The 144179-nt window shown below is 39.2% G+C and overlaps 1 protein-coding gene and 1 long non-coding RNA gene across 6 annotated transcripts; one reads left to right on the forward strand and one right to left on the reverse strand.

The window, feature by feature from the left end:
- Positions 1–15203: 15203 nt before the first annotated feature.
- MINDY4 (MINDY lysine 48 deubiquitinase 4) lies at positions 15204–100159 on the reverse strand. 5 transcript variants are annotated; one of them, XM_061997301.1, is made up of 18 exons: positions 99970–100159; positions 97299–97418; positions 95906–96114; positions 90037–90301; positions 88583–88992; positions 74624–74682; positions 70994–71103; positions 69773–69889; positions 66776–66864; positions 62650–62751; positions 61585–61648; positions 58913–58978; positions 58607–58674; positions 43654–43717; positions 41668–41829; positions 27299–27479; positions 22229–22301; positions 15204–17705 (listed from the first exon to the last, which is right to left on the reverse strand). In XM_061997301.1, the coding sequence occupies exons 1-18, from the start codon at positions 100006–100008 to the stop codon at positions 17657–17659; spliced, it is 2247 nt and encodes a 748-aa protein (XP_061853285.1). In that variant the 5' UTR covers positions 100009–100159; the 3' UTR covers positions 15204–17656. The 5 variants fall into 5 exon arrangements, with proteins under 5 accessions (XP_061853285.1, XP_061853286.1, XP_061853284.1 ...); XM_061997302.1 differs by having other exon boundaries at positions 27299–27392; positions 99946–100159; XM_061997300.1 differs by having other exon boundaries at positions 99946–100159.
- Positions 95765–100131, forward strand: LOC133625545 (uncharacterized). The gene is made up of 3 exons (XR_009818821.1): positions 95765–96073; positions 96531–96572; positions 99922–100131. It is a non-coding gene; the product is annotated as an uncharacterized LOC133625545 (long non-coding RNA).
- Positions 100160–144179: the final 44020 nt, after the last annotated feature.

The following is a 144179-nucleotide window of genomic DNA, read 5'->3' on the forward strand; positions in this document are numbered from 1 at the left end:
CAAAATACCTCCAATGTTCCATCAGTGCTGATCTATGTGGATATAAAAAAAAAACTCAGATGCCTACATTGAAAAATATTAAAAATTACTCTTATCTTTTTTTTTTCCCTGTCAATTGTAAAATCATTCAAACAATATAAAATTAAATCTAGCTCAGCATTTGCAGAGCTTTAATAATCCCAAAGCAAATTACATCCTTAGTTTACTGACAGGAGGATTAAGGGTCAGAATTCATCACTTTTCATCACTTCACTGTAGTGCCAGGGATTTTGGAACGAAAAAAAAGAAACACTAAATAAACTTCATATGTGTCTTAATAGATCTAAATATTTTAATAAAACTACACTGCTGCCCAGGACTATGTGCACGTAAGAGTCTCATCCATGTTTTATTCTGACATGTAAAATAAAACCTAATAAAAAGTAACCCTAGGTTTATGACATGAGAAAGTAGAGTATTGCTTTCACTTAATTTCCAAACTATTGCAGAGCCAGGAAGGGATAAGAAATTTTTGTGCCAGATACTATGATGTACAGTTTAAATTCTGGTTAGTGAATGTTGATTATTATATCATATCATCAGAGAGATGTGGAAAAGGAATAATTAGAAGGGACATTTTTGGCTTGTTGTACCCTGACTTTCCAGAAGAATTTTTGTAACCATTATGAATTTAACCATTATTTCTCTTCTAAAGCTTAGTGCTTCAAAATTACAAAGCAGGGTTCCATATTTCAATTATCTCACATCTCAAGAGAGACTTTTATTTATATGGGCAGGTAAATGTTAAGGAAGAAACATGCTTCTGAAAAATCAAATGGTTTATTGGGGATGTTTGGCATAAAGCTTCAAACTCAAGAAGCCCATTTTGATGTTTGTTTATTTGTTTTTTTTCCCTGATGGTATAACACTGCAATAGCCTCTCTTTTCTGATATTTGCCATGCTGGAGAAACATGTTTCACCTTACAGTTTGCAATTGAATATTTACAGTGTAGCAGGATTTCATCAGATATTAGTGTGCTTTAAGAAAATTGTTCAGACAGTGCTGGCACAATTTTCTGCAGGTGGCAGAAGTAAGGGAATTCTGTGGAATATTTTGCTCACCTAGGTTGTTAGAGGAAAACCTGGGACATTGGGATTTAAGGCATGGAAATTAATCACTTGGACTCCATTATCTGGCAACAAGTTCTTATTGCTCACATGACCCATGCATTAGAGGAGAATGTGAAACCCAAATAATTTTTTAGAAATAATATCTCGATATTATAAGGCAACTACATGATAAGTTAGACATCTCAATGAAATGGAAATGGGATCAATCTCATCCTTTGTTTCTAAGCACAAAGATAGGAAGCAAGGGAGTCCTGTCATTGTAACAGCAGTCCTTATAGGTCTCGTCGTCTTGATAGCTGTAAAGTTGTGAAAACCTTTTTAAAAGGACATAGATTTTCCAGAAATATCTTTAGAAAGTGGGGAATTGGGATGTCTTGGACAGATTTCTGTTCTCAGTTCTTATTCTTGCAAAGGGAGCCTAGGGAGAGGTTGATTAAATGCAATAGAAACAGATTCTTTTTGCTCCTTGGCATGCGAAGGCTCCAGGATTATCCACTCTGTAGAGCTTCCCTAAAAGGAGAGTAGGAGAGCATGTGGTTCTCTCTATAAATTGCTTCCCAGGGAATGTTAAGTGAGTGTTTAGGCAGTAATGATTCTCTTGTGCCTCCTTGGGCACGGAAAGGTCCCATTTGCTCTGGCTCAGATTAATTTTTCAGCATGTTTGCCTTGGTAGAAACATTGCAATTTTCACATCCCTATTTTCTGGCGAATCGGTGATTTGGTTGTTTCAGTTCCAAGTTTAGATATTTTCTTTTCTTTTTTTTTCCTTCAAACAGCCCTTCATTTGTCACGTCCTGACTGATTACTTTCACCTGGTTGATGGCGCTGCACTTTTCCTTCTTTGGTAAAAACTACATGGATGTAGCAATTTGTTCACTGTTGCAAAAGTTTTCACTCTAAATAACTGACAAAAATATATCCATATTTTGATGTAGCTTATTCTTTAGTCAAATAGCCATAGTGGGGTTTTTTTTGGTTTTTTTGATTTTTTTTTATCAAATGAACAGAATTTTCCTGTTTATATCAAGGCTACATTTTGTCTAGGAATCTCAAACTGCTAAGCCAATTTGTTGATCTGAAAGTGGCCATTTCTGTGGGGATCACTGACCATGATCCGCAACTTTGAACTGACAGTCCATCACGTCTATAAAACTGAGGACAGCTTAACTAGGCTGTCCCAATGGTCTAACACACAGATCTTTGACTTCAGTTGCCTCACACAGTATTTTATTTTATGCTTTGAGAGCTACCAAATTCAGGACTTATTCTCAATTACAGAATTTTATTTGATTTCAAATACCTCTAAGTTGATTTTTTTTTCAGTGAAATCCTCTTCATTTTGAAAATCATATTGATTTCAACAGAAATTGAATTTTGAAGCTCTTTAATGTTATACTGAACATTTACATGTTGTTAGTTTCCTTCATTCCTTGTCAAAACTGTTTTGTTTTTTTTTTCAAAGAAACATGTGGGTAGAGATGCAGTTAGTCTCATTAGTTGGTCATTAGAAACACATGGGCCTGTAAGTCTGTACTATGAATTACTCCACACATCTCATGCCAATATTGACAGGATATATGTAAGATCATGATACCGATGAATACTGAGAAGTATTTAAAAGCAAGTAAGAAATTCACTGATTAATTCTCATAGAAATGGTCCTTTTCTAATTTTACAATATCTCCTCAGGTTCACTTAGAAATTGTTTGATTTTGCAAGAAAGGAAAAATAAAACTCAGTCAACAAAGATCTTCCCAAATATCCTCATGTATATCAGGACAGAAATAAACATAAGACAATTGGATGGTGGTACTGTGCATATATTTGCTTTGAAGTGATATTCTTTCTTCTCTCAATTTCCCTTTGCCTTACTGCAATCATGTCTATTGCTTTTGCCATGTTTTTTTCTTTCATTTTCACATTACATAAGTGCAACCTGGAAGGTTTGGTTATTCACTTTCAATTTTACTTTTTTATTTTATGTATGTCAGTCTCTAAATATTCAGTATGGGCTTAGCTCTGGTTTTGCATATTTACTGTGAGTTTCAGAGTGGAAACCTTTGGAACACTTTGTTCATCTGTTTATTTTAAATGGCATTCTGAATCAGTAATATGGAACTGCTTAAAAAAATCAGTTTTATTCTTTTCCTCACTGCCTTTTCCTCAACTTAGAAGTCCAGTGCTCTAAGTAAATGAAGTTTGTTTAGAGATGTGCTGTTTTGTAACTTCCTGTGCTCAGAGGTGACAAAAAGAGTTTGTCCTCCCTGAACTTCTGAGGCACAAAGGGCTTGATGAAGCAAATGGTTAATTTTGTATACTGTGACTCTATCCTTGCACAACGGCTTGCTGTTTACTTATATTTTTATATTGGGTCTCTATTGCTTTCAGATGTCTTTTCTCTTGCTTCCTTTCCCAAGCTTAATAAACTGGGCCTTTTCACCAAATACTAACAAGTTAATAATAAATTGTAGTGTCATTTACAACATGGGCACATTCAGAAAGACACAGTCTTAAGTGGAGATGCCATACATTTAATATTGGATAGAGTATCAGTTTTATACTTCAGCTCATGAGCACTCACAGGTACAGTTCTCACTTCCGGTTTACAAAAAGGGCAGCTGCAGCATGGCTTAGTTTATTTGTTATAGTAGCAATCATCTTGGCACATGATGGCACTGGCACTGAAAACAGAATAATGTCACCAGAGGTCATTTCCTACACACTGCACTGAAATTGCTCAAGAATCTCAGCTGGAAAAAAAAAGCCTTCTGAATCCTGAGATTATAAAGGGCCTCTCGTGTGTAAATGACATTGATCCTGCCTGATGCTGGAACAAGTAGTTAAAACTTCAGCAGATCAGAAGGAACATCGAGAAAAAGCCCAGAAAATTACACTTGATTTAGTAATTTTTTCACTTTTTTTTTCACCAGTCTGTGGTCTGCACACAAATGCCACTGGCTATGATCCACAGAAAGGGAAGGAATAAAAAAACCCACACTGTACTGTTAGAGTTGCAAGCAGAGAGGGCTTTGAAGCGTCCTCTGAAGTTACAATTTGTCTTGTGTGCTGTGCTGTGTCTTGTGTGCATTTGTGTTCTCCTAAAGCAGCTGTAAAAGGCAGGTCAAGGCATCTGTTCATCTGACCCTAAAAGATAAGTAGTGTGATGAGTTCAGACATAACATTTCAAGAATAAAGTTACAACTGACAGCTTCCACTTCAAGTAGAAAACAATATTTAACAAAATTATGTTGTTCAGGTATGAGTGTGTCTTGTGAGTGCTCCAAATGAGACCATCACTTCACACATACACTAATAGCCTAAGATAGCCATATATCTTTCATAAGGGCATGAAAAAGCAAAGCTCTTTGCCTTATTTTGCTCCACTTTTGGTAAACAATGGAGAGCAGAGTAATATTGCAGTAAATAAAGTGCAAGGGAGACTTGTATGTAACAAGAACATGGTAGGCATGGTTTTGGGACAGAAACAGATAAAATCTGGATAAGTACTACTTTCCCTGTCTGCATGGTTTGTTTCCCTAGTTGTTCTTACACTTAAAATTTTTGTATGATTTGCAGCACAGCAACCAGTCATGAATACAAGAAAATTCCCAAAAAAACATGATCGAGATGTGGCTATTGGCTTGTTCACTCAAAAGGTCCATTATCTTCAAAATCCTTAGTAATAAACTGAAAAGCACAAGCCATAGATGAAAGCAAAAGTTGTGCACTGGCAAACGGCACTAAGCACATTTAAACACAAAATATTTTGAACATGAAGAATGGAGGAAGAGAGTAGATGTACCTTTACTGTAAGATCATGGCCAGAGGCTTCACTTTAGATTTTGACCACAGGCTAAAGTTGTTCATGATACAAATTCTCTTTGCTTGAATCTCTCTAGAGATCAAATGTTTTCTAGTAAGGAGAAACCTTTATATGTGAGCAGAACCTAGTATTAGTCAGAGATTCATTGGTGTGCTGTGGAGTTAAGAATCAGTAACAAAATTCTAGTTCAGACACCTGGCATTTAATTTTGGATTTGTTATTAATATTGGATGCGAAGAACAACATACTACTATGGCATTTTATAACTGTTCCCCTTTATTATAGAAAAGATGCTAGGAAACATTAACTCAGAAACCCATTGCACAGAAAACTCCTGCACCCGTCCAGGGAAACCTGTGTGTTTGAGTAAGCCCTTGCACTGCCTCTACACCAATGCATGCAGCCTGGGGAATAAGCAGGAGGAACTGTGTGTGGGTATGGATGCGGGGCTATGATCTCATTGCGGTCACAGAGACATGGTGGGACAGCTGCCATGACTGGAGCACAGCCATGGAGGGCTCTGGATTGTTCAGAAAGGACAGACTGACAAGGTGTGGAGGTGGAGTTGCTCTCTATGTGAGGGAGCAATTAATGTGTACCGAACTGTACCTGTGTGGGGATAAGGAGCGGGTAGAGTGCTTATGGGTAAAAATTAATGGGCAGGGCAAGGCAGGTGATATTGTTGTAGGAGTTTGCTACAGGCCACCTAATCAGGAGGAGGATGTGGATGAGGCCTTCTACGAACAGCTGAGAGCTGCCTCACAATCACAATCCCTGATTGGGGGTCCCCATGGGGGACTTCAACCACCCTGATATTTGCTGGGAAAGCCACACAGCCAAGCACAGGCAGTCCAGGAGATTCCTACAGATTGTTGATGACAACTTCCTGTAGCAGATGATCGAGGAACCAACAAGGAGGGGTGTGCTGCTGGACCTCTTACTGATGAATAGAGAGGGCCTGGCTGGGGATGTGAAGGTTGGAGGCAATCTCGGCTGCAGTGACTATGAGATGGTAGAGTTCAAGATCCTGTGTGGAAGAGGCAGAACACAAAGCAGGACTGTGACTCTGGATTTCAAGCAGGCCAACTTTGGCCTCTTCAAAGGAGGAAAAGGAGGTAGAAGGCCTCAATGGATGAGCAAGGATCTGCTGGGACAACTCAGGCAGAAAGCAGCCATCCATGAGAGGTGGAAACAGGGGCTGGCTTCTTGGGAAGAGTATAGGAACATTGCCAGGGCATGCAGGGGTGCAACTAGGAAGGCTAGAGCCCTTCTAGAATTAAATTTAGCCAAGGATGTTAAGAACAGTTATAAGGCATTTTTCAAGTACATCAGCAGCAGAAGGAAGGCGAGGGGGAATGTGGGCCTACTGATAAACACAGAGGGTGCCCTCGTGACTGAGGATGCAGAGGAGGTCGAAGTACTGAATGTCTTCTTTGCTTCAGTCTTTATGGCCAAGGCTGGACCCACTCCAGCCCACTCCAGCAAGGATAGTAGGATGGCCAGGACAGCAGAGGACTTGCCCTGGGTGGAAGAGGAAGAGGTTAAAGACTTGTTGGCCAAGCATAAGGCTCATAAATCAATGGGTCCTGATGGGATGCATCCTAGAGTGCTGAGGGATTTGATTGATGTGATTGCTAAGCCTGTCTCCATCATTTTTGAACAATCATGGAGGACAGGCAAGGTGCCTGAGGACTGGACAAAGGCCAATGTTACTCCAGTCTTCAAAAAGAGCAGGAAGGACAACCCAGGAAACTACAGGCCGGTCAGCCTCATCTCCATCCCTGGAAAGGTGATGGAACAACTCATCCTGAATGTCATCACTAAACATATGAAGGAAAAGATGGTTATCAGGGACGGTCAACATGGCTTCACCAAGGGGAAATCCTGTTTGACCAACCTCATAGCCTTCTATGAGTGCATAGCTGGCTGGCTAAATGAGGGGAGAGCAGCAGATATCATCTATTTTGACTTCAGCAAGACTTTTGACACTGTCTCCCATAACATCCTCATCAGAAACCTCAGAACCTATGCGACCTGATCTAGGTGACCCTGCTTCTGCAGGGAGGTTGGACTAGATGATCTCTAAAGGTCCCTTCCAACCACTACCATTCTATGATTCTATGAAAATATCATCTGAAGTGGTTAGTAAGCAGAAGTTGGAGAGAAAACCTCATGGAGGAGAAAATTGGAAAGCTCCTCAGACCAAAACTAGTGATAATGTGACTTTCACTACAGTGGGACGAAGGACCAGAGGGGGTTTGTCTGAGTTGCTGAACTCAACACACTACCTCCTACAATCCCTTTCAGGAACTTTGTTGTTCGAGGAACAAGTTCCCATCCCATTCACTCAGAGCACAGAAAGCTCAGAGGGTTTACAATTGTCCAGTATTTCTGTTAAAAGTCTTCAAAAGTATTAACATCAAATTTAGTTCATTTAATAGCTTAAAATAGGTAACCAAAAGCTTGGTCTCTCCCTTAGTGGAATACATCACATTATGTGATGGAAGCTAACCATCCTAAACACTGAAATCCAGTGAGGATCAGATGAACTGTGACTAGGGAGATCACAGGTCAGGATGGTGGATCTTAGAGGCAGTTGGATCGAAAAACCCAGTGGATGCGAGGCTGCCACAGCTCCATGTCTCAGCTCAGCTAGCTGTGAGCTACAGCCATGTATTCCCAATAAGCATGTACATGCACTCAAGATCTTTCCAGTAGCCCCTTCAGATACCCCAGTAGCTAACTTGCTAACCCTCTGATACCTCTAGTATTTAGAACTATGGCCTTACAGCTAGTCTGGTTTGAAGTTTGCTAGCAAATTAGGTATGCCCACATGCACACAGACAGGGGATTGCAGTTCCACAGGGAATCACTCACACACCACTCTCTTCAGTTCTTGGCACCAGAAGCACTAGAGTCCCATGAACCACAGCCCCTTCTCCAGCTGCTAGCACTCAGACCCATACACACATGCACACAGAGCAGAAAGCCCTTCACCCAGGAAAATATTTAGAAATGCAGTTTAATAAGGAGATGGGACAGGTCAAGCTAAGCAAGTGCTGAGTGTAGTCAGCCCTGAATCACACATATTCAATTGCTTTTATCCCCTTATCTCCCTGTTTTCCCACACTTGCTCCTCCCCAAGCCACACTGACTGGCCCTTCCCCTAAACATCCCATAATAACTCTTAAGTACTCTCGCAATTCCTGTAAAAACATCCCACAATAAGTTTTACACAATCCTCAAATGCTCCTCCCTTGAGAAGGACGCTATGAGTCCTGTTCCTGTGAAGGTAGTAAATCCCATCACTTTCAAGGCATTCTGGGAAGGTTATTAGGCCAAAGCTAAGCCATTTATTAGGTCAAGCCAAGCCATCCCAGTGTGTCTCAGCCCTGACCATGGGCTGACAACCCTCCCTGGGTACCCCAGGACTAACTGAGTCAGAGTACTCCATTGGCACTAATTATGTTATTGGGGTTCCTCCACCTATTATAGTTACTCAGCTCCTTGATAAGCCCTTGTGTTTATGGTGATTAGCTTTTAATCATGTATACTAAAATAGTTAGGAAAACATCCTGCCTGCTGACTAGTTTATTGGTCTTCTGGCCAGCCATTACATGGCATCTAACATGATTTGCCCATCTGCTGATCCAAAAATACCTCATTCTTTTCCTTTCCACTGCCCAGACTTCATTAAGCTCCCAAGGTCTGGGAAACCCTGTCTGGCCAACATCTCATCATGCTTTCATCCTTTCAGCCACCTTATATCAATCACCAGCTTCTTCTCAACCACATCTGCAGAGGTTTTGAGATTCTATAAAACTCTTCCTGATACACAACTTCTGTTTCATTTGTTATGGCATGTCTTTTCCTTTGGCTCCTTCCCTCCCATTAAGACTCTGTCTTTCCTCCTTCTCATTCACTCTGAGTCAAAGATGTGTGATGACTGCAATTCTGCCCCATTCATGTCCCTGCACAACACTGCTTTTCCCTGGAAGGCTCACTAAATCAGCTGGTGAAACATCTTCTCCATCACACTGTGAGATATAAAAGCAAGAATTAAGAGAGATAACAAAAAATAGCAGTTACTCCGCTTTATCAAGCAGATATACTAGATTACATGTTGGTTTTAAAGCCAAGAAATCAATTTTGAAGCAGGGTACATATGAAACTTTTTCCCTTTCCTAAACCTGGTAACAACCTGAGGGTAGATAATCTCTCCCTTCCAGACTCATTCAAGCAGCCACAGAACCTGCACAGCCCTTCTGCTGTCCCCAAGACTGACCACAATCGGGGCAAGGTCAATAAAACCTTCACCTCTCAGAGCTGTGTGTCATAAAGCTTGGCAGCACCTCAGCATACATTCTCCAAAGTTAATACTTTGAAGACCCCAATAAGACAGATTGTTCTTTACCAGCCATTGTAGGGCATTCTATTTCTTCACTCTTTGATGCTTTACTAGCACAGGGACTATGTGACAATGGCATGACTCAACTGAAGTCAGAGGATTTACGCAGACTGAAGACCTGGCCCTACATTTCACCTTGGCCTTTCCAGCATTATGATTTACTTTAACCCAAGGCCAAGGATTAAAATCAAAAAACAACAATTCATGCCTGGTTACATTTGTGCTTGTGACCTACGCCTGTCCGAACAGGAGTTGGGCAGGACAAAGCACAATGCACTTCCTTGCTTTTATTGCTTTCATTCACTTCATGTCATGCCAAAGAAGGTTGATTTAGGAAGTTCTAGTAATTAACTGTTGATGTTTTTGACTGCTATTCCCAAGAGACTTACAATGACTTGCAATGGCTGCTCTGCAGGAAACTCTTTCTGGAACGATTGCAGATAACACATACTCTCTGTATAGCTTTACTTTTACTTGATTATTTTTGTAACCAAGGAACATAATCTTTCCTTTAAGCAAAAATCATCTGTCCTTACATCCTGGAAACATCATAAATCACCCTTGTCTTCTCAGACCATGCTGACATTTTCTTGTCAGAGTCCATGAAAGAAAGAAGCTTCCTAATCCAGTTACAGTTTAGACATAGCATATAGAGAGTGAACAAAACAAGCAAGGAGAGAGTAAAATTAATGCTGTCTTTATACTGTAAATTATGGAGTGCCTTTCATTCCTCTTAGCAGTTGAAAAAAACTCAAAAGAAGGAAGCACAGGAGCAATGTGTATTTAGAGAGCACAAGTTGTTAAAATAATTTAAATCTAGGCTGGTGTCATCAGAGGAGACTTTAACAGCTCCTAACATGGTCTCGTGGCTGTTTAGTCTCACTCTTCATGATGCTTCCCTGCATGAAGTCACTGCTCTGTTAAAAATGAGCGGATACTTTAGCATCATTGCTTAGAACACAACAAATTGTACCCAAAATCAAAAAAAAGATAATAATCATCATTCTAATTCCTCTTTCTATGCCCTTTGCTTCTCATATGCATGAGTATTTCTCAAAGGCCATGGCATGCAGCTGTTGGACACTTATTTTCTCTCCTAGATGACTAAAGAGCTGGGTATCTAAGGCTCTATTTTATCCTGTAAAAAAAAACAAAAAAACCAAAAAAAACCCCACCACCAACAAAAAAACTTGATTTTCAAATTTTCATGTACTATGTTCATCTGCTACTGACATTGAAAACTCCCAAAATATAACGTCTATAAAATCAGAGTAGATTCTAAGGTGTGTGTGTCACATTTGTCAGGTTTGCAAACTGGAATCATTACTTTAATAAAAATAGACTTTTTCTTACAGAACTGACTTGACCAAGAGCAACTCAGGAAGGATATTGTGCATGATAGGAATTCAGTGCTGAGGAGGATGTCAGTCATAATAAAACTGTTCCGTACTGAAGTGCTCCTAAAAGAGTGGCTTGCTTCACACGCCATTGCAAAGCATTACTCATTTGTCACACCATCTAGGACTGACATTTACCAGCTGCAGTTTGCTAATGTGGTATCTTTCCCTTTTACTTCTAATCAAATGCAAACAGCATATGACAGCAGATTTGAAATCATACCAACAGTGTATTACAGCCACTTAAAAACAGGAATATGGAGATTATCGTAGACCATAAGACAGAGAGACACAAACAGCAAGACTTTTTCTCAGCCAGAATGTAATAGTGTAAAAGCTAGTTATCTTTCATGTGAAATAAATCACAATATGGAGCTCATTGAAAACGGTAATTAGCTGATTTGCACTTGCCATGAGTTTGGTCCTTAATATGTTGGGGTTTTTTTTCTGAATTCAATGGTCAATAAAGTAAATGAAGTGTAGGCATAAAACTGCATCACAAAGAAGAAAAAACAAAACCTGAACAACACAAAATCAGCAATTCCTGGTGTCCTATACCTCTAGAGTAAAATGATTTATTAGAAAAATCTAGGAGGAATTTTTCTTTTTACTTAAATTACTAAAACTAATTTACTGTTGCACCTTTTTCTGCCATTTATGATAATGCCTTCTTAATGTTTAGGACTTAATCCCTACCAAAATTTCATTAATGTGACCCATGTCATACACATATCTGACTGAGTAGCTACTCAGTAACTGTGTCATGTAGTTGGGGTTCTATCTTCTCTTTGAAACAACCATATGGAAACCCAGATGTCCTCCGAGGAACTGTGCCACACAGATCTGCATAGGTGGAGACCATGAACCACTCCCTTCCCTTAGCTAGAAGTTCTATTTTTCCATGCCCCCTGCAGCAATGACCCAGAATTCAAGGTCTGGAGACCTTGGCTCACACCAACACCATTTATCAAACCAAGTACCTCTTAGAAAAAGGTATGTTTGTAGAATGTGACTTTTAACCTCCTCTTCTTTGTGTACTGTACAGAGAGGAGTCAAACAGTTCTATTCTTTTTTTGTTACACATTCTGTACTAATGTTTTGTCAATTAATAAATATTTGCTGAATTCCAGTGCACGGAGCATTTTTACAAATTCCCAGAATATTTCTTAGGTTAACTTGATAGTCCTTGCCAAATGATAAGATGATGATAAGAAAGTAAGCAGAACACTCATACAAGTTACAGATATCTTGGCTGCTTTATCAGGATTTAAGATTGTGACATAGTTATAAAAGAAATCTATGCTTACCAATTCTCATGTCTAGGACATCTTCCAGGTCTCAACTCTGATACACCTCCTGTGTGCCCACATGAGCAACCAAATTTTATCAGTAGCTCCTTTTCCAAATGCTGGCAGATTCCTGCTGCTCAATTCTGCAATTTCTTTCACAAAGAGATGTTTCTGTCTAAAAGCTATGCAGTGGAACACAGAGGTTAAGAATGATGCAGGGGTCAGGAGGAATCAATCTCTAATCCATTATCTCCTTCACTTGTTTTGTCAAGTGTATGGGTCTATAAAAACATTGTTCTTCTTTTCTAACTTTACTATTCAGACACGGTAACTGACACACTTGTAGTACTCATCCCACTCTCCCAATAGTCAGTATAATCAGTGGAAATGCAGTCAACAGCAGGTAGGGAAGTAGAAAATGCAATTCACTTAGTAGGTGCCTAAAACAGGTCAGGGGGATCATGCTCATATAGTGCCTACAGTCCCGGGTCACTGGTTTCCATGTGTTTCCATCTACCCTGTAGAGACCTCTGACTATATGAGATGGATCCTGTCTGAGATAGACAGATAAGGTTAAACTTACTACAGCAAGAAGACACCTGAGCAGAATAATTATGGCAAAGAAAATGTTGAAAGCTTTTGGTTTGGAATGACCACTTGCAGACACATGAAAGACTGTGAGACTGAGATTGTGGATGCTCACTACTTTATATTCATCAGTACATCAAGCAAACAGATCATGTTCCAAACACCTCCTAGCAAGCAAAGCACAGACCAGCTGCAAAAATGAAATGTACTACATCTGAACCCATTAGCCTTGCTGCCTATCAGCCAATTAGTCTCCATAAAAGAATAAAAGTTTATAAATTCAGTTTCAGATCTGTATTCATGTCATATTGCTGCTTCCATATTTACTGAGTATCTGAACCTAGTCTCTGCACAGGATCACCTTGCCTCAGGCTGTCTACAACCAACCATTATACTTTATTTTTTCATATAAAAATCTCAGTTTTCTCAAATGGGCCTCAAAAATCCTGGCACCCAGATCCATGAGTTGCTACAAGGCATTTCAATGTGTGCAGACCAAGGATGTGCTATGTAAAGCACATAATGTGTACAGAGCCATGGAAACCACACACTACCTGAAAGTTGCCTTGATGCCAAGAGCCAGAGATCAAAGCAGCAGTGCCCTAGCTCAAGGGTCTAACACAAGCTCAATGCTGTCACTCTTATGAATAGCTAAGAGTTGTGCCATTAAGCACAAATTCCACGAAAGGTCAACTGTTGTAGTTTTGCACAACTCCTCCAAGCAAAAGATTTAAAAAAACATGAAATATGAAATCTTGGGCTACTGATAAATATTTATCTTAGAAAAAAAAATCCCTTCACATATTTAAGAGGGTTTTTCCTCTTAAAATAAGTTCTTGTTTCCATCATATATAGTTAACAACTATTGTTAATGAGGGACATGACAAAAATAGTTAACTTTCTGCTGAAAAAAGAATCCCTTCCCACTCTGGTTGAAATGAGACATAAAATATCTGACTGAAAATGCCCTTTTTCCTTCTCTCATTTTACAAACAAAGCTTCTAAGAAGAAACTGCTTCCTTACTTCAGAGCTAATATTGGATTTATTATCTTTTAGCCAATGAAAATAAGAGTGCTAGTATATACAAGCTGTTCTTAATGGGATGAGTTTTCCTTAGGTTACACAGCAGACTGGGTCCTGGTTCATACAAACCTGCAGGAGCAATCATTTTCTTTCCCTAAAGAAACTTCTCTCTTACTGATGAACAGAAAAATAAAATAATGCACATCAGTTGTAAAGAGTTTGGTGCTTGACTCTTACATTTTTAATTTCTACAAATATGAATTGAAGAGATTAATTATTACAAGACAAAAATTTGGTGTTGGTTAACTTTTTTATCGTCTACTCCTCAATAATTGTCCATGTACCAGATATGCTCAATGTGAAATAATTCAAGGCAGTTTCCTTCATAGTAAACTTACCCTGTGACAGGAAAAGGAAATGGAGTTAATAAAATAATATAAATATATATATTATGTCACATTATGTTTTGTAATCATACCCTAGATCAAGTAGGTACTCTAAAGAACTGATATTTTACTCCTTCAAAAACTTTCAGAAACATTATTTCCAGAAACAAGCAATGATTTGGGGTCCTCATGGTTTAAAAGAGTTCCCAACTACCCCCAGATAATCATGTCTTCTTCAAGTATTTCACTATCAGCAGTTGAATCTATAGAGCCTCTGAGCCAATTAACACTTCTGAGAAACTTGGCTTATGACTGTGTCATTTTTCCAAGCTCTTCAGGTCTGATTTCTAAAGTGACTATTTCCTGTCATTTCAAATTTGTCCATTGGATATATTAGGAACAAAACCAAATGGAATTCTCCCTCAGAAAAGTGAAGACCTGAAAGTAATTGACTCAAGTTGTCGTTTTTGTTCTACCTGAGAACAAAACACATTAACGACAGCAGAGATTCATTCATGACAGTCAGTCATCATATCTCAACGTTTTCCCAGATCTAACCAGTAGAAGGCTATATACATAGAAAAACAAGCACCAGCAGATTCATCGAATTAAGTCTGAATTTTACCCACAATGATGATTTTTTTTCACAAGTGTTTGCTGCTATAATGATAGCAGAATATGTTTTTTCTGCTGTGGAGTAAACCTTCAGATTGATAAGAAACCTCAGTGTGTGCACACACCCATTCTTCTCAGACTCGTGATAAAACTCTGCAAACACAACTGTGTCTGCTCTGATTTTGGTCAGGATGATGAGACTCATACCAGACTAAATAACAACAGGTAATGAGATATTCACAGTTTTCACTACTATCTGGGTAGGTTTCAAACAGAACACAATGGACATGTGTACACGGAGTCAGACCATACCTCTTGCTTTAAACTAGTTGGTTTAAGCATCTGTATCTGCCTCAGTGTGACAACACTGAGCTCAGCGGGCTCCTTTATCCCACTCTACACTGCAGTTCCTCTACACAGAAGAGGAGGCCTAACTTGTTATTCTGCTGACCTGATGAGGCCCATGAAATATTTATAACCTAAGCTCCCAGATTATTTTCCACTGGTAAATAAAATATTTAACAAATGAGGAGGAAATCTGGGCTTTTATTATTACCATTGTTTTAAATGTTTTATTTTGTGGGACATTCTGTACAAGACAAAGTTAAATATACATTTTGCAGAAAGCTGGCATGCATGACATTTTACCAAAATAGGATCTCGTCTTATATATTCATCTACATCCACAATATGCCATGTCTGTTGTTAGCTAAAGGGTCACTTTTCAGGAGAGGATGTAATTTTTTATGCCACAGAAAAAAAGAGAATGAAATTCAGACATCATTCAGACCAAATGCCTTTTCATGCTCAATTATCAAGTTGTCACTGTTTTGTCCATTTCAGGAAGTCACATTCATTGAGCAATGAAAAAGAAAATGAGAAACAATGAAGAGGGAAACATAATATAAAAAAAATAGATGCGTGCTGCTGGAACAGGATGTGATTCTACACAGATCTGTGCAAAGGTTTTTGCATTGTCCTATAAGATTTTGCAATGCCTTGTCCAATTGACACAAAAAGCCCTGTAATGTCATAAGGGGAAAACTGTTGGTGCTTTATATTCAGTAAAAATATGCAAGTCATCTTTTGGATGCAGCCAGTGATTGAGGTAATGCTCTGCAATCTTTTTTTTCAGAGAAGAACTAGATCTAAGTTAATGTTCTGGTCATACATTTCTTCTTTATGGAAAGATGCCCTGCCAGCTCTCTTGTCTAGTAAGGACACTGGCAATGAACCCTGGTGAAGGAAGATACTGCTTTTATGCTCCAGTAGCAAGGATGGTGGAAGAAGCCTACAATACTGAAGTTCCCAGAGCTTCAGTTTGGTGGAATCAGTCTACGCAGGTGAAACTGTCTGAAGGCTTTATTTGTGCCTTTGTAAGTGAGGGCACAGGCAAATATAGAGTTAGTTCATCTAAAATACTTGACAGCCAGACAATGGACTTTGCAGAACAAATTTAGGTGGGAACAATGGCAAACAGGTAAGAAAAATTCGTCTTACTGAGGTTCTGTTGTTATAGAAATTTTCAGCAAAATTGCTCTCCATAACTATTGATGAAGGAGCTCCAAAGTTCTTTGCAGTCTGTTTTACAAAGAGGGTCAGAATTCAGGGCCTCTCCTTATCTTCATTTACCCTCCAAGACAAACCATAAAACAAATTCTATTTATTAATCTATACTCTTCCTTATACCCTGAAAAATTCTTGTACCTTCATGGGTGAAACTCATTTGAGGCAAGCCTCTTGGGTTGCCTCACTCTATCATACTACAGACTAGAGCACAGTTCTTGTCATTCTAAACTAAAGATATATCATGCTCTGGTACCTCCTCTCCTCTGAAAGCATCAGATGAAATCCTGCCTGTCACGAGGAAGCTCCCTCCTTCCCCAAACGAACTCTTATCTTTGCTGTTCTGTCAGGGAGTGGAAGGTTATCTCTAAATTGACATTTAAAAGTAGTGCTTTAAAATGAATGATATAGACTAGAAAATCCAGAAAAGGATTTTTTTTGTTGTTAAATCTATTTCCAAAAATCTTCTATCAATTTTCAGCTCCACACTTTCTGTCCAAATGCGTCTGAAAAAAATCTTACTTTACATTATATATGCTCTTGAGGTAGGTGGGAAAATCAAACTATATTTGCTTTACAGCACTGTGTGGACAGTAGTTGCAAGAGGAAAAAAGACTTTGCATCTGGAATCCTTGACTCCTTGGGATCTTTCACTTCCCAAAAACACTGAAGCTCACACTGAGGCAAGCTCTTCCTGGGAAACTGAGTGTTTGAAGTATGGATGGTGTATGTATCTTAAAGGCAGTATTGAGTCCACCTGTAGCTGACAGTACAAACATATCCCCATATAGAAAAGATGAAAGGGTTTGCCAAAAGCCACACAACATTCCTGTAGTAGAGTCAGGTATTATATCATAATCCTTATCGTAAATTTTATGGCACAAGAAGAATTTTGTATAGGTCAGGCTTTATCTGAAAAGCCCATATGGTTATCAGTCAGTTTAGTGCAAAATGGTGCTTACTAATATCAGGTAAATAAGAGAATATATATTTCTTGGAGGATATTTTCTATTTGCAGTGGAGTTTTGTAGGTGAAGAACTAGGCAGTACAGGGAAGGCATGTACACTGACAGAAATCTGGGTTCAACATCTTTCATCAGATGTTTTGAAACAATTTCAGGATACAGAGTGGATCCAGAAAGAGACCTTAAGGGTACATTGACAACTTTACTGCTTCATCCATAACCCTGATTTGGTGGTGGAGACTCAGGCTACTCTCAGAAGTTTTATGTTAAAGGCAGTGACAAGGAATTTGCATAAGTGTTGTTTAATAAAATATCTGAAGCATGAGGTGATTGAGATGAAACACTTCCAGCCTGCAAACCATGTCACTCTTTCTCATTGTAAATTGCACAATTTTTGTCCTATTTCCTGTATCGGTGGGAATACGAATGTGCTAATTCAGTAATTTCCTTTTTCTCCTCACAAATACAGTGCAGGTCAGGTCAGTCACAAGATTGGTTCTGTGCCATTCCAGTCAATAACAGCTCCTTGCCACCTAGAAATGAAAGCAATCGTTTGATATCCATCAGTTAATCAGGTCATTGGAAAAGTAACCCAACACCCCTCAACCACCCAATGAACCTTAGAAAATTGGGATACTCATTTGAGATAATTAATCACATCTTCTGAAAAGAAAAGGAACTGAAGTGAGATACTTGTGCCCTCTAATTTTAGGTGCCCAAGCTTGGAGGTCAGTCTCTACCCTTCCTTCAATCTCTTCTAGGCAACTGAGAGTCCTCAGCAGCAGCTGATGCAGAACAAATACCTTTGTGTTGCAAACACCTTAGGGAAACCCCAAGATGGGTACAAGAATTAACCCTATATAACCAGAATGCCGAGTCTCAGCTGTTACTAGGAAATTTGCACACTCTCACACAGGTAGGCCTCTGATTAGGAACTCTGAGACCAGATCACTTCATTTAGCAGCTGTTTTTGCTCCTGTTCTTGGTTCCTCTACAGTAGTCAATGGCTCACTTCAATGGCAACGTTTTGCTTTTCCTATGCTGAGCTTTTGCTTTTTCTCTGCTCTCATTCCTTCTTCAGAATAACACTGAAGATGTATACCAAGAACGTTTCCAAATGAGTCCACACGCATGTGCCCAAAAACTTTTCATATTTTTAATTCCTGAGTCTATATGGGCTGTTACTGCTCAGCTGCCCAATTCAGCAATGTGACCAACACTGAATGCAAAGAAGGTATCACCCCTGCATCTGTCATCAAAAGTGTCTTCAAAGTAGGGCAGAAGACAAAGATCTAAACAAAGACTTGGTGAAAGCAGGATGACACTCTCCAGTGGACTCATTGGGTCGAAGTGAGTCAACTTACTGTAAAGTCAGAGCCATTCATTGCATTAATTGCACCCTTGTCCTTGGCATTTTCCATGTTTACAAGTTCATGGTCCACATTTTCTGACAACTCACTATTACATTCTCAGTATCAAGTATTCATATCTGTTCTGAAAATCTGTCTCAGAGTGCATGTGCACAGTAGCAAGACATTGCTGAGGGGGTGGAGACAATAGTGAGTTGCCAGAGTGCCACATTCTTTCTATCTATGAGGAAAGAATCCGTCAACAGGGGTACGGCAGCTCAGTCCTCTCACTGACCAAGTCAATTAAGTGTAAAACAAAACAAAAAGCTGGATTCAGGCAGTATTCTGTGCAAAGTCTCAAAGGAAGTGACTATCCAAAGGTTGTTGTGAAATTTTTCCTTTTTTTTTTTTAAATTTTGCTGAGAAAATAAAAATTGTGCAGAAAGACTGTGTTCATCCCAGGAGTTAGTAGGAATACACAAGAGTGATGCTGCTCATCTTAAGCTAAAAGGTCATGTTCTAGTAGCAGTGGTAAGAGCTGTCCCTGCCAGAGATTCAGAATAGCATCCGCAGAACAACCAAGTGCAGGTGGGAAGTACACTCACCACCTTTTGTCCTTCCTATTGTATTTTTCAGGTAAAGTCATCAAATCATCTTTTACCTTTGTATAGAGTTTTCCCAAGGCATTACCTTGTGTCTCCCCAGGGTGATGCAAGGTCTGAGAGAGATCCACAGAAACCCCACAGAGGCCAAAAGGCATCAAATGAATTCCTCTCTGAGACTACGCTGTACTTCATGAAAACACTAATGTGCTGATACTATTTTTGTCATTATGGTTTAAGGTGTTGCTAATCACTATGCGGTAAATAACTCACTTTTTAAAAACAGACTTTCAACAAAGACCTTAAGTAGAAAATTATGATTTGAAGTAGGATTCAAGGTGACTTTCACAACATGCCTGATCTCCTGTGCTGAATTTTGAACCATTTTTACTAAGCCATTTGTAGACTGAAAAGAAGTCTTTGGCTGTTTGCTTCTATGGAAATGGATTCAAAACTTTTTTTAATAATTGAATCTGCACAAGAAAAGGCTTCAAGCACTGAGGAACTTACTCACAGGTCTCACAGGTATTGTACAAGTCTTTTCTTTATAGATAGAAACAAAAGTGTCCTGACAATTCATTTCCCCAAACTATCCTGATACAATGTAATTCAAATGGAACTCAGGTTCTACCTGCTGATTCTATAAGAATTTATCAGATTGACAACATTAAAACCATATTTGACCCATTTGGTTCAACTACAACCTCACCCAAGGGTCATGCAGTTAACGGGAACACAAGAGGAAGCAGTTCAGGCTCCCAACAACGCTCAGTCTGGAATAACATTCATTGCACTAATCATTTGGTATTGTTTTAGAACACATCAATAGTTCAGGATGAAATGCCCATGTGCTCCTCTTTTCTTTCCCACTAAATTTCCACTGGATGCCTTACTTCAAGGCTAAACAGATGAACTAATGAATCATCCAGCCCCACTACCACAGAGGAAAGATGATGCTAGAGGGTTAACAAAATATACCACTGAATTTAGATCATAATGTCAGATCAAAGTTTTAGTCCCCTCAGGCAGAGCTAACAGATGTTATTTCTGCCAGTGCACAGATACTGAGGACTGCAACTGTGATGTAAGAGTATTCTTCAGCGAAGAATGGGATAAGACATCTGCACGGCATCTCCCAAACAACCCAGGGATGCACATTCCAGACATCTCTTGGTCAGAGTCTGGCTGCTTCTGCAGATGTCACAGGCTGAAAGCCACAATAAAAGCACATGTACTTGTAACAACTCTTTGGTTGGGACCCCGTAGGTCAAAGTGATACCTGTTGGTGAACAGTCATTCTAGCCATCTGAAGCCTTACCTGCTTTAAATTCAAACCTCACCCTTCTGACATTTTCTAGAACAGGGACTAAAAACATGAGTCTCTTCCTCTTGCAGATGAAAAACAACTCATCTCCTCTGATAATAATAATAACAAAAAGCTCTAAATACAGAAACAGTCTATTACTTATGCAGATTTCCCTTTCAGAGGGGATAAGAGAATGAACAGCAGACAGATGTCTGGCATATAACTCAGTGCATCACAAGACGGTGTTGTTCAGGTACTGGGGTAAACAATGGGTAAGGCTTTCCATGTGTTAGGCCAGAATTGAGAGATGTGAATTAAAGGAAAAACTCCAACTAACACTTCGAAACAACAATTAATCTTTTCAGTTCTGATTGTCTAGACTCTGGAATTCTCCACAGTGCCTGAGAAATTACCCTGCATTTTTTTATGAGAAACCTTTGATAAGATGCTTCATCATGAATGCTTGGTCAAGATAAGTAATGGCTCTTTGCTTGCTTGCTGGCTTGACTAAAAATTAGTTTAGGAGTATTTTTCATGGTTGTATAACAGAAAACATTTCTTTTTTTATCTTCCAATTTGTTAAAATATTGTTTAGCTTGTTTTTAATTTTACTTCCCTTTATATACTGTTTCACAGTTGTAAGAAAAAGTTCTTAAAACAAAAAGTAAAAATACAACATGAAAAACCTTTAGCAGCAAGGTCATGCTTAAATAAATAAGCTCAAAGCAAATGGAGAACACTGAAAACAAGAAGCTAAACTGATCAGGGTGTATCAGATAGTTCTAAAATGCTACAAAGAAAAACAAACTGACACTGTAATTTGCTGGTAATTTACTTCTCTAGTACATTAAAGCAGGGAATTAAAAAAAAAAAAAAAAACAAACATCACCACTACAGAAACTGTGTAACTTTGATACAATGCCAGGAATGGAAGATATTCTGAGAGCAACTTTAATCAGTTGCAGGCATTCTTCACCCCCACCACGTGGGTTTCTGAGGCTGTATGTAAATTATTTTAGATTTTAGTCATGCTTATGTGTCCCTGGAACAAAGGAATCACCACAATCTATATGTGCAGGGAGCCAGGACTAAAGTCACCACTGTCAAGTTACAGGATGCCTCTTCTACATTTCTGTAACTTTATAATGGCAGCTTTCCATGAATACACTATTAAGCAGCCACTGTCCCTATTTTTTTTGTATTCTTTTCCAGGACAAACTGTAACAAGGAGAGGAGGGAAATTACAAAAGAAATCTGAAGCTGCTTGGCTTGCTGATTTAAGAAATATTACAATATTTGAAAATGAAACTTTTAATTCTTGCTCCAGAGATATTCAGATGGTAGCTTTCAAAGTCAGGTTGATGGAGTTGATATAAAGGTGAATTTTCTACCCAGTTATATTTCTCCATTTTGCTTCTTTTATGTGTCATTAAATTGAAAATGTTCTCTTTAACTTCAGTATTACTTGGATAAATTGCTTAGAAGTCCATCGTTTAATATCATATAGATCTCAAAATGGCCATGAAAATGCTAACGTGACAGACACTAACCTGGTATTTAAGGAGAAAATATGACTTAAGAATTGCCAAGAACAACTTCAAATATACAATACAATAATGCACATTTAAATGTGTGACACATATTATCATAGCCTAGCCTACTCAGAGCCTTTTTTATTTTTAGGTAGTCATTTGGCAAGATTACTTGTTGCGACATTTTTTACCCCACGTCAACATTAACATTTACTATTTACATCAGTAACTGAACATATCTGTATGAATAAGAGTAGTTTCACTTACTTTGTCCTAATACAGTGCTCAAGTGGGGGAGTAAGATCATTTTCCTTATCTTCAGTACACATCTGAGTTGTGTCTGCAGAGACATTTCAGACATTATTAGTATATTTCTATTTATATAGAATACCACAGTAGCTCCTATGAAATCCATCCATGGAAGGGACTGACTGCCACTCACTGTGCATCTCCTAGTCCTAGCCCACAATAAGCATGTATCCATTTTGGATTGAAAAACCCTGGAAGGGAAGCACTGCTGGCAATTGAATGACATTTCATGCCCTCATTAACAACATCTGAGCAGAATGGTCCCATATAGGACCAGTAAGGCTCAGAGTGGATACCATGACAGCTCTTTGCAAATATCATAGGCTTTAGAAGCTGACCTTAGAATGGAGTGTTGATCATTGACTGTTTTGCCATCCCTTAAACCCTCTTAGCTCATGGCCTACTGCCTGTTCATGTAATGACAAACCAAAGGCTGAAAGGAGGTAGCTGAATGCAAATGTAGTTGGGAATGATCCTCAGATTGTGCCCAGTATTAGTTGTTCTGAACCAGAAACTTGGGCAAATTGTTCTGACTACTTAACAGTAAGAATGATTGTAGACAGTGTTCAGACACATGCCAGGTTATTTTACTAAAATAGAGATAGTTTCAAGCAAAACATGTATTAGAAGGTGAAAAAATATGCTGGAGGGCTGACAGGGTTTTCTTTTGCACCTGATGTTTTAACCACTAATAAAGCAATTTTAATTACTCAAACACAGTACACAGCAGTAGTTGAACGGGAAAATCCAAGTTCAGTCCAAACTGGGTTAAGATTCCTTTACCCTGGAAGACTGTCCCTTGACTGTCAATAAAGCAGTGCACAGACAGGAGAAATTGAGTTGTGTTGGATATAAGAAAGTTACCATCGGCTCTGTGCATTCCTTTGAGACCCAGAGGCAATTGCACTGTTCCAGGGAAAACAGAGAGGTCAGTGTCTCAGACATTAGATCTGTCAACAGTGAAAGTAGTCACTGAACTTCCCAGAGAGAAAACATCCTGCAACCAGCTTAGATGTCAGTCTGCTCAGCTGTTTCCTGTTTTGAAGTATAACATTTTAAACTGTAGCAGACCAGTTTTTTTTTTTCTTTTTTTCTTTTCTGTTATCCAGCCAATGGGTAGGTTGTGAGCAACAAATGATACCAAGATAGGGTGTAGAATATAGGTCTGCTTCAGAGAGACTGATCCAGACAGGATGGAAGGCAATTGCTCTTCCGTTCACAGCTGCTAGTCTCAGATATATCTGGTTTCCTCATGTCATAGGGAGAACCTGGCACTTCCTTGCTTGTTGATCTTGTTATAAATCCAGGCAGAAGAGTGTGAATGACTGTAAGGGCTGGAGTACTAGGGAAGGGACAATATTTAAAAGTACATAAAGAACTAGCAATTTTCTCCAAGTTTCTCAGAAACTTAGAAGTACATTTTAAGTTTCAAAGTGTCTCTTTTATCCTAATATTCACAAGTTTATAATCATAGAATCATAGAATGGTAGGGTTGGAAGGGACATTTAGAGATCATCTAGTCCAACCCCCTGCAGAAGCAAGTTCACATAGATCAGGTTGCATAGGAACATGTCCAGGTGGCTCTTGAAGACCTCCAAGGAAGGAGACTCCACAATCCCTCTGGGCAGCCTGTGCCAGGGCTCGCTCACCCTTATAGTAAAATTGTTTTTTCTTATGTTTAAGTGGAACTTTTTGTGTTCCAGCTTCATCTCATTACCCCTTGTCTTGTTACTATCTACTATAGAAAAGAGGGATGTCCCAAACTCCTGACATCCACCGTTTAGATATTTGTAAATGTTAATAAGATCTCCCCTCAATCTCCTCTTCTCCAGACCAAATAGCCCCAGTTCCCGCAGTCTTTCCTTGTATGAAAGATGTTCTATACCCTTGATGATCTTGGTGGCCCTGCGCTGGACTCTCTCCAGCAGTTCCCTGTCCCTCTTGAGCTGAGGAGCCCAGAACTGGACACAGGACTCCAGATGAGGCCTCACCAGAGCAGAGCAGAGGGGGAGAAGAACCTCACTCGACCTGCTGGCCACACTCTTCTTGATGCATCCCAAAATGCCATTGGTCTTCTTGGCCACAAGGGCACATTGCTGTCCCATGGTTAGTTTATTATCAATCAGGACTCCCAGGTCTCTCTCTGCAGGGCTGCTCTCTAGCAGGTCAATCCCCAGCCTGTGCTGGTGCATGGGGTTGTTCCTTCCCAGACGCAGGTCTCAGCACTTGTCCTTGTTGAACCTCATGAGGTTCCTCTCTGCCCAAATCTCAAGTTGGTCTAATGGTTCATTAGAGGTCTCCAACAGTATTGGGACCCCTCTAGGAATTTCTGATACTGATGTTCTGGATCCTCTCATAGTGAGAAGCATCACCCACTGTTGTTAACATAGTACTGGTAGCAGGATAGGGCATATGGAATATCTGCCTTTCCCAGTCACTCCCAATGTGCTTAATGTTGCCATTTTTAGACTTGAGTTCTTCCAACCAGAAGATTTGATTGGAGACAAGGAATAGGAAAAAAAGGTGTATCTTACTGGAGTAGGAAAGGAACATTTAGTTAAGTTAGTTAACTAAGAACTTGTGTTAAATGTTTCATGCACCTCAGCTAGCCAGCTTTGCAATATCTCCAAGGATGGCAACTCCACCATTTTCCTGGGCAGCCTGGGACAGTGTCTGACAACCCTCTCAGGGAAAAAGTTCTTCCTCATCTCCAGTCTAAACCTACCCTGGGGCAACTTGAGCCCATTTGCCTTTGTCCTATTACTCATTACTGGGGAGAAGAAACTGACCCTCACCTCACTACAACCCCCTTTCAGGTAATTGTAGAGAGTATATTAATTTAGCTACACTGGATTGTTTTCCTTCTCTGTCTATCAGAAATTTCTACAACAACGGAAAGGACTGAAGAACAATCATCTATTTAGGATAGAACACTGAATTCACTAGCAAGCATTACCAGCTTTTAGGAAAGAATTTTGTATGTCTTGTCTAAATTTTGGCAAATGGTTCTATGCAGAAGAAGCAGGGCAAATCCTCAATACAAAGTGGCAATTGCTATTACCCCCAAAATGTAATTCTTCCTATCTTTTTTTGTCTTTCTTGCCCAGTGTAATTTCTTCAGGATTTCCTGAAATGTGATCTTGACTGTAATCTTTCTAATTATTAACAAGATACATCAAGGAATTCACCTTCTTGCTAGAGTAAAGCAAAGAACCAGCATCAGTGACATGTAGCTGTGCAGCAACCAGGAACTCACATATCTCTAGTATCACTGCATAACCATCACAGCTTGTTGAAATTTTCGCAATGGAAATACCAGTAATACTTAGCATTCTGATATTTCCACCTGGTTTAGAGGTATGATTAATGTTAATATTTGAATGTAAAGTGTCATTTTTTTTCCCAGATCTAACAGAGGATTACTGTGGAGCCAGAGCTGAGAAAGCATTTCCCTGGAATGATGAAATTATTTGCATTTTACAGCCTTTTGCAGAATTTCACAGATAACAAAAGATTTACTAAGACACAGCCCTGGAAGAGGCTATAGTCGCAACAAAAAGATATCTGACTCTCAATGCAAGTTTAGTTTTGAGGAGAAATATACAATAAAGAGAAATTTTTTTTCATTCTGAGCATTCTCTCAACCAGGAATCTCAGAGTGATTAGTAGGTCTGGATTATGGAAACATTCCTGATTTATTAATGATGAAAAGACTGACAAGGACACCTGTTTTGGATCATATGGTACAACACAGTAGAAAATGTGTCTCTATTTCTCTAGGCCTATGCTGAATTATACCATCTGTGTCACTTGCAGAGAATCTTTCATTTGTGATAGACCATGGGAGAACCACTTGGCAATCATAGTCTCATAAAGGTTAAGTTCTTTCTTTTTTTTGACAATATATAATATGACCACTACAACAAAATGAAAACAAAATTAATTAAAATATGAGGATAAGTAAGAGACAGAAAGGCAATGAAATCTTGGGAGATGCTGAAGACCCTAGCTATCCCATTATATAAACAGTTTTGACCTGATCTAGGTGAACGTGCTTCTGCAAGGGGGTTGGACTAGATATCTCTAAAGGTCCCTTCCAACCCTACCATTCTATGATAGGCAACATTGGAACATACAACACCTGTGTATATAACTCATCCTGTCCAAGAATTAGAATGTATGTGCAGACAAGGAACACAGGTATCTTATCTTCAAGGAGTGGACTACAATAGAGTGGCTCCTTAAAACTGAAAAGGAATTTAATTAGGTAGCTTAGACATATCAAAGTAAAAAAAACACAAAAGATAAGTAGGATATTATTAGCAAATAGGAATTTGGTCATCAAAAAGATCTTAATATGGCAATATGTGGGAGCTTTCTAAGCACCAGAATACTATGTCTTGTCCAAATGCCTTCTACACATAATTACTGTAAAAGCAGATGCATAATTTGGCATGGTTTCCTGAAAGAATTTAAGAAGCTGAAAGATCTTTTGTATGCTTGTGTTTCCAGGTATGTTTACAAGCAGATAAGAGACCAGACTGTTAGTAGATTACTGCCATCCTCTGAAGCAGCTCGTTTTGGAGGCAAAGGATTTCATGCTTCCTTACCCTCTCTGTTCATTTTACAGCATGTAGAGCTGAGGAACAGGAGATTTGCACTTTCTGCTGTAGGATATAAGAAGATGTAGAGAATGGGAGCAGTTAAACACAGTTTACTGTACTGAGAGTATGAGTAGGCCAGATCACAATCTGTTCCTTGGAAATCAGTGTCACTGAAGGATTAATCAGTCTGTATAAAGTAGCACATGCTCAAATTTAACCCTTTTGTGACTTTACCCTCAAAATTTCCTTGTGAAATCTAATCTCCAATTAATCACCAAAACTAATTACAGAACTTAGGAAACAAGTATGTATATAATCTTTAATGCCCTACATCATAATTGTTTGTATTTTTGGATTCTTCTTTCTGTTGTGATGCTGTTGCCACCACCAGAGATTGAATGAAGAGTTAGTGAGTTGTACATACCCACTGTTAACCGTATTTCCTTTTCCTGGTTTGCCAAGCCATCATAATAATATAGATCAAATCTTCGCTCTGTTTTCCAGTCACCTAGTAAATCCTTTTCCAAACAAAAAAGTACACTGAAGTGGCTTTCACTGCACACCAGCCAAATTGGGTATTTAGGGGTTTTTAAGTAACAACCAACCTAAAAATAAAGAGAAACATAAAACGTTAGAATTTCACAGGGACAGGAGGAGAAGAAATTTATTCTTGAAAAAAAAAAGATATAAGATCACTTATTTATTACAGGATACAAACATTACTGAAGGCTTATTATATACTGCTGATGAAGCAGACCAGGATAGCTTTGGTAAATCATGAAATATCTGGCTTTAAGTTATAGGCAGGTAATGTACTGCAGCTGCAATATTCTTACAGCAGAAAGATCATATCTTAGATGATCAGAATGAAAAGGAACCCTTTACTCTGCAGTAGCTATAAAACCACAGTGAGTTTAGGTCAGGAATACTAGATGAGATCAACAGGAGACTGTGCTTTTATGCAATGATACCAGGTAAGAGACTTCATACGATCTCAAATGACATGAAACACCCCTGCGTAGCTAACCAAACTGAGCCTAAAATCTTTTATTGGATTAGAATATAATATATTCCCTGTACTTCACAGTCCAGATATGTAAAATATTTTCAGCTACGTCAAGTATGCAATAACAGCAGCAATTGTTTTCATTTGTTATTCTTTAAAAAGAAACAACTGAAAAAAACAATGATTCCTTTAAGAGATGCCTCTTCCAAATCTTTGTCTTCCTTTTGAAAGTTTGAAAGTATACTTATCTACTAATATTCTAAATATTCTGTATGAAATCGAATATATAGAATTTTCACACTCAAGAGTATTCCATACTCAAGAGCTTTAAACCAGAATGAATCGAGGAAGTGCATATCAACAAGAATGCAGTAAGTAATCAAAGGGTTGTCATGGCATCACCTGAGGGATCTCCAGATCTCTACCTGATGGAGAGCATCTGAGTAGGGATTTTGTGGGATGGAAAACAAAGAAGATACTATAGTGAGTGTCTACTACCAAGCTACCAGTCAGGAGGTGAGTACTGATGAGTTATTCTATAGAAGAAATTTCTGGAATAGTAGTTCTTGTCCTTACGCTAGATTTAATTTTCCGAGGCATCAACTGGGATCATCATACTTCTGTAATAAGTGAGTCTTGGAAATCCTTGAGGTTTGTAGGAGATAATTTCTTGTGACAAGTACTCATTGAGATAACTAGGAAAGATGCCTTCCTAGACCTGCTATTTGTGATTAGAAAAGGGTTTGTGGGGGATGTGATGGTAGGTGGCTGTCTTGGCCACAGTGATCATGAAATGATTGAGTTTAAAATTTTCAGTGTAACGAGAAAAAAAGACAGCAGAGTTGCTACTCTGAACTTCAGGAGAGCAAACTTCAAACTATACAGGCAGCTATTTAGCAGAGTACCCTAGAAATCTGCTTTTGAGGGCTTAGGAGGTCATGAGTTATGGTCAATCACCTTTAAAAGGAATCACCTTTTAGAAGCACAGAAGCAGGCAATTCCAGTGTGGCACATGAAATAACAAGGGCAGAAGACCAACTTGGCTGAACAGAGGACTCTTCATGGAGCTCAAGGGGAAAAGAAATGCTAAGATTTCTGGAAGCAAGGTAAGTTTTCACAGAAGAGCACAGAGCTGTGATTTTTTTTATGCAGGGAGAAGACACAAAGGCCAAAGCTCAATCAGAGTTGAAACTGGACAGAGTTGTTTCAGATTTGTTAATAGCAAGAAGAGGTCTAAGGAAAACATTGGACTGAAACCTGTTGAAGTTGGTCACCTGATTAATAAGGATGAAGAAAAAGCAGATGCATTTAATGCAGCTTTTGTCTCAGTCTTTAGAAATAATGATGGAACTTCGGCTGCTCGATCCACTAAGTCAGAGGAGCACAAGTGTGGGAACAGCAACTTTCTCTTTGTGGACACTGAAATTGTAAGGGACCAGTGGTATCTTCTGAAGACTCCCAAGTCCATGGGGCCTGATGGGATGCACCTCCAAGTTCTGAAGGAGCTATGGCAGGACCCCTGTCAATCATCAACCATAGGTCTTGGGAGTTTGGAGAGGTCCCTGCTGGCTGGAAGCTAGTCAGTATTATTCCAGTCTACAAAAAGAGTGTGAGGGAAGGCCTAGGGAACTATAGACCTCTTAGTCTATCCTCAGTTTCTGGAAAAATTATGGAGAAGATTATACTGGTTACTACTGAAAGGCATTTAAAGAATAATACAATCATCAGGCGCAGTCAACATGGGTTCACAAAGGGAAAGTTCTGTTTAACTAATTTGAAATCCTTCTATGATCAGGTCACCGGAAAAGTGGAAGAGGGGAATGAGGTGGATGGAGTTTTTCTGGATTTTAGGAAGACTTTTCATACTGTCCCTCACAGCATCCTTCTGGACAAGCTGTCCATCTGTAGGATGAGCTGCTTTATGGTGCTCTGTCTGAAGAATTGGTTGAAGGCCAGAGCTCAAAAGCCTCAGTGTTTAAGAACCATTTGGACAATGCCCTTAAAAATATGTTTTAGCTTTTGATCACCTCTGAATTGGTCAGGCAGTTGGACTAGATGATCGTTGTAGGTCCCTTCCAACTGATATAGTCCTATTCTATTCTACTCTATTTCATTTTATTCTCCTGACCTGAAATATTAGTCTTAAACCTATCAGTTATTTCAGATGTGCATTACTACAGTAAGCCTTTGGATTTGTGAGTAATTGCTTTTATCTATATACATATATCTGACTGCTTCATCCCAGTCTTTCAGATTCAACTCCAGCAAAAGAACCAAGGATAGTTTTATGTATATTTAGGCTTGTATCTACTATTTCTTACGGAATTCATGTTTTCAGGCAGGCATATATATTCCTTAATAGCTGCTGCAGTGCAACTGTGGTTTTAAAAATTAATATATGCTGATATAAAATGAGTCATGGAAGTGTCCTGCATCCCTTGAGGTGAGTGAATATCTTGCAGTATCTTCTCACCTCACACTTATGTGTTCTGATATAGATATCATCCTCCTGTTGTACAATGCGCTTTTAAGTTGCAGTATCCCTTAACAATCTTAGCCTCCTCAGTAGTAAATAGTAGAGTAAAAACAGTGAGTAGATGGCTTTGTGGAACAAATAAATCTTATTTCTACCAGCAATGGTTTTAATATTCAGCTGCAACAGATATTTATTACTAGCTACTTCCTGTCACTGAATTCTAAGTTGAAAATAATAGTGGTTTTCCCCCCATTGAATTGTTTGGGTTTGTATCTTTGATAAATCACTAAAACTAAAATCCAAGCTAAAAACTATTTTTTTTTTTTTTCCATTCAATGGAATGTTTCTAACTACAGCTCTGATTATTATTTTCACAGTAGATGGAATCACTACTGTGCAGGATGCTGGTGACAAGCATCTTTGCATTTGGAGGATGAAGGGATTCTGGAGGATGAAGGGATTGAGAGCAGACCTGCAGAGAAGAACTTAGGAGTACTGGAGGATGAAAAACTGGACATGAGCCGGCAGTGTGTGCTCACAGCACAGAACGACAAGTGTGTCCTAGTCTGCATCCAAAGCAGCGTGGCTAGCAGGATGTGGGAGGGGATTCTGCCCCACTACTCTGCTTCAGTGAGATCCCATCTGCAGTGCTGTGTCCAGCTCTTGTGTCCTTAGCACAGGAGAGACATGGAACAGGTCCAGAGGAGGACCACAAAAATGATCAGAGGTCTGGAGACTCTCTCCTCTGAGGAAGGGCTGAGAGAGTTGAGATTGTTTAGCCTGGAGAAGACACAGGTCTGGAGAGACTTTATTGTGGCCTTTCAGTACTTAAGGGGGACTTATAAGAAAGATGAGGACAGACTTTTTAGTAAGACTTGTTACGATGGCACAAGGATTAATGGTTATAAACTAAGAGAGGGTAGATTTAGGCTAGATATAAGGAAAAAAATATTATGATGAAGGTGGTAAAACATTGAAACAGGTTGCCCAAATAGATGGTAGTCACAACCCTGGAAACATTCAAGATCAGATTGGTGGGGCTCTGAGTAACTTCATCCAGTTGAAGTTGACCCTGTTTATTGCAAGGAGGGTGGACTAGATAACCTTTAAAGGTCCTTTCCAACCCAAACCACTCTGTGATTCTGTGATTCTGTGACACTCTGACCTTTATTTCATCACATTTTATGTATCCTTTGCTAAACAGATGTTGCATTGCCATTATGCCACTCTTCTGAAAAATCAGGAATGGCAGCCAAGTATGCAAATATACGTGCATAGAAATATAAGATCAGTTTCTGCCTCCCTAATATAGGCACATGAATGAAAGAAACCTTGATAGTTTAGAAACCCAGGTAGTTTTCAAGAGGTTTATATAGCAATAAGTGATATAACCTATAGAAATAATATCTTCCCATTGCTACATTTACCACAATGGCATCTAAATCCCGTATGCTTCAGCATTAGCAGTGAGTGTTAGTGGAAACTGGAATGCTTACAACAGAAAAATTCTAATGTTTTGTAGATATAAATATTTTTGGAATAGCAAGGATAATAGGATGGCCAGGACAGCAGAGGACTTGCCCTGGGTGGAAGAGGAAGAGGTTGTTGGCCAAGCTTAAGGCTCATAAGTCAATGGGTCTTTATGGGATGCATCCTAGAGTGCTGAGGGAGCTGGCTGACATGATTTCTACGCCTTTCTCCATCATTTTTGAACAATCATGGAGGACAGGCACTCCAGTCTTAAAAAAAGGCAGGAAGGATGACCCAGGAAACTACAGGCCTCACCTCCATCCCTGGAAAGGTGATCGAACAACTCATCCTGAATGTTATCATTGAACATATGAAGGAAAAGATGGTTAGCAGGGACAGTCAACATGGTATCACCAAGGGGAAATTCTGTTTGACCAACCTGATAGCCTTCTATGAGTGCATAACCAGCTGGCTAGATGAGGGGAGAGCAGCAGATGTCATCTACTTTGACTTCAGCAAGGCTTTTGACACTGTCTCTCACAACATCCTCATCAGAAAGCTCAGGCAGTGTGGCTTGGATGAGTGGACAGTGAGGTGGATCGAGAGCTGGCTGAATGACAGAGCCCAGAGGGTGATGATCAGTGGCACAGAATCGAGTTGGAGGCCTGTGGCCAGTGGAGTTCCACAGGGATGGGTTCTGGGGCCAGTCTTGTTCAACATCTTCATCAACGACCTGGATGAGGGGACAGAGTGCACCCTCAGCAAGTTGGCTGATGACACCAAACTAGGAGGACTGGCTGATTCAACAGAAGGCTGTGCTGCCATTCAGTGGGATCTCGACCGGCTTGAGAGCTGGGCAGAGAGGAACCTCATGAGGTTCAACAAGAACAAGTGCAGAGTCTTGAATCTGGGAAGGAACAACTGCATGCACCAGTACAGGCTGGGGTCGAACTGCTGAAGAGCAGCTAACTAAACATGAGCCAGCAATGTGCCCTCGTGGCCAAGAAGGCCAATGGCATCCTGGGATGCATCAAGAAAACTGTGGCCAGCAGGTCAAGGGAAGTTCTTCTCCCCCTGTACTCAGTCCTGGTGAGGCCACTTCACTGTGAGGGTGACGGAGCCCTGGCACAGGCTACCCAGAGGGATTGTGAGTCTCCTTCCTTGGAGATCTTCAAGATCCACTTGGACATGTTCCTATGCAACCTGATCTAGGTGAACCTGCTCCTGCAGGGGGGTTGAACTAGATGATCTCTAAATGTCCCTTCCAACCCTACCATTCTATGATTCTAAGTACAGGATCCCCTATCATCTTGTAGCCAGGTTAACAGAGTGGACCTAACTAAAAAAGTAAACAGCATCAAAAGTGATAATGAGTGGGAGTTTTATTATTACTGAGGTATAGAAATTATATCTGGAGTGTTATATGAGTACAAAATCAATTATTTTATCCAATGAGAATTTCTTCTTCTCTGAGGCAAGTCTCTGGCTAATTAAGTAACTTTCCTGACTCATTACTTTGCTAATATCTTTTTCAAAACAGCCCTTTATACAACAGTTTCACTTTTATGTGAATTCTTGGCTTAAAAGTAAAGAAATGTTTTTACAAGCTTACAAAAATACTTATAACAGGAATTATCAAGAACGGAAATATGCAGATGAAACAAAAGATGGCAAATTAGAAGAACACAGATGAAAAGACTCAGTCTCACAAGCATGCATGTTTTAACATGCAGATCAAAACCAAAAAGGAATAGTCAGTTTTGTCCTAGAAATGTGTTCTTCCTATATATGTCTCCTAAACTGACTTCTAAGCTTCATTAAACAATATTTGATAAATAAGATCAGAGACACACACAACTGCTTCAAAGCACGGATCTACTCCAGTTCTTACTCACATGAACAGTCCTGCTGAAAACAGAATAAATTGTTCAGATGAGTAAGGTCTGTAGGAACCTTTTCAAAATATATATAGTTTTTAATTAAAATGCTTGCAGAAGGTGGTGAGGTCAGGAACTTCAACACAATAAGGAGAGTATTTGACTGCAGGTCAAATCCTCATCTCCCATAAAAAGGGAGAAGTGTTCATTTCAGTTACATTCATTATACTGCTTGAGGATTAGCTGCTGCATTTAACATCAAGTTGTGTAACTGCTATTGGCTGGTCCTTGCAGGTTTGCTTCTCCCTGAAACACTGGCCACTCTGTCGCACTGCCATCACCTTCCAGGGGCTTCTGGCTCTCCAGATACCTCAAGTTGTTCCTGCACTTCAGCTTTAAGGTCAAGCAAGATGGAATGATTTTTATCCATGAGGCTAAAATTCTTTCCTTTCCTCAAAAATGTTACTTTGTCTAGTCTTCCTATAGGAAACGTCTCTCTCACATACTATTCCTCAAAACATGTCTAGAATTTTTCTGCATAACATAATATGGAACTCTATTACTGACTAAGGATGATCCTAACTGTGAGGATTAGTCTGCCTGTTCACATATCAGTTGTTGAGTGAACTAAACATATGTCCTCGTTTAAGCAGTTCAGCTGGTGTGTGGTGGGTGGTGATGCTTCTTCAATTGCCTGAACAGGGAGGTTGGTGGTAGTGATCCACAACAATGTTATAACAAGATCTTGAAGCAAGAAATGGAAGAACAAGCATGAACACCCAGTGCTCTGACTCTTCAGGAAATCCTTCAAAACTCCTAGTTTGTGTCATCCAACAAGTGCTTGCCAGAGAATGGGACCCTTCTTTCCAACTCTTATTTGCTGCTCCGAGTGTAATGCTGGCTCTGACTTCCAGAAGCAAATCAAGGATATGTGACTTGAATCTGTTTCATTATTTTAGTTAAGCGTTCAAGGATTGTATTTCTACTTTTTAGAACATAAAAAGGATCCCCTTTTTTTTTGCTGCTTGAAGTATTATTGTGCATTAAAAAATAATAATACATTACTATTTAAATATTTGTTTTCAAACATGCTCATTAATCTTCTACAGGCCTAAAAAAAAAAAAAAGGAAAGCAGTGGAATGAATTAGGTGTCTATTCATGCTGCATGTTTTCAATTCCTATGGAGACTTCACTATCCCTAATCCTCTCCCTTACAAATCCCTCAAGAATGCTCATAAATTTCAGGGACAGGCTTCTCATCTTTGGAAAATGTCAACCTTTCAAAGGCAAGCACTTTCAAAGGGATCATTTTCAACACTATGGGTGGTCTTTTTCCATATCTAACTTCAGTGTGCATTCACACAACAGTGAAATTAAATCTACAGACAAATATGTACTGCAGAAGAACTATTCCAATATGAGAATAAGTGTGTGGTACTTCATCCAAATTTTATTTGCTCATTGTATGAGGTTATCTTTTGCCATATGTACAACAAAACAAACACAACTCAGATTCTGTATTTGTGAGACTCCATTACACAATTTACCCTAAACAGAAAGAAACATTAGATTATCTCAACCGTGCAGTGGCCATGAATCAAAGAAGAGATGATATTAAAAGCAAAGAGGATCTCTGGATATGGCTAATTTGATGGCATTTTTTCTAGGGTTGTGTTAACAAAATTTCACATTCTTGTTTGTTGGACTTCAGTTTTTTTCCTTTTTTTTTTAATCCTAAAATTGTGTCAAATTACTTCTTGTTTTATGTTTGTTTGCCTGAATACAAATGTTACAGATGCTTATTTTCCAAAGTAATTGAACAGCATAGGACTGAGACTCATGTGACTCCACATAGGTCTGGGTTCTATCAAACTCAGTAATTGCTAGCTGTTCTGAATCAAATAGGATTGACGGGTACAAAGATAATTACACAAAGCTTTCACAGTTACAGGCCTCATCCTATTGTTTGTTCTGTCAATATTTTTTTTCTCCCCAATTCCAATGACCATAATAATAATATTAAACAATGTTCCAGAAGTGTGAAGACCAAAGTGCCAATGGTGTAAAAACAGATATCCATGCAATAGCCCTTGAGTAACCAAAAATACCACGGACTCAGTTCACCTATTCCATCAGCACTATTAAAACACCAGGTCATCCACACTATTATATTTGCATATAATTAAGAAATACTGTGAGGGTAAAGTTATTATAACTTTGTAGTTGTTCAATTAGACAAAAAAAATCAAATTAATGGTCACAAGATGTGACATTCAGAGTATACATAATGTAATGACTATGCCAAGTGAGGCAGAAATTGAAGAGTTTTTAGAAAATATTTATCACTTGTAGTAGAAAACACTGCTACATGAGAGCCCTACATAATTTCTCTGCACCTTTGAGTCTTCTTTGTTTCAGAAAAGCAAATTTTTCTGTTAATGAAATATGGGGGAAAAATGCAATATTAATGAAGAAGAACAGAAACAGATGTGTGTTCAAACCAAGGAGTACCAAAACAAAGACTCCTGAAAAGCATTGGCTTTTGACTAAAGTTCTCTTATGCTGCCATAACATAAGATAACAGTTGTGGCAAGGCAAATAGATGTCAGGGTACCAGCTAGTATCAAGAACTTTTCTTTATCCTTGTCCTATTCTACTGTGTTTCTGATACATCCCATCAAGTGAAGAAATGGTGAGGGAGATTCAGACTCCAGCACTTTGCCATTCCCCAAGTACACAGGAAAGGAGTTTATAATTAATTTAATCCATTACAAAGATAAGTCAAGATTCTGTCCACTTAACTCTTCAGTATCTATTTCTAGGACCTCTAACTTAGGTTAACCTCTAGTCTTTGACTGCCTGTAAAATCAAACAAGGAAGAAATGGTATTGTTAGAAATTTAGATCCCCTTGTTCAACAGCTGTAAAGGGAGTTGCTAAACTCTTATCTGAAGCATTTTCAGCCTCTAAAGGGCCTAAAGTTCAGATCCAAATGCAGGTATTTATAATCTAGGGAGACATGGAAAATATTTGACTTGTCATTTTATGCTTTGTCTGTATGCAAGTCACAGAAAACTCTTTTAAATGTGTAGGGTTTGTTATTGTTTTAAATAAAAAAGCTGTGTTTCTATTTTGTTTCAAGATAAGAAACTAATGACAATATCCCAGTAATGGTGACTGTGCTTTGAGAAAACAACTGTCCATGCAGGACAATAGGACTTCATTAAAGAAAATTTCAGTATCAGGCTAGAAAGAGAGACGTAAAAACAAGAATAAAGAAAGCTTTTTACATGGCCAGTGTTTTGTCAGACTTATTTCAGTCAAACTTGTGTTTCACATGTTTTTGCCCACAGTGGTGCTCAAAAACATCTTGCATAAATAGCAGGGTCCCTTGCTGAATGCATCTAGAGAAGCACAATATCTACCACGTACCCATTACTGAAAAATAAGCAGATAATTAAAACCAACCATCAGTTTCCATTTTGCACATGCATATTTTTGTTGTTGATTTCTTAAACGAGATGCTGAAAAACCTCTTTCTGAACCTCCCCCTCTGCAACCCCACCAATGACTTGGCTTGAATCCAGTCCATCTGACTGAGAAAGGCGCCTGTTTAGCAGAAGAATTTCCCAGCGAAGAAGGTTATAGGAAGGACGTTCCATAGGGCAAATAAACAGGTGAGGTGCCAGGAGACAGAGTATGTGTGCTGAATTTAATAATTCAAGTAAGTCTTGTTATAGCACAGAGCGTGCTGTTTTCATCAAAAGGACCAAAGATAATATTTCCCATCTGTGCAATTTTAATTAATAAATTCTGCTTACTGATGTTTCCCTCTCTTTTTCAAAAGAAATAAGAACAATGAGCATAACTTCTTTGCCAGTGCCACATTCTCTCTTCACTTTCAGAAATGCAAAACAAAAAAGCATCAGTCTCTTGAAATGCGGACAGCTCAGGCAGAGACTTACACATTGTCAAAAATCAGTAGAGTGAGTTTGGGAAGTCAGAGGACAGAAGGTTTAACTACTATAGCAGAACAGATTAAATGCAAGAGAGAACCACTGAAGAAAACAAGAATCACAGTGAAAGAAGAATCAAAGTTCAAAAGAGACAAGTAACCTTGAATATTTCCATTGCTTCACATTCAAAACCACATACCTAACGTGGTTTCAAAAAGCATTTCAGAAGGATTTCCAAGTTCATTAGCCATGATGAATGAGAGATTCAGAAGACCTGCACTTACTTTCAAGTTCAGGCACTAGCTAGCTTACTGGATGACTTACTGGGATAAGCCCTTTCTCCTGTTACCCTCTCTGTAAAATGGCAATGATATTTGTCTTTTTCAATGCAGATCTATTCATAGGAAATGACATGTAAGTGGGAGGTATTTTTATTGTTATTTTCATTATTAATAATAATAATGATAACAATAAGACATTTAAAATTTTTCAGATGAGAATCCAGATTATGTTTCCCTTTTGTTGCTGTCTCTTAAATTGTCTTGTATAAATATGAGCATCTGTTCCTACTTTTAATGTCACAATAAGTTTTGAAAAGAGCACTTCATCATTCAGAGTTTTTTCACCTGGAATGTTAATGTAGCATTTAGGCCAAGAGTCTGATCCAAATGCAGGGACCTTCTCATTCACAACTGCTATAATTGGCACTGCCCACTTCTGTGCCTCACTCCTTTCTCTGAGGTCTTGTCCTTCTGCAGAACCAACTAAAATTCCCTGAGACTACTGGTAAACTGCTGTATGCTGCAACTTAGCAGAGGAAAACTTACATCAATTCTACGTGGACTGCCCGGCTTTTGGAAATGTTTCTATTGCTTTACAAGCTCTAAAAAAAAATCTGGGAAACGCAAAATCTGAATTTAGGCTTCTAAGCTAAATGTGTTAAGATCAGATGGAATGAAAATAGCTTAAATATGGGCTTAGCACAAAGAAAAGAAATCCAAAGATGTGAAACTTGCCCACTGAAAAGTAACAGAATTGAACCTTTAGCATTTTTTCATTAAAATATGGAACCTCACTATAAAACTAAATGTTTGCATATGAAATAGATTGAATGAATCCATCAGTCACTGTAAAACCACTTGCAACAAGTAATTACATTACAAAACATACACTGAATATGTCAGGACTAAGTGTGATGAATAGACATTAACAATTCCAGACAAATTACATGAAGCACACATTTTTCTATTTAGCAAAGATAATACCTTTGGCATGATCTACTGAAAGAGATTAATGGATCAGCAACAGAAGGATTCTTCAGGCAATCACTGGAGAAAAAGGGACTGATCATTTTGTTTTGACATGCTACTGTTGAACTTTGACAGAAGGGTTAATTCAGTTCTTATGCCCTCATGATAACTTCATCTCAGAAGGCATGCCAAGGAAATTGTGGATTACATACAAATATGCCACATATTGTACAAGGGAGATAAAGTGATGTAGAAATCTTTTTCCATGTGGATTTACTGCATTTAGCCTGGAATCTCACATATATCTTCTAAAATGTATTGGTAAGTTGGAAGAAGTCTATTGTAGAGCAATAAAATAAGCTTCGAACAGGATGTACAACTGAAAAAGGGAGGAATTGTTACATCAGCTTGCAAATGTCTAGCAGATGGGGATGAATTGTTTAGAGGGCAAGTGGTATTAAAACTAAGAATGATAATCAAAGGAAACTAAGTAAATAAACAGTCAGATTTAATATTAGCATATCCAAAGCACAAGCTATGTAGAAGCTATCAAAATATCCACATTTGCAGGAACCTGCAAATCTGTATTTGTATTTCCTCATATTTAAAGCAGAGACTTGTGAGAAACAAGGTAAGATCACAGCCATATGCTCTACAATCAACTAATACGTGTCCATTTGAATACTTCATGGATATAGATTTTTAAAAGAAAGCCTGCTGTATAACAGGATATAAAAATATCCTGAATTATCCCTTGAGAGATTGGCTGGATATGACCTAAAGGGAGTTTTCCAATCCTAATGTCTATGATTCACCATACATCATGCTCAGGAATTTCTTACTCCTGGAAACAAACAAAAAAACCCAAACAAATAAAAATTACAATCCTTTTCCATGACTAGTTTCAGTTACCATCTTCATAGGCTCAGTGTAATTGGATGTAATTGGATGCTGAATCCACTTACTGAAACACTGAGAGGAAGAAAAGTGTCTGTTTGAAAGACTTACAGGCAGATGCTATTCTCAGTTTCACCACTGTAAACCATCAGTGACACTATTTTTCTCTTAACTGTACTAGCCTTGTATGTTCATAACAGAAAGTAGAACCTGGCCCCTCATGCTGAAGTCACAGTGGAGAGTCTTCACACTTGAGGCCAAAGTCCACCAGAATCCAACTTTTTTCCTAGTCCTAAGGCACTGCAACATATGACAAGTTGTACAAATAGAGAGGTGGATTACTTGCAGATGTTCTTAAAACCAGACAATTTGCATCAGATGCCTAACCAATGTAGTCTGAAAAGAGAAGAGAAGAGAAGAGAAGAGAAGAGAAGAGAAGAGAAGAGAAGAGAAGAGAAGAGAAGAGAAGAGAAGAGAAGAGAAGAGAAGAGAAGAGAAATGAAACTACGTTTGCTGGAGATTCTGTAACTAATTAAGACTTAGAGAAGTTTGGAAAAGAGATGACTGCTCAGGAGTCCAGGTCTCATCCAAGAGCACAGTAGCAGAAGAAACAGACCCCCTTCACCATATAATTTGCAGAATAAGTGGAAGACAGTGTCTGATTCTGTCTGACTTTTAATTTTATTTCTAGAGGGCAGATGGGAAAGAAATAGCTCTTACCTGCACTGACCTCACTTACCATTTTGTAACTTAGAAGTCATTTTCTTTACTAGAGAATGGAAAAATTGCTACAGTGGTACATAACCATTTTTTGAGGTATTAAATGTTACAGTTTATAGAAAAAGACAAGGAGCTTGAACTAGTCACAGAAGCTAATTCATGCTTAGCCCAGTTCGTTCTAAATTAATCTGATTTGTATATGCTGATATGTCGTCTTGACTGAATTCAAGCCTTATTATAATCTTGTGAATAATGTAAAGGATTATGTTTATTAAAAATAACAAAAATTATAGTTTGTCAGTAGTAGGAAAATGTAACTGACTTTAGCTTCTTGTTAATGACTGTCAAATTCTGATAGAGGCACTGACTGCGAATACAGATGGGACTGTTAAAATTACCTAATCTTGTATGTAACACAAGCAAGAGCACTTCAAATAATATCCTCACATCAAATACAAAAGTGTTTAAGACAGAACATGTCTTTAGGAAAGAATGTCCATCTTGAGAACAATACATATTGATGAAGAACCAGTGAAATCCTTATAAAAGCTTTTCCAGAGGTAAATCAATGTATTTGAAATGTCTTCGAAAATTTTAACCTGTCTTTTAATTTTCAAGATGACTACAATTCAAATACTAATGTCAAAGACATGTTAAAGGGAATATTCTCATTATATTGACAAGGTTTTTTAGGTTGTTGTTGTTTTGTTTAATTTTTTACTGCTAATGCAACATGACCACCTTTACAGCTTGCAGTAGAGTATTTAATCAATCTGGCTCTCCATCACATGGGAACTCGTGGAGAACTGAATATGTATGGTGAATTTCAGCTCCAGATTCCATTGTTTACATGATATACTAAGACATAGGTGTCCACATGTGAGCTGAGTGTCTCATCTCCACTATAATTAGTGGAGATCTGGTGAATACTGTCAGTGGAACTTGTTCAGCTCATCCTAGAGTACGCAGTTATATTTGGTTACATAAACAGTTTTCAGTTTCACAGACTGCACTGAGCAGGTCTCAGTTCATGTATACAGATCTATACAACAACCACTTAAACAGAAGTGTGTTAGTCTGTAAGCTGCTTCAGGAGATCAGTTAGAAAATGAAATAGGCACATAAGAGTTGGAAAGCATACCTGACAAACATCATAGTGCTCGAAGAGAGACAGCAAACCAATATCACTGCGGCTCGTGATACCTTTCAAAATTGTGATATTCCCATTTCCAGAGTCCAGCTCTATCACATTGTTGAAAACATTGGACACAGCTTTTCCAGTCAAAAGCAAGTTCACCAATTCCTGGTCGTGACATGTTTAAAAACAAAACCAAAAAACCCCAGTAGTCAAATATCTTGTCTCTAACAAACATCAGTACAAGACTGATCCGGGACTGATAAAGTTACAGATGCCAAACATCTAATTTATGTGGTCACTTTAAGTTAGGTTGAGGATTGCTTATGATTTTTTTTTCCAGATGTTTTGGGGAATGTCTATTCTCAAAGTAAAAAAAGGAAATATTGATGATGTTTTCAAAGTTTACATTTCCAGAAATGAACTACTGATAATCAATTTACTCTTACATTCCATTCTCAACCTTCTCATATTAGTGTTTTTATAAATTAAAACACTTTGGTGTCCCTTTTGCTCTACAATGAAAGCTTCAGTATGAATTACATTAATTAAAAACCTGTACCGTACTATCTGATATTCTGTATGTGCTTAGTGATGTATTTTGTACATCAGACAAGATTTGTGAAAAGGTTTTTTTTTCTTTCTTTCTCACTGACTATTCAGTAGGAGATTCATCCAAATGGCTTCACATCTGGTCCATATCACTAGTATACTCACTATAGCAGACTGTTGACTCTTTCCTGGCCAATTAAACTAGGAATATCTGTGTGTCAGAGGCTAAAAACATGTGAGACGATGTGTGTGTGTGTAAAGCTCAAGGAACATGGGCAGTAGATATTTTTCTTAGCATAAGATTCCACAAGGGCCAGCTAAGATGTAGCAGCACATAACAACATCTAGTAGCAGACTGTGCTGCAACAATGAATCAGTTAATGATTAATAAACAACATATGTTGAGAAACATGAGGCGAAATAATAAAAAGAAAGTTTCCAGAAAAAATCGTCCTAATTACCATTCCCAGAGACATAAATAACACTGCCAGTTTGGGCTTGAAGTATGATTTTTAAAATACTGCACACATTTATAGTCCTACGTTTCTCCTGAAGACTCCTCAAAGTTTATAGTTTCTTACTGATGTTTTAGGGCTTCTAATCCACCAGTGATGTTCCACCACATAACCATAATATAAAAGTCTTCTATTAACCATGGAAGAGCTTGTGTTTTGCAGACAAAATAGCAGTACGTTTAACAGTTGTGGATCATATTCCAACCACACAAATGTCCATGTCCCAGCTTTGAGGAAATCCATGTTCCAGAATTTTGGGATCTACACTCCACCTACATGTCCAAAGCAAAGCATTTCCAACCAAGTAGATGCCTCCACAGGCCCAGAGCCAGTGGGAGACATTTCATACAGGACATGAGCTGGAATTTAGGTTACATAGAGTTGTGGTCCTATGTGTCAGACAGAAATTCAGACTGCTTATTTTCACGCACCACAGGTTCTTTAAGACACATCTATAAGTCACTGTATCCAGTTGGAAGTATCAGTCAGCATCAGCTCAGATATCTGGGCAGTGACTGTTTATAGAGGAGCTGTATGATTATACACACAACCTCAGTCCCCTTTCTGAAACAGCACAGAGGAAACTCAGTTTTCAGTCTCAGTAGTATCTCAGCACTAAAATCAACTGGGGAATTCAAAAGAGACATATGGGAGGAGTAGGAGCATTTGAACAAACAGGTACAGGCACATGCAGATCACAGAACCAGGCCAAAAAGCAAAGGCTCTGAAAGTAAACACAAAAATATGCCACTGGTGTTAAAAAAACACCACCGGTGTTAAAAAAACACAAGGAAAAAAAGAATAAAGCATGAAGGTGCTTGACATAATGGGGAAAAAAAGGAAAAACATAAGGAACTTAAAACAAGAAATGACATCTCTTCCCAGAGGTCAGTACAATATCCCCAAGACCACATAGGTAACTTACCTGAGTACAATAGCCATGGTTGCCAATCAATCGGTTTGTAAGCACATCAAAATCATTGCGCACCCTGAAAAGGCGTGGAGAACATAATCACATTTAAATACAATTTATTCTTTTTATAAGAGTTAACATCTCTAAGTCTTGGGAAAAAAAAACAAAACAAAACAAAACCCTCTAAACTGTTTTCCAACCATAAATATAACTCTATATTTTGGAATCCTTTCAAGGTGATTTTTTGCATTGCAAAATCAAATGTATAGATCAACTAAACCTGTGACAAATACAAGTTTGTCAGAGCTATACCAAACAAAATAGCTGTAGAGAAGAAATTAATCCATTGTCACCACTAGTTAAAACTTTAGAAATTAGAACTACTGGATAGATTGTCTTACTGAATCAGAGAATAGGTGAGGTTGGAAGTGACCTTTGGAAGTCACCTTGTCCAACCCCTTCATTAAAGTAGGGACACCTAGAATCAGTTTCCCAGGACCATGTCCAGATTTTTCGTTAATATCTCTCAGGAAGTAGACTCACTATCTGCTTGGGCAACTTATTTCAATACTCAGATAAGATGCTCTCACAAACACATGAATTTGTTACTTCCCTTATCATTATTTAGCGTATACCCACAAACCGAAGATGATATAACCTATAAACTCTATTGTCCATGAAAAGAAGAAGCACTAAAAAAAATATCCCTAGTTATACACATCTGTAATACATTTGTGTGGTCACTTCTTCTGTTCTATAACAATAAAGTCCATGTCATTGCATTATTGATAATTATGGAATAAGACCTCCCTAGACTAAGTTCTATCTCCCATAACTCCTGGAATTATTGAATAGGGGATTGGTTGATGACCTAAAAAATAAAGATTGTAACTGTAATAATATTTATCCCACAGATATAATGTAATTGCAAACATTATTTTATATATAAATAAATGTCTAATCTGGTTTTGAGGAAAAACAGTGTACTATATTCTGGGACAGATTAATTCTGTGGTTCACAAAAAAAGCTATTTTCCTTCAGTATAAAGTATATCAAACTCAATTGTTTTGGCTACATCCTTATTTTGGTAGTGTTGCAAAAACAGAGGGAATGCCTGAGGGATCAATAATTAAAACTTAGTTATTGCACATACATCTGGCCTTCTCATTCTCATTTGACCTGTAAAATCTTCTATGCACCTAAATATCCATGTTTCTTCGTAATTAGGATAATATTTTTTTAAAAAATAAAACATTTTGTCTTTGATCAAACAAGAGGTGAACTGATGTGGTTAGAGATAGTCTGAAATTTCCCTTGTTCTGTTAAAAAAAACCTGATCTCTTAGGTAAAAAGAGGGACCATTCCCCAACTTCATTCCAAACTTTACATAATTATTTTGTCATGGAATTTCTTTGAACTCCAAAACCAGAGTGTAATATACAATTTGTAAGATTCAGAGCCCTAATGATACTTCAAATCATTCAAATCAAGTGGGAGCCATTGAATCACAATTCCCTTCTTGAAAAAATATTTTAAGGACAATTTACAAGTTAGTCTCAATCATAACAGTGTCACAATATAATCTCTTGCTAGTGTGAAGTCGAAGACCGTGGAAAATGTGCCCGTGTTATGGAAAATTCTCTCGTGCAACATTGCAAGGAATAGATGAGGCGATAATAATCTTTGGATTTTGGCCATTTTTTAGTTTTAGAAACAGTTTCATCTTGCAAACGCCATAACCTTGTTTGAAATGAGCAGACCATACAATATGCGTCAGTTAGGGACGATGGGACATACGACAAAGACAATAGGAGGAAGTTCTAATTTCATCTGTAGGTACAAACAATATGGGAATTTAAAGGTGTATCTCAGATTTTCAAAAAGAACATCTGCCTTTCAAATCACTCCTGCTAATGAGGAAACAAACATCAGGCATATAGTTACAAGATTTACACCTATTCTAAATTGTTTTAAAATTGTTACTCATACCTGCCTAAGAGTTGGGAGCTTCCGTGCAGGTATATTTATTGTAGGAGTAAGCTTTTAAGTGCAAGTATACTTCATGCAGTGCAAAAAATATCAGATCACTGTGGGGTTTTTTTCTGCTGGGCTGTGAAGACATGCATTGATAACAAGTAAATGTGAAGCATTTCTTCATTCTGGTGTCTTGGCTATCACATGTAAAAAACAATATAATGAATAATTCTGTAATATTAATGCTATTTTTTCCCTGCACAGTATTTTCCATTTATAATTTTAAAATCATTTTAGAACAAAAACTTTAATTAATTTTAAACCAGGAGAATTTTAAGAGTCCCAGTCACTACCACCAGATAATGAGTTTTAGGTTTGACTCTACTGAATTCCTCATTCTTAATTTACAACTCAGTGCTCTATGTGCTGTTTTGACAGAGATGATACTCAAAAAGTTGACAATGAAATCTGCTAAATTTCAGATCACTCTGTAAGATCTCCCAGTTTCATTCTTATTTTAGTTACAATATGTATAAAGTAATGTGGTTTATGTCTGTATCAAAACCAGGGAGGAGAGAGTTTGAATTCTCTATGGAATGAGTCAAGTTGTGGCTGCTGCTAAGCCAGAAGCAGCCTGTTGAGATGAGAAACTGACAGCAGTAAATATGCTCAGATTAACATACTTCTTAATATTCATAAAGTCACAGTCACAACTTTGCTGTGTTTCAGTTTTTTCCCTGGGACCCTTGAATAGCTGAATTCTCCATTCATCAGTGCTGGAATTGCTTAGTCCAGTTTTCATTATGACAACATGTGGGCGTATTTTTACACATGTGTCAAAACTAAATAACATGTCAAAACTCCACAGAATTCATTAATTTTGTACTGCTCTTTTACTAACAAAAAAAAAAAATATTTTTTTTTCCCCCCCATAACAGGATGATCAGCATAAGGTGCCTATATCCTGGGGCTTAACTGTCTTTTTGTTCAGCATGTAACCAAACATTTTTTCACACATTATTATTGCATAAGCCAAATATCATTAAGTGGCTAAACAAAAAAAATATCTAAAGTGGCTTCAGAACAAATATCTACTTTATAGAAGCTAGAGAAACAAAAATCAACAAAATACATCTGGTGTGAATTATACATATTTTTGTGTGTGTGTTTTCTAATGCTGCTGGTTTTAGGGCAGGAATGTCTGAAATGGCCTGCCCAGAATTATAATTACATGTAATAAATCTCATTTCTTCTTTATACTCCTGTTGGTGATTCTGTGTTAGATTTCAGCCTTGTTGAAATGGCTAGTTTCAAGTTATAAATAATGTGTTTATTAAGGGATGTAAAATACTGAAGATGTATTGATGTTCTGAGACGAATCTTTGCCACAGCCGTACTGACATTATTTGCAGACTTCAAGGTTACCAAGACAATTCTTATTAGGAATCTGCCTGATGTTTAAATTTTTTACATCCATTCTAGGATATAGAAATCATAGAAATATATTCTAAGAGTTTAAGACAGATGGATAAAAATACCAGAGTTTGGAGAAACTGTAATGGCAATATAAACCTTAGCACTGATAATGAAATAAATTAGAGTGATCTGCACAGATTCTACTAAATTTTAAAAAGTGCATAACTACACATCCAAAATATAAATATTTTGAGCACTGAATTCTACTAGAAAACATACACCATAATCGCATAAAATTTTCTTCACAAATAACCGTTAGATAAATAAGAGGTTTTAAAAATACTTCATACACATTAATTCTCACTGTATTTCCAGGAAAATTCTTGCCAAGTTTTAAATGATGAAAATCTGCATACTAAAAACCAAAATTCACATACAAACTGTACACTAGGTATATTTCTAAACTGTCAAAATATGAGGTGCTTCAAGTCAGTTGTTTACCCTAGATATTGTCCGGATTGATAGAAGAACAAAATAAAACAATATAAACCAAAAAATGGTGCATTCAAGTAAGTGCTAGCTGTTCTACAATCCTTAACTCTGATGCAAAGCTGTAACAGAAAACTGGTGACCTCACCTTGATCATAGCAACAGACAGCTATATTAACAAACACACAATTACAAGTCTACTCCGAAAATAGAATTGGGGTTGGGTGGGAGAAAAACTCGTCTTCAAGCACAAAGATTTAAATAATTACAATGGGGATGTGGAAAATGACAGGATGAGTGACTGGCTTATTGTGTAAATGTTCTATGTTTTTTTTTTTTTTTTTTTACTGGCATACTGTGTAGTTTTCAAATGAATGTTCAAAAAAGAAGGGAAGAACCTCTCTAAAAAAAAAAAATACTGTTTGGGATTCAAAGCCGTGGAAGCAAGAAAGTGGCTTCATCCTTTATTTATAACTTTTTTCACAAATATGCTAATTTCACAAAGTTCTTAAAATGTACTTGTATTGAGGTAATCATGCACATTTAATTCAGCAGCTCTGCTGCTACAGGGTGCTAACATACTATAGGAAGTATTTCTATTTCACAGGGATAAATCTGATGTAGAAAGTGTTTAATCTATTGGCACATTCAACCCACTATTTCATATTTTTAAAATAAATGATCTTTCCTACTGAATGCAGTATGTCTTCCTGAGTGCAACACATTAAGCAAAGATACTAAACTCAAATTTGGGCAACTATGTTGGCCACACACTGGCTGAAATTTGGCAATTAATATGGTGGTTTTATTACTGCTCTATATTGTAGTAGAATCACACTTATTCTTTCACATCTTTGGAGTCTTTTTAATAAATATGCTCTCTGCTCCTAAAATCAAGAGTTCATTTCTGAGTATCCACTTCTCCAGACTTACTACACCAGGGATGGAATTTTATTGTATGTTTTAATTAATTGTTTAATTAATTGTTTTATGGTTTTCACACTTTGACTAGGTTTATTGTGTCACAGGATAAGTTTACTGATACACTTTTATTTTGTACTAATGTTTTTTAAATTTAAATAACTCTTCTTGGTTCTTCTTATTTACTTACAACTGCTTCCTCTCATTCTTAGACACTAGGTATGTCCACTCTCAAAATTTGGGTTTTATGCTAGCAAAGATAAAAAATTTTGTTCTTCTTTCATAAGATAGATTTTTCATTCCCTGGTCTTCCCTTTCCCTACACTTGTTCCAGTTTTAATGAGTGAACATTATTTGACTTGGTATTTTAATGAGGACACATCAGTGCCTTGTACAGTCTATTTATATTTCTTCACCTCCTAAAACAATTTAAACACCCCAAGAGTAGATCAACACTGTTTTATACTGCTAGCTCAACATCACTGTGTTTTCAGTTCTTCATCCTGCCATTTACAACTTATGAACACCTACTGTACAGCAGTGAATAGTCTCTGTTTGCATGACCTTGTAGTTTCTGTTGTTAAAATAAATTCTTCTGCTCATCTTGAGGATGAGACAGCTTTTTGTACAACAAAGTTTTCTTTTTCATTAGCACACCACTCCCTTTTTCCAATATTACTATAGGGAGTAAGAACTACGTTTAATCCAAAACTCATAATTGAGAAACTCTATCAGAAAACACCGATAGCTCTTTTCTGAGTTCCTTTCCTTTGTCACCTTTACAATTCTTAAAAGATCTCTTATTTTTACATTAGCAAATGAACTCCCTTTCATTATCTATTAACTAATTTTTTATTATTTATTTTTTGAGTTTAACAAATCTCCATCAAGTACTCTAATTGCATTCTTTACTAAACTTCAAATCAAATTCATGTATTTCATTCCCCACTTTAAAAAATCAGCTCTTTTATCAAAGTAGAACATCAGATCAGTCCTGTATAACTTATCTTCTGTAAAATCAGACTGCATTTGCTGCCTTTTTCTGTTCACCTCTATTGTTAGTTGCTCTCTTTTGCCTACAGCTTTTCCACCTGCTGAGATAAAGGCTAAGTCACTTGGCCTGCTTTTCCATCTTTTTTAAATGTAAGCATTGTTTGCTATTGCACAGTTATGTGGTGATCTCTAATGCGAAAAGTATTAAACATCACTGTCGTATCTATGATTTTTAGATGCTAGTTATACCAGCTTTTGGAGAACATCCACTTCTCCAGACTTACTACATCAGGGATGGAATTTTACTGTATGTTTTAATATCATAGTATGACAAAGCATATAAGCTTTTAGGATCAAGTCCATTGATAAAGTCTGACAAAGCAAAAGAAAGCTCAGAAATTCTTGCATAAGTTTATGAATGAGATAGAGGCAAAAATATATCTGGTTCATTTTTTCCTTCATGCTGCACAGTCATCACTTTGTCAGGTTTACACAAAAATCCTCCCACAAAATGAAGCTAATTTCTATACATGTATTCCAATTATCTATCCTGACTCTGTACCATGTTGTTCTCCTTACTGAAATATAAGGAAGAGTATTAATTTAGATGTGGAGTACTTTTTACACTATTTGTAGTATCAGTCACAGAAATGTCACATCTATTCCTGACATTTTTTTATGGCTATGATAAGGAAATTGTTTGTAGTTTAATTTCCACAAAGTCTGGGTCTGACCTCATCTAAATAACATTTTTTCTGTATTTTACAACACTCAAGACTCAGATCATTGGTGCTAGAGCTATTCGTTGCTCACCATACTTTTGTCATTCCTTTGCACTATTCCTTTAGAGTCACATATATCTCCACTATTTGTGCAAATCCTAGGTTTTTTGTCTTTTTTTTTTTTTTGCATTATTACCCTATATTCCCATCCCTTACCTATCAAGATGTAAAACATCTCTTTTTTGCTAAATTTGGTTTCATTTTTTCAATTTCATTACTACTAACCTTGGTTTCTCTTTCTTCAGTGCAGCAAATTTCTTTAAACCTAATACAATTCTTCCTGTTCTTTTTGGTTACATTTCCACCTGGGTCACATTCCTTATTTTTCAGGCTATACAGCTTCCTTATCTCAAGATATCTTATTTGACAGATACCTATGTAACTATGTTTTGTCAGATCCTACTCACCTTTCCTGTATCTTGTCTTCAAAATCCTATTCTTCCATCATCTCTAGCTTTATTCTTTTATCCCTGGGTACTGTCTTTCTCGAGTGTAATGAGGTGACATTTCATACATCAATACATCCCACTGTTTATCCACTTTTGAAAAAATATAAATCCCATAGCTTCAAAACTTAGTCTCACATTCTTCCTTGAATATTGCTAAGGCTATCTCATTATCCCTATCTTCTTGACCCTCTTTAAAGGAAAAATGATAACTTATTTCAAGAAAACTACCTTTTATTGCCTCTTGGCATCTGAAGCTGCAATCTGTGGGTCATTAAGGTTTTATATTTATTAATATATTTACTAATATAGAAAGCAATATCTGCTCAGTGAACACCCCAGCTAGAAGGGCTTCTGTCAAATTCACATAACAGAGCCTCAAAGACAAAGAACATCCTGAAGATTACAAACTGCATGCAACCAATCAAGCAGGAGGTTCACTTAACCAAACAAATAAGGACCCAATTCTTCCCTATCAAGGACTGAATCCCATACAAACTCTCCTATTTTCTCTCCTCCTTCTGCTGCTAGTAAATATAATCTCATGCTTCCTCTATGTTGTAAAATCACAAATTAGTCTCAGAGAAGTCTGAGATTCTAAAATATGGATTTTTCAGTTAGGTCAAGCTGTTTGGTTTTTAGCACTGTAACGTAATTGACAGCTGTTTCCCCTTAAAAATAGCTGCTTCCCTATCTTTTTCAAATACCAACAGGCTGAGCTGTAAAACACAAGATGATATGTATTTTTATTGCATAATTATAAACACTGAATGAAAACTGCTCTCACAAGTGATTTCCACTTGCTGTTGGTCTCCCAGACATTCTCAATTTAGGGAGGTGGGGATGGGGGAAGCACCTTTAAAAAAGCTTTTCCCAGAAAACTGTCTCATAGAAAAATGTATTTCCATCAAGAACCAAGTATGCCCCATGTGATATGATCTTTTAGGTGAAGTTGTAATTGATTTTCTTATTAGACAAGCCAAATAGTCATGTTACAGAAAGCCTTTCTTCCTCAGCCAAATAGCAGGAAGAAAGTAGGTGCATTTTAAGGAAACTCTAAATTGGAGATTGGCTCTGAGACAGGAAAAGGTGTTAGTTAAGAAAAGTGGATTGACAGTGGAGGACCCATTGTTCCACCCACAATTCAACCACATACAGAGTATCACTTTCTTTTTCAATGCCTTACCTGATGGAAAGATTTAAAAAGTCAAGTAAAATATCAGAATCAGGGCTATAGGAAGGGTATAGAAAAGGAAATAGAAAAAAAAAAAAAAAAAGGCTTGATACAGATTACTACAATGACTATTTTCTGTTATACATCTCAATAAAATCTTGTCTTATTGAGTAAAGATAGTCTTCCCAGAGACTGGCTTTCAATACTTTTTAACTGCTCTAATATTTTGTAATTTTTATATGGTTATTTGAGGTTAAGATAATATATCATAATGAAGCGTACAGCTAATGAAGAGTGCTTATTCTGTCTTTGCAGCCATATGAAGTATTCCAGATGAAAATGAACCAGTAAATCATATCTGAAAGGCAGGTAACATCATGGACAGAGATGCCAAAGTTCAGCAGCTGATTTACAGTTTTTTCTCTTTGTGGCATCTTGTTCTCACCACAATAAAACAATGTACTCACATGCTTACAACACATAAACAACGAATTATACACATCTGGAAGCTCTTTGATAAATTAATGCCCATGGGCTTCTGCTTCCTATCTGTCACATGTTCCTCCTGTTCTATGAAAACTCTGTGAAGTAGGAATTGTGTGGCTATGAGTAAACAACTGATCTTCAGGTCAGGTAGAGTGTGATCTTTAATAATTGCATATATATATGCTCTTCTCCTGCATCCAATATGACATAACTTTCTCCTGTGTGACATAAGGATGAACACATCTGTTTTTCCCATAGAAGAGTGTATGTATGGTCAGAGCTATTGTTGAGTGGTGGGTAGCATGCTGAGGTGACTCTGGATGTGGCTTTACTTTTTCTGACTCTGGCAAGGAGAGCTTTGATCTTTATTACAGCCCATAGGTACTACTGCAGTATAACTATATAATGTACATATATAATAGTATGTCTCACTGTGAAATGCTGTCCTATGGAGACAAGACAGAACTTTTTTGTTTGGTTTGTTTTTTAAACTGATAGAATTAATTCTGGGAATATGACTTGCAACCACACAAGTAATTACAGAAGTAAAACCACGTTGACACATGGATATAGTATTGGGCATAATAAGGACAATAATGTACAGAATGTTCAACATTCTCTGAACACTTAAAAATCAGATTCCTCAGATGAGCAAGTCATACATTCAAGAAGGTATGCAAGTTCTCTAAATGCTGAGGCTAGATGCTCTGCATAACCAGAGAGATTGTGGCCACTGATCTTTCAGCCTGTCTCATCAGGCTTTTCTCTCACAGGGAGTTCAAACAAGTCAAAATTTCTCTCCCCTATAACACACTAAATGCAGTAGCTTCATTTATTATGGGAAAGATTTTTTAAAATCTAGAATAGTTATATTGAAGAGCTATTAACATGATTTGATGCTTGAGTTTGTTTATTTCAAGGATGGATTAGAATGAAAGATGGAGGAAATTTAACTTCCCTAGTTCATTAAAATTGGCTCCACAGGAAAGAAGAATAAGTGCTCATTGGCACAAAACAACATAGTTGCTGCAAATCAAAATGTGATTCATTCCAATTAATAAAAACTCAATAGAGTTTTGAAAAAAAAATCCTACAAAACAACACAAAAACAAACTAAAAACCTAAACCCAAACGACTAAAACTGCTACAGTATACATAATTTTGAAACAAAACTGTACATATTTCTGGAGCAGTAAAGATTATAGAAAGACAGTTATTAGAGTTGAGGTATCAGAATAACGCAAAAAGTGTTGACACATGTTTTCCTAGGTTTATAAGTGGCCAATCTTAATGAAATATCCAGCCTCAGCCTAGCAAAATCACTTCCCCTCCACAGTCCCATAAAGCCACTGTTTTCTTTATTCTTGAATTGAAAAGATACCCAAATGACCAATGCTGCCTGCAAAATTACATTTTTCATCTGCTATCAGTAAGTGCAGTAATTGATAAACTATCCCTCAGTCAGCAACAGAAATTACAAATACTGGTATTTTTATTCTATTGATCAACAAATTTATGAGTAGCAGAAAGAGTCTGTGTTTCAGATGAGGCTGTATTTCTTTTCTCCAGGTAGCTTGAAAACAGCAATCAGCTGCTTTTCCACTTCTAGTAATGATGATTTTACGATTTTATGCAATCAAGTTATTGCATTGATTAAGAAAAAATATGGAAATTATAACAGGCAGCAAAAAACCTGAAAATTTAAAGAAGGCTTTTCAATGAGTGGAACAGAATCAGCCACATTCCGATATAGCGATAGTTTTGCATGAGTAAGCACAGTGTGGAAGGTGGCAAGTATTAGAGGTGATGAGAGAGCATCTAGTAGAGAAAGCATGTGCTGCAGTTCCAGCATATATTGTAATTTACTAAGACTGTGGGGTTTACTGAAGCTGCCATTACTGGGTCGGTGTAAAACACTCTCGAGTGTTCATTAGTCTCCTACATCCAATGTGCCATTCTCAGATGCAACGGTGAGGCCTACATGAGGACTTGCAGACACCAGATACCTGGAAATATCTTGTAGCTCTTAATAACATGAAAATTTTTACACACAGTTTATACATTCAGGAGTATTAGTCCCCTGAGCTAGTACTATATGCCCACTATTTTTTAATTTTTTCACTGGTGGTAGAAAAAAACAAATTAGGTTACAATTGTTAGTGAGTAGCATTCCTTCCTGTACCAGAAGCAACAACACATTCTCAGCAACTTCCTCAGGAATTCTGACTCCTCTTTGGCCATTTGTTATCAGTTCTACTAGTGATGATCACTAGTGCATGGAGTATGATAAACTCATTACCAAAAATCTACAAAGCAGTGCAAATGCCTGCATTTCCTGACATGCATTGGCATTAAACAAAAATGCTTAGATTGTCAGTGATTTAGAACAACTAGACCTAGTTGAAATTTGGAATTTCTGTTTACAAGAAAAAACAGAAACAATATAAAAATTAAGGAGCCAGACCAAAAGTCAGTCTGTCCCAGTATCCAGTGAGCAGCAGTAGTAGCAAACATCAAGGCACAAAACTGCGCACATGGAGATTACATCTAGACACGTGGGCTTAAAGATACTGAAGCACATATGTTCCAGTAATTTGTCTAAATTAACTGAAAGTTACGTATGTTGGGAAAAAAAAAGTACCATGGATTGTTTTAAAATCAAAGTCTGAGCAACTCCATGACAGCCCTCAAGTTTTGGGACTCTTGAGAAATAATGCATAATCATTCCTATTCAATCTTGTCATGGAAGTCTAAATTCAGCAGAAGTTAGTCCATAGTAAAGGGAATTTTTGTTTTTCTCCTCCTGTATGTTGCAGTACTAATGAGTCTTTTACTGATCTGGGGAGACAAGGCTACATGCAAGATAAAGACATGAGATCATTTATTTATGTAGACATTACCATGTTTTTATTCTGTTCTCATTTCTAATTATCATAGTGTATTATTTCTTTTTCCTCTATCATAGGAAATTGAACTCATATGTTCAGATAATTAAATGACTAGTAGTGGTACCAGAATTTCTCTCCCTTTTTATAATAGACCCTTCAAAGCCGATGACTACATAAGTACTGTTGAGACTGTTTTGACATCACGTACAGTCATTATAGGACAGAATTCGTTTCATCACTTGATGCTTACAGTGTAAAGCTGCTATACAGGTAGGTCATATACTTTTTTTTTAATATAAGGGAGATAAGTAAAAATTTCAGGAGATGATTTATCTCATCTAAGCTAGACATTCAAAGTAAGACAACTGAATTATTATCTTTTGCTCTGTTTTTTGAGCATAAAGGAAGCCTAGATGCAAATATTTTCAAGGAAAATAAGTAAACAAAGTAAGATCATTACCTTCAAAATAGCAAACATCTAGGAAATGGGAGTCTTAGCTAATATCTTTTCCTCTAAAATGAAAGAAAAAAGATAGGTACTGCCCACAGCAATTCTCTTCACCTTTCTTGACACTTATTTTCAGATGGCAGGAGTCTGCCTTAAAGAAGCTTCTCTCTTTTCACTGATTATAGAGGGAGCTGGGAGAACGGACTTGGCATAATGTTTAGAAGGCTAAACTTAGATCTGAGATGACTCCATTGTCCACACTATGCGATCCTGCTGCACTGTTAGAATTTAGTCACAGATTTAAGAAGGTGCTGGCAGGTCTTGATCATTGTGAACTGCACAAACTACTGCATCTATCATGCCAGTTATGTGGCACAGGCACAACTGCATGCCATCTTCCATCTGTGCAGACAAAGCATCTTTCCACAAGATGTGACTGCTCTGAGGAAGTCTGTAAGCTTTGTGGTCTCATTATCCTGTACTCCTTCTCCATCAGTTCTGTATGGGTTGCACTACACAGTTCTTGGCAGAGTAGTACTTATCCTTCAACTAATCAACCTCACCATTTAGACAACATTCAGTGCTCTGCCTTTTAACTTGCAATTAAACCTTCCCCACCATATAAAATAAGGTATTATTACTTTATTTTAATGACATCCTGGAGTGAAAGCTTCAGTAAATACTTGTCATGGTTTGACATGACAGTCTTTTCTGGTAAGGGGGAAGACAGCTCCTATAAGAAGTTGTTCAAAACTCTCCCCAGCCCTGAGCCAGACCCACTTCTGGGGCTGAGCCAATTAGATACCTCCACGATCACTTTTTAAGAAGAAGCTGGAAGAGGAGGCTTCTTCCTGTTTCTTCCTTTCTTCTTCTGCCTCTTCCTCTTCTTTGGCTGGTGGTGGTGCAAGGAGTGGGAAGAGAGAGAGAAGCAACCATGCAGATTCCAAGGTCAGTGAGGGAAGAGAGGAGGAAGTGTGCTGGAGCAGAGAGTCCCCTGCATTCTGCGGAGAGGACTGGTGAATCTGAGATATGTTTGTATTTTGCTGAAGACCCCACATCAAGGGCAGAGACTTGTGAGACTCAGAATGGGGGGCACTGAGCAAGAGACTGTTGTGGTGCTTCTGTGCTAGCTGGACCAAACCACGACAACATTGGAATTATTCATGGAACAGAAAACATTGGGAAGAATATTTTTGAAATAAATATTTCAATAGTCATTAATCAAAATGCCAGTTTTCTCTTTGTTGAAGCAAACAAAAATGATTTGGTTTGGTTTCATTGGACGTACTTCTGCATCTTACACATTATTGTTTTATGGTAACCACAATTCAAGACTATTTCACCCTTAGTCTTCAACATGTTTTCAAGAAATGTAAATTATTTATGGATGAGATATTTTCCAAGGGACTCCAGAGAGTCAGCACTGTAGGCACATAGTGAAGAACAGATTCAAACACATTTCAACATGATCTGAGAATCTAAAATATATCAACTTCTCAACTAAAATTGAATAATCTATCTATCTTTTTCAATAAAATATACACAGAAAAATCAGGACAAGTGAAACTTCCAGGGAGATTTCTTTTTTAAAAAGAAAATCCCACAGATTTTCTGTTAAAAAAGTGAGACCAAAAAAAAAAAATCTAGGGAGATCTATTACTGGCTGCAAATTCCATTACCTAAACCAGCTCTTGTTTGTCTTCAATTATTCATCCAGAACTATGCCAGTCATGTAAATAATTACTAACAATGCTTGTAACACTCACTAAATGGTACATATTTCTTGACTATATGAGCTGTGAGTTATTTGGCTTGATAATTTGTTTTATCCTAAGAGAAGTACTATGACAGAACTATTCAAATCTATTACTGAAATTTACATAAACAAAATTGAGTTTGCACTGCTAAAAAATTCATGCAAAGGTCTGAAAACACGTTCCACTGTATCAAGTGACCGAGAAAAATTTCTGTTTCTTATAAGCAAAAGATAGGTACCAATGCAGCATATTAAATAGTATCAAGCTAGAGGAGTAATGGTACTTTAAAATGAGGTTCTGTGAGAAAGCGATGAATCTTCCTCAAAATAGAGCTATATTTTGTAAACAATTCTGACACTGTGGACCAGAACTGTAAAAATATTTAGATGCCTAACAGTATGAGTAGGCAGCATGAGGAATTTTCACATTCACTTTAGACATTTAGCTCCCTCAAATACAAACACAGATGATTGATTTGCCTTATCATAATCCATCTGCTAAGAATGTAGAGGTGATGGGAAAAATAAGCCCCTGCCTTAAATTATTAAGGAATGTTTAGCATTTTATAACAAATATAACAATGCAATCAATAGCAACTAGGAACATTGCTGGTTTTGGTGATGCTACCAAATGTTAACTATATGGTTACTTGCTCAAATATCTTTATTAATCCAGACCTCTTCACTGTAACTACATAGCTGGGAAAACATGAGAATAAATTACATATGCTATAAAGTTATCACATCATTTTTGTCACAGTGCAAATGTGGAGCTAAGTCAATTGCCTGTGCTGTTACTGTAAGAAGAAAAAAAAGAAAAAGACAACAAAAACATAAAAACAATCTGAAAATGATTGTTGATATCTCAGTGAGCAACTGAAAGCATATCACTAATTTGGACTAAGTTGCTATTTATTTTCAAGACAATGCAGAGATGTAAGAAATAAAAGATTACGTAGAACAAACCCATGCTGCTTTTAAGTGCAGCTTCATGTCAGTTGTTACTGCAAGTTGTCATAAAACAGTTCTAATCATCAAGATTAGGTGAGTATATCTGCATGACTCCCCTATATCTATCACAGAAAACATCAAGATAGACTAAAAGGGCCAGAGAATCAAGTGCATCATGGTTGTTTCCTCACTTTGCATAGATTGCTTTGCTGTTTATGAAACTGATTTTAAGATACTCACAGATTGATAGATCTTGATAAGATGACAGACACAGTCAGAAGGATGCACCCACAGGGACCAGTTTCAAACTGAAAAAGAACAGGATTAGTTTACTTTGGTTTTTGTGTACATATTTTTCCCAATTCTAAACAAATGCAAATCAAGCTGAAAGCAAAAGGAACGTTCTGATTTATGCTGAAACTGAATTTGTTGGTTTTTTTGTTATAATGCAAGGCATGTCCATACAGACATCATATTAAACTGATAAATACAGAAAGACTAGCAGCTAAACTGTAACAGGTTTAGGATCTTCTCAATACACAGTACCTGATGAATATTCTGCTGAAGGAATACAATCAGATCTTCATATCTTGTGGCAGTATGTAGTATTAGCTGGGAGAAATTTAAGAAGAACAAAAAAGTTGCTGAAACAATACTTGTTATAACCAGAAAGCTGAACTAAAGTAGCCTAAATTTTTAATCTGACTGGAAAGATTTAAACTAACAAAATGGAATAAAGATCTAATGAAATTTACCTCTTACTGTTGCTACTTGGCATAATTCTTTATCTCAGCACTTTGTATATTATGATTTTTAAGTACTGCGTCTTATTATTAAGTTTGTTGAACAGTTTCATTCAAATTTAAGGACTGTTTCTGCAATTAAAACCAGTTTCTCGAATAAACATAGGAATGCTGCAGCCTTAAAAGCCACAGTATGGGTAAGTACCTAAGGAGTTTGTATATGAATATGTATATGGCAGCATGTATATGAGCAGTCCTTATCAAACTCAGAGAATACTCTGATGAATACTTATATATGAATATTTAACATGGAGTTCAAGAGAGTTCACAGATCCAGGCCCATACTTTAATATTCTTTGTCTATTTTTTCTTCAGATTTGGACAGATATGATGGTCTCCTGGATACTGTATAAGGAAAGACCAAGCAGTCTGGATTATAACCGTTTCCACATTTTCATTATGGTTATGTCCACATGACCTTTGCTAAGCAGTACTTAGAGGCAACGTAATGCTATTTGTTGCACTCTGAAACAGCCAGCAGCTCAGAATTATGTTAACATATTAACGAAATAATGTGTCTTGTGTCTTGGAAGAGAATATGGTAGACAAAATTTTCTGCTGCGTTCACCCTATTTTTACAAGTTTTCACTTCCAGTTGTACCAAAACGGTCTGATTGTGAAAAGTTGTTGACACATCCATTCCTGTATTTAGGAGGCCAGTAATATTTCCTTAAACCACTAAAGCCTGGCACCACTGTTTGCAAAGCCATTTGAGAGCTGTAGATGGAAACAAAAAAACAGTGGAAAGTATTTTGCCATTTGGAACTTCTGGAGGAAAACCAAAAGTGCTTATGGCCATGCTGGTCGACTTGAAAGGATTTACCTTCACTTTTACTGGGTTGTCATGGTTTGACATAACAGCCTTTTCTCGTAAGGGGAAAGGGGCTGTAAAGATGGCTCCTGTAAGAAATTGCGCAAAACTCTCCCCAGCTCTTAGCCAGACCCATTACTGGGGCTGATCCAATTAGATGCCTCCACAATCAGTTTTTAAGAAGAAGCCAGAAGAGGAGGCTTCTTCCTGTTTCTTCCTTTTTCTGTCCTTTCTTCTTCTCCAGCTAGTGGTGGTGCAAGGAGTGGGAAGAGTGAGAGAAACAACCATGCAGACTCCAAAATAAGTGAGGAAAGAGAGAAGGAGGTGTGCTGGAGCAGAGACTCCCCTGAATGCTACGGAGAGGACTGCTGAAGCTTTGATTTGTTTGCATTTTGTTAAAGACGCCCCATCAAAGGCAGAGACTCATTTTGCTAAAGGTCCTGGACCAGGGGCAGAGACTCATTTTGCTAGAAACCCCGAGACAGTGACAGAGATTCACTTCATTAAAGGCCTCAAGCCAGGGGCAGTGATTTTCTTCATTAAAACTATGGCAGTAGCAGGCCGTGTCCCGAGGGAGGGACCCAATAGTCACAGAAGCTGTAACTATGGGGAAGGACCCACGCCAAAGAAGCTCATTAAAATTATGCCCAGAAGAGGCTGTGTCACGAGGGAGGGACCCTGTATCTGCAGAAACTGCAACTGCGGTGAAGAATCCACACCAGAGATATTCACTAAGGATTGCATCCCGTGTGAGGGATCCTGTATCATCAGAAGCTGCAGCTGCTGGGAAGAACCCACACCAGAGAAGTTCATTAAGGACTGTGTTTTTGGGGAGGGACCCCATATTGGAGCAGGGGAAGAATGCCAGGAGTTGTCCTCATCTGGGAAGAGAGAAGCAGCAGAGCCCATCTCTGAGAGACTGACCACATCCCCCATTCCCTGCTCTCCATCCTGAGCCATTTAGGGGGAGGAGGTAGAGATATCAGGAGCAGTGTGCTGGGCTCGGGAAGAAAGGAGGGATGGGTGAGCGAGATCTTAAAGTGCAGGTTGCAATTTTCTCATCATCCTACTCCCTTTTTGCTTTTGTAGGTAGTAGAATAAACGTTCCTACTTTCCTCTCTAAGTACTGGAGTCTGTTTTGTCTGGAACCGTAATTGTCAGAGAGCCCTCCCTGCCCTTGTCTTAATCCACAACAACCTTGGTTATCTTTTTACTCCCATTTCGCTGAGGCCTCCACCATCCTAATGAGAGTGGGGGTTAATGGGGGTGAATGCAAGAGACTGTCGTGGTGCTTCTTTGCTAGCTGGGCCAAACCACGACATGAGTATTAACAAAAGTAGGCACAATGTATAAGCTTGAAAGGTAGATGGAACAAAAAAGACTTCAGAAAGCCCAATTGCTTACAGACATTGGGACAACTCAGTGTCAGACAGACTACAGGCTTTTGTTATTTTCTAGTGGTTTTGGATCATAACTAAGTAATTTGACGTAAAAGACTTTAAAACACTAAGACAGCAAAGGAAATCCAATTCATTTTACTAAAATAAGAACATCTAGAAAGAGGATACATAGAGAATGTTAATGTGAGTTACACAGAACCTTACAGTTTCTAAGATTCCATCTGCCTTGTATTTTCCTATGGGAGTGAATTGCTGTCTTCCTGATGGCCTGAGGAGGATATTCAGACAAAATCAAAGCACACGTTAAAAGGAACAAAATGTCATCAAAGAGAAATCAACATGTTACATGAACTGAATGATGAGTAAATACTTTTCATTGTTACTTTTAACCACTTCTTTACAAGAGGACCTCTTTCTTAAGTTCATATTACACATTAAACACACTTGTATCATTGAAGAATATATTTAGCTGGGCTGTACTCTCTGAGTCTATTTAACATATAGTTTATGTATACAGAAGGAGGATAAACAAAGGTTTAAAAAGTTAATGACAGGTTTTTATTGAAAAAGAATGTGAAAGCAATTACATTAAAACAACCAGAACATCTCTACAATATCAGCACAGACAAATAATTTTATAGATATTTTAAATATGCAAAATATCATTTGAAATGTCTCTGAATTTGCTGCTTCTATATCCTGTTTGAAGAAGAACTTCTGTGACCAAAATCTTCTCTGTTATTTTTCATCTGTCTTAGTTGATTTAATAAAATAAATGACCTATTCTAACAAAATCTGTCTCACTTAAAAATATCATGTAGGATCCAGTACAGTCAAAGCTAATGATCTAAAAGTTAGATGTCTTGTGTACAAGCAGCCTAACTGCTACCTCAACTAAGTAGCTAGTAGATAGCTACAACAAAAGGAAATTAATCCCAGCCATAATTGAATATCCTAAAGTATGAAATTGTAGGAGTAAAATGCTGCATCTGGAAAAACAGCTCTTGGTAAAGACTTTGGAGGAATTGTAGCCTCAAGGAAATCCACAGGATGTTTTGCAGCAATTCCGAAGACTTAGAAGATTCTGTTTCAGCTACTGGGACCACAGAAATAACATTTTGCATTTCTCTAAGCCAGTTTAGACTGCATAAATACATCTTACAAACCTTGCAAACTATGTTTACTATGATAGATTGTTATCTAAAACACATATGACGGACACAAGTAGAAGTACATTGTAAAGTAACTAAAACTTTTTCTCGTACTTACAGTGCCACAACTGCTTTTTCATTGCCTCCTGCACGCCATAATATGTCTGCGATAGCCATGGTGAGGCACTTAGTCCTGTGAACTTCTGAAGGCTGAAGAGAACTGCAGACCAGGAAATGTAAGAAACAGACAAGTATCAAAATGTATAATGGGAAGCTTATTCATTAGAAGGCAAACTGCCCCAATTACAATATATGCAGATTCATAGCGGGCTTGTAGCTAAAAGAACAAAAGTATTTTCTTAGAGAGTATTTTAGGGGTTGTAATGCCTATAATGAGGCTCTGGCAAGTTGCCTCAGAAAATTATACTTTAGGTATTTCAGCTCCTTCTATAGACAAGAAAGAGACAATTTGCATGGCCAACTCAAGAACATCCTGTGAGTTGAATGAGGAGTTAGTATTTCTACTAAGGTGGCACATCAGGTAGGGTTGAATCTGACCTTTCTCTGAGGATTAAGCATCTGGATTAAAAGCCACAAGCACTATGCCTGCAGTGTCAAGACTTCTGGGCACTGAACTGAACAAGTCATGGGAGACTGTGGCACTACTGTTCAGCACCCAAAGAGCTCTAAGGAAAGAGATGCAATTGAAGTCATCACCAGAATATGGGCTTTCTAGAACCATGCTGGGACCTGTTTCATTTAACATCTTTATTTGGATAAGGGGATTGAGTGCACCCTCATTAAATTTGCTGATAACAACAAGCTGGGCAGGTGCATAGACCTGCTAGAGGACAGGAAGGCTCTTCAAAGGGACCTGGACAGGCTGAAGAAATGGGCCAAAGTGAATCACATGAGGTACAACAAGGCCAAGTGCCAGGTGCTGCACTTGGGTCACAATAACCCCAGGCAATGCTACAGGCTTGGGGTAGAGTGGCTGGAAAGCTGTCTGGAGGGAAAAGACCTGGGGATGTTAATCGACAGCTGTCTGAATATGAGCCAGCAGTGTGTCTAGATGGTCAATGGTATCCTGGCCTGTACGAAAAATACAGCAGGGCCAAAGAAGTAATTGTCCCCCTGTACTGGGCACTGGTGAGGCTGCACCTTGAATACTGTGTTCAGTTCTGTGTCACTCACTACAAGGACATTGAGGTGCTGGCGCGTGTCCACACACGGACAACAAAGCTGATGAAGGGTCTAGAGAATAGGTCTTATGAGGCGTGGTTGAGGGACCTGGGGATGTTTAGCCTAGAGGAAGCTGAGAGGAGACCTGATCACTCTCTACAACTCACTGAAGGGAGTTGTAGTGAGGTGGGGATAGATCTCTCCAGTACTCGATGATAGGTCATCAGGAAATGGGTTCACATTGTGCCAGGGAAGGTTTAGATTAGACATTAGGAAGAACATTTTCACTGAGAGGGTCGTTAAGCATTGGATCAGGCTGCCCAGGGAGTCAGTGGAGTCACTACCCTAGAAGTATTTAAAAGATGCTTAGATGAGTTGTTGAAGGACATAGTCTAGTTTAGTGTTGGGCTTGGCTGTGTGAGATTAGTGGTTTGTCTCGATGATCTTGAAGGTCTTTTCCAACTGTAATGATTCTATGTTTCTTTGAGATGAGCCACCTTAAATCTCATTTTGGCATTTAGGAAGGTACTTTGGATCCTACTGAAGATAATCAGATTGGTGAGAGTATTCAAGTAAAAAAAATATAATCACAACTCTCTCTTATTTCTGTCTGTGTTCTAATATAGGCATGCACTAATCTACAGGAAGCACAGCAACTAACTCGTGTCTCTGATATAAGCAAGAGTAAGGAAATAGTAACTATTTCTTGAATGTTGCAGAAGCCTGAAGTCAAACAGTTACTGTGAAGTGGCTAATCACTTGAAAATTCTAATTAGAATTAGAAATTAGAATTAGAAAGTAATATTAATCTTCTCATTTTAAGCTCTGAGACTTTTTCTTTCTGAAACCTTCTTTCTGCCTAAGAGTTTCTGCCTAAGGCAAAAACTTCACAAGAAAAAGAAATATGTTTATCTCACGAATAAACCAGTCCATCTTGCTATTCATTTTTGGGAGCCTGGAGACTTTTAGCAGTTCTCTAAATAAAGACAAAGAGCTCACCCACTAACCTAAAATTTCTTGGAAACTTTCTGCATACTTCAGCAGCACTTTTCATATACAAAATATGAAAACCAAAATCATTTAAAACTATGTGGATAATAGGAAGGGAAAAATAGAAGAGGCAAATATTGCCCAGTAAATAGGATGGACTGTAGCTGACATGAGTTGGGATACTCATAGTTCAAACAAACCACCATTTGGGTGTCACATAATTTTATAACATTTATGATCAGTTAACCACATTGAAAGGGGAAAAGGGTAACATCTCTGTTTTTACTAAGGATGATCTGAGACTCAAAAGGACCAAGGAACAGACAATCAAAGGCTGTCCACCAAGATGTTGATTCTTGGTTTTCATAGCCAGAAATCATTCTTTGGTGAATTCTGTGGAGAATCCCTGGTCATAAAACCATTAAATACGTACTGATTTCATTTCATGGAAGTTGCTGAGCTTTTTTTCTTTTATGTGGACATTTTGCCTTAAAAAGACATTATAACCTGAATTAGAATAATGAAGTTTTGCTAGCTATTTTTTGAATTTGTAAAAAGTGTGCTCTGATATGATTACAGATGGATGTGATGTACTGAAAGAACTGAAGAAGAAAATAAACTGCATAACACATAGAATTAACTTGACATTACACTCAGCACAAGTATTATATCACAGACCCCATCGCTTTGTCAGTCCATGCTATTTTCTTTTAAGTGACTCCAAGGAATAGGCAATTTCCAAATGATGAATTCATAGTATCTTCTTTATTTGACCTCTAGCTTGGGGTCCACAAGCAGTCAGGGCCAATAATAGTAACAGCAATAGTGTCAGTAACACTAAAACTTGCAGTAATGTACTCAGACTCTAAGCCTGGTTTTCAACATTTCTAATGGCTTACTGGGTGTCTCATATCAGGACTGCCAACCCAGTCATACTTCTGGATCAGAGCACCTGTGAGGACCTCTTAGGGCCTAGTAATTCTTTGATTAGCTGTCACCTCCCTTTTGGGTGCTAAATACAAATTACCTTGCTCTACAGATGCCTGTTTCTTTCCATTATTGATGAAAACAGCCCAAAGAATGAATTTACATTAAATGCCAATGAGATAAAACTAAGGAAAATCAACAGACACCCTGTCACTTTCCCAAACAGTTCTAAGTAGAAAAGTGTATATTGAAGACTTTTTTTTTTTAACATATGATGAATATTTTTACATTCTAAGGTAATGAAATTCAAGAAAAATCTCAGCAGGAAAGCTTTTCTTCTGACTAATTGGGGTCAGTGTATCACCCACAAATAACACAAAGTGGTGGCAGTGTAGACCGGTAAAATACTGTTATCCTTACTCAACAAATTGTACCAATAAAGCACAGGAAAAGTTTTGTGTTTTTGTTTCTTTTGTAATGGACTTAATTTCTTCATGAAAACAAAATGGGAAAAGAAGAAGTCTGGTAATGAAGTAGGTTTTTCCAGGATTTCAATGAATATGCTCTGTTCCTCTAGCAAAGTGACAAGTTTGTTAATATCCTATCAGTCCAAGCAATTTTACATGACACTAGCAATACTTAAAAATATTCCTTTAAAGTAAGTAGAAAATATACACAGAAAACAAATTCAAATTCTGTTAAGGAGTGTAACTGTGAAAGAACAAACACAATAGCAATGAAAGAATAGTTGTAATTTTAATTTTTCACCCTTTCTGAGATTCTTAGTGTCAGAAACTGCGTGAATTTCAAGGTCTTTCAAACCTTGATTACATTTTCTTTGAAATCACATCTCCATGAGATCTTAAGGTTAAATAACTTCCATTGGCCTCAATTCAAATTGCTGGATCTTTTTAGAGGTTCTTGGATTAATCACAAGAAAGTAATCATACAAATAAAACATCAGTCTCTAAACTCCTAAAGTTGAAAGGGAAGTAAATACAAGTAAATTATATGCTATTTACGTTCTCTCTCAAAGATGAAAAGAAGTTTAATAGTCCAAAATCAAAAGGTTCCTGAGTGGCTGCATTAGAGAAAATTTTCTACTTCTGTATGGAAAATACTTCTGATGTCAAATGGTGACTTACCAAATGTCTTTATTCCTGTTATTATCTGCAAAGATAAGCTGTTGTAGGACACAAGCTTGAACTGCAGCCAGTACTCCACATGGGCCACCCTGAGGGGGATAAAGAGACATTCCATGAGCAAAACAATTTGCACTGTTTGATGCTGGTGAAAGCTTTTGCAAGCCACATTCAGGTTTTAGCCATTCTTTCATCTCTCTTTCCATCCAGGTCTTTGAAGTGTTCTCTTTTGCTCTACTTTTTTTGCAAGCCAATGAAAATCAGAGTTAGTAACTGGTGTTGAATTTTGCATCCATTTTTCCTGAAAATGCCTAAACATCTATAGTGCCAATGGAAAGGGTTTTTCTAAAAATCTGTTCTGTGATTACGCAAACAAATGAAAGATCTCCTAATCTCTACTGAGTCTCAGTCTACCTTAACTTCCAGGGAGAACTCAAATCTGACTGTTTCCAAAGGGTGAGATTAAGTCTTGTTTTTTACCTTCTCTGAGCATTATGCTTTCTCTCAAGTTCCCACTTACATCACTCAACAAAAAGATTTCAGTTTTAGGTCTAGCCCTCTGCACCAGGTATCCATCTCACTGGGGAAAAGAAAGAAAATAAATGAATTCTGAACCTTTCATGTTGGAAAAAGTTTACAATACCAATACATATCACATTCACTTTAAACTTCATGGAAAATAGATTTATAGCTGTTTTGAAAGACTGTGGGATGGAGTAGCAATGTATTTCCTTCTCTTTGCTTGTTTCCTGCCATCTAGCCCATCTGATCCTGTTGCATGATAAAGACCTGTTCCTATGTCTTAACAGCAGAGACAGCTGCAGAAGTTCTCTCCTGAGAAGAAAATGGTATGCCATCTTTTTGTCTAGGAAAATTTATCCAGCATAATTTTCCTTCCCTTGTCACTAAATCCTCTCCCAAGTGCTTTGTATCATATTATTTACTTCAGTAGTTTGCTGAGGAGACATCAATTGTCTGGAATATCTATGCATGAAAGGCTAAGCAGGACACAGTACATATCACAATGTCACACATCACATTGGTAGTGCTGGGAATTACTGCAACTTAACAGAGGATTCAGCACATTAAATCCTGAAAAATCATCTTTATGGCCCTGTGCTGAACTCTCTCCTGAGAAAGAGTTCAGTCCTCAGTCTCCTCTTCTCCAAGCTAAAGAGCCTCAGCTCCTTCAGCCTTTCATCATAAGGGAGATGATACTTTCCATTTTCCCATTTATATTATACACATGACCTCCCTATAATTACTTACATAACTAATGAGTGAATTATCTGAAATATATTAAGGAAAAAAGCAAGGTTTACTTCAGTCTTCCAGGGAAAGCCTCCCAGTCAAAAACCAGCAGCACAGAAATTTAACATAGGAGAGAACCAAACAATGTCTTAAATGAATTTTGGAAGTGAGGACCAATATCTGAAATAAATATATCTAACAAAACACTGGTTTGCCATTCGTGTTGCGGAACTTATGGTAGGGAATTTAAAGGCTAGTGAGTCATTAGAAAGGATAAGACATCCTTTCTCTAGCAGCAGGGTCTAGAAACAACAAAGTAACATTTGCTGTGGACCAGTGAACATTACTGCCAGGGCTGCTTTTGAAGCTTAACATTTAATACCTTTTTTCTGCTTGGTTTTATTTAAACATAAGCTGCTTTCTTCTGAGGTCATCAGTTTAACGAAATATTTAACTAGATAAGCTGTTAATTAAATATCTTAATGACATATTTATTAGCCATTGTCCTTATCCCAAAGGCTCTCTTACTCTCATTTCTGTATAGTTTATTATAGTCCACTTCTCTCAGGCCAAATACATACTTTCTGCATCAGTGCAGCAGTGAGTGTTTTGTAAACACAGTTTTATCTGCTTTTTCCCTAGTCTTTACCAAACTCCTCAGATCCTTGGTCTCAAAAGAAGAAACCTGATGCATGGATATCCCAGAAGCATATGTAGAGAGTCACAGGGCAGAGACATTCTTACAATGGATGTTTCATTTTGAAGGCAGCTACATATCCTGTGCCCTGCATGTGGTCCTTGGTCAGAGCCTACACATCAGCTGAGAAACTAGGCTGACCAACTGCATCCAGCATACAGAGCAGAAGGACAATCTGAAGTACTGCAGTCTCCACTTATAAATCAGGTGTCCAGGCAAGGCTGACAAGATGGACACCAGGCGACTGAGTCTCTCCCTGAACGCCCTAGACTCAGGAGATCTCTGTTAGCACCAAAAATTTCAATGGATTATTTCTATGCTTTCCAAGCTGACCCTAGCCATGGCATGGTGGTTTTACCACCTCTGGTCACCACAGGGACCTGCAGGGGATTGTAGAAAGGGTCACTTGGTAGATGATAACTAGGAATTGATGAAAACCTTGTTTTAGGGAGAGACTGGCATCTTGTGGCTGCAGTCCAGAAATACAGAAACATGGCTGCAAAAGAAGTGGTCCCACGAATAATCCCAGTGACACTGCAGGGGCAATTGTTCCCTTTTATCTTAGGAATAAGCCTCATCATGTGATCCCAATATCTCTAATTAAGAGGCAAACATCTCCTATGATTTCCCAGATACTACAGGCAATTCTTGCTATGTCCACACCATTTTGAAACAGATCAAGCTCCATCTTAAGCTTGTTAAACATTGCCTCCACATATCCCTTTTCTCCTAAACTCCACCCTTAATTTATGCCCTTCTGTTCTTTTACCACTACAAGCTTTCAGCTGAAGTGCCTTGTCTTCCTCCCTACAAATAACAGTCACACACACACATATGCCCAGTTTCTGTGGCTACTTTAAGTTTCCCTCAGAAATATTCCATCCATCTGAAGTTTCCTAACAAGACTTGACAACGTGATATCATCCAGTGGCAAGAAGAAAAGTTAAAGAAAGATTCTTTAGAAGATTTTTTTTTTAAACTGCTGAAATGTTCAGCTCTTGTAAACTCAATGTAAAAAGCAAAGATCACTTTAAGGAAGTCATTTACAGTACCTTTTTTTGTACAATGCCGTATTTTAGCTGGGGTATGTTATTAAATGTAAAACTTTGTATTTTCCATTCTTCGCTGAAGCAACAAAGACCAGAGCCAAACAAAAGAATTTTTAATTCCTATTAAAAAAACACAACAAAAACCAGAAAATAGTTCTCATCTTAAAACCAAATCCAAAACACAGGTATGTTTTCTTTTAGTAATTTATACAAGAGAAGGAGGAGTGTGGAAGGGTAACGACTAACTCACTATAACCACCCTTTTCTGTTTTATACATACTGTAAATAGCAACACCGAAATGAAAAAGAGCAATTTTTTCCTTTTACTGCAATACTCCTTTGAGTCATAATGCTATGTGCTGCTCAACAGAGGAAACTGTTTATGAAGATCATCTGGGGCATAGTTTCCCATGAAAGCACTACAGAATATATCGTGAAATTTAACAACCAGAAGAGCAACATCTACTGATGGTTATGTGAGAGAGAAAAGGACCCTGCTGGACATGGTATAGAGAAAAGGCAGACTCAAATGTTTGTCTGCTGTATGTCAGATGGCATAACAGAATATGCCAAAATTCAGATCTTGGCACTGAACAACTGCAGACTACTACTATTCAGAAATAGATAAACTAAAGAATTTGCATTCATGCTAAAGTAAAGCTGAGTAAATAAGAACAGACTCCTCAGAGTCTGTATAGTAACCTCAACCTCTTTGATCTAAAAATGAAATTGGAAGACACATTCATTATCTTTCCTCTCAGTTTTTGTCTCTCTGGATGGGAGGGAAAATACTTCAAACTATTTAATGCTTCCATTTCTGCTCAAAATAAAGAACATAAGCAAAGGAGAAATAGTAATGGAGAATAATATACTTGTCCTGAACCACTCTCAATTTAAAGAACTGGAGAATAGGCATGCGAATAACTGACTTAGAGTCATTAATAAAATAATACAATCTTCATTATTAAAAGCTCTTATATGTGCTTCAAGTAGGCTGATGCATTCTGTCATGCTCTTCTGGTGTTTTTCTGAATTTTGGACAGGCATCCCTGTATCACTTTTTTACCACAATACCAAATAAACAATAAGCTCAGAAAGAAATACAGCACATGTTAAATCACACACAAACATGCAACACAAAGCAATACACTGAAGCTTTAGCTAACTTAACTGAAATAACATTCTCATACATCTATTTGTATTTACCACCATAGCTAGTCTTACTTTTGCAAGAGAAATATCAATTGCCTTTGATACTACTTGAAGCATACACACTGTTGAAAGGTCTAGGTTCTTACTAACTTCTCCAGTTGTTTCTTCATCCTCAACATCAACTGAAAGAAAGAAAAAATCATATAATGTGTTGGACAGATAAAATTGCTTTCACCAGCAGGCTCAGTGCCAACAGGTCACCAATACAACAATTTACACTTTCTTAACATCTGTCTTTATAAAAAGGAAAACACAGTTTTAGCCAGAAAGGACATATAAAAACTACATGACCGAGCCTTTGTTTCATTATTTCTGAATGACTTCTTTACAAAGTCTTACTCAAGAAGTTAATAGCAAACGCAATTAACCTGAGTTAACTAAAAGTTACAAAAGCAGTTACTCATACTTATTTGGTTATAACTGCTCTGAAGAATATGAAGGTGTTCTGGGTTTGGTGGGGTTAACTCCAGGGGGCGTGGCCAGGCTATTCACACCCACTCTGAGGCTCTCACGGCAGCAGCTGCGCTGTGGCGAATGCGGGAGTTGTGGACACTGAGCAGCGACACCGGGCATTGCTCATTTACTTTGTCCTTTGGCCATCACTGTAACTCCTTACTCTTTGTGATGTTCTATTAAATTGTCCTTATCTCAACCCACAAAGTTCTAGAACTCTCTTGATTCTCCTCCTCATCCTGCTGAGGTGGGGAGGAGTAACTCTGTGGTTTGGTTATTGTTCAGCCTGGGCTAAACCACCATAGAAAGCAAAAGCCAAACTGATAGAGTGACAGAGAACTTTAAAAGAAAATGCTGTGGCTATTCCAGAGAGGCACAACTGACCACACTGTGCTGGGCCTTGGCTAGTATCTATACAATGCTATTCAACATTAGACAGCACCCTCAGGGGAAAGAGGAGAAAAACCAACAGGCACTGCAGCTAACCCGGCCCCAATGACATGCACTGTGGCTACACAGACCTCAGCAACAGGCAGCATGGCTACTCAAACCCTGGTGACAGACACTGCAGCCAAAAAGGACCTGGTGAGACTCAAGGCCAACCCCTCAGGTTCTGGAGTCAGGGATACAAAGGATCTGAGGCCTGCTACATTCCAATTGAGAAGGAGATATTGGCAGCATATGAAGGAGTCTGAGCTGCCTCAGAACTGATCAGGACAGAAGTACAACTCCTCTTAGCATCCTAACTGCCAGTGCTAGGCTGGATATTCAAAGGGAAGGTCTCCTCCACACATCATGCGACTGACGCCACATGGAGTAAGTGTTACACAACGAGCTCCTATAGGAGACTCCAGTAACCCAGGCATCCTGGAAGTGATCACCAACTGGCCGGAGGGCAAAGACTTTGGAATATTGCCTGAAAAACTTACATGCACTGAAGAGGCCCCATCATACAATAAGCTGTCAGAAAATGACAAGCAAATATGCTTTGTTCACCAATGGGTTCTGCCATATTGTGGGAAAACGTCGAAGGTGGAAAGCAACTGTGTGGGTCCCTATGACAAGTTGCTGAAGCTGCAGAAGGAGAAGGTGAATCAAGTAATTTTGCAGAGGTGAAAGCCATCCAGCTGGCTTTAGACATCACCGAACAAGAAAAATGGCCAATACTATACCTCTATACTGACTCATGGATGGCAGCAAATGCTTTGTGGGGGTGGCTACAACAATGGAAACAGAATAACTGGCAACACTGGGGGCAAACCCATCTGGGCTGCTTCATTGTGGCAAGACATCACTGCCCACCTGGAGAAGCTGGTTGTGAAGGTGCGACATGTAGATGCCCCCATACCCAAGAAGCAGGCAAATGAAGAACATCAGGACAACCAGGAGGTGGACCAAGCTGCCAAAATTGAAGTGGCTGAGGTGGATTTAGACTGGCAGCATAAAGGTGAATGGTTTGTAGCTCAATGGGCCCATGATGCCTCAGGACATCAAGGCAGAGATGAGTTTGAGATCGAGGGGTGGACTTGACCTTGGATGCTGTGGCACAGGTCATTCATGAATGTGAGATATGTGCTGCTATCAAACAGGCCAAACGGATGAAGCCTCTGTGGTATGAAGGATGGCTCAAGTATAAATACGGAGAGGCCTAGCAGATTGATTATATTACACTGCCACTGACTCACCAAGGCAAGCGCTATGTTCTCACAATGGTGGAGGCAACCACTGGATGGCTATAAACATATCCTGTGCCTCATGCCACCACCCAGAACACTGTCTTGGGCCTTTAAAGGCAAGTCCTGTGTTGACACGGCACCCAGAAAGAATCGAGTCAGACAATGGGATGCATTTCAAAAACAACCTTGTAGATACCTGGGCCAAAGAGCAGGGCATCGAGAGTTCTATCACATCCCCTGTCACTCACTAGACTCTGGGAAAATTTAATGATACAATGGACTATTAAAGACTACTTTAAGAGCGATGATTGGAGGTGGGAACTTCAAACATTGGGACATGCATCTAGCAAAAGCCATCTGGATAGTCAATACAAAGGGATCTGTCAATCAAGCTGGCCCTGCTGAATCAGAACTCCTACACACTGTGGAAGGGGATAAAGTCCCTTTAAGTGTGGATGAAAAATCTGTTAGGAAAGACAGTTTGGGTCAATCTTGCTTCAGGCAAAGGCAATCCCATCCAAGGGGTTGTTTTTGCCCAAGGACCTGGATATACTTGGTGGGTGATGTGGAAGGATGGGGAAGTTCAATGCGTTCCCGGGGGGATTTGATTTTGGGTGAGACTAGCCACTAAACTAAACAGTATTAGATACTGAATAACCACCACTTTGTCTTTAAGGCCAAGAGCTTTGTCCCATTGCAATGGCTGTATTCATGCACTAGAGTTCCAGATCCAGTTTCAATACAGGCACTTCAAGTAACAGCCTGTGGATCTACTGCTCTGCCTTGTGTATTTTCTGGCAACCTCCTGCCTTGAGCATGATCTTGAGGAAGAGGTGATCTCCTACAAGAACATGCACCCAGAGCTGAGACCAGAGAAGCTGAAGCAGCAGGTTGATATCATCTGAACAGGAGCCTGGAAGACTGCTATGAGAGATAGAGCCCTGAAGTCATGGACTAAATTAACAGCCCATGGACTAAGGGAATAATACTTGTATATGTATATATGTGTATATCAAAGATAGGGAAATGTTTAAAAATGTGCCTCATCTGGGCATGGTGTACATGGTATAGAACAAGGGGTGGATAATGTCCCAGGTTTGGTGGGGATAGGGTTATTTCTGCGCAGCCACCGCAGGGGACATGGCCAGGCTATTCACGCTCATGTGGCATCACGCTGAGGCTCTCAGGGCAGCAGCCCGGCCTCTATGGCGCCGTGGTGAGTGCGGGAGCTGCAGGTTTGCTGTTAGGCTGCATGTCGGGCTGCAGGATGCTGCACAGCAACACCAGGCATTGCTCTTTTTTCTGTGTCCTTTGGCCATTACTGTAACTCCCTACTCTTTGTGGTGTTCTGTTAAATTGTCCTCATCTCAACCCACAAAGTTGTAGAACTCTCTTGATTCTCCTCCCCATCCTGCTGAGGTGGGGAGGAGTAACTGTGTGGTTTGGTTATTGTTCAGCCAGGTCTAAACCACCACAGAAGGCAAAAGCCAAACTGAAGCTTGACATAACTTACCTACTTCTAGGACATCTTTCATCTGGTTTTCTTTATAGCAGGCTGATGTTGGAGTCTTTCTACATGAAAATCAATCAAGAAAACAATGACTAAATGTTTACTTTTCAAGAGAAAAGTTGCTTGAATAAACATGAAGAAATAAGGAGTATGTATATACAAAGATTAAAATTTTTATGTGTATGTATATATGTATATGCACATATATATACATCTGGAGGGTGTGAGAGATAACAAAAGATGCTAATAGATAATAAACATACTCAATGGCTTTCACTTTTATCTTTTAAAATGTTCCATACAAAGGAGTTTAGTCTTACTAAGTTTTTTGCATAAATGAATGGTGTTGGAGTTAAAATTTTGTCAATGGAAGAAAGCTGAACTTCAGGAGGTCATCACAAAAACCAGTCAGCAGAGAGCAATACACTGCAATTGATTCAGGATTTCAGTCCCATTTCAACACAGGTTTAATGTCATTTCTGTAATTTCATTATGTCAGGTCCTGCAAGCTTATACATGGGGGCAGATTTTATACTGCCCTGAATTTCAAATTAAGATATTCATGTGTGTGTAACTGCCTCTGACTTCAAAGAATCGGGACACAAAATTTACATCCCTGATGAGGATTAGGATGATATTCAAGGTAGTTGTTAAATGCTTGAAATATCCAAACAATAAAAGTGGGAACAAGTGTTTGACTGGCTTCCTTTACCAAGGTAACTTTTTAATCCACTAAAAGGTAGCAGTTGTTGAACTGCCCTTGTGGTTTAATTGTATATTACATAAATCACAGGTTAAAATTCATATAAACAACTACTAATAGTATTAAGCATTTAAATCTGGCTGTGAAGCCAGAACTTAAATAGAATGTTAGATTTTTGGAGATGACATGGTTTTATTCTTCCAGTTGAATCTGTACCAATATAAATTTAGGAGCAAGGAAAAAGTTTCAAATAACTACTGTAAAATGATGGCCTATTTTTCTTCAAAAGAGTAATACTGCATCATTGGCTTTTGCTTTGGAAAAAAAGGGTAATGCACTGACAGTGCTTTCACAAATAGTATAGAATCATTTCCTCAGCAACATTCTTTGTATTCATGATATTATTATAGCAACAACTGCTGTCATATCACATACTTTCCATTAACTTAATTTCCTTTTTCAATGTGCGAAAGATGAATAAAACCAGAATACAGACATACCACACTCGGGACTTCTCCAGTTTAAAAGTGTTTTGGCACTTTTCACACTGATAGTCTTTGATGCTATAAGTAAAGAAACACTTTTCTTTTTTTAAAAACAATTTAAAAGATTTATGCAATGACACATGGATGGCCAGAATTCAGAAAAAAAAAACCAAAAAACCAAAAAACCAGAATGGAAATGAATTAGTCATGTTACTAGGGACTTGAGATATAAATAAATAGGGTGCCCAACAGCTCAATACAAATAAGAGGAACTGAGAGAAAACTTGTACAGTGGTGTAAGTAGTATTGAGCTCTAACTAATTATAACACTACTTTTAACTTCACAGAATCATAGAATGGTAGGGGTTGGAAGGGACCTTTAGAGATTACTTAGTCCAAACCCCCTGCTAAAGCGGGTCCACCTAGATCAGGTCATACAGGAATGCATCCAGTAGCTCTTGAAAACCCCCAGAGAAGGAGACTCCACAACCTCCCTGGGCAGCCTGTGCCAGGGCTCCCTCACCTGAACAGTGAAATAGTTTTTTCTTATGTTTAAATGGAACTTTTTGTGTTCCAGCTTCTTTCCATTACTTCTTGTCCTGTCACTAGATACAACAGAGGAAAGTTATGCCCCAACATCCTGACATCCACCATTTAGATATTTGTCAATATTAATGAGATCTCCTCACAGTCTCCTCTTATATACATGTGGCTCACCTGACACCATTTTTTGTAACACGACTGCTTTCCAGAAAGTCTAAATGATTTTGGTTCTGCACTTATTCCAGGAAAAAACAAGCCTGAAATGCAAAGTGCTTTGAATTCTCAAGGCACAAGGAAATTCTCATCAAGCTCAGGAAAGTGCTGACATCAAAGATTGATGTAGGGTGTTCTCTGATTAAGTGGGGTATTTTTGCAGGTGTAGGTTCCCACCTAAAGGAGATACTTCTTAAAACACTGTCACGACTTTAACTGCAATTTCCATTCCAGCAGATGGTTACTGTTCCAGGAAAATTCATTGTACACATAAACTCACACGGTTAGAATACTTAGGAAGGGGGAAGTCATCCATTTTGGCAGAAAAGTGGGACAGGAAGAAAATATGTTTAATTATAAACATACTATACAGTGCTTTCTCTAAATATTTGAACATTCCTATCTGATCTTCATGCACTGCAGAAAGATGAATGTATGTAGAACAGCTGAACTTGCAGAGAAAGCACTTTTTAGCACAATAATGCATGTGCATTCCACTATTTCCTATTTATACTAGCATACACAAGAGTTCAAATAAAGTGGCTTAAAAATAAACACTGATCATCAATGGCTTCAAGATAACTGTGTTGGTAAAACTTATTTTCACCACTTGATTACAACAGTTTTTCTACTGGACATCTATGTTTTCTGCGTAGTACTTTAGTGTCAAGAAGATGCCTGTAAGTTGCAAGGCAACCTCTGGTCTTGTGCATAGATGACATTCTTGGTGTAATAAGTAATATCCAGATAATAAGTAGGAAAAAATTAGACACTTATTACTTGCAAAAGGGTTAACAAGGTCATTCTATGCAATGTAGCTTGCCATGGCTTTGGGGCAAAATTATAAACCAGGAATTTCTAAAAGCTATTGTAAAGATGCAAAGGAAGTTATTGTAATCAATACATTTCTGTGGGGAAAAAGACCTTGTCGAGACGTATTATAAATTCTGCCATTTTTGCAAGCCTGGCTAACAAAGGTAACACATAAGAGCTCATACACTTAATTTCTCCAGATTTCCCTTTTTAATTAAGACCTGTATCTGATTTGATTGGCACACTAGCAGTATGAAAAATAAATTCATCAACAGATGTCACACTGATAGAGACCAAAAAGCTACATGAAAAACTTGTAATTGAAGAGGTAATTTCTAATAAGCTCACACATTAATCTATGTTTGTCCTGATTAATTTTATTAACTTTAGTGACAATCCAGGAAGAAACTACATCTTCACTGAGAAGTTTTGTATATGAAAAGAATATGATGATAATCACAGGTTCAGCCACATGCTGGTTTAAAGTGCATGGTGAGTTGGTTTCACCTGAACCAAATGCTCAATCATAGGCAGTGAATAAATATAGTAAGAATGTAGCTTCTTTATTCATACTGCTCTAACAAAGATTTTCAGGTGCAGCAACCCCAGCCCAGAATTTTGAAGGAGCACAGTACCACTTGTGTGAAATGACCATCACATTCAGCAACTAAAAGGAGTTGCCAGCAAAATAAACAAGTATCAATAAAATAAAACAAGGAGATAAAATTCCATTAAATAAAGATGCTTACAAGACGCCAGCTAAGAGACACTATGTAAAGCATTGAGAAGGGTTCCCAGATTTCAACACTCAATCAGTTCACATCAGTGGAGCTGAATATAACCCTCTGTTTTATTTGCCATACATAAAGTACCTGTCCTGTCTGGTTTCAGTCTTCTACTTTTAGGTCATTTATTGTTAAGTATGTAGAATTGTCATGGCCTTACATTTCCTGTCAGGAACCTCAGATTTTTAATAGTCCAAACCACTGTAACCTGACAGATTTTCACAAAAATAATTGTCTTCCTGAAAGGTAACATCATGTGTTAAATTGGAAGAAGACAAAAGCTTACACTGAAGATCGGGCTTGTTCCCTTACTAAAAAGAAAAGTGAATACAGTAAGGGCCTGTTGTTGAGGATACATACTGCAGAGAGAGATTTTGCCTCCTGGTAAATTAATCTTAGGGAAAGTAACACATAGGGGCACAAAAATTGTTTGTGCTACCTACAAACAACTGATTGTTTTTAAGGATGAGGTAATTTCTTATGCTGTTTCCTATCATGCTCCCCCCAATGCTCATAAGCAAACACAGTGAAAGGAAATGGCGTGAAGCTCTACCAGTGAAATAGGAGGTATACTGCCTGTTCTTGCATTAAATTTGAAAAGATCTAGAGTCCTTCCATGTTTGCACAAAGAAGGCAAATTCTCAATTGACTGAATGCATTTTAGGTAATGGTCTGGACATTTCCAGTTTTACATCCTTTCCAAAAATAAAGAAATGGTACAGAAGCCATTTGTCATTTCCAGTAATTCCAAAGTGCCTCCTGCTATGGAGTGCTGGAAAAATACTAAAAGGGCAAATGACAGCACAGACAGATGTTATATCAAAGACTCTGATGCCATAAAACCATTGGCACAAAACAGAAGTCACAAGAGTTTATTACTTTTATTTTAGGTTCTTTTTTCCGGTTCAAGGAGTACATTATAAAAGGTGTTATGCAACTCCAGATACTTGAAGTTTTTCACTACTGAGGGATTTGGCAACTATAATCATTCTCTTTTCGTTTATGGGCTAGTTAAACCCATATTCCCCCAACATGACCCTGTTTTGTTTGACAGCTACTCACCTGATTCCAATTGCAAGAGTCAAATAAAGACTTATTCCGTGGCTGGCAGCTGAGCACACTCCAGGAGGGTTTGGTTAGTCTCCCTGGGAAGGTGTCGACTGCACTATTTTCACTTCCTTCCTGCCTACAAACCCACACTGAAGCATTGATGAAAGCTTGAGATGATGTGATGTGCTTCTTTGAGTGGTTTAAGGACAAGGCCTGGTGCTACACATAGATCACAAACAGACAAAGATGGAAGGAAACATGCAAAGGTAATTTACTATCAGGCTGCTCCAGCCCTGCATTCCTTTCCATTATTTTATTTGGAATGTTGCACTCCAACTAATCTCCTGTTTCCTAGAAATGCCATCATTGCCCAAGAAAATATTAAGGAATTCCTCACACATTGCTCACACATGCTGCATATTGAATCAGTTGGGGTTTTCTGACTGATTTTTAACAGGTTCTAGTTTGTAATGATATGGCAATCTGAGCTCAGACCTTATTTCACAGAATAAGCTATCAAGATGATGAGTACTTTAGGAACCGCTCAGCATCTCAAAGCATCAAAACGCCAAATACTATGTTAGACAAAGAGATCTCATCTGACACACTAATTTTGTATAGAACAGTGAAATACAACAGAACACTAGGCAAAAACTACAGAATTCTCTGTTCCTACAGAACCTATTTTTTTCACCAAAAGGCATGACAGGAAAGACTGGAGACTGGAGCTATTCATAACTGTTGGCTAGGTAATGAATATTACATAACTTTGCTGGAAGTATTTCTCGTTTGAGATGAAATTTTATTTTCTTTAAAAAAATACAATTAAAACTGGAATGTTAATTAGTGTTCTTCTATTAAATCTGACACTCATATGTTAACCTTCATTAGGTGCTGTTTTTTGTGTTTCAGTGAAAGCCCATATTTAAAAGAAGGCAGCTTCTTCAGCTCTCTTATTTCTGTCATGAGTTCAGATCACTGAATAGCTGAGGTTAGGAGGAACTTCTGGAGCTCACCTAGTCCAACTCTCTGCTCAGAGAAGGTTCAACTAGAGCAAGTGGCTCAAGGCCACATGCAGTCATCTTTTGAGTATTTCCAAGGGTACGGAACCTGTTCCATTGATTCCATTCTCATAGGAAAACATTCTTTGATCACCTGTGTCAGGAAATTATAAACAATGCAGTCCAGAAACCTTCTGGATTGCTTGTGCTCTGCTTTGTTGCTTCTGTTGACCCAGGGAACATCAAATCCTCCTCTGGACTTGCTCAGAAACCCATGGCCAACATTCTCTGCCAATGCTCGAATGTAAATCAGCACAGTGATGTAGAATAAAAATGTGTGAGAGGGTCTTTGCAGTTTTAGGCATTTGATCCTGTATAACTGACAGGTATAGTCTTGGTCCTCACATAGAAAATAAGCTCATTTACTCCTACTAATAACAGAGGGTATGACTATTAACCATTTAAGGACCAAAATATTATTTTGAAAGTCTCAGATATCTAAAAGAATACAAGACCACTGCATGTATTTTCAAAGGCCTTAGAGGACTTCTTTGAAGAAGATTAGTGTTTTGTTTTCCTCTAAAGATCTCCTAGCTTCAGAAAAGTGATTTTTCAGTATATGTTAGAATGTATAAAAGGGATAAAGCAGGAATCTTCCGTATCACAATGGGTTCACCTGTACTGGTCTCCCCATGCTGGATGAAGAAAGCCATAGTTGGTACAGAAAGCAAAGCCATTCACTCCTTGTCAGCCTTACATAGGAATGCAGGAAGCTGAAAGGAGGTACCTCTTCTGTGGGAACACATATTGCCCTACTACAGAAGATCCAACTAACTTCATAACTATATCATAAAGACCATTTTAGAGGAAAACACATTGAAACACTGTGGAGAAATCTTGCATTAAATGTGCTTGAAACTGAAAGCAAGAAGGCAACTGCAGTGATAAATGTGCTAATGTGACTTTATAATACTGAGAACCATGCCACAAGCTGCAGGTGGCTGTTCTTACCCTCTCTTAGTGACAGCCAGAGTGCAAAAAAAAAATCCAAGCAGTCCTTAACTCCGTGGAGGAAATAATAAACAAATCAATAAAACCTAACAGAAAAACAATAAAAAAATTTCAGAGCAGAAGAGACAGACATGCAAGCAGATGATATACAAAACCCTGGAAAAAGTATTACAGCAAACATATATATATAGTAATGAATAATCTGCCATAGAAACAAATTACCTTAAAGGTCTTTTCCATCTGTAATTTCTGAGATTCTAGGAAACATGAGTAATGCTTCATTAAGGAACTTGGTATCTATGGCAGTTCGTTAACTCTACCCTATCTATGTACAGAGCACTGCGTATTATCAAATAATGAGTGATATTTTGGGAACCACTAAAGAATGCCCAGCTAAGGTGAGAGACTACTGCAGGAGGATAAATTCTGGCTCTGAACTCACTGGCACTTACTTTCCTGGTGATGGAGATGAAGTGCATCAGAGATACTTAAGTTTTGGTTGTAAAAGGCATCTGCAGCCAAGCTACACAGTCATAAAAAAAGGACCTACTGTCTGAAATATTTATCTGTACTGGCAGATTTCTGAAAGGAAACCACTAGTTCACATTCAGTTTGTTGCCAAGACTGATGGTAAGACAAAGGAGGGTATAGCAGACACAATTAGAACTGGATGAGTCATGAATGAATAATCAGTTCTCTTTCTTGCTCCTGGAACTGTATAACAGGTTTCTGCCTTTGGACAATGAGATCCACTGCTGTATCCTTTTGCTCACTAATGGCAGGAGGAAATTTTTGTTCTCATGTAACAATATTCCCATTTCTTTTTTCCTTTCTGACAACCATTCCTTTTAAGTTTCTATGAAATTAGAAAGATATCCTTAACTTCAGGTCCAGACTGCCAAATCCCTTGCGTCTTTTATTCCAATTATACATTTTGCCTTCATTCATTGCATTGATTCTGGTTTCTATGCTATTTTTCTTGGAATTGGGAGAGTGAGGGAAAAATATTTAAAAGTAGTGAGTCATCCCCATTTTGCTTATGCCTTGCACACAACTAACACTACTGACAGGAACGAGGACTCAAGTAAAAGAACAGAGAAATACTCCTTTGAGAATCAACTATAAACAACAGCATTGAAATGAGAAGGGAGAGACATCCTGCAGGAAGGCTTGGTTAGGCTGGAAGGGTGGGCTAACAAGAACCTTATGAAGTTCAACACCTGGGAAAGCATAATCCAACACTGCAGCACTGGAATCTACCTGGATGGAGAGCAAGTCTGTGGAAAGGGACCTGGTGGACAAGAAGCTCAGTATATGCAAACCGAATGTTGCTGTGGCAAAGAAAGCAACAGGATGCTGGGTTGCATCAACAAGGGCATCCCCAGTAGAGATAAAGTCATTATCCCATTCCCCTCAGTGCTTGTGAGGCCACATCTGGATTACTGTGTTCAGTTTTGGTCTCTGCTACATAAAAAAGATGTGGACAGGATGGCGAGTGTCCAGGGAAGGGCCATGAAGATGGTGACTGGGAAGCCTGTCACACGAGGAAAGGCTGAGAGAACTGGATTAAGGCTTAGGGGAGACGTTATTAGCATGTTCCAGTATTTGAAAAGCGGCTACAAAGGAGACAGAGACTCCATTTTAACAGAGTCACATGGAAAAGACAAGGGTCTGGGTACAAGTTACTCCTGGGGACATTCTGATTGGACACAAAAGGAAAAATCTTCACAACGAGAACAATCAGTCACTGGCATATTCTCCCCAGGGAAGGGAAGTAGTGGATTACCCAACATTGGACACTGTTAAGATTTGTGTGGATGGAGTGCTGGGCTATCTTGTCTAAATCGTATTTTTGCCAAGAAGGGTTGGACCAGACGATCCCTGATGGCTTCTTTGATTCTATGAATCAAGAAATGAAATTACCTGCTGTTTGCTTATAGTTGAGGCTAGATGATGATTTGCTGCCACCTATATATATTGGTTTTTTTCTTGGATTAATTAAAAATAAAGGAATTATATAAAAAGGAAAGGCACCTAGATTGCATTCACATATCTGAGGAGGTATGCAAACTCTACAGCATATTTTACTTTCTGTATGGAATAACTCCATGATTGAATACAATCATGAGATAGAGAGCTATCATTGACCCAACAAGCAAGCAGATAATTATTTCTAATTCTTTGTGATCACTATCCTCTCATTTCTGGGAATTAAATCAGACATCATATTGTCAAGTACTACATAGATAAATGAAGATGCAGGTGAACACATTGTTCCTTCCCTCTCTCTTTCTGTGATTAAAGGAATTCAGTGCACCCATTTAGTAATGATAGTATGTCTGCAAGGGGATCAAATTTAAGTCCAAATATACCTGGAAATATAATAAGCACTATTCTATTAAAACTTGGTATTTTATTACAGTTATGTGCAATCAGGTAGTAACTGTAGTTAAGTACTAGCCTTTTAAACCATCACTAGAGTTACCTGAATTTGAAAGCAGATGCTCTCAGCAATAGTAGTTCAACAAATAAGCAAACACTGTATCTGTATAATTAGTCTCCACTTGACTGATTGACTAGCTTGATCCAATTTTCCTAAAAAGAAACAAGGAATTGCAGCAATAGTAATGCAAATAGAAGAATTTGCTTTTTTTTTCCTGTCTGTGGTGGGTGTATTGGTCCGTCATTTTGGAAAACTTGGTGCCTGCTCGTGAATGACACGGCGTCTTTGCAGGTAAGAATCTAATTTGGGTAGACAGAAACTACAATTCTTAATCAGAACAAACTCTTATGTGACATATGGTACTCAAACGTCTAACTTCATACTGATAGTCACAAATCTGGCCTCAACACAATTATACAGCCACACACACTTCATGTAGAATTACACACTTGATGAAAAAAAAAAGTACAATAATTTCTTTCATTAAAAAATGTGTGAATCAAAATACTGTGGCTCCGTATCTTCCCAGGGTATTTTCATGGCTAGGTCTTTCTGCCCACTCAGTTTGTAAGCATTTATTCCATAACATTCTGCTTGTCTTTTGAAGTAGGACAGTGGTTGTGCTTTATTTTTTCTCATTTGTAGACAATGAATGCCTGCAGCTTGTATGCAACAATAGTATTTTTACATATGAGAAAAGAGAATTAAAAAATACAGCAAATGGAAGGAAAAATAAGACTTGTGCATCTTCAGTTTTCTACTTTGAAAAAAAAATAAAACCAACCAAGCACAATTTTTGATGCCTGAGAATGAAGTAGCTGTGGGTAACCTTATATAGATTTTCAGCTACTTATCTAAATCCTTAGGCGAGCATTTATGTCTGAGGCATCAGGCAGCAGTGACAGAGAATGGAAGAGGATCCAGGCAAATATCTGTTCCTACATTTTCATTTTTCATGTCTCAAAATATTCAAACACTCTGGCCAAACTCTGAATAAATAGTTCAAACATCCTCAAACACTGCAGGATTTGGTCAAAGGGATATAAAATTCTTGCCAGAGCCAGGCCTTATGTTGTAATGGCCGATGTTTATTTGAAGTCTCTCATCCACTCTCTGTTACTTTCACTTCAGAAGTATCAATAGTCCTCCTGATTTCAGTGAGAATTTTTAGGAACTCAGAGCTCAGCATCAATCCAAATGCTCTACTGGCTTTAACTCAAATTATGTGGCAGGGATGTCCCCATTTTGCTTCGGAAACTGAATACATCGCCTCTGCTTAGCAAATAGCTCCCTCTCCTGTTCTTGCTGAAACCAAAGCAGTTCTGTGAAGGAAATAAACTATTTCAAACCACTTATTGTAGTAATGGAGCACAGTACTCCAGTACATTGCACAAAATGATGCACTGGGGCAGTCCCATTTCAGTCCAGCTTCTCCTTTTTTGCACACTCCGCAATTACTGCATAAGGTCAGGAAGGGGTCAGCACATCCAGCTACAGCTAAGTTAGTACAAGAGATTTCTCAGTCAGACAGTCTTCCCAAAGATTTTTATGTATTCTAACATGCCTTAAACATTCAGAAATAATTTACTATGTATTCCTTCATTATCAAATACCAGCAATACAGTTACTCTTCTCAGCTTTGCTCAGGAGCTGTCAAAAGCCCACTCAAGCTGTATTTTCTACAATTTGTGCTGAGCATAAAGTATTAAACCATCCCAAAACTGGTAAGGATAAAGTGATGGGTTTGCACTACCTTATACACTCAGTCAAGCTATACAAAACAAGAGTTGTATGGAATCAGACCCTGTTGCTTCTGCTTTCACGGTGACTTATAAGCTAGCTCTCTGCAGTCACACAGAGTCATAAAAGATTTCAGGAATCCTTCTGGAAGCAGAATATGAAAGGTGGATGTGCAGGCACCAGTTCCAGTCTAGCAACAGTTGGACTTCAATTGCCTGGGTTCGGCTGCTACCAGACACAGCTGAGTTTTCCAGTACAGAATATAATGAGCTGACCTGTGGATTTTAAGGTTTAAGACCGTACTATTTTGGACTGCTACTCAATAATCATTTACAAATGAAGATAGCAAACACAGCTAAATACTGCTAATGGCTATTTTCAGTTGCTTTTTGGTTCCAGACAGGAAGCAAGTGCTACTCCTGACCAATTTGCAGCTCCAGTAGACCCACAGTTTGTTAATTCCCACAGACTCTAACATAAATGGGGAGAAACCTAATCATTGTTTTCTCATGATCTCAAAAGGGCTTCAACACACTTTGTCTCAAGAACTTCACGAAATTAAAGATGAAAACAAAATAGTAATAACATTTATTTTTAACTCCATGGTTTCAGTTTTAGCATACTCATTAGGTTTTTCAGCATTAAAAAAAAAAAAAGGCAACAGAAATGGCTGCTGTTAAATTTAGTAAAACAGAAATACTACTTTACAGCCCAAAGAAGGAGATAATGCATGTGCCTTTATTTAAGGATCGGCAAGTGATATAAACTCAAAAATATTTCTAACCAATTAGAACCCATGCTCACCTCTAGTATGGGGAGCATAACATCACAGGTGCCTGAGCCTTGTGCATTACTTTACTATTGGTATGCTGCATGATCTGTGTGTATCATGTAGATTTCTCTCTTCCTGCTTCAGTTTTCCCATCCAAACTATGGGCAGAGTGATACTCACCCCCTGCTTAAAGTGTTTTGAGAGCTGATGATAAGGAGTGCAAGATGAGGCAGCAATTTTTATTACACATCTGGAATATTGTGTCCAGTTCTGGGCCCCTCAGTTCAAGAAGGACAGGGAGCTGCTGGAGAGAGTTCAGCACAGGGCCACAAAGATGATTAAGGGAGTGGAGCATCTTCCTTATGATGAAAGGCTGAGGGAGCTGGGGCTCTTGAGCTTGGAGGAGACTGAGGGGTGATCTCATGAATATTTACAAATATGTAAAGGGCGAGTGTCAGGAGGATGGAGCCAGGCTATTCACAGTGATGTCAAATGATAGTACAAGGGCCAATGGGTACAAGCTGGAACATAAGAGGTTCCAAAGAAACATAAGGAAAAATTTCTCCTTCTCTGGAGACATTCAAAATCCACCTGGACAAGTTCCTGTGTGACCTACTTTAGGTGGTCCTGCTCTGGCAGTGGTGTTGGACTGGATGATCTTTCGAGGTCCTTTCCAACCCTTAAGATTCTGTGATTCTGTCCATACATGTATGGACTGGACACAGTCACCCTGCACTGCTCAAACCTAGAGCATCCTCAGCAGTTCAGAATCGGTTCAACTCTGATGCATGACTCCACCTGAAGTATTTCAAAACCCAACCCAATTAACAGCCTCACAAAGCCAACAAAGCCAACCTTGAGATGTGGCAGTCTAGGTACTACTACTTTAGCAATCCCAAAGAAACAAAATCCTGTGCCTTCCACTCTTCCCACAGAGAAAAAAAAACAGTCTATTAAGCATCTAAGACAGAGAAAAAACAAAGCTGCATATTTAGAGTTCACAGAAGGAGGCTCTTTAAATAATTTATATGAATATAAAGCAATGTAGCACAATTAAAAAAATCTGATCCAACTTTTGAGTAAAATACAGGAGATGTGTGGCTACAGCATCGTGGTACATGGGGATGCTAATTGGGCTTACTCTAAATACTGCACTGCCCATGGGCTATCCTGCTTCAAAGACACCACAGCATCACTACATGGTGCAACACTGTGCTACTGGTTAAACCAGCCTTTTTGGGCATGGCTTGGTTATCTAAACACCGCACTGTACTGAACTGTGTGGACATATGTATGCACTTGGTATTTCTTAATTTTATCTTCTGAGGTTTTCTGGATGTACAAATGCAATATTTAGAGATAATCAACATTGCTTCCTCAGGAGCCCGCAATGTCTCTGTGGAACACTGCAAATGACCTCCACAGGTAGGAGTCACCTGTACTCCTTAGATGTCTAAGTGGTCTAAGTCTGAACTAGTGAGCTCCCTTTTGAAGTAGTAAAAAGAGAACAAAACTTCTAAGGTCTCCCCACTGACCAAGAAAGGAGTCTGATACTGGCTTGGGCACTGTGGCTTGAGAGCTGTCTTGCAGGAAAGGACCTGGGGGTGTTAACTGACAGACAGCTGAACCCAAGCCAGCAGTGTGCCCAGGTGGTCAAGAAGGCTAATGACATTCTGGCCTGTATCAAAACAGTGTGATCAGCAGGACCAGGGCAGCGATTGTCCCCTTGTACTCGGCAATGGTGACGCCACATCTCAAATACACTACAAGAAGGACACGGAGGTGCTGGACTGTATCCAGAAACGGGCAACAAAGCTGGGGAAGGGTCTGCTGAACAGATCTTACGAGGAGCAGCTGAGGGAGCTGCGTATGTTTAGCCTGGAGAGAGGAGGCTGAGAGGAGACATGATCACTCTACAACTACCTGAAGGAGAGCTGTAGTGAGACATGCATCGTTCTCTTCTCCCAAGTAATGAGTGATGGAACAATCAGAAATGGGCTCAAGTTGCACCAGGGAAGGTTTAGATTGGACATTGGTCTGAACTTTTTCACTGAGAGGGTTGTTAAGCATTGGAACAGACTGCCCAGGGACGTGGTGGAGTCATCATCCCTAGAGATATAAAAAACCATATAGATGAAGTACTGAGGGATATAGTTTAGTTTAGTGATGGGCAGTGTGGGGTGACTGGTTAGACTTGATTTCGAATTGTAATGATTCTATGATTCCATGACTGAGTGGTCTGGGATGCTAAAAGTTAAATCTTAAAACTTCTCTGCCTTTCAGTATCTTCACCTCTTCCAGCTACTTCCCATCAAAAAAATCAGAAGGCCTATCACAGTCAATCCCAGTCCTCAATCAGATTTCATCAACATTTCAGTACAATGTTCTTACAGATATTCTTACCTGTGGCCTGACAATCGATTCTCACTTTTCTTGAGGGATCTTTCTCTCTTTTCTCTTCCAGCCTCTGAATGTCTGTGAGTGACACTCACTTTAAGGACTTTTTCATTGCTGTCAGTAACAAAGCTTGGAATTAATTTTCTTTCTTCTGTCTTGGTCCTCTCTCTTTCAGACAGTAGTATGGCAAAACAGTCATCTGTATCTTTAGGGACGTTTCTTAATTTTTCAGAGGCTGAACTTGTGTGTGAACTTGACATAGTCTTTGATGCAAATTCCATATTTACATGTGTTGAAGATCCTTTACTTTCTTGAAAATCATCACTTGGGAAACTCAGATCATGTTCTTCATGCTTCAGCTCTGCTGTGCTGCTTGTGCTAGTGGATCGTTTTGAAAGCCTCCTTTTCTGCAGATCCTAGATAAGTCCCATTAAAACCATTGGTTAAAATTTAGTCATTTTTAAATAAACAAGAAAAGCAAAGGAAAGGTCTATCACTAATTTCTGGGCAAAGCATTTGATCCATTATTAGGAATCAGGTTAAATAGTAAATCAGATTTTTAAAAAAGACAATAAATAAGGATATACACTTTTACCTAAAATTTGAACAGTATTAAAGATGCTGTATACCTTTAAAAAACGGATTGCTTTTACCCAAGATCATCAACAAAATACCTTGTAAGAGCTTAAATTTGAAGTTATATCCAACTCAGAGGAAACCATGACATACAAGACTTTTACTGGAAGGACTGCCTACTGCAGATATCTTTTATTTTGAAATCAGAGATATTTCAAATTAATTTAACTTCCATATTCTCTTCAGCATTATTCAAATAGTATGTTTTAAATATTTAAATTTATCATTATTAAGAGATTAATTTTACATAGGGAAAGTTCCTGTCAATATAAAAGCAGCATGAAATGGGAAAAAAAAAATAAAAGGTAACAGTATTAGAACTGGGTTTTGAAAACACTTCCTACTGTAACATAATCTGAGTGGACCAATTTAGAATCATATTTCTACCTGAAAGTAATTTTCAGTTCCAAATGGCTACTGATTAAACTTGGAGGTTTGGAAAAAAAAAAAGAGTAAATCGGATATCCATGGCTAAGAAAACTTTGAAAGCTGGAGATACTGCTAAGGTAAAAAAAGCAATTTTCCTATGAAAATAGAAAAATCCCATCTATCAAGACACATCAAGAATAGAAGAGATTTAGAAAGAAATTCCGTAACCTAAGATCACAGCCATGCAGGGATTAGTTGCAAGTTAAATCTTGAACTGTTTGTACTTCTGAATTAATCAGAACCACTTCCCTAACTTACCACCTATTTTCAGACTGCAGATTTAATGGATTAACATGCATAAGTCATTTAAATATTATTTGCAAATGACCTTATTGCAGAAGATTGGATATAAAATCCATGGACAAGCCAAATATTTTTTAAGTGCTAGAAATCACCTCTGGTGAACTTGCTACTGGTCCAGCCATCATTCCTCTGACAATGAGACCAGACCTGGACCTTGGCTTCTCCTTGTCCTTCACTGTGGATTTCAGCTCCTTAGAAACTGTTGTTGCTTTTACATCTTCTTGACTATCTTCGAACTTCTTATCCCTATCAGATGGTACGTAGCTGTTGTGTATTGTTCCTGTGTGGCATTTTTCACTTTTGTGCTGATGTTTCCTGTATGGAAGGTTTTTATCTAGTGGACTATCAACATCATATCTACAAGGAAGAAAAAGGTTAAACTTCAGACGGCAAAATAATGAACAATGAAATCCATGAAAACATCTGCTTGGCTAATTAAAGCACTGCTATCAAATTAAGTTATATGTTATCTAGCAATGGTACTCAAATACAATCACTTTTCACTTAAACATCTATATGTAGGTCTTTGGGAGGTTATTTCAATATCATCACTATGTGTCACAATTGGTTAGAATATGTTTAATACATTAATCTTATGCTTACTTATTTTGATATGTCCTATACAATACCAGAAAGCAAACTATATATAAATCATAGAATCATAGAATAGTAGGGGTTGGAAGGGACCTTTAGAGATCATCTAGTCCAACCCCCCTGCAGAAGCAGGTTCACCTAGATCAGGTTGCATAGGAACATGTACAGCTGGGTCTTGAAGGCCTCCAAGGAAGGAGACTCCACAACCCCTGGGCAGCCTGTGCCACTGCTCCGTCACCCTCACAGTGAAATAGGTTTTTCTTATATTTAAGTGGAACTTTTTGTGTTCCAGATTCATCCCATTACCCCTTGTTCTGTTGCTAGCTACGATAGAAAAATGGGATGCCCCAACCTCCTGACACCCACCCTTTAGATATTAATAAGATCCCCCCTTGGTCTCCTCTTCTCCAGACTAAACAGCCCTAGTTCCTGCAGCCTTTCTCATACGAAAGATGTTCCAGTCCCCTGATCATCTTGGTGGCCCTGTGCTGGACTCTCTCCAGCACTTCCCTGTCCCTCTTGAGCTCAGGAGCCCAGAACTGGACACGGTACTCCAGATGATATACACATGTATCTATCTCATACTAGACATATCCTAAGCTACCACCAGCAGCTCTCATTCCTTCTCTGTTTGGTTGGCAGCTTGAAAATTTGTTAACACTTTTGCTAACAACCTCTGTTACCTTAAAACTTAGACTAACACTACTGACCCATTTCACTCATTCAAAGGTAGAATACTTATTTTATCTCATAAAGAAAGGTACTTTTGCATTTAGGCTTTTCCTTGATAATAGGTTGTTGCTGTGCTGGAGTCATTTGACCTCTCCCACATTCTTCCGCCACATCCTCCAGGTAGCAACATAAGGTGTAGTTTACTGTTTACATCTGTTTTCCTACATATAATGCTATAAGCAAGCTTTTTTTTTTTTTTAAATGCAAATGAGATTCACCTGGATCTCTGTCTCCATTTGTACAACACATTTTCTTTCTTAAAAATACTTTTCAATAGATCACTAAACTAAAAATAAAAGTCATCATTTGAGCCTGTGAAAAATCGTGATGGGTCCAATTTTCCTCATCAGTATTTGTTTCACTGTCTATATATTAGATCACTGTTACAAGGGAGTTCTTTTATTGAGTATTTTGCACTCCACTTATGTGTGTGTTGATAAATTTACAGTCTGTGTAACATGAAAATCCTACCCTTCCTTACGATAATTGTCCTTGAACTTATTTTTCACTCTAGATTGTTTTTCTCCATCCTGAGCTGAATCATCTTCTACCATAAAAACATTCCTTTCATTTAAGCACTTTAAAAATGGGGTTTGAAGTAGTATGTCTCATGTTGTGAAGACATGCTGCATATGAAAACTGAAGGGAGCACAATCAATCTCTGGGAGCATTAGGAAATCTGAAGACAGTTACTCCTTAGAACCACATACACCCTAATTTCCAACGGGCACAATATGTCAGCTCAGAGACTATTTTAGTAGTTACAGACATTCAATCTTGATGAGGTAAGCCAAAAGGAAAGCTGACTCTTTAGTACAGAACCTGGGAAGATACCTGTCTAATTATACTCTCCGCTCCTGAAAGCATTGTTAAAAATTATCCAAGTATTTGAAATTAAAACCAATTTCCAGCACTGGCTGGTTAACCTGGTAATGCCAGATTTTCCCTTGGCTGGAAAGGATGGAAAAGGATCACAGAGCTGCACTTTGCCATGGTGTTTCTCTCATGGCTTCATTTTGTGGGCTGAATTTGGTTCGTGGAAGTCCCATTAAATACCACAGATGTACGGAATTTCAAGAAAGATATGAGGACCCTATTAGATGATCCCCTTGGAGTAGTTGAAAAACTAGACCAATTCCTAGGCCCCAATACTTATACCTGGGAAGAAATACAATCAATTTTAGGGATCTCATTTACTGCTAAAGAAAGGGGAATGATTAGACAACCTGGAATGAGAATTTGGGAAAGATAGAATCAGGCAGGACCCCCGGGAGATCTGAAATGGCCAAATATGGACCCCCACTGGGATCATCAACAAGCCCAAAGAAGACAAAACAGGAGGGATTTGAGAACATTAATCATATAGGGAATAAGAGAAGCGGTTCCCCAAGGGCAAAACATTAATAAAGCATTTAATGAACAACAAGGAAAAGAAGAATCTCCAACAGAATGGTTGGACAGGTTGAGAAAAAGCCTACAAATATATGCTGGAATTAATCTGAATACAGTGGCTAGGACTGCACTCCTTAGAACACAGTTTGTAGCCAAATCCTGGGGCGATATAAGAAGGAAGTTAGAAAAACTTGAAGACTGGCAAGAAAGGGGATTAAGAGGAGCTACTTAGATAAGCTCAGAAGGTCTATGTTAGGAGGGATGAAGGAAAACAGAAGGTAAAAGCAAAAATTTTTGTAGCAGCAGTAAAAGAATGTCAGAAAAATAAGACTGGAGGGTCAAAAAGGATTAAAACCTGCAGTTCACAGACTTTTGGAGAAAGAAACTTTGGAACCATGTATGTTACCTCATAATACACCTATCCTCCCTGTAAAGAAACCGGATGGGTCATACAGAATGGTATAGGACTTAAGACCAGAGGAAATAACCTAGCAGATAGAGTCCCAGGAAGCCATCCTAAGGACTCAAGTCATTAAAATTAATGTAGTACAAACATAGGAAGACATTAGCAAAGAAAGACGAGAGGAGAGAGGTAATAAGTTTACCCCTGAGGAACAGGCAATATTGGAAAAAATAGGGGCTAAGTTAGAACAAGGAAAATGGACACTGCCTGACGGGCGAGAGATGTTGCCAAAGGCCTATACATAGCAAAACAAATTACACAAGGATCTTTAACTTGTCAAAAGGTAAACAAGAAAGTGTTTCGACAAGTAGCCATGAGAGGAAGAAAAACAGCTTATAGACTTTTTGAAAGAGTACAAATCAATTTCACTGAATTGCCTAGGGTAGGGAGGATAAAATATGTATTGGTAATAGTAGATCATTTAACACAATGAGTAGAAGCTTATCCTGTAGCACGGGGTACTGCACAGATGGTGGTAAAAATTTTATTGGAACACTTGATACCTAGATATGGGATAATCCAGTACACACAGTAAGACTGGATTATCATCATATGAAAAGCTATATGGCATGCCTTATTTTCAAGGAATGCCTTTGGGGAAAGTATCCAAAAATACATAATTACCATTGGAAAAAGATTAAAGAAGAGAAATTGGGATGGTGGCCCAAACACTACCTTTAGGATTTGCAATTCATCACCCAGAACCAGGAGGTATGTTTCTAATAAAAAAATGGAAAGAAGAAAATCTCTCTCCCCTCTGGGAAGGGTCTTTTCTTGTTTTATTAACTACAGAAACAGCTGTGAGAACTGCTGAAAAAGGATGGACACATGTCGCGAGTGAAAGGTCCAGTGAAAGAGTGGAGAGTCACATCTGAGCCAGGAGGAACTAAATTAACCATCAGATGAACTTGAAGAGGCCTTCATCCATGAACATAAGCTAAACTGTGGGAATTTCATTGTGGTTACTCCTGTAAAATTAATAAGACAGGGAGATTTTTGAATAAATAACTACTAGGGAGGACAATTTATTAGAAACAGGGAGCATTTAAATATTATACTCCGGATTTTTGGGACATGGCATACAAATTGGAGAAAGATAACCTTTAATCTCATCTAGTTGTTCAAGATTAAGGAAGAGGACAAGATCGGAAGGGAACCAGTGTTGCAGCCTGAAAAGGTCTGCCAAGGGCTGCAACCCTTTTGGGCTGTGACCGCGGATCACTATGGCCCTGACTGGACCTCTTCTAGTCCTACTCGTGGTGAGTTCCTTAACCGTGGCTACAGAAAATAACTGCAGGCAATGTGTGGTAAAGACCAGAGGGGGACGGGTAAGTTCCCAGACTCTGGTTTATCATACTTTTTATGACTGTAAAGGCTAGAAAATAAGAAGCTGCATTCTTCTCTAGGTAAAGGTAATAGGACTGTATGCTGTGATCCAAAAGACCTCCCATTGGATTGTTGTGGCTCATGTGCAGAACTCGACATGTTGCTTCTGCATATCGTGCTTTACTTATCCTCTTTGCGTCTGTGTGCTCACAAACTCGTGGATAACCAGCGCATACGTGTAAATCCACAACCACACTGCGCATGTCTTTCCCGCCAGCGGAGGAGTGAAACCACAGAGTGCTCTGCAGCACAAAGCAGAGTGCCGCGACGCCGCGGCTGACACTCTGACCAGCAGCCCGGCACTCGTCTTGCCACACACGCGTGCGCATACCGCGGCATGAGAAGCTGCGCCTGGGTTCGGTGGGGGTAGGTCGGCGGTATTTTGAAGAGGGGAGTAGAGTGTTGGTTTCCTCTGTTGGGTACTGAAGTTCGGTGTCAAAGGGGGATGTTCGAGAATCCCTCTGTAGGAAAGCGTTTTGCTGCAGGCACAGGAGAGGCTCACAGGGGGAATGGAACAAACTTGCAGTGTAGGACAAGGAGAGAAAATGAGGCAGGTACAAGCTCTGAGGCAGCGTGAAGTGGAATAGTATCAGATAGGGAAAAAAAGCCACTAACAGCATGCTCAAAGCTCCTATATCAGAAGAATGGAAGCTGTTAATTCTTCTTTTGCACTGCCTCCTTTTCAAGTGTCACTTCTCAGCTGGTAGAATCACCTTTGGAAACCTTGACTTTCATTCCCGATAATGAAGGACTTGGTGAGGTCTTGCAAGTGTTTATGCTCAAAACTTACTTACTCTGAGCATGCTGTGTTTAAGATGAGGGATAAAATTTGGTTAATTCCCTGAACTCCAAGGCTGGGAAAGTGAACCATTTTTCTGTGCCCATTTTTAAAGCTTCCTCCTGAAGTCCAGTCAAGGCTGTTACTCCACCCTGAGGCACAAATAAATGCAATTGTAAGACTTGGTTACCTGCTGTTTTCGGGTAAATAACTGAACCTGTACTGTTGTTAACAATACTCAAGATAGTAGGCCTTGCTTTTGACTATGGAAGTCATGAATGTACCTATAGTTTCAGTGGTTGGTTTCACATAAGAATATGTTTCGAATTGAGTATTTCCAGTTTGCAAGGCATAAAAGCTCAGATTTCTAAGTGCTTCAGTAATGGAAAGGTTAATTCAGATTATCAGTCTTAACAATTGGTACAGACCATAAAAGCAAAAGGATGACTTGCATAGGAGACACCAGTAATAATCAGGAAACAAAGATTTGTGTTACTAAGATATCTCATAAAAGGTAGAGTAGCTGAGGTATAAGTGGTACAACTTTTAACACTGTTTCCCTTAGTTTAAAAAAAAAATAAATTACTAGAGAATTAAAAGAGAAATAAGACTGTACCTGTAGGCTTGCCCTTCGCTGTCACTGAGCATAGTGGCACTCCCACGCACGTGATCTTCATCTGAGAAGTCGGGGGTATGAGATGCCGAGCCCTTGCTTTGAGGAGTTGACTGAGCAGAACTTGAACTGATGCTTTTGGAAATCCCATGGTGCTCAAGGAAGTAACTGGTAATAATTTCAAGAAGTGTTTTCAGTGGGTTCTCCTTTGCCTATCCAAAAATAAAAAGTTCTTGGTGATTACTGAAAATCTTGGTTAGTCTAGCTGCAGCCTAAGATGGGATATTCTTTCTACAGTGCACAGTAGCTGAACATACTGTTTTCTAGAGTTAGCTGTCTATGGGTGTATCCCAGATTTTTTATTGCATCCCAGATTGTTTATCCAGGAAACTGGAAAATGCCAGCTAGAGAATGTCAAGAGCTCAAAGGTGTTACTGTGTTAAATGAAGTAAGCATGATGCAGAAAAAACAACCTGTTAACAGTAATTTGTAGTTCTCATCTTAGCCAAACATTGCAAAGTATGGTGACTATGCTAGAAGAATTCTAATGTTGCCTGTTCAGAAGAATGTAGAATGAACTGCAAGTATTTTTAGTACCTGATTCAGCATTTGTGGTTTATTTTATCAGAACCTGGTGAGAAGCATGGACTCTCTCCATTCATATGCTTGGGTAAGTACAAGGCAACACCCCAGCCCATTTGTTACACTGTTTTTCAACACTACTCTAGAAAAATGTGTCCTGTGTACATAAATACTTCATTTATGAGAAAAAAAAAAAAAAACAACAAAAAACTAGCCCAGAAGTTAAGGGCTTAAGTAGGAAATGCTGCAGCATCTGCTGTAAAGATGCAACTATACTGGGAGAATTTTTTTGAAGTGACTTATGACAGGATAGCCTCATGCTGCTTACCAAAAGCATGGTGCTGCCCTAAGTCATGAAATGAATGAAATGGCAATGATCCATTTATGTCCTTGTCATTAAACATTGCTGTCTATATTACATTTCAAAGAACAATAAATGCTAGAAATGTAATTTTATCTGCCATGTCATATAAAGTTGCAAATAGAAATAGGTCTGTAAGGGTACTTCCAAAATGTAATAATCTTGCCATAATGATGGAAAAGGTATTAAAGTTGAGTAACTGCTCCTGACAGTTACAGTTTGTAACAATGGCTTATGAACTGCAGGTTCTCAGCTTCCTCCTATGAGCTGCAATGTCCCCTAAATGTTACTCTCTCCGTTCCTCAGAGAACCGACAGTGTGTTCACAGCAGTGCAGAACAAGACATGAGCTTGAGTTCTCTGCAATTTGGATATAGACTGTAGCCTTGATCTATCTGGCTGAGTTTCATGGTATTTGATACCACGTTTTGGGGAGCACAACGTTTTTCCTTACCTTGTTCTGTTTGTACAAGGAGTGCAAATGTAGGACATTTCGAAGTTCATTCCTGTTATTGATGCTCAGTGCAGAACGTGGAAGCTCTTGGTCCATGGTAGTGATGGTTTTCTTTAATCTCTGAGACAGAAGTGTGTTATAGAGTATTTGAGACAATACAAGTTATCAAAGCTTTTCTTTTTTACTTTGTTGGATATAATATGAAACTTCTGGATATGTTAAAATGTCAGTAATTAGTAACAAGATAAAACTTGGAACCTGTGTTTTAATGGTATAATGTTGCATTACTACAACCCACAGATGTGAATATAGTTAAGGTGGTAATATTGTGAGGTGGAAATTACTGAACATCAAAAAAAAAAAAAAAAAGACCTCTCGGTAGGTGGCTTCAGCAGCTAAACAGCCTCATAAGACTGACTGGTGTGCATGAAGACACTTGTTAATATCTGGGCTTCTGGTACAAATGGTTCCAGAAATCTCATTTGCTTTTTCCATCAATATGTGATACAGCTTTTCCTAAGTGTGACTGTGGCTTAGGTAATTACAAAGTCTCAACATCAGGTGTGTGCTGTCTTCTTGGTGGGTTCACATCAGTTTCAGAACCTTTCATGATAAACTTGATAACTTGAGCTTATTTTCATCACTCAGGTGGGAAATCAGACAGGTCTCCATGGCATCAGCTGTTTCAGGGTCTTCAAACTTCCTCTACTACTTTGTGTCTGTAGACAGCATATATGAGCACTTCAGAAACAAAATGTGTGAGCATTTTACTTTCTGGAGGGAGAAACTGATTTATTCTGAGATGTCAGAGACAAATCCCAAACTAATTAAAGAGGTACAACACTAGAACACCATTTTGAAAGTCCCAATTCCTTCTATGAAAGGTTATTGTCATAAAGGATTTATTTTTCTGCAGGTGGATTGTCTGTCTCCCATTGAGAGAACTATGGACAACTTGTGGCAAATAAAGGATAGTTATCACAGTTGGCTCTGATGTATATTAAAGATTTGGAGGAAGCAGGAAAGCACAAAGGATTATCAGTGCCCCTTTTTTTGACTTCAGAGTATAAAGAATAAAATAATGCAGTGTAAGTTACTGTTGTAAACTGTATGATCTGTTTTACCAGCTGGGCCTTTATTTAATTTTATATTTAAATATACCTAACTCAGAAATGTCTTTCATCTAAAAAATCTTTGCAATCAGTTCAACATACTTGAGCTTCTTATAGTTCTGGCAGTAAATGGCAAATAATGAAGTCTGCATCTTAAGTTATGCTGCCAAATGATTCAGCTTTGTTCATAAACATTGAAAATGAGCATTTGGATACAAAGTACATGAAAATCTAGGTGAACCTGTTTTTAGCAGGGGAAGTTGGACTAGATGAAGGGACCTCTAAAGGTCCCTTCCAACTCCTAACATTCTGTGATTCTGTGATGAAAAATGAAGTTTGAGTAGTGTAGAAAATATCAATGTTGGTTTTGGAGGAAGAAAGACAAGAAATTAAGACAAAGAATTTCTACAGTTATCTGTGTCTTTGTAGTGCTAACCAGATGACTGATGAATCTTAAATCTTAAGACAGTCAGGGTATGGGTGAAAGAGTGCAAGAATCAGACATCCCCTGAGGGGATTGTAGGTTCCTCGGGAAGTTGTAAATCTTGGAGTACCTCATTAATGGGGAAATAAAGGAGGGACCTTGTGGCCAGGATATGAAATAAAAAGCCGAATAATGTACCTATCAGGTGTGCCTACTAGCTAGGACACCCATTCATGCAGGAACACTTAATAAAAGTGCTTCACTGCAGAGTCAGACCTGAGTCTTTCCCGAGAAAACTTGTTTGTTTCTTACAAGTAGATAATTTAATACATTTATTACATACATTTAATAAGATAGTGGCTGTTCAATTTCTGATACAAGCTAACTCATTCCTGACATTTGGGGACTGACTGGGTAGGATATCAGCAATTTTTCCTTAGAATTGAACATAAATCCAAGGTGGTAGTTACTTTTGCCTTGTCAAGGTGCCTTTTCTTCTCCTCAATCCCACACTCCCCCCACCTATTTACAGGGCAAAGTTTCCTTTACAGCATTAAGTCTGTGAAGAGTACAATGGCCTCTTTCCTCTCCTTCCCCCTGTTTCCATCCCACCCTTGTTAATCTGCTCTCTGCCAAGGTATTTCTGACAACCAGAAAAGAAAACGAGTTACCAGTTTCTCTAGAACCACTACCGTTTGCCTTTTGTTTAAAAAAAAAAAAAAAACAACAGTTGTCCTGGGAAGCATTGTATGCTTCTTGTAAACACAAGGACAATAGAAAGATAGGTAATTCGGGGGGAGGGAGGCGGCGGGGGGGAAGCCAAACAAAACCAAACTATAACTGCGTTTCTTGATTTAATCTCGGTCTCTGCAGGCGCGTCTGGGTGCCTGTCTCAAAAGAGGAGGAAGCTGGTTTCCATATTCAGACCTAAAAAGGCATTGTGGGAAATGTAGTGCAGCTACTAACCCGACAGGCTTGTTACAGTTCAGGTCGAGCTGCTTTAAGGCTGGAAGAAGTCTCCCCCCTCCCAGCATTCCTCAATTTTCAGCACTTAACGTTTTTCTTGTGTCATTCTCATTGGTTCTAGATGGAGAAAATCGAGACAAATTACCTTTCTACTGAGAAATTCTCTCACCAGTGATGCAGCCACTTCTTCCACAAAGGAGTTGTCCATTTTTAGCCCAAAGTGTGCTTAGGGGGTGTATCCTTTACTTCATCTAACAAATCATTCAAGTCTGCCGGCATTGCAGCTCTTCGGTGCGGCTTTTAACCACTGCAGTCCTGAAGCAGCGGCGGGCTGGACGGCAGCGGCGGCGCTGCGTGCAGTCCGGTTGCCCTGGAGACCAAGTCGTCGGAAGCAGGGAGAACTCCTCCCCCTGGGAAGGAAGCCGGTGGCAGGCTTGAACTTGAAAGTGTTCATGGTGTAGTACTGCAGCCAGCATCTCAGTAATTCCTTTAAATAATAAAATGTGAGAAAGAGATGTTCAAATCTCAGAAGGGACAGTTTTCTGATTACATCCTTTGGAAGAAGCATACATAGTTATTTGCAACCTATTACTTCTGTGGTAGCACTTTTAACATTTGTGTTCCCTAAGTAAAATTGTGGTCTTGTATAAAGCAAGCAAAATGTAGCTACAAAATCAAACTTAATATCTCACACTGACAATGACTAGGGTGGGAGCATTCATCAATTGAATCCTCTTTTTTCTACTTGCACCTACTTTAGCCAGTAATACAATATACTAACAGGTGGTATTGTGGTAAGTCTTTAGGCTTGGGGACCTGATTTAGGTTGGAAAGATCGTATAATAGGATGCCCTGCTCAAAGCATGTTGTCCTAGGATGGAGATTCCACAGCATGTGCAAGCTCTTAGAATATTTGACCACTCTTAAGCGGGTAAAATATTTTTAAAATTCCACTTGATTCAGCTTCTGACTATTTTGTCTTAACCCATTAACCATGCCCTTTGAAACGAGTCTGGTGTTATCTTTTCTTTAACCAGCATCTAGACCCTCACCTGATGTTTTTTCTCTTTAGGCTGAGCAAGCATTGTCCTTGCATTTTATATGCTTCAGCTACTGTATTGCCTTACAGATGCCTTGCTGAACTTGGTTCACTTCATCTGTCTCTAACACTGAGTGGTGAGAGAAGGAAAATAATACATGGTATTGTACGTGCAACTTCAGGAGCTCTACACAGAGGGACATTTGTGCTTGTACATTCCAAGATGTGGCTAGTTGCCTTTGCTGCAAGTGAGCTACTGACTCACTTTCAGCTTTGTCTACCTGCTCTCCAAGATCCTTTTCTGCAAAGTTACTTTCCTGCATAATCAACACTTGGACTGTATTTTTGAGTGTGTTTATTTCATTCTTATTGCAGGAGTTTGCATTTGGCCTTCACATCACCAATCAGTTTTTCCATATGCTCGTCTAACAGATCAAGGAGAGCACACCCTCTTCATCAATGTCTATCCAGCACAACATGAACATGTTACTATCAACACACTCCAGAAGTCTATTGGGGTGGTTGTGCCAGGCCATGTTGCTCTTGTGCAGGGAGCTGCTGGAGAGAGTTCAGCACAGGGCCACAAAGGTGATTAAGGGAGTAGAGCATCTCCCTTGTGATGAAAGGCTAAGGGAGCTGCAGCTCTTGAGCTTGGAGGAGACCAAGAGGTGACCTCGTTAATGTTTACAAATATGTAAAGGGCAAGTGTCAGGAGGATGGAGCCAGGCTATTCACAGTGATATCAAATGATAGGACAAGGGGCAATGAATACAAGCTGGAACATAAGAAGTTCCAAAGAAACATAAGGAAGAATTTCTTCACTATGAGGATGAGGGAGCACTGAAGCAGGCTGTCCAGATAGGTTGTGGAGTCTCCTTCTCTGGAGACATTCAAAACCCACCTGGATGAGTTCCTGTGTGACCTACTGTAGGTGGCCTGCTCTGGCAGGGGGGTTGGACTGGATGATCTTTTGAGGTCTCTTCCAACACTTAAGATTCTGTGATACTGTCAGATGTTGGGATGCTTAAAATTTTTAATAAGAAGCAAGACCTGATGATGCTGAAGCTTCTTTCAGTTCTTTGAGGAAGTCATAATTTCATCTTATTGGAACAGACTGTGGCAGATCCCCACAGCAATGGCTCTTTTGTTGACCTTCCTTTTGGTCCTGACCCATAAGCTCATTTGTTACATTGTAGATCTCTGTATTAAGGCCACTGCTTTTCATACAGCATGGTTTTCATTCCTTCCTCTTCACTGCTTCTCTTTTTTAGTAATCTTAGTTTTAGCTATTCCAGACTTGGTGTTTTCCTTACTTAAAGGTTAGTTTTGTGTCCAGAGTTATCGAATAATATCAGTGCAAACACACGTAGCTGAGTTTTGTACAATTTTACATAGTAGGGCATTGGTTGTAATCTCACCCTTATGTCTACCACAGAGGCACTTCACCTCTGTGACTGACAAAGAGCAGATGTGACTCACTGAATAAACCCCTATAATGGAAGAGTGGTCAGTGGAGATTGGCAAGAGCTTATCTCTTCTCACAGAAGCCACCCCTAAAGCCACTCTCCATCTCCTGCTACTTAGCACATAAACTCAGTATACCCTTCAATGAAATGTCTGAAGGAATGGTGACTGTGTTAATGTAATCACTGATCAGTGATTGCAGTAGAGCTCTGGCTGTGAAGTTGTCATGGTTTAGCAAGGAGCAGCTTGGTAACAGGGGGAGCGGGTTGCAGTGAAGACCCGGTAAAGAGTTTTTGGACTCTCCCCCGGCTCCTGGGTTCAGACCCACCTCCGGCCCGGCTGGGCCAATCTGGCGCCTCTGCCATCACTATTTTGACTTGCGGAATCAAACTCTATAACTCAAAGAGTTATAAAGAAGGTATGTTTATTCGGCGCTGGGCGCACAGGGGATCGCCCCACCACAAACGTGCCCACCCAACTCGGCAACTTGCTTGACTTATATTTATTACAAAGTTACAAAACCATATGATGACATTATCCCCCTAGACAAAGATACAACCTGTCCCCGATTTTGCATGTAAATTAGGTCTTTTCTTCCTTTCATTTGCGTGGTGTCTCCTGGTGATGGTCTTTGGGGCCTTGGGAGATGAAGGCTGATAAGTCCTGAGGCTTTCTCACCCCTGATTTTTGCATAACTTTAGATATCACTTGGTCCCTTGCAGAAATGGTTTTTGCCCTCAAGGAAGTTGGAGGACCTCGGGGGTATTGTGTAAGGAGATGAGCACGACTTTCTTACAGCTTGTGTGAATTTTGTCCCATCTGAAAAATAAGCTTTATACTGTTGTGATAAGTTAGTATAAAGTTTATTAGTACATGTTAGTATAAAGCTCTACATCAATCTTCTAGGGAAGAAAGGAGTTTGTTATCATAACCATTAGGCTGTTCACTGTCCTGAATTCCTGTAACTTTCTGGCCCTGAGTGCCAGGTAACATTCTGGTCTAGAGCATCAGATAACATTCTGGTTCAGGCCACGAGATAATTAGTACCGCTCTGGTCCAGAACACCAAATAATCAATAGCCTAAATCAATTAGTTGGCCAAGTGATCTTGAAATATATATGAATATCTATAACTTGTGTAATAAGAGACCAATCAATAGGAGTGATGTGATGTGTAAAAGTAAGAGATTACCAACCAAGGTAAAAGATAAATTTAATGAACAATTCTAAGCAGGCTTTTACACATAGTAATAAAGAACAAAAGAACATTGGGTATAAATATCTGTTATTTTTAATGCTTTGTTGGACATTCTTTGGGAATGATCCCATGTCGTCAAATAAAGGACATCTCTGCTTATTTAACTTTTGTGTAGATAAATTTTTCTTCCCCAGCAGATTTGCAACATTAAGAGCCTTTACTTCTAAATGTCTTACAGTATTTTACCCTCCATTTCTTTTTGAAAAGATGGATGCTGTTAGGCATTTACAAAAAAGCCAGCACTGTTTATCTCTATCTGCTTTTTGATATTTCTGTTTCCTTACAGGAGGTGTAACAGCTCTCAGAAGTTGAGGGGTTTTTTTTTTGTTTTTTTTTTTCCTCAAGCTGAAATGTTAGTGCAAGGAATGCTCTCTGGTGCCCATAGGTCGGTATTGCAGCACTGAGAAAAGCTCTTGTCAGTACAGTGACTTTAGTACCCCTCTGCACCATCTGGTTGTTGCAGTTACTGTCCATTGCAGTGAATGTGTTCTCAAAGTTCCATTTAATTCGTAAAAGTAGGTTGATTGTAACCTGACAAAGAGACCATGTGAGGTGGTGATGCAAGGATTGATTTTCCTTGAAGTAGCTCTTCAGGTACACCTAACAGTGAGTGTTCGCAAGTACCATGATGCAAAGTCTGGCAAGGACAGAGAGAAATCTCAGCTCGGATACAAAGAGAACAAAGTCAGGAAACTGCATATCCTCACTGCAAAAGTAGGTGCCAATGACATGCTTCACCTCCCTGTAGCCCAAGGCAAGCACCCTTAGGGTCATGGAGTTCCTCAGCTGAATAAGTTTCCATCAGGCAGTGAGAAAGGGGATATGCTATTTCTATAGAAATCCTGTGGAAGGACATTTTTTTTTTTCTATGCAAACTCTTGGTTTACATGTCTTTTCTGGTGCTAACCTTGTTACCCACATACTGAGAAGCATGAAAACCTTTATGTTCAAGTGATCTGGGCAGGATCACTTCTATGCAACGTGAGGGGACAAGGGACACTGGCTGTCACACCCTCACTTTGTCTTTTGAGTTCCTCTTGATCAGCAGTGATAGGAGTTGGCAGGCAGCTGCTGGGGATGCATGTCTTATGCTCAGCATGAGACAGCTGGGTGAACATTTAATTAGAAGCTTCTGATTATGTTATCAGTTTTTCCAGTGTCACAGAGCAGCAAGAGTAGATCTGCTCTGCAGAGGAAGGGGAACTGAGTATCAAGGGTTAGCACATCACTGCTAAGTAATGGATGGTGACATCAACAGCATCAACATCGTCTCACATTTCCTGGGTAGGGTGGATCTGTCTGGAAAATGCTCTATTTATAGACAGATAGTACAGTCAATGGGAAATCCTGTTCCCAAGTGCTCTATTAATGAAAAAATAATTACTTAAAAGCATTAGCTGGACTATTTCTACTGTGTTTCTCCAAACTTACTGCCAAGTCTGGAGTACCATAACCGCAGCCTTTTGCATCTCCATCAGTGTATATTCTGATCATGGTAGTTAGTAGTGATAATGCCAAAAAGTTTTTCCGCAACAGCAAGACAAACTGAGTCATCCCTAGTGTTACCAGTGTAATATCTTGTCTCTACTACTTATGGTGTGCTCTACAGTTCAATTTGATGAGAGAGTAGGGTTTGATGCTTCTCATAGCTGGTGTTCTTTGAGTCTGAGAACAATGTTGCAGGAGAAGCAGTCTATATTTGAAGGATTTACTTGAGCTGGTTAGTTGTCCACCACTCTTTGACCATGATTTGAGTATTGAGTCAAAAAAAAGAAAAAAAAAAAAAAAGAACAGAGAAATGCTTCCATCTTCTCCTTTACCAGTTTCATATTCCCTTATTTTCACCAGACAATATATGGAGTCCATAAAAATTCTTCCGCTGGATAGATGGGCAATGTGGGAGTTTGAGGCAATAAGCGTAGTGGTTCCTGCTCCAGCATGGTGTCAGACAAAGGTTGGAGATCTCTCAGAAGCATACCTGATTTGGCATGCTGCATTTCTTCCCCTTGAGAGTTCCCTAAACAGTTCCAGGTCTTTCATTAAATATAATTAAGCTGAATTACTTCTCTGATTCAATTAAATTTTGGCATACAAGGGGTTTTTCCGTTGTTGTTTCCTTTCTCTTAGGGAAGCCTGGAAGTGATTTTGCAAGACACATGGTGGCTTGTAATGTCCTCCTCCCCAGGGTCTCTGTTGTAGCCCACTGCTTCTTACAGCCTGATAGGCTTATTGCTCATCAAACTCATAAATACGGCCATCCCAGATTTCAGGATCCCAGTTGGTGGCAATGATGGCAGACACTGAGCTCATCAACTGTTCATGTGCCAGCTGGGGTAACGTGGTGTGAAGTTTAATTTGACTGGTTCAGCACCACTAGCTGTTGAATGTATGCGAGCTAGAAACATTCGTCTGGTTAGGGGCTAAGAGAAATACTGTCAGCAATGTGAACAACAGTTCCATCAATCCAGCAAATGTGAGGTCTGGGAGGACTTCTTAAAATATTCTTTGAACATTGTGGTGTCTGTAAATACCATTATTTTCCAGAGTGAGTATTGTATAGTGAGTAGAGTAGATCTGGCTTTTAAAAGGCACTTGGAGTTAGCTGGCATCTTTGGTTTTGGTACAGAATTTGGAATACAATAGAGTCATATCAATGCAAAGTAATTACAGAAAGTTGTGTATTGCCTGTACAATTGCAAACAATTATGTATGTGCTGCAGTTTACCGACTCTCCGTGTTCTCTGCTCTGTGCTGTGAAGAACATAATTTCACTTAAGCCTGATGTTTTATATGCTGTTTAAGATGATCTTTATTTGTCTAGAAAACATTCCTGTGTTTTTTGTAAAACTGTAGAACATTTATTGCATGTTAAAGGAGAAAGATAAATGCATAAACATTTTCTCAATGTGAAATGCATGAATGTTTTGTGAACAAAACCCATTTTTTGTAAATAAGGTTTTGGAGAGTGACTGATTTATACAGGAAAGTACTTGGCTGGTATTTCGGGTGCTAAACATGAAAGCCAATTGAACTCCTTGTTGCCAAAGTATATTTTTAGGTCCACTGTTGTTTCTTTTTCTGTTGCTTCTTTATTTTTTTGCAGTCCTTAGCAAAAAAGAGGTGTGGGGAAAAGTGAGTTAAAACCATGAGAAAGAAACAGATGCCTCTGACCTCCATATAGATACATAGCTACAGAATGGAGAGACACTTACCCAGGACCAGTAGTTAGAAATAAAATTTTCAGGCTGATGACTCCTGTGATAGCCCAAAATAGTCCAGGCAGGGTATTAGATTATCTCATTTACCACTCTCTCTCTGTGTTTCTTTGTGTCTGTGAAGAGGAATCTTTTCTCACCCAGCCTAATGGATCTCTTCTTCCCTGCAGCTTTCTCTTCAGGCTGAACAAGCTCTGTTTCCTCAGGTGCTTCTTGCAAGACCTGTCTGTGAGCCCAGAAGCTCCAGCCACTGGCCATCTTGGTGACTCTCTACTGAGCTGAATCCACTTTATCAATGCCAAGGTGCAACATTTGTCTTTCATTGGTGACCGAGGACATCTCTGGATCTCCATAACTTTTCAAAGACAATAGAGAGAAGCCTTGCTATGATATCAATCAGTTATCAGAAACCATGGGTGAAGCCCGTCTGGTCCTGTGGAACTGGATCAGTCAGGCTTTCAGAGGTAATCCCTGACTTCAACCATGTCTTCTCCTTGCAGCAAACCTTAGGGACCTGGGAGACCTTGTCAGTGGCAAATGAGCCAAAGAAGAAATTGGCTATCTTAACCATATGTTTTTGCCTCTCTAAAGTCACTTGCCCCATTGAGCAACAGGTCCACGTTTTCTTTGCACTGCCTTTTGCCCCTAATGTGAGAGAAGAAGCACTTCTTTTAGCCCTTCAAAGTCTCCTACAGTCATGAACTGTGGGTGGATTCTAGCTTTTTTAACACCATCTCCATGTACCTTGAAAGTGTGTATAAATTCCTCCATTGTAATCTGTAATCTGTCTATTTCAGGCCTTTTGTTTTGGTGTTTTCATGATCTCTCTTGACTGTATCACTGCTGCCCATGTGAATAAGCAACAAATGTCCAAGGACTGGATGAGCCTTGATAATCTCTCCTAAGCATCCCTGATCCAAGCCCAGAGGAAGCAGCAATTCTCCCTGGACAGTTCTTTTTCTTCTCATATGGCTCTGGTTCTTCACATTAAGGTGCCATGCCCCAAGGCAGGAGCTCTGAAATGATTTGGAGTTCTAGTCACAAATAATGTGGGCAGCTATACCAGAGTGCCCTAGAGGAGTGGTTTGATTCTTGACCACTTAATGAAATGTCCTTAGAAACTGAATGAAACTGGCTTTAGAGACTTCTTGGGAGGTTTCAGTTATTTTTGTTTTTTTTTTTTTTCAATCATTGTCTGGGCTCACTAATAAAGAAAAAGTCAGATGTCTAAAGATAGATATACCTAACTGGGTTTAAAGAATTTTTCTGAATGACATGGTAGCATCTTGACTGACTTGACCAGAGTCTGTGGTGAACCAGATTTCACTCTGCTTTAAAATAGAGAAGAAAAAGTACTTTATGTAGCTATAAAAATACCCTGCAATTTAAATCTCCTTTCTTTGTGTTGCTTAGTATAATGGATTGATCTAATGCATATCTGCATTATATAGATACAATTTTCTTTCCTTTCCTTTCCTTTGTGATTCATGTTCTCTTATTCACATGAATAATTGTCTTTTCTTGTTCTCTTCTTTTCCAGGATAGATGATTTCACGCAACAGTACTTAAAATGCTGCATTTTAAGCATTAAATTAACCTTGAGTGTGAGACATACATCAGCAACATTGTACTAGGAAATGATTTCTATTGAATAACTGACAGATTTTTTAAAGCAGTGCTTAAGCTCTTCAAGGCTAGGACACCCACTTCAATTTATAGAATTTAGGTTTGAGCAAAATGATGCATTTAGCTTGAACTTGGCTCATTAGTGCAGGTGTTTGTTAGAAATCATTTTATTTCAGTTCTGCAGTTGCACATTTTAATTAAAAATACAGAGGGGTTTGTATTGCCTGTATTCTACTCTAGGCCTGCTGTGAACAGGAGTATAGGAAACTACTACTGGTAAGCTGGAAAATTATTGAAATACATTGCAGGAAACAGAGAAAGGAAACTTGCAGAGGAAACTTGAAAGGCTTCTGAAATGTCCCCAGGGTGGTTGCTCTGTCACCTGGAGGTGGTATTAGCATGTTTCTGAGCATGGATGCACCTTGGTCATATCCTGGATGTGATATCTTCTTTCCAACTGTGGGGCAACTTAGCTTATTAATAAGAATTTGTATAAAAATGCAAATATGCCCATGGGTAAACAGCCTAGTGAGACTGGATTGGCCTTTACAAATCTATTTCAATTTGGGTGTGTGCTCAAAACGTGTTCTTTATCATAAACTCTGTAACTAACAAGGAGGTCTCTCACCAGACCATACTTTCTGGATCCCTTCTTGTAGACGGGAATTCTGTTTGTAAGGGTAAGTAGCATGCCTCTGCCAGCAGTTTTGCAGATTCACATTGAAGAGAATGGTGGTTCTGGTGGTTTATTGGCATCATCAGTTTGGTCCAATATTTCTTGTGTATTGAAGTCAATTCACTATAAAGGATGTCAGAAATGGGGGAATCTTCCCAAGGTCTTCATCAGAAGAGACCAGTGCAAGAAGTTCACTGAGTGTTTTTGCCTACTCGAAAGTTCTCCTATTACACTTTTTTTTTTTTAAATCAAGCAATCCTGTTGATTCCTTAGGTAGTCTCTTAAATAGTTTTTTACTATGAAGCTGTAAGAGTCTGTTCAAATTAATTTCCATCCTCTTAATTTCTTATTTACATTTGACCTGCAGGTTCTATGGCTTTTCTGTTCTTTGCATGTGGGCAAGCTTTCCATTTCTTTACATTATGACCTTTTCCTTCTGATGCTTCTCTTAACTCCCTGTTGAGGCAAGAAAGAATTAATTATGGAGGGTTTTTTGTCCTTTTTTTCCTCTTGATTCATGTTTTGTCTGGGCTTCTAATCCACTGTTCTGCATAGGTTTTTAGAATGATTATAGTCCTTTCTGCCCTGCTTTTGAGGCTGTTCTTTTCATCTTTTTCCTGACTAATAGCCATGTTTTACATTGTTCCATTTCTTCACATTTTTGTCTGGTGCTTTCTTCGCTCACCTGTTCTTTTCTATAGTGAACTAATTGTGTTGTGATCACTTCTAAAAAACAACTCTTCCAGTGATTCCACTTGAACTGATTCCCAAGCACCACTTGAGTATAAATCCAAAATATCATCTCTCATGTGGATTCCTACACAGATGCTTCTATGAGTTATTTTTCTCCATCTCATCTTGATGAATCACCAGCCCATTCTGTTTGCAGATAATTTAACTCCTATTGCTAGCAGTGCAAAATGTGCAGTTTCTATCCTCAGCATTTCATGATCAATCTTTGCCCTGATGGAGGTCAGTAGTGTCCAGTTCCAGTGCTAAACTGGAATTAGATTTTGAGCTTCCTAACCTCAAGGATTCTTTCATGCTCTTTTCCTATAATGTCTTCATGCTGTTACATTGTATATAATTCTTTAAAAATATTGGAACATCCCCACCCATACATTTGATTCTGTTATATTAGCTAAGTGGATAACAGCGTTAGTCATCCCATAGTTGAAAGACCCTGCGTGTCTTTGGGATATCTGTTGCTATTGAGGTGGTCATTAGATGTCAGACATTTCATCTGGCACCCTACTGAGTCTCTAGATTCAATAATTTCACCAAAGCATATCTGCCTTATTGAGGCTGCTGCAGTTGCAGCACTGGGTTCAGGAAAAGGACCCAGTGCTTCATGCAGCCACGTCTTTCCTCATGGTCTCCCATCTAGATCAGAGTCTCTTACATTCATGTAGAACCTCATCATTGCAGTGACTTACCTTCCAGGGCTGCACCCTTGGGGCCACCTGCTATGCTAACGGGTTAGTCCCTGTTTGCACACCCTAGCCATTTTATGTATGTTGGTAAAAGTTTAGTAGCAGGTCTGGTGGGAGTCTGCTCTGTCATCTCCTTCCAGACAGCTGAGTGTCTTTCATTTAAAGAGGAGACTTGAAGGAAGTTTCATCTTATTGCCTGTGTTTATTGGAACGGTCTTCATTTAACTGTTAGAAATCAAAAGTAGAAATTAATTGGAAGAATAAAACAATAACAGCAAGAAATCTTGAAAAGCTTTTCAAGGACAAAATGTTAAATTCTGATACTTAAAAAGCTGTTAAACCGCTTTTCTGCTCAGGACTATTGCTCTGAATCAGTGCTGCAAAATTAGCCTGTTAAAAATGATAGATGAAGAATGCACTTTTAAGAAAAAAACACACTAAAATAGCACCCTCTGAACCCCTCAGTATGAGGGTAGCTTTCTGCTGTTTTGTTGGTGGAAACCAGCAGAATCTGCCTGGTCCAGAAGTAGATTCTGTTTATTTTGCTATGTATTGTTTAACAAGTGTTATTAAATCAAAAGATTTGTTTCAGTAACTGTCTTGTTGGAGGTGGCTTATATTCCTCCCGTGTGGTTTGGCTAATACTTCCTTAAGAACTTCATTGATGTGGGATTGAAAAGCTGTTTTGTTTTGTAGAGAGAAATGGCGTGGTACCATGGGGTTTTTTTTCAGCATTCTACACTAAGGAGGATGGGGAACAAAGGATAGGGCTTTTAAAAAGCCATTATTTCTATACTAAATGGTAGTGTAAAGGTCTGTGCAGTTCCCTGTATTTCAGAGTTACAAACATAGTAATCACAGAGTTGCCAGATGCAGTTTGAAATACAGTAATGTAATCCTTGGTATAATTCATGAAATGTAAATTATGGCATTGTTTCAATCTGGAACTTTGTCCATCTTTTTGTCTTGTTTCTCTGAAAAAAGAGTACTGGTGTAATTGGAATCTTAGCTTTCTGTTATAGAAAGGGAATGAAACACAGGTAAGAAATTTCTTAGAAGCACACCAGTGAAAGCAAACAATATGTACTTATGTACCACTGAGTTTTATAATTGCATCTGAAGCCTTGAGAGTAGGCAGTTGTGTAGTTTTTAATATTGTTGTAATATTTCATTTAGGAATATGATGGATGCCTTGTTCTTTGTCAGCCTTGTTATTAAGAGATTGCTGGGTATCCTGAAGCATACTTCACTGTTACCTATACTGGTGTGTGTAATGATAGATGTATCTTTTGGATATGATGCTGCTATTAGTTTCCTAATATCAGGTTGTCATACTCCTATCAATATTGCGTTTTAAATAGCTTTTCATTTAGTCAAAATCTCTGAGACTATTTGCTAATTCAACTTGCTAAGCAGCAGGAGTCAGAGTATCACACTGATGCTTGGAAAATAGTTATAAATAAATGTTCATCATTCTCTTGTTGTGAATATGGAAGCAATACAACTTAACAGCAAGATTGTACTTGGAACATTCCTACAGCATCTGATAAGAGTAGGCTTAGTTGCTCATTCTTTGTGCAACTCTTCCACAACAGCTGATAGAGTGTGTTGCTTTTATTCTCCCATTTTTATTTCATCCTGTCTTACTGTGTAACTGTCCTGATATCTCCTGAGATTCTTACAGAATTTTGTTGGCCTACAATTTGTATAGTAGGAGAAGAGGGAAAACACAGAGGCCATGGATAGATGTGTTATATATCAGTTAACCTCTCTTCACTGCAGTCTATTTTAGATGACTGTACTTCAACCAAACTTTTTTTTTTCTGTTTATGATTTGCATTCACTGTTTGCTGGAGCTGTTGTATGTGCACAGAAGTACTCCTGAGCCCATACTACCATGGAAACAAGCTCCATTGGCTTGATACTGTGGTAACTTAGATGGCTTGCTTAGTGTCCTGAGAGGATGAAGCTCTTTTGCAGTGTTTGCAAGTTCCTGTTACAAAGTTCATTGCATTAAAACATCGCTCATTTTTCTTGGCTGTATGGTAAACCACACATATATGGATATCAGTTCTTCTGGTCTATATGAAGGGATATTCCTCTAGGTGGCTGCTGCACTGTCAGTAAATGCATCTTTCTTGATGCTTTGTAAGCCTTTTTGTGCTCTCTCTGCCCTTCGTAGGAGCTGTTGCCACCTTTATGCATAGAAATGTTTTGGTAACGACTATTCTTCCTTTGTTGACTCCACGTGCTACCATCCCAAAAATCAAATAATTAGAATAGGGCTCCTAGAAGTTTGTACAGTGCAGTAAATGAAACTGATGATACCTGTTTCTGGACAAGAGTAAAGGGGCAGCTGTGGATGATGTGCCATTCTGAACTCAAATCACTCAGCTATATAGAGGGCACCAGATCTGTTGGTTAATCAAACAACAAGAAGCAGTGAGTGTGCTTTTCCTGCCATGACGTACTCAGGTATTCATAGGGGATTTCCTCTTCTGGAATTCCATCAGGACAAGAATGGCAGCAGAATAGAGCAGCTGATAGAAAGTGGTAAGCACAGAGCATCTTTGAGTACTCTAGGACAGAGTATATGAGCTCCTAAGAACACCCATGGGAACACCAACAGCACTTACATGAGCATGTAAGCTAGATGGGCCAGTGTTTTTACCCTTCTCCATCAGATCTGGATTTAAGTTCTCTAGTGAAAAGACATTTACATGCCTTGCCTCTCTAGATTAACAAGTACACCACATTGGCAGATATCTCAAATATTATCACAGGATAATCTAATTATCTCACAATTCATGTAATATCCATGCCTGAGCTTTGCCCAAAGACCTTAACAAGTCAACTGAGACCCTGGGCCTTAACAGGTGTGGATCTTCTACTTGCCAGCTACTGAAGCTAAGCTTGTTAGGAAATCTCAGCCAGAGAACTAATGTTCCTTGGTAAGTCATCCACAGCCCCAGTGTCTCCAGTTGCTTACAGACCCTGGTGGCTGACAGTCTGTTCTTCAATTACTGACACTTAGATCACCCTCAGGAACAGAGATTGAGATTTCACACAAAATAGTTAAGATTAGGATTTAACAAAGAGATAGGGTGGACTGTGGTGATCAGGCACAGGATCAGTAAGACAAGGGTACTGACCTGCTTACACATGGCTAAGCTCATTTATTCTCCTTTCTGTTTTCCCATTCTTTTCCTTTCCCATGCACTTTGATCTCTTTCATTCTCTGCTCCTGTGTCCTCCTAAATGAAGAACCCATTGTTATTTACCTCTTCCCTATTGGTCATGAGTTTACTATATCTGCATTCAAATCTGCTATTTCTGATACTATTATCAAGCTCATCTGGGCTCTATGTGAAATGACATTACCTGAGTCATGTTAACCCTGTAAGATTCTGGTCCCTAAATGGCATCTATGATTACCTCTGGAATTTGGCCCTCTATCACATAACTCCCCTTCATCATGTGTAAAATCCAGCCATCCTTTGCAGTGCTATGTACAATTTTCTTCAGCTTTTCACTATTATTTGTGTTCAGCAGTTTCTAATGTTGTGTCCAGTAGTTTTTCATGGTCTGTTCAGCTCACTAAAACTCAAGCCAGTGCCCAGTCGAGTATCTTTTGTTATCTAAACTCAACACTGTTGTCAGGAAAATAATTAACTGAAATCCAGTTGTAAACAACACTATGCTTTAGCACATTAGACTGAGAAATAAACAAAATGGTGAATGAAATTACAGGAACAAAATATATGCTCTGTCAGATAATTTTTCAAACATCCTTTTTTATGACTTTTTTCCCCTTCAGAATCAACATATGTTTAATATAAGAGTAGGAATCAAAACAATGCAGGAGATGTTTCATTTTTCTGTGCATGTCATTGTCAGCTAAATAAATTGTTGCCTTGACTATATCACACTTCTGCTTGCTTTTATCCATTCACTAGGGCGTCCTCTCCAGGCTAGCCTTGCTCTTGCATCTTCTTTATAAAACCTTTACCCAGAGCAGTCACTTTTGCAGAATCCAGTTGTTCTGGTTGAGATAGAAATAAGAGATTCTGATTCGAGATTGAGATCCCCTCTTTTTCTTTTCCTTTTTTTTTTTTTTTTCTTTCAGAGGGGATTTTAGGAAGAGGTTAAGGAGACATGGAGCCACAAGAACACCCTGCCTTAAGCATCCTATCAGACACTTTTTAAAGTGTTGGCTGGAGACCTGGGCAGAGAGGAACATCATGAGGTTCAACAAGGGCAAGGGTAGGGTCCTGCATCTCAGGAGAAACAACCCTATGCAACAGGACAGGCTGTGGGTTGACCCACTGGAGAGCAGCTCTGGAGAGAGACACTTGGTTGTCCTGGGAGTCCTGGTTGATAATAAACTAACCATGAGCCAGCAATGTGCCCTTATGGCCAAGAAGGCCAATGGTATCCTGGGATGCATCGAGAAGAGTGTGGGCAGCAGGTCAAGGGAGGTTCTGCTCCCCCTCTACTCTGCCCTGCTGAGGCCTCATCTGGAGTACCGTGTCCAGTTCTGGGCTCCTCAGCTCAAGAGGGACAGAGAACTGCCAGAGAGAGTCCAGCACAGGACTACCAAGATGATCATGGGACTGGAGCATCTTCCTTATGAGGTGCAGGAACTGGGGCTGTATAGTCTGGATGAGACTGAGGGGTGATCTCATTAATATTTATAAATATCTAAATAGTGGATGTCAGGAGGTTATGGAATCACTTTTTTCTGTTGTGTCTGGTGACAGGACAAGGGGTAATGGGATGAAGCTGGAACACAAAAAGTTTCATTTAAACATGACAAACTATTTCACGGTTGAGGTGAGGGAGCCCTGGCACAGGCTACCCAGGGAGGGTTGTGGAGTCTCCTTCTCTGGGAGTTCTCAAGAGCCACTGGATGCATTCCATGTGACCTTATCTAGTTGAACGTGCTTGAGCAGAGGGGTTTGACCAGGTGATATTTAGAGGTCCCTTTCAGCCCCTACTATTCTGGGATTCTGTTTTAAGGGTAAGCAGAAGTGCTCTACTTCCTTTAGTTTTGCCCTCCAATTCCTCAGTCTCAAGCTTTTCCTTCTACTGTGTGTTTGCAGTAGTTTTTGGTTTCAGGTACAAATTGATCACCATCATACCATACCAAATTGTTACTATTCTGTTTCTTTTATAGGGAGTTGCACTGATACATTGGCACAGTCAAGCAGTTTTCTTAACGGTATCATTCTATTGTCCCTTTTTCTAAGGGAAAATATTAAAAAACCCCTGAATGTCTTTGGAGTACATTTCTCTCAGTGAAATTACAATGTTTGTCCCTCTCATTTCTGCAGGCAGGGCATTTGTGTGAGAAGAACTGCCCTGCATGCTGCATGACACTTTTTTTATTTTCTTGTAATATGCAACCAGCTTCTAACTAGTAAGGTATTTACCTGCTGTGGGCAATGCACTCACTGTTTTGTTTTATTTTTTTCTCAGCACTGATCAAACTGGAGAGGGGTTTTCATCTGTCCTTGAAAAGCTTTTCCTGCTGTAGCTTTCAAGGGCTTGTGTTTTAGTTTTCAAAGGCTTGACATCTTCCTTTTGTTTTCTTCCACCATCTACAGCCCACTGCCCAATTCTGTCCAAATTCAACTGTGTGCCATCTCACTCTTATTGATACTTTCTGTCCTGTTTGTAGGCACACTGAAGAGGGTTGCATGGCCAATTTACAGATAATAGGTATTGCTTTGCAAAAACACTGAGGTGTTGTGTTCTTTTTTTTTCCTTTAAATGGAGTGCATCATCATTAATAGCACCAAACTTTACACTTAAAATATACTGGTTTATGGGGAATTAAAAATAAAAAAAGTCAGTAAAAGAATGAAAGATTAGAAAGACAGCATGTAGCTTCATGCTGAATCTATTTATGTAAATGGACTAGTTTCTGAAAACCAGGTCATGAGTGAATTGGGAATTTTCCTACAAATCCTATGTAGCTATTAGCTATTGCTTTTTATCTGTCTACTTTCTTCTGTCTTATGCTAAAGCTATAATATAAAACAGTAACAAAAAAATTACTAGGAATATTCCATAGTAAATGATGCAATGGTTCTAGTCTGCAAAATAAACAGTAATTTACTGCTTTGACTTTAATTGTTTAGTTGACCTTGAGTATGTCCAGTTCATTGTAAAATGTGAGATCCAGATGAGTAAGAATTTATTGAATACTAACAAAAGAATTCGGAATTTAGGCAAGTAATTTTTTTGCTTTAGTATGGAAAACGTAGATAAATAAAATGATTTATGAAAATGCTGATTATAACATGAAGGATTTTTTAGTTCGTCCCTGCAATCTTATTTTAAAGCACTAGGGCGAGCTCATGATCCACAGCTTCTTTTTTTCCAGCCCCTCGTTCGGAGAGTCAAGCCTCCTCATGCTCTCCTACCAGTAAATAAAAAAGAAGCCCTAAACAAAATATGACCTTTTACTCCATATTGTGGCTTTTTTTTTTGGCTAACTGAAATTGAAATTTAATTTAACACAAGACTTAAATAACATTCTCAATAATAAATTAACAAAACTCTTTTAGATCATCATTCACTGAATATGCAAAACTGTTAGGGTTAGATTTTTTTTGTTCAGTAAGTTTGAGATGTTTTAGAAACCATTTAACATAGACCTTTTTCTTTTTTACTCCTCTGAGTGCAGCACAGAATTTTTAGTGTAATGTTACAATTTTTATCATGCATTTTTTGAATGTTTTCACTGACATAGTGGTCTGAACTATTCTGAATTTCCGTTGTGGTATTTGGGAGCATTTGGGTAAATGAACCAGAAACAGTAGTAGCATTTCCTGTCTTTGATTGGATGAACAGTTCTGGCATGAATAGCATACTTGTGTGTGTATAGATAGTCTTTGGAGCCTCAAATATGCACTCATGAGATCTTGAAACTAATTTCTTATGAATATTTCTGCTAAAAAAAAAAGGAATGTTTGAGTATTTACTGAGAGCCAATCTAAAAAGATGTCTGTCCGAAACTCCTGCAGAATTCAAGCCTAGTTCCATTTGTTACACTAGTTTGTATCACTTTTAGTCCAGCAGTTTACAAACTTCTTTGGGGTTTGTACCCAGACTATGTAAAAAATTAAGTTTCATGAGATCTGAAGAAACTACACAATAACTGAAAATGGTCAATGTTTGGATTGAACAAAAATAAAAAAAGCTGAAGTTGGCCATAGATTTACAGATGTTTATTTAGAGTCATATGTATGAAGAGTTATGCATATGTTAAGAACAATCAGATGGTTTGTGTGGCTGCTATCCTGAAGATTGTTTTCAGTTCTGAGCATTGTTGCCGTCAAGTTCAAGGCAAATATACTATATATTTGCACCACAACCCTGGATTATGGCAAACTCTCCAATGGTCTTGTTAAATACGTTTGACTCAGAATTGGATTAACTGATCCAGACCCTACTGGAGGATTTGGAGTTCAGCTTTTGGAGGTAATTATGTAATCTGGAGTACCAACTGGATAAAACTGTGTTGTTATGCCAACTATATTTGTACTAGCTGCACTGGATATTTCAAAAGAAAGGGCAAGAAAATCTGGTCCCTTGTAACCCTTAAGATTCTGTGAGAGGTCTGACAAAACCTTACTTCTTAAATATACTTTTAATGGCACCCAACAGACCCCACCTTGACTGAATTCTCTCATATACTAACAACAATTCTATGCTGGGGAAATCTGACCATTCTTGGAAGAGGTTAAAACCAAAGATTCGCAGAAAATGAGTGAGTTTAGTGAAGTCCATAAGTAGCAAGTGGTTTGGGTCAGAGAAGAAGTTACGACTTACTTGCATCTCGCATACAGCAGCCTAGGTCACACAGGTTTTGCTGCACAACTGAGCCTCAAGAAGAGATGGATGATGATACCATTTTACCAATTACTTTTCCCACGTTTTAAATGAAGCTGAGAAAGAAAGCCTGGTGGACCATTGGCTTTCAATGATAGGGGCTTCACAGAGCTGGGCTTTGCATGCAGGAGGTCAGAGCGTAATACTGTGTACATGCTTCCAAAGAGGTGTCTATAGGCTTTTTATTTTCTCCTATTGTTTGTGGATGTTCTCAATCTTTAATCCTTTATTTATTGAGATGTAAGGTCTTTGCATGTTTATGCATGAGCAATTATCTATTTATTCCAGCATGGATGAGGCTATAAGGTTATAGTTGTTGCTAACATAACTTTGAATGCCCATTGTTTTGATTGCTCCTTTTTTGTGGCATTTGTTTTCAACTAACCATGCTGTTCCATTTTTTAACAACTGTTCTCATTAGTATTATATTATTTAACAATAACGTCTAACTGTTAGAGCCTCAGCTTCTCCCAGAATTTATCCTAGTGTGTGGGGAGGTCTTGTTTGTGCTACAGGATTTTTCAGTGAAAATCTTTATAGAGCTTCATTGGATTAGAAAGTTTAGTAAGGATTAAATAACTGAATACAACAAGATCATTCAATTAAAATTAGTCAGTGAAATTCATGAGAACATACGGGAAGTAAAAATGGTTTTTAATTGAGATTCAGAAGAAAAAGTAAGGCCACTTTTTCCACTTCAGATAGTCTGTCATTTACAGTTAATCTATAATTAAATTTTCAGATGTTAGGAGTGCTTATCTTCTAGAATATCAAATTGTATTTTAACTCAGATGTCAGGTTTTTTCTTCTCTCTTGTTCAGACTGTCCCTCAACCGTCAATCTCTTTCAAAATTCCAAGGTATTTAAAATTTGGATCTAAAATGTTTTGTGCTTGAAGGCTGTTCCTACTTCACACGTTTATGTAATTTGAATGAAGACCTTGAGGTCTGTCCAAGCATCAAAGACATTGGAATTTGCTGTTCTGGAGAAACATTAAAATTTTTCACTGGAGGAAGGAAAAGGTAGAATTCCAATGGAAATTGTATCCTTCCTTTCCAGCAGCCCCAGCAGGCATTTATAATTCTGTTTTCTTTCTTACTGAAGGCATGCCTTCAATATTAGAAACTTATTATAAATTACAAACATCCATAAGGTAGCTTTGAAACATTTGTGGCTCTGAAATATTCCTATGCTCTCATTAGGATCATCACTCCTTTATCAAAAATATCTTCAATCTTATGTTCATGTTTTTTTGATAGAAGTTAATCATAGATACTAAAACTGGCTCAAGTGGAGGACTTCTGGGTTGGGGGTTTTTTTGGTTATTTGTGGGGTTTTTTTTGGTTTTTTGTTTTTTGGTTTTTTTCTTGTGGAGGCATAAAGCCAAGATCATTGCTACAAGGTTGCAGAATTTGTTGCCTGCATAGGCCTGGAGAGCAGATGGAGGGAGGTATAGAGACTTATCTCAAGTAGAACTGGCTGGGAAACGGTACATCTGCTGTGTGAAATATAGGGACATTTTGAAATATGTGTGGCTGCTAGTGCGGAGCTAGGCATGGTGCTTCCATGATGGATTGGGAGAGGAAGCAGCTTTCCTGCAACAGCAGGCTTCCCTGGTAAAGACAAGCTCTCAGTGATGTTAGATGCTGTATCTGCAGCAAGATTTGAGACCAAGTGCTATTATCTCTGAGTGATATAACACGAGGGGGAGAAGTGTGTTTGTTTGTGTAATTATTTTTAAAGCTTTTTTAGTCATCTTCTTCATTTTTTGTCATTTTGAGAGGACAATGCCTTTAAGCCTAAAATGTCACTTGAGAACTGCCTAACCCTGTTTTTTTTTGTAAATTCTGATTCAACATTAACTTCACCTCAGTTACACCCACTTAATGCTGAAGAAGCTTCTATGATCCCAGAGCTAGAGACCTTGTTGATGTGGTTTTATTGAATTCATCCTTTGTCTCAGCCCTATCAACCACTAGACTATTTCTCTAAGTGCAACATCCACCTGTATCTTAAACACCTCCACTAATGGTGACTCCAGCACCTCCCTGGGCACCCTGCTCCACTGCCTGACAACCCTTTCAGTAAAGAAATTCCTCCTAATATCCAGCCTGAACCTCCCCTGTTGCAACTTGAGGCCGTTTCCTCTTGTTCTATTGCTTGTTACTAGGGAGCACAGACTGAGTGCTACCTCAATACATCTTCCTTTCAGGTAGTTGTAGAGAGTGATAAGGTCTCCCTTAAGACTTCTTTTCTGCAGGCTAAACAGCCCCAGATCCCTCAGCTGTTCCTCATATGAGATGACAAGGGGCAATGGGTATAAGCTGGAACATAAGACGTTCCAAAGAAATATAAGGAAGAATTTCTTCACTGTGAGGGTGACGTAGCACTGGAACAGGCTGCCCAGGTGGGTTGTTGAGTCTCCTTCTCTGGGGACATTCAAAACCCACCTGGATGAGTTCCTGTGTGACCTACTCTAGGTGGTCCTGCTCTGGTAGGGGATTGACTAGATGGTCTCTCGAGGTCCCTTCCAACCCTTAAGATTCTGTGATTCTGTGATATGCTCCAAATCCTTTACTAGCTTGGTAGCCCACCTGTGTATCCTCTCCAGCACCTCAGTGTCCTTGTAGAGAGGGGCCTAAAACTGGACACAGTATTCAAGATGCCTCACCAAAGCAAAGTCATCTGACTTTGTACTTGGTGCTGAACTTCTGGGTGGCTGAGCTAAGTTGCCTTGCCGATGTGTGAGGAAGGAGGCATTTAGTGAGTTATTTGTGCCATCTGTTTCAGAGAAGTATCTCAAATAGGTGAAAAAGTCATCTGGAGTTGCCCATCTCTCCGTTTAGTCATAATGGAAATCGAGACAGATTGGACCTGACAGATTCACCATACCAACTGAGCAGCTGAAACTTACAGTCCACCTTAAGAGGAGAGAATGTCAAGGCAATTGCTCCTTCTTAGGTCTCCTCTAACTTTACTTAGCAAACTTTGATCAGACCAAGCAAGTAAATACTTAAGTAGACAGCATGTTCTGCTGAAGTTTAAAGGAATGTTGTGGTTTTACCGAGCCAGCAATGAAGCACCACGACAGACTCTTGCTCAGTGCCCCCTATACAGCCCCACTCTCATTAGGATGGCAAAGGCCCCAGTGAAATGGGAGGAAAAAGATTATCAAGGATGTTGTGGATTGAGACAAGGGCAGGGAGGATTCACTGCAAATTATGGTTCTGGGCAAAACAGACTCCAGTACTTGACTTAGAGAGGAAATTAAGGAAAGTTTAGTCTACTAACTACAAGAAACAGAACAAAATAAAAAGCAAAAAGAGAACAGGATGATAAGAACGTTAGAACCAGCACTTTAAGATCTCCCTCACCCATCCCTCCTTTCTTCCTGGGCCCAGGTCACTGCTCCTGATATCTCTACCTCCTCCAACCTTAATGGCTCGGGAGGGGGGGCAGGGAATGGGGGATGTGGTCAGTCTCTCACAGATGGGCTCTGCTGCTTCTGTCTTCTCAGATGACGATGACTCCTTGTGTTCTTCCTCTGCTTCGATACAGGACCTCTCCCCCGGGACACAGTCCTTAATGAATTTCTCTAGTATGGGTGCTTCCCAGCAGCTGTGGCTTCTGCAGATACAGGGTCCCTCACACAGCACACAGTCCTTAGTGAATATCTCTGTTGTGGATTCTTCATCACTGTTGCAGTTCCTGCAGATACAGGGTCCCTCATGTGGGACGTGGCGTCTTCTGGGCGTAATTTTAATGAGCTTCTTTGACTTGAGTTCTTCCCCACAGTTACAGCTTCTGTGAATATGGGGTCCCACACACAGGACACAGCCTCCTCTGGCCATAGTCACTGCCACTGATGGAGTGACTTTAATGAAATGCAAACAAAATCTCAGCTTCACCAGTCCTCTCCGTAGAATGCAGGAGAGTCTCTGCTCCAGCACACCTCCTCCTGTCTTTCTTCACTGACCTTGGGATCCACATGGTTGCTTCTCTCTCTCTTCCCACTCCTTGCACTGCCACCACCTGGAAAAGAAGAAGGCGTAGAAGAAAAAGAAACAGGAAGAACCCTCCTCTTCTGGCTTCTTGAAAAGTGATCATGGAGGCATCTAATAGTCTCAGCCCCAGTAGTGGATCTGGCTCAGAGCTGGGGAGAATTTTGAGCAACTTCTTACAGGAGCCACCTTTACAGCCCCTTCCCCCTTGCCAGAAATGGCTTCATGTCAAACCATGTCAATGAAGAACATAAGCTTGTTGCAGAAGTAACAGCTAGTCTCCTGTCTCACTCAAAGAAGAGTTTTTCTTTATGTTCAAGTAGTGATTGGTAACAGAGTGACAAAACTCTGAAAGATATAAAGGTCTACAGTATCTGTTCATACTGTATTTTTTACTGTTTATCAGTGAATTCATAGTGACAGCCTCCCATAAAAGAAAATTGTGTGTTGGTTAGGGTTTGGGGTTTTTTCCCTTCCCAGTGTGGTTTGATTTTGGTGGGGTTTTGTTTTGGTTTGTTTTTTTTTTGTCTGGTCTAACAACTCCTGCAGTTTTCAAAGGACTGTGGAAACAAGAGAAACTGAGCTCTGTTCAGTCCTGTCTCTGGAACATGAGGACTGGTGAGGAACTTTGACACAGCCCCGTCTGTATGAGGAAAGGAGAGAAGACAAGCAGAAATTTAACAGCTTTGATTTAACCATTCTGATTTACTAACTGATATGTCTTCTTGCTACTGCTCTGATACAGGCTGCTGATATTGCTAGACATTGAGATACTGGCACTGCTGCTCTTTTAATACCACTTACTGTTACCATTCCTCTACTGAATCAGTGTTTTTTTCAGTACCAACCATCCACTGTGAATTGCTATGGCAATAGTTACCGAGCACAAAATCCTTCCCAATCATGTGAAGGTTTATTTACTCACATTAATTCAGCTGCATAGTTTCTCATTAATATTTTGGAGGTATCAGTCTCAGAACAGAATGAACTGAAAACAATTCTGTTTAATGTGAAAAACATGGATGACAAAGTAACAGATCCAAGATGCCCAGTTATCCTGACGGGATTGACTGTACTAATATAGGACACATCTACACTATTAACTAACTTTACTCTCTGCTTTCTAGGTTCTATGACTGACCATGTTGATTAATTCCCAGGCTCTTTATAGGATCCAAAAGTCAGCTCCTTCTAGGTTCTAGCTTTGGTTTGGTTCATTCCAGGATTTGCAAGATCAGTAGAGACAGGTCTGAGCTCCTCATGTCCTCCAGTGCTGCCCCAGCAAGCTCTGTGGTCTTAATTTTGTATCATGTGTCCTCCAATATATATCTTAAAAAGTCTGCTTGGCAGCTGCACAGTCTGTTACCATCAATATTTTAAGTACTGAAAAGAAATTAGCTGCAACAGGATTTGTCTGACAGCCCCAGTAGTGCCACACAGTTGAGTCATGCTCCTAAAGTGAACCCACCCAATCCACAGGAGCCTCTCTGAGAGCCTGGGTTTACTCCTTGCTGTACATGCATTTAGCAACGGGTTAAAAACAATGAAAACTCGACCAAAACACCTTTTGGTGTATTAAAACTTCTTAAAGCACAGATTTTTAAACAGAAGTCTTGCTTGAGATAAATGCTGTGTTATTACTAAAATGATAGTCCTTTAAAACACACTGGTATATTTTAGATGTGCTTCCTCAGCACTACTTTAAGTCCTTTAAATCAGCTCATGTTGTCTGGATGCCACTACTGAATCACAAACTGAGGTTTATCTTTCCTTAAATCATTTTAACAGAGGTATACTTAAGATGCTTTAAGTGTATGTTTTCTGTGTGAAAGCAAATAGAACTGAATTCAATGTGGTAGACCACTTCCTCTCCATTTAAATCCACCATGTTTGATTACCACCATCCATCATTGTTTTATTACCAAGCTCATATATTAACAAGAGATTTTTTTGTATCATGTTTTAATTAAAGTCAATTTGTGTCTCCATGGAAATTCTTATGATAAACTATCAATATCGTAAGTCCATAATAAATCACTTGTAGCACGTGAACAGATTTTTTTCTTTCCAACTATTTTTTCTTCTAATTAATTGTTACATTTCACTCTACACAAGTGAATCTTTGTTCTGACAATGCACGTCAGAAATGACTCAGTCTAAACTCTTGCCTTTTACAGCAAGAGCAATCATGGTGTCTCATGCTTAGTGGAAGGTGAATTCATATCATACTTCAACACAGTTTGGAAAAAAGAACAGAAGAATTTTGTGATTTGATTATTTGAGTTCATTTGGGATAGAGTTAATTTTCTTTCTAGGAGCTGGTGTGCTGCTGTGTTTTGGATTTAGGATGAGAATGATGTTGGTAACACACTGATGTTTTAGTTGTTGCTGGGCAGTGTTTGCACTAAGCCAAGGACTTTTCAGCTTGTCACCCCACTCCACCAGGAAGTAGGTTGGGAGACACAAGAAGCTGGGAGGGAACACGGGTGGGACAGCTGACCCCAACTGACTCAAGAGGTATTCCATACCATATGAAGTCATGATGAGCAATAAAACTGGGAGGAGCTGGCTGTGGGGTGGCAGTCAATGCCTTGGGGCCTGTCAGTGTTCGAGGCATTTTGACAATGCCCTTAGCCTTGAACTGATCAGGCAGTTGGATTTGATGATTATTGTAAGTCTCTTCCAACTGAAATAGTCTATTCTGTTCTGTAATTTATATGACAATACTTTGTATATCATTGGGAAAGGTAGTTGTTAGTAGTTTGGGTATTTTTAATTTTCCTATATGTTAATCCTTAACAGAATTACATGATTTTAGTATGAAAAAAAGAAAAATGTCTGAAATCCTTAGCATTTCTAAACATTCTGTGGAAAACGATGACAAGGACCTAGCCCATATCAATTGCTATCCCCAGTGCTATTACAGGAGTTCAACGCCATTATGAGCTTCTGGAGAGGCTGTATGAGATAGGAATGCTACAAATTCCCTGATGGCAAAAGAGGTTTGGTCAGAGCTGAGCCACGCAGGCATGTAAAAATCATACTGAATGAGGCTTCTTGTGACCCTCTACTTGCAAACTACTTCTCTTTCTCTTTTGGGGTGGAGTTTGCTCTGAAGACACAGTATGTTGAGATTGTGCAGTAACTTTCTCTTCCTATCCTCAAAATACAGAATAAAACCTGAGAGAGCAGCAGTTATGCACGGATTAATATTTGCAGCTTCTCAGCTGTTGTAGAAATGTGCTACAAAGATGCTGTGCAGTCTAATGGAAGGGCAGGTCATTTAAAATGAGTAAATAGGCCTGCCCAAACAGTCAGCTGCATGAGTTTAGAGGGCTGTAGTTGGACAGAAGCCAGCATCTGTGTTAAAGATTTCTTTGGCTGCTTTAATAATCCAATGAATGAAATAATGTAGCCAAAGGCTGTGATTGTAAGGTGTTGAGTGTTGGTTTGCCAAGCATACTGTAATAATAATTAAGACACAAAAGGTAATAAAAATGTGGACAATTACATTGTGTGTAACATGGCTTAACCATTCTCTGCAAGAGTCAGAGGAAATTTCTTCCCTTGTGGTATGTTACTTTCTTGGATTGGAGGTTTTGTAAGGTATTCTAGTTTTCTTCAAAGTATCATATTCTGCTCCCTTCAAGAGATCCAGTATCAGAGAGCAATGAATCATATTTTGACAAAGATTTCTGTGCCCTGATGAACATAGAGGGTGTGATGCTCTCTGAGAATCATCACTGGTCTCTGTTCTGAAGCCTATGTGATGAAACATCCATTTTCAAATGTTGTAATAAGGTCAGTCATTGGCAGGTCGATCTTTGGCTGAGGGTGAAAACACCTGAACCATATCCTGCCTGTGTGCAGTATCTTCCCTGTGACTGGTGGTCTGGCTTGTGTTGACCTTCGCAGTCTGAAAGTAAACAGCAACTATGTTCTACTACTGCAAATCCTGTAGTTCATTTGTAGTTGTTTTTTTATTCAGATAACACAATAAAAGAATTGCTAATAGAATGTCCTGGGAGTTAAGCACATATTGCCATGGGGTGCTTCCTGAACCCTTTTGTTTTACAGTGAGTGACAGAAGAATATGAACCTCCTGACAATGGAATGAGCTCTAGTCCTGGTGAGTGTTCTGCCAGGAAGACAGATGCTTGGCTTTTAAAACTCTTTTCTATAATTAAGCCTATGGCTCCAAGTTCCTACCTCTTTTTTTACTGTAATTATTTTAATAAGCAGCTTTATATGCACCCAAAATGGCAGAGGAAGATTGCTAACTGTACAGAGAACTTTTATACAGACCTAATGCTTGACTAGAACTTGACCTCAAACTAAGTGTGTGCCAATATATTCATATGTCTGCTGGTGCTAGACAAAAAAAAAAAAAAAAACACAAACACAAAAACCAAACCAGCAAAAAACAAACAAACAAAAAAACCCCAAACTTCAAAGCAGAGTGAACAGGAGCCAGAACACCTTTACAAATGAGATAAGATGTGTGTGAAGTGCAACAGCAGTTTCTCAAACACTTTTAACAGGCAATCCGACAGCAACTAGAGGACACAAGTGAAACAAAAAGAGAGAGATCAGGATACTCCAGACTGTAATCTAGTCTTGCTTTTCCCCATCCCAACCAGTGTGCCAGAGGACTAGCAGCTAAGTAACTTATGATATAACCCTGACATTTCATCAGTGACAAACCTTTCAACTCTCCTAGAGTGTTAGTTTTTAAGGTCAGTGTTACAGCAGGATTAAACTGTAAGTGATCAACTCAGAGGATTACTTTTAATTAGCTGTAATTGAATTTAGAACGGATTGCATCAGTGGGCTGAGATGACATATTACTCAGAACAGCCGATTTTTTTTCTCTTCTGACTCAGTTATCAGAATTCTTTCCTCTATCTGCCACTTTTTTATAATTGGGACTGGGATAACCGAGAATTTCCAATCTGTGCCCTTGTGTGGAGCTCCAGGAGGGCCTGACACAGAAAACAGTCACTGCCTGAGGAAACATGTTCTCATTCTCTGTGTGTTGTTATTTGGTGTGAACATTGTCCAGACTCAGGGCTGCCTGCCCCATGGATCAGACAGCTCAGTGTAGTGATTGCAATGGGAGCTGGAGGAGCTGGAAAAATGTGAATTGGAAAGAATAAATAAAAGTTTGAATAAATCATTCAGAGATGCACTAAATTAAATACAAAGTCTCTCTCCTTGAGACCTGCATTTCTTTATCACTCTCTCAAGCTGTGATATGGCACAGTGGACTAGAAATTGTCAGATTAGGTTTCACTGGCGGAACAGTGCTCAGGCCTGTGTGAAGAAACCGTACTATGGATTGTGCTCCCTTGCCTTTCCTATAACTTTTCAGTGGGAACACAGAGGAAAAAGGAGATGTAGAAAGAAATGTCTATTAAGTGAAGTTTCTGCTAAGATGCAGCTTGCCAGAGCAGAGCAGAGTTTATGTTTGGTTGGCACTTTAGCTGGATCTTGGTCAGGATGCAGAAAGATGTTCCTCAGCCCTTTTAAGGAGCCACAAGGACCACAGGCTAGCAAAGAACAGTCCATTGGTCTCTCCGCTTGCCATCCTGTCATAGCAGGATTGTCTGCCCCCTTCTACACTACTTTTCTCTCATACAAGCTGAGGATGATTTTTTCACTTGAGTAATGTGTACCTCCGTTTCCCCTAAACCCATCAGTGCTCTGAGCCATACAGAGTCTCTGGAAGGCTTCAGAAATAGAACTTTGCACAGTACGAAGGTGATCAAGATAGTTGTTTTTCACACTATTTGGAGTGTGAATGCATCTATATGCAGGGGAAATGGGGGAGAAGAATCAGTCACCTCATCTGGCCTCTGTGTGCCATGTGTTCAAAATAAAGAGTCTTCATACTGCACTTGTCACTTGTGGTTGTGGGGCAGGTGTGGGGCCTGGTTTTGTGGCTGGAGCAATTTGTGCCCTTCTTTGGCAGGTGTACCATGAAGGAGGGTATGCTTGGGAGTGCTGTGACACACTGGTGCCCTCAGAGAGGGTGAGTGATCCCTGATGCAGGTGTTTATCTCCCACAGTGTCTTGGAAATATTCTGAAGTCTGTAGCTGTCCTTTTGGGCACAATATCCCTGTTCAGTGCTGTTGTCCCTGTAGAAATCTGTTGTGCATCCCAGCCTACCACACATGCTGCATGCATGCAGTGATAAAGGGAATCTCAGAGGGGAATGCTGTGGTACAGTGTAGCAACCTTCTCACTCTGAGTTTAATTTTTTCATTCTGTCATAGGCATTGATGTTTTCAATAGTGAATATCCACTTAGGTACTCCTTTGTTGCTGTGTAACCGTTTGGTATTTTCATCTCAATGGATCTCATTTTCAAGCACTCCACTGAAAGCAACAACTCGGAATAAAAACCATTTCATCCTATCAATTATTTCTTTTGTGAGACGTAACTATCACCAATTTTGTCATAAACATAAAAACTTGCTCCTTGGAACTTATGAATTATTGAAATTACATTTTTTATGTTTCAAAACATCAGGCTTCATCTCAGTTGTAGCAATTTTCTTAAGCTGTAAAGGATTTCTGTCAATATCATTATGCACAACGGTACATGTCCTTTCCCAAGAGAGAGAGAAAGACCTTCTTAGATAAGAGAGGTGTTTTCTGGATTAGGCTTTTTGATATGTCTCCAGTGACAGTCTCATCAGCACAGTGAACAAAAGTGGTGGTGAAAATCCAATTGGTATAGATATAAGTGACTGAAAAACTACCTAGGGCAGCTGTCAGTGTAAAGCTGTCCAGGGGACTGATGGACATGCAAGTCACTATTGAGTAGATTAAGCAGTATTTTCCCCAGTATCAACCCCCTGGGATGTAGCGCTAGAGACTGGCCTCCAAGTGGACTTCATGCCACTGATCACAACCCTTTGAGTTTGGCAGTTCAGACAATTTTCAATCCACTGGACTGAGGTTTCCTGCTATCCTGCTGATGACTTCTTTTTATGTATATGGGGGAGTTATTTGGCCTGATTTTCTAGTAGTTGACATAGGCACCCAAGTTGGAGACCGAAATCAGGTCTGTGTGGTCAACAGAAGAATATACTAGCCAGCATCTCTACATTGCATAGAAGGAAAGAAGATGATATTCCTACCTAACTGTCTGATGCCATATTGGATTAGTTTGGCATGTTCTCTCTCTAGTTTTCCATTTTATCATTCATCTTTTTGTTATCTCCCTGGCTTGAAGTGTAAGCTTTCAGGGAAATGCTTTCTCTCATGTGCTATGCCTACGCTGGGCTGAAGACAGGCTCATAACACTTTTGTGATACAAATAACACTGACTGCTTCTGCTTTTATATTATCTTGTTACCTGGTAATCAGTTTGACCCCATTGACTATAGTGGGTTATTCCAAATGGGAGAAAAGTATCAGATTTTTAGCATGGTCCTGTGGAAATAGGTTGTTATAACTCTAATTTCAGTAACATTTTGCAGTTGTGAAATCCCAGGTTTTATTAAAGGGAAAAAAAAAATGAGGGGAAAGATCAGTAATTCTTGCAAGGATGAATCGGTGGCAAATTTATGATCAAATTTGGAAGATCAAATTTCAGACTTCCTGAGAACAATGACTACAAAGATGAGATAAAATTGCTGGTACTAATTCCATTGCAGTTCCTATTTACTATTAAGATTAGTGCCAAATCAGTTACAAACCCTCCCTTTGCTATTCATAGACTCATAGACTGAGTTAGATTGGAAAAGTCCTTTAAGGTCATTGGCTGCAACTGTTCCCCCAGCAGTTCCATGGCCACCACTAAACATGTCCCTCAGAGCCACATCTACACGTTGTTTAAAGTCCTCCAGGGATGGGGACTCACCTACCTGGGCAGCCTGGGACAGTATCTAAGAACTATATTGGTGCAGAACTCTTTTTTCATATCCAACCAAAACCTGTCGTGTTTAATTTGAGGACATTTCTTCTTTCCCATATCTTGTTGCTTGGGAGAAGAGACTGACCCTCACCTCACTACAACTTCCTGTCAGGGAGTTGTAGTAGAGAGTGATCATGTCTCCCCTCAGCCTCTTTCAGACTAAGCACATCCAAGTCCCACAGCCTCTCCCCATCAGACTTGTGCTCCAGACCCTTCTACTGTTTCATTGCCCATCTCTGGACATGCTCCAGAACTTCAATGTCCCTCTTGGAGTGAAGGATCCAAGACTGAGACCTCCTGAGCACTTGGACAACCAGTCAGAGGATGAGTAGCCATTCCTTTCTGCAGAAGGCCTTTAGATGAGGCTGTGGTTGCTTTGTAAGTAGAGCTGGTGTAATAATGTTGCTATGACTGAGATGGTGAGCTGTCTGTATGTTATGGCTGAAATGCTGTTGTCAGACACCTTCATGTATTGTATGAAGACTTCAGGCTGTAGTGTGGAGATAAGAGAGGGAATTTTCTGTCTAAATTGAGCGAAAATACTCTTAAAACCTTGACCAGATTGGTATCAAGGACAAATGTCCTGCAGCTGTATTCCAAAGAGACCAAAGATGTCTGAACTGTTCTTCAGCTTGAAGACAGATTTATTTTGTGACCTCTTGTGGAAGCTCTTTAATCATTTTACCCCTCGAATCTTCCAGGATAAAACATGAATAACTGCCCCTTTCTCATTCTCCTTGACTCTCTTTTAAGTTTGCAAGCTTTTGGCACCAGATTGTTGTACAAGCGATGGTAGCAGCTAGCGTAACAAAGACCCATCTCACTGAGACCCTTGATGCTGACTTAATCAGTAGAAATAATTGAAATTTTAAGGAATCATTACAGCTTTCCCTGGAAATGTTTAACTTTGCAGGGCACTTGGGGAGAGACCTTCAGACAGCAGCAGTGACAGAAGTGTTTCCTTTTCATATATTTCTGTTCGTTGTTTTAGATGTGACCAAATTTTTTTAATCAAAAAAGGTTTTGTCAAGCCGTGTCATTTGAGGGGCCAGTATTGCTTTGGCGAAAAACCTTTTGTTTTTTATTGAATGAGCATGGAAATGGCTCTCTTTGGCTCTCAGAAAAAAAGTGCTATTTATTGCATAGAAATTTTTAAGTAGCTCTCACAGCACTTACTGAAGAAATTTTTGAAGGACCAATATTAACCTCTGTGCTCTTGGTGCTATTAAAACAGTCCTTTCACTAGGAATTGTACTGGGCAGCAATAGAGATAATGCAAATTCCAGATGACACTATCTCAACAAGGAAAGTTAAATATCTAAAAGCTGGGATAAGAATCAGTACATTGACTGTATGTCTTCAATAGCTGGCTGTAGTTTTGCCCTAGCAGGAGGAATGTTTGTTGATATTGTGCTTTTTGGAATTTCATTTCTATGCTCTCCCAAGTAGGTACTTGAATCGTGGAATCATAGAATCACAGAATGGTGGGAGTCTATTCTAAGAATGGACCTCTAGATCTCATCCAGTTCAACCCCTGCTAAAGCAGGTTCACCTTGATCAGGAGGTACAGGAACATGTCCAAGTAGGTTTGGAAATCTCCAGAGAAGGAGACTCCACACCCTCCCTGGGCAGCCTGTGCCAGGGCTCGCTCACCTGAATGCAAAAGAAGCTTCTCCTCACGTTCAAGTGGCACTTCCTATGTTCCAGCTTATGTCTGTTGCCCCTAATCCTTTCACTTGAGACAAGAGGAAAAAGTGCTGCCTCATCCTCTTGATATACACTTCTAAAATACTTTTAAGTGTTAATGAGATTCCCCCTCAGCTTTCTCTTCTCCAGGCTAAAAGAGCCCCAGTTCCCACAGCCTTTTCTCATAAGAAGACGCTCAAGTCCCCTGATCATCTTGGTGGTCCTGTGCTGGACTCTCTCCAGCAATTTCCTGTCCCTCTTGACATGGAGAGCCCTGAACTTGACATAGGACTCCAGATGCAGTCTTACCAGGGCAGAGTGCAATGTACATGTGTATGTCATGGTTTTGTATGGAGCCGTTGTTCAAAACTCTCCCCAGCTCTGAGCCAGACCCACTTCTGCGGCTGAGCCAATTAGATGTCTCCACAATCACTTTTAAAGGACAAGCCAAGAAGAGGAGGATTCTTCTGTCCTTTCTTGCTGTTGTTTCTCCGTTCTTTTCTGGCTGGTGGTGGTGCAAGGAGTTGGAGGAGAGAGAAGGTACCATGTGGACCCAAGGTCAGTGAGAGAAGAGAGAAGGACCAAAGACCTCCATGCATCCTGTGGAGAGGAGTGGTGAAGCAGAGATTTATTAACACTTCGTAAAAGACGCCGCAGCATCGGCAGTGACTATGCCCAGATAAGGCCATGTCCCAAGGGAGGGACCCCATATTTCCAGAAGCCGTAGCTACTGGGAAGAACCCATGCCAGAACTGTTAATTAAGAACTGCATCCGTGTGAGGGACCCTGTATCAGCAGAAGCCACAGCTGCTGGGAAGAACCCACACCAGAGAAGTTTGTTAAGGACTGTGTCCCAGGGGAGGGACCCTGTATCAGAGCAGGGGAAGAATGCCAGGAGTCATCCTCATCTGAGAAATTGCAGAGCCCATCTCTGAGAGATTGACCACATCCCCCATTCCCTGCCCCCCGAGCCATTGAGTGGGGAGGAGGTAGAGATATCAGGAGCAGTGAGCTGGGCCCAGGAAGAAAAGAGGGACGGGAGTTGTAATTTTCTCAGTCATCCTACTCTCTTTTTGCTTTTTGTTCTGTTTTTTTCCTTGTAGGTAGTAGAATAAAGTTTCCTTAATTTCCTCTCTAAATCGAGTACTGGAGTCTGGTTTGCCTCGAACCATAATTGGCAGCGAGCTCTCCCTGCTCTTGTCTCAGTCCACAATATCCTTGATTATCCTTTTTTCTTCCTATTTCGCTGGAGCCTCTGCCATCCTAATGAGAGTGGGGCTGTATGGGGGGCACCGAGCAAGAGACTGTCATGGTGCTTTGTTGCTGACTGGGCAAAACCATGGCAATGTATTAAAAAATTTCTTATTTTCTGGGAATGCATGCATTCATGGAATCAGAATCATTACAGTTGAAAGAGTTCTCTAAGACCATCACATCCAACTCATACTGCCAAGTCCATCGATAAAGTGAACCATATCTCTCAGTACTTCATCTACGTGTCTTTTAAATATCTCTAGGGATGATGACTCCACCACCTCCCTGGGCAGCCTGTTCCAATGTTTAAAAACTCTCTTGGTGAAAAAATTTCTCTTAATGTCCAATCTAAACCTTCTGTAGGGCAACTTAAACCCATTTCCTTGTGTTCTATCTTTCATTACTGGAGAGAAGAAATCTCCTTCAGGTAGTTGCAGAGGGTGATTATATCTCCTTTCAGCCTCCTCTTCTCTAGGCTAAACACCCCCAGCTCCCTCAGCTGCCCCCCATAAGACCTGTTCTCTAGACCCTTCACCAGCTTTGTTGCCCATCTCTGGACATGGTCCATGACCTCAAATCCTTCTTGTAGTGAGGTGCCCAAAACAGGACACAATATTTGAGGTGCAACCTCAGCAGTGATGAGTACAATGGGACATTCACCTCCTTGGTCCTGCTGGTCACATTATTTCTGATACAGGCCAGGATGCCGTTGGCCTTCTTGGCCACCTGGGCACACTGTTGGCTTACATTCAGCCACTATCAGTTAACCCCTTCATGTCCTTTTCTCCAAGACAGCTCTCAAGCCACTCTGTCCTTCATGTGTGGGGCCAGTATAATTTTTTTACTTCAGTTCAAAATTACTCAGCAAAAAGAAAATTAACTCACTACCAGCAAAAAGCAAAACAAAACAAAAGAACAACAAAATTTGGCAGGAAAACAGTAACCAGAAAGCCACGCCAGTTTGGTTTTATCAGTGCTCCTAGAAAAGTGTGCTGGTACTGAAGCAAACAACCATACAGATGTGGGCTACATGCCTCATTCTTTCAAGAGCAACCAGATGCAGGTCAAAAATTAGCACTTTTTGACTAAAAAACAGAAGCTTTGTCAGGGTTAAGGCTTGTCACAGTCTTTCACAGCAATTTTATGGTGCTTATGACTGGATGGTGATATCTCCTAAAGCCTGCCTAGAACAGTCCGGCTTGCTTATACTTTGGAGATTTGTCATCTTCCTGGCTTATGCTTCTTCCCTGGTAGGAAGGAACAAACCTACTTTTTATAAGTGTTCTGAGTACATTTACATGTCATAGCTCTGATTGTTAGTATTTCTGGGTCATCTTGAGTCTATATCCAGATGGTCACTCAACCTTACCCCAGTTCTATGCACAAATTTAAGCCCATGTACACCTCCAGGTGATTCTTCATAATGTGACATTTATGTCAGACATAGGACCTTGGATATCTGTTGTTCATTGTTCTTTTACTTGACACATGTTTCTCTTCCATTTCTGTTTTTAAAAAATAATACTGTGCGCTTAATACCTGAAAGCATATACAGAGCTGGAGTTCAGGAACTTAAACTGATGCAAAAATTAGGAAGGAAAGTTTAAGAAACTGGATGGTGATGGGGAAATTGCTGGAGTGGGATTTGGGAAACTGAGCTAATTCTTGATCTACTGTTGTCAGGAATGAGTGTAAAGGAATCCCCTAACTCTGCATTCTATGTTTTGTCATCAAAATAAATGTGGTACTTCTTTTAACTTGGATCTGTCATGTTCATAAAGCTGGGAGTTTCCTAGTATGGTAGAGTCTTGACACATTTGTGATGATTAGTTGTAAAATCATAAAACTGTTTAAGCTGGAAGTGACATCTAGAGTCTCCATTCCCAAGTCTCACTTAGAGCAATGCTAACTTCTATCTCAGACCAGGCTGCTCAGGGTTTTGGTGGAATTCTGAAAATTTCCATTGATGGATCCTTCTGAAGCTCATCAAAGACAAATCCAAAATTTTGCACCTGGGGAAGAACGACCACCTGCATCAGTATGTGCTGGGCATGACCAGCGGAAAAGTAGCTTTGCAGAGAAGAACTTGGAGGTCTTCATGGACAATGAGTTCAACAAGAGCCAGTAATGTGCCTTTGCAGCAAAGAAGACCACCAGTTTCCGGGGCTGCATTAGCAAGAATATTGGCAGCAAGTTGAGGGAGGTGATCTTTCTTCTCTGCATAGCATGGATAAGGCCACATCTGGAGTGCTGTTTCTAGTTCTGGACTCCCCAGTGTAAGAAAGGCATGGACTTATTGGACCAAGTCCAGTGAAGGGCTGATAAAGGCATTCTAGCATCTGACAGATGAGAAGAAGCTGAGAAGTGTTATTCTGGAGAAGATGTAAAGCTGCTTTTATCAGTATTTATAAATAACTGATGGGAAGGTGCATAGAAGTCAGAGCCAGGCACTTCTCAGTGATGGCCACTACAGGGCAAGAAGCAATGGGAACAAACAGAAACACTTGAAATTCCATCTGCACATAAAAGTGTTTTTTTTACTGTAAGTTTGAACATTAAAACAGATTGATGAACATTGTTCAGCAGTGTGGTTGAACACTGAAACAGGTTGCCACAAGAGGCTGTTGAGTCTCTGTTCCTGGAAATATTCAAAACATGGCTGGACGTAGTCTTTCACTGGCCCTGCTTAAGCAAGGGGTGTTTGGATTAGAAAATCTTGAGAAGTCCCTGCCAACCTCATGCTATGATTCTGTAATATTGCACAGACTCTCAGAACCCTTATTCTTATGCTTCACCACTGTCATGGCAAAAACAGTTTTCATTTTTCTGATGGGAATTTCCCTTGCCTCAAGCTTGGAACTGCTGTTTCTTATTCTTCTGCTGTGCACTCCTCAGTAGTCTGACTCCTTATCTCTGTTGCCTCCTACTTAGTCAAATGAATTCAGTTTGATCCCCCTTAGGCTGAAAAAGCTTTTTCAAGGCTCTTCTTCATGCCTTATGTTCCCTTGTTTGATAGACTCAAAAGCACCTTCACAGACTTCCACTGGCCCAAATCAAGTTTGTCAACATCTCCCACAGAAAACTGTGAACCAGACACATTCAGTACTGCAGATGTGTCCTCACAATTGCCAAATGGAGAGGAATAATAACTTCCCATAGCCTCCCCAAAGTAGCTGTATTTTACCAGAACGTCATTATGCTGCCAACATACCTGTCAAATCTTGGCCAAGAGTCTAATATGGGACTTCAAAGGCTGCCTCAAATTCATTCTGTGCTGGGTCCGGTTTCTCCTGAAAAACCTGGGCATCTTTCTGGATGTACTTTGTTTAACTAACATATATACAGCCGAATATAAATTCCTGTCCTGTGTCAGCTGGCAAGAAGTATGATATCCAGAAAACCTGGATATAATATCTGCATGAGAAAACAGAGGGAATGACAAGATAGAGGGGAAATTGCTTCCAGTAACAGGCAAAATTGCTTGTAAAACATCTGGAGGAGAAGAGTCATTTATGTATTTGTTTTATTATTACTACTAATTCGATGGTATCACTGTGTTCATTAATGCTCTGCAGGCCTGAACCATTCCTTGTTTTTTTAATGACTGCTCACGGTTGTTCATATAAGCCACTTTCCCTAGAGTGCCTCTGCTTTCTGGGTTAGATTTTCTTGTCCTGCCACAGATATGATGGAGAGAGGGAAGACCTACAAAGGGGAAATAGCTAGATCTGAGAAAGCCAAGCTTGTGAGACAAAGTAAGCCCTTTATATCAGTTCTGGTATATTGTGAGGGAAAATGTTTGGAAACAGTTCAGATTTTTCCAGCTGAAAAAAAACCCAACAAACTGCTGAGCTCCTGCAGGAGTGAGTTAACTAGCACAGGCTTCCTCCAGTTACTTGCTACACTGTGAATTGACTAAACCTCTTTCTCTAGAGGTTTTCAACACCCATCAGGACACATTCCTGTGCAACTTGATCTAGGGGGACCTGCTTGAGCAAGAGTGTTGGACTAAAGGATCTCTAGAAGTCCCTTCCAACCCCCACTATTCTATGATTTTGTGATTCTGTGGACACAGAGCCCATTGAGCAATCAGCACCAACCTCAAGAGAAGTCAGGGTGCTAAAGATCATGATACACTTTCATTAGCTGAGGTGGATTTTTGTGCCTTCCTATCATCTAGGAGGACTACTCTGTAACTCAGGGGAATTATCTGCAGATGATGTTTGTGGTTGCAGTCTCACTGGCTCTGTTGCTCAGAGAGAGATATTGGTTGTCCTCATTCATAGCTGGAAATGGAGAATGAAAATAATTTTGTGGTTTTCTTCCTGAAGTCAAAATAATGAGAATAGTCACTATTTCAAAATAGTGGCATTCAATATTGCATTACTTACCATATGTAGTAGTAATGGGACCACATACCTGTTGGGAGAGCTCAAGGCAAAAGAACATAGGACATTAAAACCATAAGCTTTTTTTCTGTGTCTGTCCCCTCAGGACTGTGCTTCTGTCAGGTAGCCATGGAGTAGGTGTTTGATTAGCTTACTGGGCCAATGCATCAGGATACCATTGAAGAAGAAAACACACAAAACAAAACCCCTGAGTTATGGACAGTCTTGGTGTCTGGGGAAGCAGGTTCCCAGAAGGGCTGTCTGTGTGGTTCAGGCTTTTAGGATCACACAAGGATTTTCTACATGAAAGGACCTGCCCTAGTTGCTGACCTACTTCCAACATTTACATCATCAGAGCTGAAGTTTAGACCTAAGCAGGTATCTAGAGGACTAAAGGTGCAGTTATTTTCCCCTCACACAATTACTACATGCTGACACAAGTTCCTAATAACTTGTTTCAGGATTTTCTACCTCCACGGATAAGTTTTAGACCTAGAGCTTAGGATGGAAAGATAATCAAGAAATAAGAAGGTAGACATTGGCTTCCAAATCACTTTAGTATTGTAGAATTTTCACTTCTTTGTGCTTCAAAACTGAAAAATTCCATTCTCCAACACTCCCAGCTTCCAATGGGATTTCATTTCTGCAGACTGCTAAGGTAAGGCTCCCATGGATTTAGCTGGAGCTAGATTCATTTGTCATTAAGTCTAAATCATGCCAGAGCCATCTATGACACTTAGTATTGCAGAGCTTATTTTTGTCACAGTGTACTTGTTCAAATTGTCCCTGAAAGTAAGGCTATCTGATTAGGAATGGGTTTATATAGTTATCCATTAGAAAGAGGAATTAAAATGGAATGTTATGCTGTTCCTAGATGTCTAAATTATCTAAAGCTAGCAAACTATACAATGCTTGATGTAAAAATAATAAAAGATGAAGGAACACTTAAAACACACATTGTATATTGAAAGAATACATTAATATAGAATATAGTGGGCCCAATCTTCAGCTAACAAACCTAAATATGTCTCCATTGGGTTTTGGGGTGCTGCATTTGCTTCCACCAACCTAGGAGGCCAATCAGATGTGACATAGGTTTTAACACAATTTTTGTAACCAGTGTGTATGTGAGAAGCAACATTGATTGGTATTTAAAACAGTAGACACCACCCTACAATTCTGTTCATATCTCTACGAGGAGCAAAGGTGAGAGATCCTGCACAAAGCAACTGTGCTGCAGTTTCTTATCCCTGTAAATCAAAAGAGGATGCTCCTTGTGTGAGAGTTGTCTTTGAGCTTTCCCGATAAAAAGCATAAAAAAGTGACACTGTAAACTATTTCCCATATCACATGCACTTCTATAAAACCTCATGTTGATCTTTATAAATATTATATGGGTACCATAAACATTTATTATGTTTCTAAAATTTATAGTAAAGGTGGGAAAAGACAAAACAATTTTAGGGACTAAAGTTCCTGTAATTAAGAAAGCTCCAAAAGATTTAAAATCCCTGGCTTCGTCAGACTCTTTTCTGACATCACACTGTATATTGTGTGGTTCTGTATTTCCTGACAGTGCAAAACTGAGATGATATTTAAGAGATCAAACGAGGGTTTGTTTTTGTTGTTGTTTAGAGATTTTTATTTGTTTGTTTAGAGAGCCTGTAGCTACTCTTACCCTAATATATTTAAACGCACCATGACATTTCTAAATGCACTTCAGCAAAATAATTCTGAAAACAATGTGTTCCCCGTGCTGATTTCAAGCCAAGTTTGGGTAATCCTTACTAAACCTGTTAGCACAGTCTGCAGCACATAGCCCTTCTGTGACTGAGCCCAAATTTTTCTTTTATAGAAGCTTCAAATCAGCTGCCAAGAGCAACTTTAGTTCCCATCTATCAAAGGTGAAATAGCAGCCCTCTGCCCTTGGCTATTTGACTCTTCAGCTGTGCATGCGGTAGAGCCAAACGTAACACATCGGAAGGCTTGAGCTGGGAAATAAACACAAAATAGTGCCTGCCGTTGCTACAGGGTGAGCGGCTAGGGGAAGAGGTGCTCAGCTATCTTAAATATATGCATGATGGAACTGCACTGTCAGAGATGGCATTCAAGCTGCATGGGCAGTATTTACAAGTGACTAGCTGTCTGGAGGAGCAAGGTTTGTAGGAGTGGACAGTGGCTATCACCTTCAAAGGACAGCCACAAATTGTCTCCAGTGCCAACCTTATCACATTGTCATGAGTGGACTATGTACTATTTTGGAATTGACAGCTACTTCTGGTATTAACCATCTGTCAGAAGGAAGTGAAATGAGCTGTCGGCTGCTCGGAGGATTTTGCCTGTGCTTAATGGTGGTGGATCTGAAAGCCATTGCTGGCAGGAGGAAGCTGATGGGCTCAGGGAGAGGAGGTGGAAATGCTCTTGGGAGGATTGTGTCTGTATTGGTACTGAAATGCGTTCACAGGGAAATAAATGAGCTCTACTTCCAGCTCTGTCTAATATGGGGTGGGAGATGCCTCTGCCAAGGGTGTTGATATGCATTGGTTATTAAGTAGAAGGCTTTTTCCATTACGGGAAGAAACATTATAGTATTATTTTGGTAGGAAAAGACATTTAAGATCATCAAGTCCAACCCCTCACCTCAAACTTCCAAGCCCATCACAAACCCATGTCTCTCTCTACATCTACCTGAAAGAAGATTGTAGTGAGGTGGAGGTCAGTCTCTTCTCTCCGGTAATGAATGACAGGACAAGAACAAATGGGCTGAAGTTGCACAAGGGGACATTTAGATTGGAGATTAGGGAGAATTTTTTTCCCTGAGAGAGTTGTCAGACACTGGAACAGGGATTTAGTAGAATCTCCACCCTTGGAGATATTTTAAAAGATACGTAGGTGAGTGTCATGGTTTGACATGAAGCCGTTTCTGGTAAGGGGGAAGGGGCTGTAAAGATGGCTCCTCTAAGAAGTTGCTTGAAACTCTCCCCAGCTCTGAGCCAGACCCACTGCTGGAGCTGAGCCAATTAGGTGCCTCCATGATCACTTTTCAAGAAGACGCTGGAATAGGAGAGTTCTTCCTGTTTCTTCTTTCTTCTGTCCCTTCTTGTTTTTCTCACAGATGGTGGTGCAAGGAGTGGGAAGAGAGAGAGAAACAACCATGTAGACTCCCAGGTCAGTGAGGGAAGGCAGGAGGAGGTGTGCTGGAGCAGAGACTCCCCTGCATCCTGCAGAGAGGACTGGTGAAGCTGAGATTTGTTTGCATTTCATTAAAGTCACTTCATCAGAGGCAGTGACACACTTCATTAAAGACCCTGTACCAGGGGCAGTGACTATGGCCAGAGGAGGCTGTGTCCTGTGTGTGGGACCCAATATTTACAGAAGCTGTAACTGTGGGGAGGAACCCATGCCAGCAATATTCATTAAAGACTCCATCATGTGTGAGAGACCCTGTATCAGCAGAAGCCGCAACTATCGGGAAGAATCCATGCCAGAGATATTCACCAAGGACTGTGTCCCGTGTGACAGACCCTGTATTGGCAGAAGCCACAGCTGCTGGGAAGAACTCACATCAGAGAAGTTCGTTAAGGACTGTATCCCAGGGGACGAACCCCATGTTGGAGCAGGGGAAGAATGCCAGGAGTCGTCCTCATCTGAGAAGAGAGAACCGGCAGAGCCCATCTGTGAGAGACTGACCACATCCCCCATTCTGTGCCCCCCTGAGCCATTGAGGAGGGAGGAGGTAGAGATATCAGGAGCAGTGAGCTGGGCCCAGGAAGAAAGGAGGGATGGGGAGGGAGATCTTAAAGTGCTGGCTTTAATTTTCTCAATCGTCCTACTCTCTTTTTGCTTTTGTTCTGTTCTGTTTCTTGTATGTAGTAGAATAAAGTTCTCTACTTTCCTCTCTAATTCGAGTACTGGATTCTGTTTTGCCCAGAACCGTAATTGACAACAAACCCTCCCTGCCCTTCTCTCAATCCACAACAATCTTGGTTATCTTTATTTAACTCCCATTTCGCTGGGGCCTCCGCCATCCTAATGAGGATGAGAGTGGATGGTGGGCATGGAGCAAGAGACTTTTGTGGTGCTTTATTGCTGGCTGGGCAAAACCATGGCAGTGAGGTGACATAAAAAGTGCCTTGATGATGGCAATGAACAGATAAAAAACCAATAGATGCCATTTTTTGGTATGGAGTGTTTTTTAAAGTTGATACATATCAACAGTCAGTCTTGTCATATGAATTCTGTTGGTCTCCAATCCTAAGCTGCTCTGACTTCCTTCCTTCATCCCACTCTTTTCTGTGGGTATTTCATCTAGACTTGTTCTTGCAATGTGCCTGCATCTTCTAATAACCCCCTTTTTAATTCTTTATTCCCTATAATTGTCTTATTTTCCCATTATTCCACACCATTTGTAGTGCTCTTTTTAGTGTAGTAGCCTATTGTAACAATGATTAATTATAAATATTTAGGAAAAACATGAACTGGAAGATACAGGATCGCAATACAAAAAGTTCCATTTAAACATAAGAAAAAACTATCACAGTGTTGAGGTGAGGGAGCCCTGGCACAGGCTGCCCAGGGAGAGTGTGGAGTCTCCTTCTCTGGAGGTTCTCAAAATCCACCTGTACACGTTCCTGTGTGACCTCATCTAGATGGACCTGCTTTGGCAAGGGGGGTGGACTAGATGATCTCTTAGAGGTCCCTTACAACCTTACTGTTCTGTGATTCCATGATTCTTTGGATCTCTTATTTTTGGCTACAGTTACAGTCTTCAGAACTATCGTTCATAGTCATAGTGTTTCAAAACATTCAAACCAAAGCTTTAAGATAACTGTTAATCTGGATTTCTCAACTGCAGAAAGATTTTCTCTTTTCCAAGACTTGCTGATTTTCCAAGACCATCTTTGAGAGAAAGTCACTCGTGCTGGAATGTGTTGGAGAACCAGCAGTTTGCTCAGAAGTCAAAATCCATACCAAGCTATGCTATGTCCTTACCTACAGGGACTGATTAAAAAAAACCCAAAACCTTACTCACTTGTCGTTAAGGACCTCACTTTATCTGCTGACCTTGTGTATCAATCATTCTTCTTAAGTCCTTTCTTTTAGGAAAGCATGCTTACATATTTTACTAAGTTTTAGAGTATAGAGCATGGTGTCTTCAGGACATGGCGAAAAGCTTGCCTAACCCTCTGAGATTTGTTACACAGTATGTAAGTCTCTCTATCCACAGTTTACAGATGTTAGAAATTGACTTCCAAATACCTTCTGTCTCCCACGAAATACCTTGACTGAGAACTCACAGTATAATGTTTTCTTGGCTCAGCTAAGGATTTGTCAATGTGGATGTGCTGTCTGTGTCTAAACTGGAGGACAGCTGAGAGGATGACTTTCAGTTTTGCCTGTATAGGTAGCAGCAATTAATAGAAACGAGTGTAGTAACCGAAATGCGTTTAACCTTTCCTGGATAGATTCATGTCCCTGCTGTGACTGCAGTGATGTGTGTGTTGTTCACTTTCCTTTGGAGCTACTGAGAGTTGTCTAATGATTTTTGTAAATTTATCTTTAATTAGCCAGATGACACATTAAAAATTCCACCAGCTGGAATTTGAATTAGAGACTTTAGAAAAAATCCAACTTGTGGTTGGATTTTAGCCACTCTTTGTTTTCATTTGCAGTTTTGGGAGAATGTCTTGTGAAGATATGCAGTCCTTTGGTTTTGAGTCATGCATGCTTCATGCTATGACAATTTATGACAGCCTTGGCAGTAGTGACCATGAATAGAGTCTGAGACCCTGAGAAGAGCACAATACAAACCCTGGGTTTAAGGAAAGAAGAATTTCATTTTAGTAGCTGGTTTAGGCCCATCAGGGAACAAAAGACCACAATTAGCCTCAAGTACCAAAGACCTGAGCATTGCCAAAGGGCAGGGAGAGCTTAATTGCCCCTTAAGGTCCAGGAGAAAACAGACCAAGCTACTTGACTTGGGGAAGAAAAAAAGAAAATAATTTAATGCAACACCCACTAAAGCAAAACCATAAAACCCCAAAACATAACCAAAATAAAACAACACAGTGATACAATGATGAAGAGTCTGACCAGCCCTTTAAGACCACCTTCTTCCCACTCTTCCCCTCTTCCCAGGCTTAGAGCCCTGATCCTGGTGGTTTTACCTCCTCCCCAACCCAAACAGCCCAGGGGGGCTGGGAGTGGGGATTTCAGTCAGTCTATTCCTGATGACTTCTGCCATTTGTCTCTCCTCAGGGAAGGTGGGCTCTGTACCAGTCCTCCCTCAAGTCCATGGGGTAACTCACACACACAGCAGCCCTGCACGGGCTGCTCCAACATGCATTTATCCCAAAGGCTGCAGCTCCTCTTTGCCTCTTGTGTGGATCTGCTCTGCGGCTCGCAGGCTCTCCAACACGGCCCGGGCCATGACCGCCTCCCCACACAGTCCCTCGCCCATCCGGGCTCACTCACACGCAGCTGCTGGTGGCTCTCAGTCCTGCCATGGCCCTGCATG

Source organism: Colius striatus, chromosome 5 (genome assembly GCF_028858725.1).
Source record: "Colius striatus isolate bColStr4 chromosome 5, bColStr4.1.hap1, whole genome shotgun sequence".
NCBI classification, from domain to species: Eukaryota; Metazoa; Chordata; class Aves; order Coliiformes; family Coliidae; genus Colius; species Colius striatus.

Coding starts and splice junctions, on each gene's coding strand:
- MINDY4 (XM_061997300.1), bottom strand. CDS start 100,008: ATGGACAACTCCTTTGTGGAAGAAGTGGCTGCATCACTGGTGAGAGAA. Junction 58,979..61,584: donor CAGATGGAATCTTAGAAACT/GTAAGGTTCTGT, acceptor AATTTCTCCCAG/CTAATACTACATACTGCCAC. Junction 22,302..27,298: donor GGAAATACGGTTAACAGTGG/GTATGTACAACT, acceptor ATGTCTCTGCAG/ACACAACTCAGATGTGTACT.